The sequence below is a fragment of the Prinia subflava genome, chromosome 16 (assembly GCF_021018805.1).
Source record: "Prinia subflava isolate CZ2003 ecotype Zambia chromosome 16, Cam_Psub_1.2, whole genome shotgun sequence".
Taxonomy (NCBI): Eukaryota; Metazoa; Chordata; class Aves; order Passeriformes; family Cisticolidae; genus Prinia; species Prinia subflava.
Genome location: NC_086262.1, coordinates 1,862,981 through 1,998,764, shown reverse-complemented (window position 1 = coordinate 1,998,764; position 135,784 = coordinate 1,862,981). Strand labels below are relative to the sequence as shown.

General features: G+C 60.2%; 6 protein-coding genes and 2 long non-coding RNA genes across 15 annotated transcripts in view; 3 read left to right on the top strand and 5 right to left on the bottom strand.

Moving 5' to 3' along the window:
* The window catches only part of LOC134559132 (uncharacterized), a 15,175-nt gene extending 9,780 nt beyond the window's left edge, over window positions 1-5,395 (bottom strand). For 2 of the 3 annotated variants that reach the window (XR_010082460.1, XR_010082463.1), the window contains exon 1: window positions 1-5,395. This exon is cut by the window's left edge and continues 1,379 nt beyond it. This is a non-coding gene — a long non-coding RNA (uncharacterized LOC134559132). The other variant, XR_010082462.1, reaches the window with a different exon arrangement.
* A 14,910-nt stretch (window positions 5,396-20,305) lies between these two features.
* HDAC3 (histone deacetylase 3) lies at window positions 20,306-29,933 on the bottom strand. Its single transcript, XM_063413752.1, has 15 exons — window positions 29,779-29,933; window positions 29,394-29,476; window positions 27,409-27,551; window positions 26,240-26,321; window positions 26,016-26,072; window positions 25,866-25,921; window positions 24,427-24,560; window positions 24,099-24,179; window positions 23,935-24,008; window positions 23,732-23,796; window positions 22,929-23,018; window positions 22,751-22,809; window positions 22,200-22,279; window positions 21,745-21,902; window positions 20,306-21,492 (listed from the first exon to the last, which is right to left on the bottom strand). Exons 1-15 carry the CDS (start codon window positions 29,831-29,833, stop codon window positions 21,423-21,425), a joined length of 1,287 nt encoding a protein of 428 aa, XP_063269822.1. The 5' UTR covers window positions 29,834-29,933; the 3' UTR covers window positions 20,306-21,422.
* On the top strand, window positions 29,437-44,859 carry RELL2 (RELT like 2). 4 transcript variants are annotated; one of them, XM_063413755.1, is made up of 8 exons: window positions 29,437-29,561; window positions 35,437-35,650; window positions 37,305-37,367; window positions 37,447-37,513; window positions 37,773-37,961; window positions 42,353-42,974; window positions 44,460-44,493; window positions 44,718-44,859. In XM_063413755.1, the coding sequence occupies exons 2-7, from the start codon at window positions 35,443-35,445 to the stop codon at window positions 44,490-44,492; spliced, it is 1,182 nt and encodes a 393-aa protein (XP_063269825.1). In that variant the 5' UTR covers window positions 29,437-29,561; window positions 35,437-35,442; the 3' UTR covers window position 44,493; window positions 44,718-44,859. The 4 variants fall into 4 exon arrangements, with proteins under 4 accessions (XP_063269825.1, XP_063269824.1, XP_063269826.1 ...); XM_063413754.1 differs by lacking the exon at window positions 29,437-29,561 and adding an exon at window positions 31,824-32,364; XM_063413756.1 differs by lacking the exon at window positions 29,437-29,561 and adding an exon at window positions 33,423-34,745.
* Window positions 44,860-45,413: 554 nt separating this feature from the next.
* On the bottom strand, window positions 45,414-51,193 carry FCHSD1 (FCH and double SH3 domains 1). The gene is made up of 19 exons (XM_063413751.1): window positions 51,045-51,193; window positions 50,700-50,797; window positions 50,172-50,217; window positions 49,295-49,368; window positions 48,901-49,045; window positions 48,689-48,825; window positions 48,550-48,613; window positions 48,329-48,457; window positions 48,033-48,155; window positions 47,858-47,953; window positions 47,676-47,783; window positions 47,468-47,572; window positions 47,033-47,263; window positions 46,865-46,948; window positions 46,601-46,757; window positions 46,313-46,518; window positions 46,103-46,199; window positions 45,964-46,031; window positions 45,414-45,813 (listed from the first exon to the last, which is right to left on the bottom strand). The coding sequence occupies exons 1-19, from the start codon at window positions 51,063-51,065 to the stop codon at window positions 45,748-45,750; spliced, it is 2,055 nt and encodes a 684-aa protein (XP_063269821.1). The 5' UTR covers window positions 51,066-51,193; the 3' UTR covers window positions 45,414-45,747.
* A 1,788-nt stretch (window positions 51,194-52,981) lies between these two features.
* Window positions 52,982-55,256, top strand: LOC134559204 (proteinase-activated receptor 3-like). Its single transcript, XM_063413758.1, has 2 exons — window positions 52,982-53,233; window positions 54,088-55,256. The coding sequence occupies exons 1-2, from the start codon at window positions 53,137-53,139 to the stop codon at window positions 55,149-55,151; spliced, it is 1,161 nt and encodes a 386-aa protein (XP_063269828.1). The 5' UTR covers window positions 52,982-53,136; the 3' UTR covers window positions 55,152-55,256.
* A 204-nt stretch (window positions 55,257-55,460) lies between these two features.
* ARAP3 (ArfGAP with RhoGAP domain, ankyrin repeat and PH domain 3) lies at window positions 55,461-75,200 on the bottom strand. 3 transcript variants are annotated; one of them, XM_063413748.1, is made up of 34 exons: window positions 75,062-75,200; window positions 72,426-73,523; window positions 71,773-71,831; window positions 71,355-71,428; window positions 70,856-70,926; window positions 67,169-67,441; window positions 66,755-66,824; window positions 66,112-66,232; window positions 65,733-65,920; window positions 64,829-64,935; window positions 64,538-64,737; window positions 64,324-64,409; window positions 63,691-63,873; window positions 63,317-63,479; window positions 62,884-63,015; window positions 62,656-62,812; window positions 62,410-62,512; window positions 61,997-62,195; window positions 61,850-61,913; window positions 61,408-61,571; window positions 61,053-61,265; window positions 60,811-60,916; window positions 60,164-60,311; window positions 59,944-60,012; window positions 59,570-59,644; window positions 59,344-59,458; window positions 59,077-59,205; window positions 58,764-58,897; window positions 58,527-58,609; window positions 58,279-58,314; window positions 57,790-57,853; window positions 57,565-57,702; window positions 57,254-57,292; window positions 55,462-56,614 (listed from the first exon to the last, which is right to left on the bottom strand). In XM_063413748.1, exons 2-34 carry the CDS (start codon window positions 73,481-73,483, stop codon window positions 56,048-56,050), a joined length of 5,388 nt encoding a protein of 1,795 aa, XP_063269818.1. In that variant the 5' UTR covers window positions 73,484-73,523; window positions 75,062-75,200; the 3' UTR covers window positions 55,462-56,047. The 3 variants fall into 3 exon arrangements, with proteins under 3 accessions (XP_063269820.1, XP_063269818.1, XP_063269819.1); XM_063413749.1 differs by lacking the exon at window positions 75,062-75,200 and adding an exon at window positions 73,661-73,879; XM_063413750.1 differs by lacking the exon at window positions 57,254-57,292 and having other exon boundaries at window positions 55,461-56,614.
* A 9,233-nt stretch (window positions 75,201-84,433) lies between these two features.
* Window positions 84,434-89,411, bottom strand: LOC134559141 (START domain-containing protein 10-like). Its single transcript, XM_063413677.1, has 6 exons — window positions 89,168-89,411; window positions 85,996-86,143; window positions 85,795-85,898; window positions 85,595-85,712; window positions 85,367-85,419; window positions 84,434-84,847 (listed from the first exon to the last, which is right to left on the bottom strand). The coding sequence occupies exons 1-6, from the start codon at window positions 89,330-89,332 to the stop codon at window positions 84,635-84,637; spliced, it is 801 nt and encodes a 266-aa protein (XP_063269747.1). The 5' UTR covers window positions 89,333-89,411; the 3' UTR covers window positions 84,434-84,634.
* Window positions 89,412-98,326: 8,915 nt separating this feature from the next.
* Window positions 98,327-101,629, top strand: LOC134558848 (uncharacterized). Its single transcript, XR_010082419.1, has 4 exons — window positions 98,327-98,412; window positions 99,003-100,148; window positions 101,212-101,432; window positions 101,520-101,629. It is a non-coding gene; the product is annotated as an uncharacterized LOC134558848 (long non-coding RNA).
* Window positions 101,630-135,784: the final 34,155 nt, after the last annotated feature.

The window sequence follows — 135,784 nt, the reverse complement described above, 5'->3', positions numbered from 1 at the left end:
GAGGACCAGGACACGCAGGCAGGAGACAGGACATTCCTCCTGGAGCCCCGGGGCTCCAGCAGCACCGAGGCAGATTTTAAAAGGCGTTTAGAACCCCAATCCTAAAGAAAACAGCTGACCATACAAAGCCAGGCGGGGGTGGGAGCTCCGGGCGCGCACCGCTCCCCTCCGGCGCATCCTCCCCGGCACCGAGCGGGTTAACGCCGAGCGCCCGGGCTCTCGCAGATCTGCGTTTCCGTGACAACAGCTCCGATGAATCCCAGAGCTCTGAAATCCCATTAAACATCTGCGAGAGGCTGCCCGTGCCGCCTGCCCAGGCCGCCACCTGCCGGCACCCCAAACCAGCGTGGGGGGCGAACCCGGCTGCCAGCGCCGGCCGTGGGGGCAGCGAGGGGCGGCTGGAGGGGCTGGGGGCTCCCGTTGGCTCCCCCTGGAGCTTTGGGGTGTCCTGGGAAGGAGCCAGCTCCCAGCGCCGGGGTTTGGGCTGCGGGGACGCTCCTCTGGCAGCAAACCCGCCCAAATTCACCGCCGGGGCGGGGATCCAGGTTTTGGGGGCGGGTTTGAGTGACTGGCACCTATTGGGGCTTTTGAGGGTCTTCCACTGCTTGTGGTGGGTTTAGGGGGCTGTGAAGGGTCTCTGAGGATGGGACGGGGTGGTGGCCCCATGGGAACTGGAATGAATTCATTCCAAAGTACTCAGGGGGGGTGGCAGGCCGAGGAAGGGTGTTGTGACCTGGATCCTCACCTCTGTGCTTCATCCACTCCCCTCCAGCTTGTGTGCACACAAGGATTTCTAAAAACCCCTTTATGTCTGATTTCAGAAATTTAGACTTTTCCCTCTCCGTGCTTCCATCACTGCTTGCAACAGGAGGAGGCATCAGGAGAAGGTGAGGAGGAATTTAGGGAGGTGCCACACATTTCAAGGTATCACAGAATCGGTAAGGTTGGAAAGGACAACTTTAACATCATCAAATTCTCAGCACCGCTGTGTCCACCTCTGAACCACGTCCCCAAGTGCCACATCCAGACTTTCTGAACGCTGCCAGGGATGGGGACTCTGTCAGTGATTGCTCAACCAATCTGTTCCTGCTGGGGGTAGGAGAATCAGAAAACTGTGCCCAGCTTAATACAGTTTATTACACAATATATAATATATGAATATTAGTATATGTACAATATATTAATTTTATTGTACAGTGGTGCCACAGCAGCTGAACGTGGCTGTGGAGCTCTCAGCTGTCGATGTTGCTATCCCCAGCCGCATCCCAAATTGCTCCCCTGCACTTCTGCTATCAGAGGTGCAGCCTCTCAGCTGTTCCTGCCATTCCCAAATGCTGCTGAGTCCTTTCTGTCCTGGGAAAAAGCCTCTCCTGTGCTTGGGGGAGGATGGGACAGGGAGCAGACACGGAGCCAGCAGTGCCTTCTTCACTCTCCCCATCACACAGCTCCATCGCTGGGATGGGAGGGAAAAGTCCCAGGGACTTGTAGCAGCAGGAGCCCTGGAAACTCTGGCATCTGCAGGCACCAGGGGAACGCAGAGGGGCCACGGATGAAAGCTGACACAGAAAGAAAATGCTCCTTTGGAGCTGCAGTTGCTGGCACAGCTGCTGGCCAGAGCCCTTCACAAAGGCTGAGACATGCCAGCGAGGGGATGGGAATCATTAACTGCTGCGTTTGTGGGGTTTAACCACTTCCACCTCCCCCTGCGCCCTGAGCAAGCTCAGATTCCTCAGGATCTGCAGCACTCTGATGCTGCAGGGCCTGGGAGGCAGGAAGGGGCTGAAGAGCCACTGGCAGAGCCCTCTCCCCTCCTCCAAAGCCTTGAGAGGCACATGGCTTTTCTGCAGGGGAAAATGCCCAGGAAAGAGGCCAAAAAGCACCCAGGGGAAACCCAGAGAGGTTTGGTGCTCCTTTCAAAGGGCAGAGGCTTGGAAAGCCCCCGGCCTCAGGAGGGGATGGCAATAAAAAGGAGGCTGAGCCTTGCAAATGGAGCAGTTGGCTGAAAACCACAGGGTGATGTGGGATGGATGCTGAGGGAGGGTGGGGACCTCTGTCCACAGGAGATGGACAAAGCCCTGCTGGACACTGGGCTGGGCAGTTTGGCTGTGGCCAGCCAGGCCCTTGGGGCTCCTGGGCTCAGTGACAGCACCTGGGGGGGGTCTGAGCCTCATCTGTGCCTGCTCTGGATCAGAACCCCCTCAGTGGAGGCTGCAAAGCAGCAGGAGGGAGGGAGGAATGTGAGCTTGCAAAGCATCTCACTGCAGGAGTTCAAGCTGCCAGGAGGAGGGGATGAGCTTCAGGAAACCCAGAGAGGCAGGAAATCAAGGGAGAGGGACAGTAATTGAGGCCATATGTTGGAAGCAAAGAATGCAGCTGGTAGCAGGGAGCAGGCCCATGCCGTGGGGACAGCAGGGGACATGCAGAGTCACACCAAGCAGAAGGCTGAATTCAGACCAACCACGACTGCTGAGAGGGGTCACTGTGGCAGGTCTGTGCTGGCAGTGGCTGCAGGCTGAGGAGCCTCCTGAACATACACTCAGGAACGTCCGAATTTCATGGATAATGTTGCAAAAAGGTGAAGGGAACGGCTGCTTTATTACAGAACAAAAGGGTTTGTTCTACATCCATGTCCCTGTGCTTGGAGCCAGGGGGAAAGTGGAAATATGAAAATAGAGGCAGTGCCAGGAGCAAGGCCAGGTCCTCTCTGCTCCCCAAAACTCTGCCTGCCAGGGGAGGATTTACTCACCCAGCGGTGGGGACACATCTGGGGGGATGAAGGAGCCCCCTGGGGCTGCACAGGCCTGTCCCACAGAGCCAGCCCCACACAGCCCATCCCACGCCTTGAGGTATTCCCAGGCTCAGGCAGCAGCACTGGGAAGGAATATTTATGGCCTCTCCCCCTCCTCCCCTTTCAACCACACTGGAAATCAACGTGAAATGCGTGTGGTTGGAACAGGATTCTGGCACAGTGTCAGGGCTTGGGAAGAGGGAAAAGAGCTCTGGTGCTGACACCCTCTGAGCTCCCCAGGAAACAGCCCAGGAGGGGATGGAGCGCAGGGATGCAGCACTGAGGGGTGCACAGGCTTTCGGATGGGATGCAAATTGCTGCATTTGGTAGGGCCAGAACGCCGCTGGGCTTTGAGGAGGTGCTCTGGAGCTCAGCAGGGTTTGCTGAGCCGAGGGGTTGCTGTGAGGTGTCCCTCAGACAGAGGTGGGGCTCTGCAGGCAACCCCGAAACTGCTGCTCTTGGGAGGGAATGGATCCTTCCAGGGAATGGATCCTTCTCCTCTCAGTAAAATGCCCCCTGTGCTACCCCAAGGCTCCATCCTCGGGAATGCAGCTCCAGAGCATTTCTCTTCATCTGCAGCTCTCTCTGCATCCAGCCCACAGCTCCTGCTGCCCCAAACACCCCATTGCATCCCGTCCACATCCCCCAGCTCCCTGCTGCCCTCACTGCTGCTGTTCTCCTCTCTCTTCTCCCTCCCCAGCCCTGCAGGGCAGATCGTGTTTCCTGACCGCCCCGGCAGCTTCTGCAGGGCAGGAAAGCAGCTGCTGTGATGGATGAGAGGGGGAAAAGCACACAAAAGGGGTTAAATCCTCTGTGGAAGGGGGAGCCAGGAGCATGGCAGGGCTGAGCAATGGGGATCTGAGAAATCTGCTCGAGTTACAGATGTCCCTGGTCATGGCAGGGCAGCTGGAAGTGGATTTTGGGAAGAAATTCTTCCCTGGGAGGGCGGTGAGGCCCTGGCACAGCTGCCCAGAGAAGCTCAAGGGCACTCAAGGCTGCACCCAGCCTAATCTGCTCAGTGCTGAGGTGACATTTGCACCTCCTGTGTGAAGGGTGGACAAGGCCTCCTTTTGTCGTAGCTCACATCCTCTTTGGAACGTTTTTCTCCCTAAAAGCAAAAGGATATTGTCATTTTTCCCCCACAGATTTGTCACTCTTATCTGTGCCGGCTGGGAAGTTCAGAATATTCAAAATCCATCCTCTTGTCCTGTTTAAGCTTTTCTTCAAGTTCTCAGCAGACACTGGAGGAAAAAAAAAAAGACATAAAAATAGAGAAGGACATTCCTAAAATATTTGCTCTGAGCAGGAGCAGTTTCTGTCCTGGGGCCATCAGGACTCCAGACAGACCCTCTGAGAGCCCCTCTGACCTCCCTGCCAGCAGTGGGGCTCATTCCCCCTTTGGATCCAGGCAAACAACCCCCAAAGAGACAATTTTCTTCTGGCAAATTCTCAGCAGCAGATCTGGGAAATGTGATCCCTCCTGGCCCTGGATGGGCAGTGTGTGCTCAGAGCACAGGCAGAGCTCATCACCCTGATGCTCCCGTGCATTCCCAGGCAGAGCTGAGCTCTCTGCAGCATCAGCACACACCAGGGCAGCACCGAGGCTCTCCCCATGCTCCTCTCACAGTGTTTGGTCAGGGACACACACCCCGGGGAAGATCTGAATGTTTTATCAGTCTCCAAGGCGAGACAAAAAGGAGATTCCTTTGGATTTGCTCGAAGCTGTTTCGGGACTGAGAGCTTGAACGGTGGAAAGGTTCTGAGCAGTGACTGCCCAGCTGCAGCGCAGCCCGGGACAAGGCAGGGGCTGGGATTTACTGCGGGTTTACCCTGCGTTAGGAGAAGGTTGGGAGCTGAATGCCAACATTAGAGCAGGTGAGGCAGAGCAGAGCCCTGGGCACACTCAGGGTTCAGCAGAGTTCCCCCCTCAGGGACGGATGCATCTGCACTCCACATCCTGCTCCTGCTTCCCTTCCTCCCTGCCCTGACTCAGCAGCAGCAGCAGCCCTTCATCCCGGGCAGAACAATGGGCATCCTTCCTTCCTCCCAGGCATCACATCCGCTTATTCCATCCACAATTCCCTCCCCGCGCAGCCCGGCACAGCCACGGCCTCCAGAGGGAACGGTTTCCACTGCAGCCACCCAAGTAAAGCATCTTTGGGATGCAGCCTCGGGCTGTGCACACTCAGCAAGGAGCTAAAATTGTCTTTGCTCGGAGCTGCCAAGATCCAGCTCGCTGTTCCCCAGCCCAGCAATCACCTGGACTGCCCTGAAATCACCTCTGATCCCAGGACTGTGTTTTCTGGAGATGGACGTGAGGAAATCTGGTCAGGAAAAATCTGATCAGGAAAACAGGATGGTGCGGGAGGTGTTGGGAGCCTTGCCAGCAGCAGAAGCTGGAAATGCTCTGGGTGTTCTTACTGGGACCCCACCTGGAGCATCCAGCCCTGGGAGCCGCAGCACAGGAAGGACCCGGAGCCGCTGGAGGGATTCCAGAAGAGGCCATGGGGATGCTCCAAGGGCTGGAGCCCCTCTGGAGCCAGGCTGGGAGAGCTGGGGGTGCTCACCTGGAGAGGAGAAGGATGCAGGGAGAGTTCAGAGCTCCTGGCAGGGGCTCCAGGAGAGCTGGAGAGGGACTGGGGACAAGGGATGGAGGGACAGGACACAGGGAATGGTTTCCCACTGCCAGAGGACAGGGATGGATGGGATATTGGGCAGGAATTGTTCCCTGGCAGGGTGGGCAGGCCCTGGCACAGGGTGCCCAGAGCAGCTGTGGCTGCCCCTGGATCCCTGGCAGTGCCCAAGGCCAGGTTGGACACTGGGGCTTGGAGCAGCCTGGGACAGTGGGAGGTGTCCCTGCCATGGCAGGGGTGGGATGAGATGAGCTTTAAGCTCCTTCCAAGCCAAAAGCTGGCCCAAGGATGGGGTCTGAGTGCAAAACTGCTCTGGAGACAGAATCTGCCATGTAGAAAATGGTCCTGTTGCTGTAACAGGTTGGGAAGCAGCACAGGAGCAGCTGTTTCTCATTTAGTACTTGTTCCCAGTCCTGTGGGACTCCAGACAGCAGAAGGGCTCTCAGTGAGCCGCCTGTGCAGCCGCAGGACCGGGGCCACAGCCGTGCTCGGTGAGGCTCAGCTCGAGAAGCATCTCTTGATCTCTGCTCAGACACGTTTCCTGCCTCACCCTCCCGCTGATCCCTGTGCTTGTCACCGTGTCGGGCTCTGCCTCGGGTCAGCAGGAGGCAAATGTGTGATTGGTGTGGAGCCTGCGGGACTGCAGGAGCCATTGAATGAGTTCTGCATCTGATCCTGCAGTTCCTGCAAGGAAAAGCTCCGTGTGCCTGCCAGCGCTGGTGCCTGCACAGCCCCTGCACCTGCCAGAGGGGCACACGGGGGCTCGGGCTGGAGGGGACTTTGAAAGGCCTCTGGTCCTCCCCTGCCATGGCAGGGACACCTCCCACTGTCCCAGACTGCTCCCAGCCCTGTCCAGCCTGGCCTTGGGCACTGCCAGGGATCCAGGGGCAGCCACAGCTGCTCTGGGCACCCTGTGCCAGGGCCTGCCCACCCTCCCAGGGAGGAATTTATTCCTAAAATCGAATCTAACTTTCCTGAAATCTAACCTAACCTTCCGAAAATGTAATCAAACCCTGCCCTCTTTAGAGCTCAGCCTGAGTGTCCATTATTATCCTGAGGGTCAAAAATGGATTCATAAAGACAGCCAGGAGCTGAGGAGCAGGAAGGAGAATCTCAGGGTGCCAGCTCCAGATGGGTTACACACAGGAGATGCTTCCAGAAGGATCCTCAGCCAGGGCTGAATGAATCAGCAAGGGCAGAATCATCATCCTTGCCAGAGAGCAGCCTCTGAGCCCTGAGTGCATCTGAACCGGGTAAAAATAGTGCTCTGATCAATTAAAGGAAAAAAAAATTACAGCAAAGTCATTTCCGAGGTGTTCCATCCTCCCCGTGCTTCTCAAACCTCCTGTTAGGAACAGCACTGGATTTATTTTCCACCCCCCTGTTTGTCCTTTGAGGTTTTGGTTTTAGGGATTCCCATCCCTGGGTCAGGACTCAGCCACAGGGCCCTGCCCTCCCCATTCCCTCCCATTCCCTTCTCCCCCAGTGGGGCTAAACAGGACTGGGAAAACTTAACATTCTTCTGCAGGAGACTTTTTTAGTTCTGACAATTTACATTTGACTTCTTGCACTGCAGAAAGGCGGAAAAAAATCACAACGAGATTTTTCCTACTGACATTGCACAGCCAAAATTTTTATTTCTTTTTGGAATGATGTGTGTCTAGAGAAAATTACTTTTTCCACTGGAGTTTTCCCATTTCAAACACCAGATTTGGCTGATGTGGACAGCACAGCATTTCCGTTTAAAAAGCAGGACACCTGAGACCCTCTCAGGATATTTTGGGAAGATAAATAAGGAGCTCTTAACTCTTCTTTTTTGCTGCCTTTAAAAAAAGCAGGATGGGGGTGTGAAGCCAAGCAACCACATTTCTGAATGGGAACAAGGGCAGGGAACACAGATTTTCTAGAACATGTATATAAAGAAAAATATTGCTTGGATCTTCAAAATCCATCAAGTCCAAAATCCCCTCATGTAGAAGCTCCCCACCTCAAAATGTGATGATAAAGCCTCCATCCCTACAGGAATAGAGTCAGTTTATCTGGAAATTTAGGGAGCAAAGCTGGAATTCAGCAGCCCAAGGGGAATAATTGCTGTGCAAGGAGGTGAAAGTCACTGGTAGCCTTTTTTTTTCGTTTTTTTTTTTTTGGGCAGAATTTAAATTCATTGCTGGCTGGTCATAACTAAAAACCATTCCCAGGACACAGGATGGGGAAGAAAATGAGAGTATGGGAATAAAGGCGCTGCTGCCAGACGGGATGGGGCAGGCAGAGCAGGCAGATTTCCAGTGGTTTTTCCTTGGAAAGCTGCCAAATCCAGGCCTAAGACTAACCCCGAGCCCACACAGTGCCCTAAGCTGCAGATCTCTAAACCTTATCTTCAAATCAGCCCAGCCCTGTGCTGTGTGTGGCAGCGGGAAGCGATTACAAGAGTTAATTACAATTGCTGGGAACGCTCCTCTCCCTTTTCCTGCCCTTTCTTTGTGCTCTGAGCTCACCCCAGGACCCTCAGCCGACACCAACAGGGGACAGAGGTCACTAAAACCAGCGCTAAGCATCACCCAGGGCTGAGCTTAACGCGTAATTAGCGCTGCCGCATCTGCTCCTAATCAGAGCCGGCTCCAATCAACATTCCCAGGGATTGACAATGGAAAGTTCAAGGAGCAGAAGTACCTGGGGCATCCCTTGCTGCTCTGGAGAAAGGGATTATTGAGGGAGGCTCCTGCTGTCCTCATCCCAGGTGGCCACTTTCTCTCCCTTTTTTCTCTTTTCTCCGATTTATTCCTCCTCCCTACACCAGAGAAAGAAACTTTTCCTGCTGTGGTTGGTGTTTGGCACAAGCACCAGACCCTGAGGATAAACCTGTGTGTGTGAGCCTGGCTGGGCACCTTTGGTCTGACACCAGGGGAAGTGCAGAGATGCTGCAAGGAGCTAGAGAGGGAGGCGGAGTGGGGAGAAAAGCAGGGATAAAGGAAATTTTTCTCTTAGGAGAAGGTGCTGATAGGATCTCTGCTTGTATGAAAAGTCACAAAAGAAATGTTTGGGCTGGAAGGGGCCTTAAAGGACCATCCCATTCCACCCTCTGCCATGCCAGGGACACCTCCCACTGTCCCAGGCTGCTCCAAGGTTGTCCACTCTGGCCTTGGTCACTGCCAGGGATCCAGGGGCAGCCACAGCTGCTCTGGGCACCCTGTGCCAGGGCCACCCCTTGCTCACAGGGAGAGATTTCTTCTCTATGTCTAGTCTGAATTTCCCCAGCTTTAGTTAAAATTATGAGCCCTTGTCCTGTCACTCCAGCCCTTGTCCCAAGTCCCTCTCCAGTTCTCCTGGAGACCCTTTAGGCACTGGGAGGGCTCTGAGGTGTCCCCAGAGCCTTCCCTTCTCCAGGCTGAACAATCCCAATTCTCTCAGCCTTCCCTTATAGGAGAAGTGCTCCTCATTCCGTGGATGTCTTCAGTGAGACAAAATCGTTAAAGAGAATAAAAAGCCCCCAATTTTTTCTAACTGAATGATTAAAATTCTTGTGATAGACAAAATAGTTGATTAAAAAGCTTCAGCAGCCTTGTGACCCACTGAGTTCTCCTGGTGGCCTCTCCCTGCCACCTATTTTACACTTATGATTTTCAGTGCTATGTTACATTCAAAATCCTCCCAAAAGAACAGAATTTTTTATAAAAACCAAAACATTTCACTCACACCGCTCCTATAAATTATTGCCAATGCCACACACTATTATAGAATTTTCCAGGCTCGAAAAAAGAGATCTTGAATCAATGCACAGGTGATATCCACCACATCCACCCTGACATCTCCACAAAATCCACCTGCACATCCCAGCTCAGTGTGAGGCACTGGAAACCAAGGGATTTATGGAATGGCCCGGGGAAAGTGCTTCAGGAAAGCGTTTGCAGGTTGGGAAGAGCGACCAAAAGATGCCCAACACCACCACAGCCCCTAAATCTCCCAGCCCTGGCTAATGCCCCTCCTCAGCATGGCAGAGGGGTCAGGCTGGCAAAGACACCCCTCCCTGGGAGTGTGCATGGTCCCAGCAGCATTCCTGGGAATCTCACCTGGAAAAGGTTCCCACCCTTCTGCACCCCCCCACTCCACCCCACAGAGGGGGCACTGGGGCATCCCCTGCTCCGTGCCTCGGCCCAGGCTGGAGGGAGCAGGAACGGGGGCTGTGCCCACCCTGGGACACCCACAAAGGCCCAAACCTGCACCCTGAGCACGGATGATGCCTTAGGATTTTAGCTTTTATATTTTTTATCTGTCTGTAACCCTGCAGTTCTTTAGTGTGTAACTCCAAACTCCACACACAGTGTGAGCTGCTGCTTCCCCATTTTGGGCAGACACAGCAATTCCTCTCCAGGCCTGGGAATCGAGGACACCTCACTGCCTCAGGCCTGAGAGATGGAAACAAAAGTGAGTTGGGGGGAGCAAACTGGGGGTAAATGACTTCATTAACTGAAGCTGTAATTGGAAGATGAACCCCCAATATGCAAATGAACCAAACTGATAAAAGCGTGACAACCCGTGACCCCGCATCCATTTTTGGGTGCAGTCCCTGAGAGGGGCTTAGTCTGCCCAAAATGTACCCGAAGACCCTTCAATAAATATTTTTTTACTCCTTTAATTTTATCTGACCTCTGTTTCTAGGCAGCCCCAAAAAGGCACCACGAGAAGGGGGAAAAGCACACGCAGAAACCCACGCGTGCCTGGCGAGTGGTGGGCGCGGGGGTGCTGCTCCCCTCGCAGCCCCGCAGCCGCTCCTGCCCGGCGACAGGCGGGGAGGGCGAGCAGCCCCGGCTCGGGCTGGCCTATGGCAGCGCTGCCCCTCCCGCCTCCCCCGCAGCCCGCCCGGGGCAGCGCTCGCTCCGCCAGCCCGGCTCGGAACCACTGACCTATTTTCATCCGGGCAGGCGCGGGATGGCAGACAAAGGGAGCTTTAGCTCGGGATATTTAAAGGAAAAGTCGCTCCGGCTGATCCGAGTGTCCCCACAAACCACAGGGGCTCTTGTGATGTTTGTTTTCTTCCCCGGAGCATCCTCGGGCGCAGCTGCGGGAAGGGGATGGGGCAGCTGGGTGAAAACTGACCAAAAACTCCACCGAGCTGCAAAATCTGGGGTTTGTGAAAGGAACAACAGAGTTTGGGAATAAACGGGATGTAGGATAGGCACAAGGACAACCAGGATGTGGAAGGAATGGATTTGTGGGATTTCTCCCCCTCCCGGCTCTGATGGATGAGCTGCCTGAGCAGACTCTGCTAAACAGACCGGGACAAGTCAGCCCTCACAGGGATCTTTTGTTCAGGTTTGCTGATGGACTTGGCCCAAGTTTGGAAGTATTTAATCCACACCTCGGGCAGGTTTTGGAGCTGGCAGCTCCGGCTGGTTGGAAGTTTGTTGGATGCACTGACACCCGTGATTACCTCGTGCACATTCCTGAAAAGGTGAGGGCCCAGCGCTTTGGTTCTCAGGTGTGAGATGTCACAAAAGAACCCTCCCCAAACCCTGACACTGCACTCAGCCTGGAAATCACACAGACAGCCCCAGGAAGCCTTTGGAAGCTCCCAGACCCCTCGAGAAAGGGAGAGATGTGCTGTGCTCATCGCAGGGCACAGAGAGGCCGGGGCCAGGAGGGGACTGCAGCCACCCGAGCCCAGCTCTGAGCACCCTGGCCTGGGTGTGCCAGTGAAGCTGGAGCAGTCTGGATCCCTGGATTGCTTCCTATCCGGGACTGGGGAGTGCCTGCTCACCCCTCAGCACGGCACAACACGGATGAGTAACCAAACAAGGCTCCCAAAAATAGGGATGATGGCAGCAATTGCTCAGCGCAGCTCTGGGGCTCCCTGCACAGCTGGGGAAGGTGCTGCTGCCAGGATTTGTTGGTCACGGACCTGGGGCAACCACCTCCCCCTCCCGAGCGTGAGCAGGCAGGAAGGAAAGAAAGAACAAGGACAGATCTCGGTGTCCTGAACAATGAAAACAGGAAAGTCCCTCCGGGCTGGGGAGCCTGGCAAGGGCTGAAAGCTGAGCTCCATCCTGAGCTCCATCCTGAGCTCTGTCCTGAGCTCCATCCTGAGCTCCATCCTGATCCATCCTGAGCTCCATCCTGATCCATCCTGAGCTCTGTCCTGAGCTCCATCCTGAGCTCTGTCCTGAGCTCCGTCCTGAGCTCCATCCTGATCCATCCGGAGCTCCATCCTGAGCTCCATCCTGAGCTCCGTCCTGAGCTCCATCCTGATCCATCCTGAGCTCCATCCTGAGCTCCATCCTGAGCTCCATCCTGATCCATCCTGAGCTCCATCCTGAGCCCCATCCTGAGCTCCATCCTGATCCATCCTGAGCCCCATCCTGAGCTCCATCCTGAGCTCCATCCTGAGCTCCATCCTGATCCATTCTGAGCTCCATCCTGCTTCCAGGCAGCCTGTGGAGACACGGGTTAAAACAAGACCCGTTGCAGCTGCAGCATCCTGTGCAGGGAGGGATGCAGGGGTGGAGGGAGGGGGGCACCACCCAGCCCTGGGGGCTGCCAGGGGGGCTCCGAGCAGCATCCCAGCGGGAATTCCACCTCCCCCCTCCCCAATCCTGCCCTCCCTCCCCTGCAGCCCCTCTCCCTGCATCCCCCCGGGTACCAGTCCCTCAGTGCCCCCCTCTCCAGCCCCACATCCCGCCCTGGCACCCCAAAATCCTCAGCCCAGGTCTGCCTCAGCTCATCCCCCATCCTCCCCAGCCCATCCTCCCTCCCCCCCGTGCTGACCTTTTTATTTTCTGCGTCAGGAGCATAAAATGGAGACTGCAGGGAAGGGGAGCCTTTCCCTAAGATGGCTGAGGGAGAGGCAGGATTTGCACAGCGGTGCACGAGCACCCTCTGCTGCTGGATGAGCCTGGGGGGGGCCAGGAGCTCGCCAGCCCTGCTCCGGCCCCACAGGCTCCAGGCACCAAAAAACCCCCAAATTTTCTTAACTAGGTGATTAAAATTCTTGTGATAGTCAAAATATTCGATTAAAAAGCTTCAGCAGCCTTGTGACCAGCTGGGTTCTCCTGGTTGCCTCTCTCTGCCGCCTATTTTACATTTATATTTTCACTGCTTTTTTACATTCAAAATCCCCCAAAAATGAAAAGTATTTTGTATAAAACCCCAAACATTTCACACAAGCAGCTCCTAAAAATTATTTCCAATGTCACACAAAATTATAGAATTTTCCAGGCTTGAAAAAACCCATTAAATTTAATTTATTTGCAGTTTCACATTAGGATAAGCACCCAAAACATGGTGTTTTCCCTCATGGGATGGCAAAAAGGGTTAAAGATGGACACGAGGGGAGGATCAGCACTCACCTGAAATGGGGTGACCAGGTGTGGTCCCCAGGAAAAGTTTAGGGATGAAAGGAAAACCCTGCAAGCTGCTCCCTGAATATCCAGCTCTTAAGTCAGAACTTTGTCAGTGTAGGGCCAAATCCTGCTGGGTCTGAGGCTGAAATTTTATTTGCTGAAAAAATTTTCAGCAGCCTGGTCACCCCCTGAGCTCCCCTGGTTGCCTCCCCCTCCCCTGTTACAGTTCTATTCTCCTTGCTGTGTTACATTTGAAATCCTCAGGAAAAGGAGAGTATTTTGTATTAAATTCAGTGTATGTCACACCCACAGCTCCTAAAAATTATTACCAGTGCCCCACACAATTATATAATTTTCCAGGTTTGAAAAAAACTTTAATTTCTTTCAAGTTCCACATTAGGATTGGCACTCAAAACTTTGTGTTTCCTCTTGTGGGATGGGAGAAAGGGCTGAAGGTGGAGATGAGGGGAGAATCAGCTCCCAGCTGAAGTGGGGTGACCCCATTTAGGGCCAAATCCTGCTGGGTCTGAGGCTGAAATTCTTTTTGATTAAAAAATTTCAGCAGCCTTGTCACCACCTGAGCTCCCCTGGTTGCCTTTCCCTCCCCTTTTATATTTGTATTTTCCTTGCTGTGTTACATTTGAAATCCTCAGGAAAAGGTCAGCAGTCTATATTAAAATCAATATATTTCATACACACAACTTCTAAAAATTACTGCCAGTGCCTCACACAATTATTTCATTTTCCACATTTGAAAACTCCTTTAGATTTCATTTGTTTCAAGTTCCACATTTTAAGTTCCACACAAAACTTTGTGTTTCTTCTTGTGGGATGGGAGAGAGGGCTGAAGATGAGGGGAGAATCAGCTCCCAGCTGAAGTGGGGTGACCCCATTTAGGGCCAAATCCTGCTGGAGCTGAGGCTGAAATTCTATTTGCTTAAAAAGCTTCTGCAGTGCTGTCACCAGAGCTCTCCTGGTTGTCTCTCCTTCCATTTTACACTCCTATTTCCCCTGCTGTGTTAATATTCAAAATCTTCAGGAAAATGACAGCAATCTGTATTAAAACCAACTTATTTCACTCACACAGCTCTTAAACATTAATGCCCCTGCCCTACACAGTGAAATAATTTTCCATGTGTGAGAAATTTCATTAAACTTAAATTCTATTAAGTTCCACGTTAGGATGAGCACCCAAAACTTGGTGTTTTCTCTTATAGGATGGGAATAAGGGTTGAAGATGGATATAAAGAGAGAAGCAGCTCCTAGCTGGAATAGGGTGACCAGGGGTGGTCCCCAGGAAAGGTTTAGGGATGAGAGGGTACATGGAGAATCCTGCAAGCTGCTCCCTGAGCATTGCAAGGCAGGAGTGTGCCAGGGCAGGGCCAGACCCGGCTGCATCTGAGGCTGAAATTTCCAAGGAAATCTTGCAAAAATTTTCCCAAGATCAGTTCAAAAAGGGCCAAAAGGCATCACTCAGGAAGGAGGTGAAAACAACATGAAAAAATCCAGGATCTGAGGGGTTTTGGGGGGTAGGAATTCAATCACTTGAGGGGATGAGGAAGAAAAGCAAGGAGTTTTTAAAAATTGAAGAGGCAGATAAAGCACTGATGGAGGCGATGGGAGGTGAAATGCCAGCACTGAAGGGTGGAATTCAGGCAGGAATGGGATGCCCAGCACCAGTCTGAGCCCCGTGACCCCACCCAGGCTGTGAGGGGAGAGCCTGGCATGGGCTGGGTGCGGGGTACCAGCTCTGACCCCCCCAAAGCTGCACAGGGAGAGTCCTTATATAACTGCTACCATTTATATAACTGCAGAGACACCTCCAGGGGCCTCTCCTGGGAGACAGCAGCTTTTTGTGGGATCAAGGTGAGGCTGACCCAGAGCTGGAGCTCTGAGGTGATGCCTGGGAGTGAAGGCAGGGGAGGACACCCAGGATGGGACACCCAGGGAGGCTTGATTTGATTACTGTCATTTATATATATATAAAATAAGAGGGGCACGTCCCCCTGCATGGCAGGGGACAAGTGAGGGTGGCACTGGGACAGCAGGAGCTTGGCAGGGAAGTGGGGCTGGAGGAGAGGGTGTTTTTGATGTGTTGATGCATAAGAAGGGGCAGCAGGAGAGGAGGTGCCAGGACAGCTCATCCCATGAACAATGGGGGACTGAAAGGATCCCCAAACCTGCTCTGGGGCTCCCAGCCCCGCTGTACTCCCAGCACGGCCTGGCAGGGCTGGAAAGGCACGGGTGACACCTCGGGGTGCCCCCGAGCTGGGCAGGACACGGGCAGAGCTGTGGGCAGGCAGGATTTGAGGATTTGGGGTGGCCTGGCACTGCCGGGCCCCAGAGCTCTGGGCATGGGGGGCACTGCAGAGGCGGGGGAGCCCCACAAAGGAAGGAATGCACAATCCCCGATTTGTTTAATAGCACAAACCCTGCAAACCCCTGCTCCTGCTCCCGAAGTGCCCCATGATGAAGCGCCCTGAAGGCCGGGGATGCTCCTTTGTGTGCCGGGCCAGGGGATCTCTGGCCGGGACCCCCCCGTTTCCCCCGGCAGCAGATGGAGACCCACTCCCGATTATGTTCCCGTCACAGGCAGAAGAAAGAAAGACAAATGTCCCAAAGAAAGCTCTTCGGGAGGACAAAAGCTCCTTGAAATAGGAGCTGAGCTGTTTTTTCCAGGTTCCGGGCGGGGACCGGAGGGAGGGGGGAAGGAGCGGGGGGATGGAGGGCGGGCTGCGCACGCAGCCGGCATTTCCCGTCTTTGTCTGCGAAAGGAGGGCACGGGGGGGGCCCGGGGGATGCGGGGGGATGCAGGGGGGGATGCGGGGGGATGCAGGGGGGGCTGCGGGGCCGCGTCAGCGCCACGTCAGGAGAGCAGCTGATCCCGGCTCCCAATCCCGGCGCGCTGAGCTCATCCCGGGCGCGGCGCCAGCGCGGCTCAACTGCGCACACCTGGCGGATGGAAGCGACACTGCAGGGACACGGGGACAGCCCGGGGGGCGCGGGGAAAACCCCCGGTTCCGCGGCCGGGACGCCCCCGACACCCGCATAAAGGCAGAAATCCATTAGAGAACCGCTTGTCCTAACTCAGGGTTCAGGCAGGGGCTGAAAAAGTTGAAATTGCCAAAAAAAAATCACTCCTCAATGGTGATGCCCCAATGCGAGCGCTATGGGGGAATTTGGGGGGCACTGCGGGCGCGGCCTAGCTCCCAGTGCCCCCCAGTGCCCCCCAGTACCCCCCAGTGCCTCCCAGGCACCGGCACGGAGCCCTCCAGTAGCGCCCTGAGCGCTCCCTGCACCCCGGGACAGGCAGGAGCTGCACCCCAGGGCTGGGTGCAGGGGCCACCTGCAGCTTCCCCAAAAGAGAGGGGTGGCAGGGGACTGTCACCAGGTGAAGCCACTGCGGTGGCAGCGGTGATGGGGGCAGCAGCAGCTCCTCACTCCCAAAGATTCATCCCTGGGACACAGCCTGACCTCACTCCCACTCGCTTTTCCACATGTCCTCTGTGAAAAGCACCACTTCCACCCGGGAAAACACCTGGGCCAGGACGGCTGGACCCGGCCTGGTGCCCCAGGGCTGCTGCTGAAATGGCAGGAAAAGAATTGCTGGCCCCAAAACATGGGGCAAAGTCAGTCCGAGACAACCAGGCAACAGGTGTGAGGTGCAAACACCTGCTGAACATCCCAGCTGTGCTCCAGAAAGTTTGTGAGGTGGGAAGTGCCCTCCAGGCTCTGACAAACACAGGTGGGGATCAGGGAATGTGCCAGCACTTCCCAGGCCAGCCAGCACACCAGCTGTGCTTCCAGACTGTGTGTGTGAGATTGGGAATGGTTTCAGTCACCAGGAGTCCCAGGGAACAGCCTCAGACCCCTCTTTCAGGGCTCACAGGGTATCCCACACATCCTGCAGGAACCATCCTCACCTGCAAAGCCCAGGGAGAAAGTTCTCCAAGCAGGCCTCCCGCAGAAGGCAGAGGAACATTCATCTCCCACCAGTGCTGCTCCCAGAGCCCTGCCACAGCACCCTGCTGCTGTCAGGGTGTGCTCCCCAACACCACTCCGGGAGAAATGAGGAAGCAAGAGCAGGGAGGTGAAGGGTCAGAGCCACCAGCTCCAACCAGGGAAATCCTGATTTCCTTAAAGAGAATGTTTCCACAAGGCTGGTTAAATACCAGAGATGGGAGCTCAGTCATGCTGAGAGAGGAGCTGGGACAATGTCTGGCCTTGCAGGAATCCAATTTGACCACAAAATTCCCTGAACAATCTCTAACTTTTGGATTGGCCTTACTTGGGGCAGGAGGGATGGGCCTGAGCCCTCCAGAGGACCCTTTGAATCTAAATCATCCTGTGAAGCTGGAAGGACCCTGGTGAGCTCCCCCTGTTCGTTGTCCTCAGCAGAAACTTTTGGATTTACCAGCTCCTGGTTTGTGGACAGATTTCTCCATTTTCCTGAGAATATTCCAGAGGGAGAGAAAAGTTTCTGTCTCTGTTTGCTGCCACTTCTCAGCCAATGTTGGCACATCTGGAATGGATGGAGGAAGAGAGGAGCCACAACTGCAGAATCCCAAAAGTGACAGAGCTGGGATGGACAAGGAGGGAAGGAAGGTTTGGGCTGGAGAAGATCCTGATGCCTGCAGCCAGACATCTGTGAGCAAGGGGAGGGGATGCCAGAGTATCCTGGGAATCCGAGGGCAGGGGAAAAGCACACAGGGATGCTGACAAGATGTGCAGAGAACCAGGAACAGGAATTTTGGGGCTGGTCCCCAGCACTGCCAGGAAACCCCAAAGCTTCAGCCTCAAGAGAAACATTGATTTGTGTCCATATGAGGTGCTGAGGGCTCTGACCCCCAGCATGTCCAGATCCATGTGGCAGGAGTGAAATCCATCCTGGGTCTCACCTGATGGACCTAAGGGGTCACCAAATTTCAGAAATGTTCTGGATTCTGTAGGATAGGTAAGGAATTCCTGGGGGGCTGCATCCAAGGGGTTACAGGCAGTATCTGCAGGTCCAAATGGAAACCAGTAACGTGTGGGTCCATACTGGGACGTGCAGTATTTAATATCTTCCCCAGTGACATCAGACTGGGGGCACTGCATGGGGACACCTTGTCTGGGGCTCCCCACGTTTAAAGGGGCTGGTAAGAGAGGTGGAGAGAGACTTTTGATCAGGGCCTGCCCCGACAGGAGGAGGGGGAAGGGTTTTACACTGGAAGAAAGCAGAGGAAATGCACAGTGAAGGAGGTGGGGTAATGCTGAGAGGAATTAATTCAGGTTGTGCTTGGGAGGGAGATTTTAACAGGCCCTAGCACTGACAGGGGCGAGGCAGAGCTTATAGGGAAGGTGGAGAAGGACTTTGAACCAGAGCCTGCGGTGACAGGACAAGGAGTGAGGGATTTAAACTGAAATGGGAGCAGGGGGGGAGGGTGGCAGAGGATTTGTTAGGCCAGAAGTTCGCACAGGGAAGTCACAGATGAGCAAACTCTGCTCCTGGTGACAGCCAGGCCACAGAGCTGCCCTGATGGGCTCTGCAGTGCCCTGGCACTCCCAGGCAAACCCTCCTGCTCTGCTGCAGCACCTGAATTGTCACCAACCTGTCCCACACACACAGGCTGAGCTCAGCAGCATGAAACACCTCTGGTTTCCCTTCCTGCAGGTTAATTCTGCCCCGGGAAGAATCAAATCCACACTCCCAAGTCCCATGGCCATCTCCACCTATGAAATTTGGTTAACAGCAAACAATCAGGACACCCATGTGGGGCAGTGCCTGCCAAGCTCCCCCTTTGCTCAGCACACAGGAGGGAGATGACTTCAAAGCACCCTTCTATCCCCAGACTCTCAGCCCCTAAAAGATGAGAGAAGGGGAAGAGATGACAGCTCCGTGGCTGTGCTGCACCTTATCCTGGGACTGGGACACCATCCTGGGCTGTGGCAGTGCCTGGAGGGGCAGCAGGGAATGCTCGTGACTCTCCTTGGGCCTCCTGGCATGAGGCAGGTGAGGAACAGGGTTCAGGGGCTGAAAGCCAGACCTGGCTGGGCAGCACATCCCAAAATCAGCTCCTGTCAGTGCCAGTGTGTGCTGGGTGCCTTCCACAGGGAAAGCAGGCCCTGGAGAGCACACAAAACAACAAGGATGTTCTTATCCCAGTTTCCTACCAGGCACTGCTCATGGCACACCTGTGAAACAGCCTGAGCTCCAGGAGAGGGTGCAGTGAGTTCATAAACTTGAGGGTGCTGCATTTTGGGGCTGTGGGATCAACGCAGCCAGGACAGAGTCAGGTAAAGCAGGAAAATAATGTACTTTATGTGATTCTTTCTGAGAAATTAAGACAGAACATCCATTGCTCCCCAGGAGGGAATCTCTGGGAGAGTCTCTGCAGAAAGGGCAGTGCCAGCCTGGCCACGTTCCTGGTGCCAAGGGATTTGCTGGGCTGGTGTGGGAGTTCACACAGGGCAGTCAGAGGTGCAGCAGGAGCAAACCCTGCTCCTGTGTCCTGGTGACAGCCAGGCCTCTGACAGTGCCCAGAACCCCCAGAGCTCTCTGGGAGCACAGCCAGGACTCTGCTCCCACCCCAAACCCCACCCTGGGGTGGGAAACCTGTGCACCCAGTTTTTGCACACAGGGACTGCAGCAGGGCCATAGAGCCTCCATAGAATTCCAGAGATCCAGGTGCCACCTGGTGTCCAAGCACAGCTCTGCACAGGCTCCCTCAGCATACTGAAACAGAGAATTCAGCCTGTTTCAGGTGTAAATATCCCTCCCTCAGGGGTATTTCCAGGGTTGGGGCAGCCCCAGCTTCTCTGGGCACCCTGTGCCAGGGCCTGCCCACCCTCCCAGGGAGGAATTCCTTCCAATATCCCATCCATCCCTGCCCTCTGGCAGTGGGAATCCATTCCCCCTTATCCTGGCACCCCAGGCCCTGGTGAAGGCCCTGCTTTATAGCCTGGTACCTGGAGAAACCCTGACACTCATGGTTATGACACGATGATGCCTTTCCCAGCTCAGCTCTCCCTCCTCAGCTGAAGGATCCTGACCCACCAAATCCCCACTCACACAGGAGCTGTGTTAGACCTTTGATCATCCCTCTCCAGCCCCAGACTGATTCTATCACAGTTTATTTCTGAGGGGTTTCTCTGGGCACCCACTGACAGTAACCCTTACTGCCTGCTTCATGTGTTAGTGCCAAGAGCTACAGAACAGTCCCAAAAGGGCTCTGTGAGAGTGCAAAGTGCAGAGGCTGTTGTGAACACTGCAACTCACAGAACTCACAGCATTGAAAATAACTGAAGGGAAGAGTTCCTGAATTGGCTCTGCAGCTTCCTGCAAAGCTTTTGCTGGAGTGAGAGGCAAAGCAGGAGTGTCCACCCCACCTGGCCTCCTGAAAGGGAGGTCAGGGTGCTCCCCTCATGTGCAGTGATGCCAAAAACTCACCAACATTTACTCTGAGGAGAATTCCCTCCATTCCTTCAGACACTGGATGGCACTACCCTGCCAATGCTGGACCCTTGGGAGGAGCCAAAACGGTGTGGGGATTAAACAGACAAACAACAGGTCAGGTAAGAAAAATACTGCCTCTTCTTTAATGTTCAAAGACATCAGTAAACAAACAGAACCGTACAGACAGAGGCTGAACCCCCCCACCTCCCCAAACAGCACGTTCCAAACCACCACAGGTACCAGGGGAGGACTCGGGAGAGGGAGCAGCAAAATCTGGGATTGGAGGGATGGCCAAAAGCAATCTCTGCTGGGTGAGGGCAGGAACAGTGCACTTGGAGGGAGCAGCTTCCCTCACCCAGCAGAGAGCAGCACCTGCTGGGTACAGCGCAGGGAACTGTTTCCTCTCAGAGCAAACAGCCCAGATCTCTTGCTGACACACAGGAGGACCATGTGTGAACTTGGGAAACACAGCTGGAAGCTACATTAGAGGTGCAGGACAAACTAAGTGCTGACCTGGGCAGCCAAACCTCTGTTCCACAGGGATTAAAGCCTCCCAAGCAATAAACACAACAGGGAAGCTGTGTCCAAGTCAGCAAAGTGCTGCAGGACTCATTTGTGAATGCAAATGTGGGTGTGGGGGGAAGGAATGAGCCTATGCTCTGCACACATCCTTCCATCCCAATCCATCCAGCTGCTCCCTGATCCAAGCACACCCTGACCCCTACCCCACAACTGGCCTGGGCTGCTCCAGTAACTCCTGGAGCTGTGGAGCACCAGCTGGTTTAGGGCCATGAGGAACAGCAGCTCCCGGTGCAGGCTGCAGAGGGCAGTGGGGCGGTACCTGAGGGGAGGTCAGGGACTGCAGGATGGGTCTGAGCTGCTGCAGACAGGCAGAGCGTAGGCACAGCTGCTCAGCTCCCACCTGGCTGGCAGGAGCCTGCATGGCAATCACAGAGTGTGGCTCAGGCTCTGAGGGCAGTCACAGCTGCCAGCCAGGACTCGGCACGGCTCCATTCCCACAGCAGTGCCAGCCGGGACCGTGACACGGTGACAAGGGACACACGTCACCTCTGTGCCTCTCCAGGTGGCAGGAGCCTGCAGTGGGGCTGTCTCTGCTGCCACCACGTGCAATCTAAGATGAAGAGAGGGCTGAACTGGCTCCTGCAGGGCCCAGTTATGTGCTCCAAGCACCTGTGTCCGAGCGGGAGGCCCCGCAGCCCAGGGCAGAGCCCTCAGATCTCCACGTCGCTCTCTTTGTCATTGTCATGGTCACCGTCGTAGAACTCGTTGGGAGCTTCAGGCCTGGGGGAAGAGAAATCCCTGTCAGGGAGGAGAAAGAAACCTGGAACCCTTGGGACCTGAGGGAATGTCATAAGGAGAACACAGAAGCTCCTTGGGTAAAACCAGAGACTCAGAAGTGACTTCCCTGCCCATGAGAATGGGATGGGCTTTAAGGTCCCTTCCAACCCCAAATTCTGGGATTCCATGGCTTGTTCTAGGACTTGGATTCCTCTGTGTCCCCTCCCAGGGACACAAAGGCACAAGCTCTGGCACCTGCTGTAGTTCTCCTCGGAGCCCCTCTCCTCGGGGTCGGGCTCATCCGTGCGGTCGTAGCTGAGCAGGTCGGAGGGGACGTCGTGGATCTGCACGCTGGGAGCGTGGTTCAGCATCTTGAGGTTCTCAAAGATCGTCTGCCTGATCTGATCCAGGTACTGCACGGACAAAACACAGGGATCACCACAGTGGCACATGTCACAGCTCTGTCACCTGCCTGCATCACCTCTGTGGGGGCCAAGAGCAACAAATTTGTGCAAAAAGTCACTTATCAGAGCAGGGGGGTGGAGAACTCAATTACTGACACTCAAGCACACGAGAAACACAAAGGCAACCCAGGTGTTGTTTTTCATTGTTTTTTTGCCCTGGGCTCCAGCTGGTTTCACAGGACAGAGCATCAAGCACAGGGTTTTGGAAGCTCAAAGTGATGCTGCAGCATGGCTGCAAGCACTCACCTGCCTGGAGTTCTGATTCTCAATCCTTGTGCTGACGTCAGGGTGAAGGGTGAAGTCCGGAGCGAAGTACTCGAAGTACTCTGAGATGGAGGGAGGCAGGGTTAGAGCACAGAGGGCCAGAGGCTGTGCAGAGAGCAGAGCTCAGCCCCCACCTCCCTGGGAGAGAGCAGAGCTTAAAAAGCACAGTGACAGTCAGCTCTGAGTGCGAGGGATTGGACAGAACAAGAGGGCAAACAGCAGGAAGTGGTGCAAACTAAACCACACCGGACACACACGGCTGTGTCTGCCCAGCAAACAGGGTGGGGGGAGATCACAGAATGGTTTGGGTTGGAAGGGACCTTAAATCTCATCTCATTCCAAGCCCCTGCCACGGGCAGGGACACCTTCCACTACACCAAGCCCTACCCACCCTGGCCTTGGACACTTCCAGGCATGGCTAAGGCCATCTCTAAGGTCAGGAATTGCTGACCCTTTGGCCTTGGTCAGTGCAGAATAGAACATCCCAACAATTTCAGCTGAGCTAGTGAGGAAAAAAGGCAGCTCCACCTTACCACTGTATGGGAGCTCATCACTAATTGGTTCATCTACGAGCAAGGACGTTTCATAAGTCCTGAAAACATGGAAAAAGAGGAGCTCAGCTCACTGAAAGGGAGATGGGAAATGCAAGGACAAATCCCAGAGAACTGCCCAAGCAGTGCCCCTCAGCAGAGAGGGGCAGAGAGGACTCACCAGCATCGTGCCACGTTCCGGACCGTGTAACCTCCTCCTCCCAGCACCAGCAAGGGGATGTTGAAGCTCTTCACGTACTCCACACACTCCCTACAAACCCCAAACAGGAAAATGCCAGAGCTGGAAACTGCAGCACAGGTTCAAATGTCAGAAATGTCCCCCTGAACTCCAACACCACCATGGCTGGTGGGATACACCTGGAGCTTCCACCCAGGAATCACCATCACAGGGGTTGGGTTGGAAAGGACCTAAGGTTCACCTCATTCCACCCCTGCCATGGCAGGGACACCTCCCACTGTCCCAGGCTGCTCCAAGCCCCAGTGTCCAGCCTGGCCTGGGGCACTGCCAGGGATCCAGGGGCAGCCACAGCTGCTCTGGGCACCCTGTGCCAGGGCCTGCCCACCCTGCCAGGGAACAATTCCTGCCCAATATCCCATCCATTCCTGCCCTCTGGCAGTGGAAGCCATTCTCTGTGTCCCGTCCCTCCATCCCTTGTCCCCAGTCCCTCTGTAGCTCTCTTGGAGCCCCTTTAGGCTCTCAGCTCTCTCTGGAACCTTCTCCTCTCCAGGTGAGCACCCCCAGCTCTCCCAGCCTAGCTCCAGCCCTCAGAACACCTCCATGGCCTCCTCCTCCTTCACCACCCCCCTGCAGCACCTTCTACAAAGCCTGTCTCCTTCCAGTCACACAAATGTTAAAGAAATCCCCAAAACTGCTGGCAGGCCAAGGCAATGCTCCAACCCCACAGCAGAGACTCCTCAGAGCCCTTCAGGAGGTTTGTCTGTGCCCAGCCCTGCTGCACTTACCCATGGCCTCTTATACTGAGGTTAAAACATCCCAACCGGTCGCAGCCCAGAGAATCAGCACCACACTGGGGAACAGAGAAACAAGGGAATTTTGGCATTGCTCTCCAGATGGCATTGCTCTCCAGATCCACACCAGTAACACAGACACAGCCCTCTGCAGCCTCTGCAGGTGCACATGTGTGCACAGAGGTTTGCTTCCTTACCTGCAGGACAATGCACGTGGGCTGATAGTAATCTACCACCTGGTTAATGACTGGCTGGAAGAGGTGCTTATAACCTTTGGAGAGAGAGGGGGATTTGTCATGGCTCTGGAGCAGAAGGAGCAGGAAACCCCTGGGGTCAAGGGGAAAGGGTAGGGAACACCTACTCTGGTCATCGATGCCATCTCGGAGGGGCACATTGAGACAATAGTAACGGCCACTCTCTGCACCAACCTCATACATGTCACCTGCAAAACAGGACAGCCACAACAGCCCTGAGACTTCAGAGCTGTGGGAAGGCCAGACCTGAGCTGGGCTGAGTCCTTCCACCTAATCAGAACCCCTTTCTTACAAGCAACTACAGTTCTATTCCTCCCTATCACGTTCTCCCACCATTTCCCCCTGCAGCTTGAATTTTGTGATTTATTCTTTTCCACCCCAGCAGAGCTTCCAAGGGATTCTGAAGTAAGTTCCCACTAGAAATTCAGCACCTACCTGTGCCAGGGAAGAAGTAGTTGCCATATTTGTGAAATGACACAGTCATGACACGATCTGTCAGGTAGAAGGCCTCCTGCACCCCGTCCCCGTGGTGGATATCGATGTCGATGTACAGCACACGGGGGTGGTACCTGTGGGATACAGCAAAGTTTGGATTCCAGGCATCTTTACACACTCAGCCATCTTCTTTTGATGTGCTTGGAAATTGATACTTAAAACATTTGCTTCTGAGGTGGTTGGAAACAGATTTTAGAACAAAAATGTTTTTAGATGGGGCCAGAAATGCTGTGAGAAAGAACTTGTTTAAGCAGCTGGGTGTTCAAAAGTTGCAGATTCCTGTTTCCAACGTGCTCAAAGTTAATCTTTAGGAGCTCCAGTGATTTTAATCATATCAGGAAATGAAAGGCAAGCTGGCATGGAGGAGGTGGGAACTGGAGCACTGTGTCCCAGCTGGTGAGCACCAAAAATCCCAGGCTGGGCTAAATTTACTGGAGAAGCAGCCAGAGACACAGAGACAGAAGCAAACTCAAAATGCAGTCACCTGCTGCAGAAATGGCTACTGGAAACAGGCAACAAAAGAATAGGGACATAAAACATCCCATGAGGGGGACTGGGCTGTATTTGAGACCTCTGGTGGATGGGATTAGGAAATGGGAGTGCTGAGATAGCCAGAGAAATCATGGGATTCCAAACAGTGCAGGGAAGGGGGAACGAGAAATCCCAGTACATCCCATAAGTCTTTGAGAGCAAGTAAACTTGCCAGTAATCATGTAATCACTGTTTGATCAACTCCAAATCCTTTTTAATTCTGTGACAACTTGTCTGAGGTTCAGTGACAAGGAGGGCACTCTGAAGTACAAAAAAACCCAAACCACAAAACCCCCCCAAACAAAAACCACTCGGATCAATTCAAGAAACTAAAGATATTTCTGTAACTTTTCCTCTAATTCTGAATTTATTTTTCATTTTCTAAAATTTCTAAGATGAAAAATAAATTCATTTTCTAAAATGAAAAATAATCTGACTCTTTTCTACAGAGCCCAAGTGTCCTCTGATCACCCATGTGCAGCCCAAGTCCTGTTCTTAAGGCGCTCAAACAACTCCAGAAAGATTTGAGTCATTTTTGTGTCTCCAGTGAACCAAACCTTGCATTTACCTACAAAAGGCTCACTGTGGCAAAAAGGCTGAGACTCAGGAGCCCCTGGAACGGGACTGAAGGACTCTTCTGTATCCCTCAAGCTCCCTGCAACAAAACTGGAGTCAGATGTTCCAATGCTCAAACCCCTTCTTGTGTCTTAATGATAACGCCAGGACAAAAATGAAGTTTTGGGGCTTCCTGGATTCCAGAAAGGCAAATGAAGCAGAGAAACAGAAAAAAAAAGCAGAGGGAAAGCACAAAGCAGCCAGCAGAGTTCAGGCCTTGCCCCTGTCCTTACTTGAGCAGCTCCAGGATGCCGATCACGATGTCATTGACGTAACAGAAGCCCGAAGCCTGGAAGAGAGAGAAATCCCAACAGCTTTAGAATGAGATCAACACAGAGCCCAGGCCCCAAAGACAAGAGCAATCCACACATCTGCCTCATTACCTCAAACTTTTTGGCATGATGGAGTCCCCCTGCCCAGTTTATGGCAATGTCACAGATCTAAGAGAGGAAAGAGCATTCAGTTTTAAATGACAGTATGGTGACAACAACCCTGTACCCTCCTTTCCACTCCCACCCGCCCATCCCAGGGATCCACAACACCCCCCTGGCTTTTCCCCCTCCTGAAAAGCTCCAGCTGGGCTCCAGAGGATCAGCACCTCCCTTACCTTGTTGTTCAGCTGTGTTGCTCCCTGCAGGGAGGCCCCAGTGTAACGAGAGCAAAACTCAAAGAGGCCTGGAAACACTGGGCTGAAAAAGAAACCACATTCAAACCCAGAACACCTCACTCCTCCTCTTCTTGCAGAGCACAGCCAGGAATCAAACTGGCCAGGGGTAATAGCTGAGCAAGAATAAAGCTCAGCTCTCTGTGAGTGTTGATTTGGGATGAGGATTGCTCTGACCCTGCCTGTAACTCACTGAGCCCCAGCAGAGGAGCGAGCTGGCTGCCAACACAGTGGGAAACACAGGGAATTTGATAATGATTCCCAAAGCTTCCAAAGTCTTGAAAAAGTTTCCAAAACCTTTCAGAGGTTCTGTTTCAAAACTGTGCCCAAAACCTGTCAGTCTGTCCTGCCCGTAGCTGGGATGTGATGACACACTGCCTCAGGAGAGGGGGGACTGCGATAGCTCCCAATCCCAGAATGGTTTGGGTTGGAAGGGACCTCAAAGCTCATCCCATTCCACCCCTGCCATGGCAGGGACACCTCCCACTGTCCCAGGCTGCTCCAGCCTGGCCTTGGGCACTGCCAGGGATCCAGGGCCTGCCCACCCTCCCAGGGAACAATTCCTGCCCAATCTCCCATCCATCGCTGCCCTCTGGCAGTGGGAAGCCATTCCCTGTGTCCTGTCCCTCCAGCCCTTGTCCCCAGTCCCTCTCCAGCTCTCCAGTCAGTTCCTTCAGGTACTGGAAGGCCACAATGGGGTCACCCTTTCCCTTCTCCAGGGTGGACAATCCCAGCTCTCCCAGCAGAGCTGCTCCATCCCTTGATCATCCTGGTGCCTCCTCTGGATTTGCTCCACCAGGTTGATGTCCTTTGTCCCCCAGAGCTGGATGCAGCACTCAAATCCTTAACCAAGGCAGTTGCCACATTCCAGAGGAACTGGAAGCTCTCCCAGAACAAGCAGAGTCTGCAGCCCAACAGCCCCAAATTGAGACCCAAAAAGGAGCATTGCAGCACCTCCAGAAAAGGGAAGGGAATCAAGGAGGCTCCATTCCCCTACCCACACAGCAGGGACACACTGCCCTCATTCTGCCCAAAGCCAAGGCAGGAATGGGACATTCCAGGGGAGCTGCTGGGACAGGAGCAAGGCAGGGGCAGCTGCTGAGGGCACTCACCAGTCATCGCCCACGTTGAAGGCGTTGAGGCTCTTGGTGAAGCCCTGCATGTTGTTGGGGCTCACCCTCTGCAGGAAGTCGATGTAATCCTCCGAGTGGAACCGGCACATGTCGTGCTGGGACGCCTGGTAGGGCTTGAACACCTTGCAGAGACAAAAGCACGAGTTATTTCCCATCCAAACTCCATTTCCTTGGGCTGGAAGAAACCTCAAGCTAACTGACAAGTGGCCTGCAGGAGATACATGAAAAATGTGCTACCACTGGCATTTGTGTTCATTTAAATTCAACAGCTGCTCCACGAAACCTGCTCTCCTTCCATTTTTCCCTTTCATGAATCCATCTCCTGCCTCTCCTGACTGCAGCTCTTGCCATAAAATTTCTTCCTACCCCATGGCACATTCACCTGCCTGGGCAGCAAAATCAATCACAGCTTTTCCCTCCCTAGGCGGATCATTCCTTCCTCAGTCACCAAGTTCCCACAGTTTTAAGACCTCGATCTAGGGGTGGCTCTGGTCTCTCTGCAAGATTTACTGACAGGCTCCAAATTATTGGGGAAATCTCCCAGAGGGATGGAAGAGTTGCAAAAGTGTTGTTTCCTTGGGAAAGGAAAACAGAGTGAGAATGGTCAGGGAGATAGATGGATCCAAATCCAGGATCTTGTGACAATGCAGGTTTGGCACTTAGGGCACACAGCTCAGTAGAGGGGAAGTTAAAAATTAACACCACTGGGAGAGGAAATTCAATTGCTAAGAGATCTTTTCTGTGTTTCCAAATTTCTCTCATTTAAAGCAACCACTTCCTAGAAAAAGTGGAACATGAGTGTAACAGGAAGATGCACAAGCTGGTCTCCAAAGGGAAATTCCTCAGGACAACTGCACCATGTTCCTGTTTTCTGTGCTCAGCAGGAAACTGCTCATTCTCAGAGCTACAATAACCCAACACAAGCCCATCTCCTCCTCTCCTGGTGTTTTCCACGTGGATTTGTGGAGTTTGGTTTTTCTCAGAGGCTGCTGCCTCTGACAGCTCCAACAGGGGCTGAGGCAGCTCCATGGAGCAGCTGCTGAGGGGGAAGGCAGGAGCTGTTCCCAGGGCTCATTAAACCAAACCAGACCCAAACTGACGGCAAAGAGAGAAGAACTGGCTCCCACTGGACAGCCAGAGGCTCTCAAAGTAGGGATGTGGGAATCAAACAGAAAGGAAGGGAAAACCAGACTGAAATCTTCACTCAGCTGCTGGCAGAACAAACCTGGCTCCCTGCACCCTTCCAGCAATCCCACCCACATTCCTGAGCTGGGGAAGGTGGGAAGAGGCAAACCCAACCCCACAGGATCCCAGACATCTTAAGGAGGCAGAAACAATGCAACCACAACACAAAATCAGCAGGACTTTTTGCAGTCCCAACTGCTCCAAATCCCTGGTTTTATTTGCCCCTAACTCTGCCAGTCCCTGACTGTTTGGGGATGAAGTTGTCTCTGAGGTTTTCAGCTTCCCAGTGGCATCCTGTGGAAAATATAACCCCCAAAAAAGAATTCCAAGACTAAAAAGGTAGAGCTCTGCCCACTGCCTCCTTCAGGCAGGGATTTGCCATTTAGATGTGTTAGGTCAGAACATTTTAGTTGTTCCTGCAAGGAAAAGCGTAACTCTGGGGAAGCTGCTTGTGGAAATCCACACAGTGACAGTAAAAATCTGGAAGAGAAACTTGGCAAGGACTCCCCACAGTCCCCCCAGGTGCTGCATTTCCACAGTCCCTGCACTGGATGGGGTTTTACTTGGAGATATTAAGGAAACTTCCCTCATGTCTAAACATCTAAAATACTTTTCGTAAGTTGCCGACCTCATCAGGTCCTTGGAATCTTCTACAACTGCACGAACATCCCGGGGCTGAGCTCTGCAGCCACCCCTGGGCACTGTCACCACCCCGGTCCCTCACGGCAGTGTGGAACCCCCCGCGCTGCCCCCGGCCCGCCCGGACACGCGTGGCTTACGATCATCTTCTTGTAGAGGCCGTAGTGCAGCACCAGGCTGTGCGTGAGCGCCAGGCGGTGCGGCTTCATGGGGTGCCCCGCGCCTGCAAGCGAACGGTGCGGCGTTAACGGGGCCGCGGCGGCACAACGGCCGCGCCCGCCGCAGCCCTGCCCCGCCGGAGCGCCGCGGTGAGAGGGGAGCGGGGAGAGACCGGGGGGAGACCGGGGAGAGACCGGGGAGAGACCGGGAACGGGGAGAGCCGGGGAGAACGGTGAGGGCGGGCGGGGACAGGGGAGCACGGGCTACGCCGCAGCCCCGCCTGCGGCCGGCGCGGCCCCAGCCCCACGGCGGCCGCTCCGCCGCCCAGCCCCGGCCCCGCCCGGCCCCGCCCGGCCCTGCCCGCACCGTAGTGGAAGTTCCCCACGTCCGGGTCGTAGAAATAGGCCACGGTCTTCGCCATGGCGGACAGGCCGCGCCGCGCGCCGCGCTCCCGCTTACGTCATCGCACCGCGACACGCGCCCGGGGCCGGGCTGGGGGCGGGGCCACAACGAAGGGGCGTGGCCAGAAACGGGGCGTGGCTCCGCGCAGGGGGCGTGGCCACCGCCCCGCGGTCCCGGTGTCCCCCCCCGGCACTCCCGGTGCCTCCAGACTGGTCCCAGTTGCCACCAGGTCCTCACAGCTGCGCGCAGCCGCTCCCTGGTGCCCACACAGCGGCCCCCCATCACCCCAGCTGCCCACAGTTACCCGCAGTCACAACGAGTGGCGCCCCAGTCTCACCTGCCTGCCCTGTACCCGCCCCCAGCTGCACCCCCTTACTCCCAGTTGCCGGCTGGACCCTCTCCCATAACCCTATATTGTCTCTCCAGTCATCCTCAGCTCCCCCGGTTATCCCTCACTGCCCCTCACCCGCTCCCAGTTACCCCTAGCTGCCCGCAGCTACTGCCAGGTGCTCCCAGTTACACCCAGCAAATCCCAGTTGCCCACTGGATTCTCTTCTGTGGGCTTGCAGCTGCCTCCCAGTCATTCTCAGTTACTTCCAGATGCCTGCTGGATTCTCTCATCTAATTCTACATCTGCTCACTCAGCTGCCACCAGTCACTCCTCCCTCCTCCTCACCTACTCCCGGTCACTCCCAGCTGCTCCAGTTACTCCCAGTGACCCCAGCTGGCCACTGGTTTCTCTTCTCTTGGCCCACCGTTGCCCCCAGTTACTCCCACTTGTCCCCCAGTCACTCCCAGCCTCCCCCAGTTACCCCCACGCCCAGGGCATAGGGGATGGGCAGTGGGGTTTCCATGGGACACCCACACCCTGATGGGACTCGTTCCATTCTGGGGGACCCAGCTCCAATCCCTGAGGGATGGGGACCTGCCACCACCAGCTGTCACCTGTCCAGGTCCCACCCTGGGAGGGTGCAGGTCCTCCAGACCTTTGGAAAGAACCCTTTGGAAGCACTGCCAGGCAGGAGGAGGACAAAAGCTGGGTGGAAAATCGCAGGGTGTGAGGAGACAGCGGAATAGGGGAAAGCCTGGAGCTGATGAGATGGAAACAGGACCAGTTGTGAGCAGTGCTGGCTGGGAATGGCAGCTCTCCCTGTGGGCTGGAGAGAAGGAAGGATGAGCAGAGCAGGAAGCCTTGTCCAAAGGCTTGGAAAACCAAGCCAAAATCAATGCCTGGTCCTGCCAGTCTCCTGCCTGATGCTTCCCGCAGACAGGAGTTTGGGATGAAGGAAGCTGTGCTGGAGACAGGCTGCTCAGCCCTGCAGGGTCTCAGAGAAGGGCTGGACCCCCAAGAGCTGCCTGAGGATGGGCACCAGGGCAGATGGGCACTGGGATGTTCCCTGGCATCACAGTGGTGCCAGGCCGGGATTTTCACGGGATGGAGCCCCCTTGGAAGCAGCCAGAAGAGATTCCCACCTGTATGGGATGAGGCACTGTGGCATGGCAGGGAATTCTGCTTGCTGTGCTGGCTGCAGGTGGAAGAGACAATGTGTCAAGGTGTGATTAAATCATGGGGTTATTAAATGACATTTCCAGCTGTCTCTGTCCCCTCCTGCAGGGATGCTGGCCCCTCCACACTGCTACTCATGTGCCTTTCCCTTTAGGAACCCAGCTCCAGCTTGGAGCAAGGATCAAAGGATGGTTTAGGGGATAGGATTGGAAAGGACCTTAAAGATCATTTCATCCCAATCCCCTGCCAGGGGCAGGGACACTTCCAGAGGAGACCCAGGACCCTCTCACCGTGACCCTGCAGGGCCCAGCTGTGGCTGAGGACACTCAGGGAGGTCACCTGGCACCAAGCCCAGCACCCACCGTGGCAAACAGCTGGGGTTTGGACATGCTGAGCAGCACGGCTGCACTGGGAGCTCACGGAGCACTGACGTCCCAGGGCGGGTTTGTTCCAATCACCCCAATGACGACTGTCCTGTCCCTGCTCCACCGCCTGCTGCCACCAGATAACGCCCGGCTGGGGACATGGAGCCGCCCGGGCAGCACATCCCAGTGCCCGACCGGGGGAACGGGGTGAGGAGAGGAGAAACACGTCCCTGCTTCCAGCTGGGATCGCTTTGCTGCCGGAGCTGTCTGTCTGGAGGCCGGCTGCTGCTCCAGGCATCTTCCGGGCGTTGGAGCAGAGCAAGGGAAGCACTGGAGAGGGATATTTTTAGCTGCTCTTTGTGCTCAGAGAGCAGAACCAGGCTGTGGTTTAATGGCCATTTGCTGCTGGGCATGTCTGAAAAGCTGAAGTAGGGCCGAGGATTCAGGGACACGTTTGACACGATGGGATGGAGCAGCTTTGCAGATGTGAGGACAATTTCTGGCCTGAGCATCGAAGAGAGGATCCCAAGAGGAGCCTGGATCTGGGCAGCACAGCCCGTTTAGCTGCCACACGGGGCCAGGGCGGCTGATCCCCCAAAAGGACGTGTTCACATTGTTTGTGGGGTGACGTTTCCTCCAATGCCTGTGGAAGAAGTACGGAAAAAGTGTGGACAAGAGGTAACGTGGAGTTCTGCTGGGAGTGGAGCCAGCCTAGGGACAGGGTGACAGGTGACAGTACTGCCCCACCAGTGATCTTGGTCCCTCTGTCCACTCCCTCCTGAGCCACCTTTGGACATGGAAGCTTAAAATTTCAGTGTTCCCAGGCAGCGCCTGGAGAGGGACCGAAGCCTCCAAGGATCTCCAGGATCCAGGGAAGCCCCGAGGGGGTGGCCTGGGAAGGAAGGGCAGGGAATGGTGGTGCTGGATGAGGTGGGCAGGCAGAAAGAAGGCAGCTGCTATCCCAGAGCTCCAGCTGGGCTGTCCTGTGTCTCAGATCCCACTGCCTTGGCTGGTGGGGTCACACAGGATGGGACAGGAGCTGGGATGGGGTCAGGAGGGGCAGAGGATGCAGAGCTCAGACTGTGGGTGTGCCACAGGCATCCAGCCCTGCTCCTCCCTGCTTGGTGTGGGGCTTTACCCCATGTGGGTCCTGTCCCACCGGCCAGGATGGACACGGCCAGTGTGCTCGGAAGGGAGAGCTCCATTGTGTGGATTCACATGTCAAACGCTGGCTGCTTTTGGGGCAGAGAGGAGCCAGGGTGCAGCTTCTGGGTCACCTACGAGGGACCATTAAAGGTTCCTGCAGTGGGACAAGGGCTGAGCCCCTGGAGGGCCACTGAAGCTCAGGTGGTGGAAGCAGGATGGAGACTGGGAGCAGGCAATCCCTGGTTGGGAGAGTTAGGAAGAGAAACACAAACAGCTGGGATAATCCAGCTGCAGAGCCAGGAGGGAGCAGCTTGACAGCAACAGAACCCCCTCCTCGTCCTGGGTCACCCCACGAAGGCCAGGATTTGTCCAGGATTGAGGGCCAGGCTGCTGTGCCACCCTGCATTCCCCAGCTTGTGGAAAATGGGAATTTCCCCTGGAAGTGGGGAGTCCTGATCAGCCTGGCCTGGCTGGAGTCGGGAAAGGGGGTGGGATGCTGGAAGGGGGTGGGGAGCTGGAGGGGGGCAGGGTGCAGCAATGCGCTGGGTGGGCGGGAACACCCAGGAGGAGAAAGAGCGATTTATTGTGCAGGACAGCGTGCGTGGGCACGGGGAAAACGGGAATACACTCGCCATGACTGCATCCCCTCGGGGCCTGCAGAAAGCCAGACCTGCCAGTTCCCCCTCTGCACAGAAACAAGGGCAAAGAGCAGCTGCTTTTGAGGTTCACTTCGGGAGGTCTTCCTCAGCAGAGACTTGCATGATTGAGCAGCTTGTTGGTCCAGGGTTTGGACACCTCTCCTGCCCCATGGCCCAGCAATCCATGGCAGGAGGAGAAGTCTTGTTCTTGCCACAGATATTCTGTCCCAGGGCTGGTCTCCCTGTCAGGACAGTGGGCAGATGGGGGTCACCTATGGTGCTGTGACCTCCTGCAGTCACGCTGATGGAGGAGGCTCCTGAGAGCTGCCTGGGCCACCTGTGCAGAGGGACAGAAGCCCTCAGCAAGGCACGGCTGAGAGCCTGGAGGAGTCCCAGGCTGTGTCACAGCCAGACAGACCCGAGTGGGATAATTCCCAGGGAGGAATGTGTGCATGGATCGGTGGAGATGGCATGGGAGGCATTTCAAGGGTTGCATTCCTCAAGGTTTGGGTGGAGAACTGGCAGGTGGCTGAAGGATGGAGAGGAGCAGGTCTAATTTCCAGTAGCAAAGGAGTGGTGGGTGAAGCCTCCCAGAGTGAGGATAATGTGGTGGAGACGGAGAAGGAGGCTGTGGGACCACCACAGCTGGAGATTTCAAATGGCTTAGCCACTCCTTTTTTAGGAAGGAGGGAGACACGGGAGTCTCCCGGGGCTCATTTTCCACCATCTCCTCGGTGCTGGGATCCCCGTGTGGGTGTCTGCATCCCTCCACCCCCCAACACGCTGGTGTGGGATGGGTCCTGGCCTCACCGAGCCCCACTTCCACCCTTCTCCCTCCTATCGCCAGGGCTCAGTGCCCTAAAAATCGCGGAAAGGAGGGTGCCAGGGGAGCTCGGGGCTGGCACGCGTGCGGCTGAGGTTATTCACCCCGGGGCGGGCGGCAGCCTGGCAGCTTCCCTGAGCAGCGCTTCTGCGTGTCCTGCTGCAGCCTCCGGCATCTCCCCGAGCTCCCCTCTGCACCGTCCTCTGCCGAAACAGCTCCGGAGAGATTTTTTTTCCTGGGATCGGGACAGGCAGGTGCTCTTGTGGCGGAGGGCGGCAGAGAGCGGCAGAAGCAGCTGGCTCCTTCCCGGGGAAGGCAGGCAGGGAGCCGGGGCCCGGGGCCGGAGGATGCTCGCCGCGGTCCCCAGCCGCGGGGATGCGGGGTTGCTAGGAGGCAGGTGAAGGTGAAGGTGAAGGTGAAGAGGAGAGCGCTGCGGAGGACCGCAGGCCCAGGTACCGCCGCAGCGGGGCCGGGGGACAGGCGGGTGGGATTTTCTCCGTGCCGAGGAGCGGAGCCGGCGACTGGGAATGTGGGCGCTGAGCCCTTGGGGAAGGAGCCGGGAGCGCCCGGCGGAGCCGGGGCGGAGGGAGCCGGCTCGGTTCTGCGGGAGGATGATGCGGGAGCAGCCGGCGGCTCGGCCCTCCGCCAGCCCGGCTGCCGCGGCTCCCTGCCTGCCGCTGCCGCTGCCGCTGCCGGTGCCGGTACCTGCGGAGGGCCTCGGCCGTGAGTACCGAGGGCTGCGGGGGAGCGGCGCGGCGCGGGAGGATGCTCAGCATCCTCCGGCAAGGGCGGGCCGGGGGACGCCGCCCGCCGCAGAGCCCAGGGCAGGCCGGGGCACCGGTGCCCTTGGGAAGCCGCCTGCAAGGGACGGGGCAGCGCCGCAGCCCGGGGCCGGCGGCCTGCGGGGACGCTGCCGCCGCCGCTGCCCTTGGGATGCCGCTTGCCGGGGCGTGCGGGGCAGCAGTGTCCTTGGGAGACCGCGAGGAGCCGCCTCCGGCCGGCCCCGTCCTCCGTGCGGCCCCGCACCCCGCCGGACCCTGCGGGGCGAGGGCTGAGCTCCGCTTGCCCTGCAGGAGGAAGGGCAGGATGGGCACAGGGGGGCGGTGAGCGCGGGGCTCTGACCTGCCTTCCCCCTTCTCCTAGATCCGCATGTCAGACCATCACGACCCCAGCGATGGGGAGTCAGACCCCCAGCACGGCATTACTGTGGTCTTCCTCCTCGTCCTTGTCTTCTTCGTCATGGGGCTGGTGGGGTTCCTGATCTGCCATGTCCTCAAGAAGAAGGGTTACCGCTGCCGGACCTTCCGGGACGAGCTTGACCCAGATGACAAAGATGAGGTGGAGGAGCTCGAGGATGGTGAGTGTGGGGCCATGGGGGCGCGGCGGGGCCTCGGCCCTTTGCCTGGTGTGGGCTGGTGCTCCTCATGCACCCTTCTGGGATGTGGGATGGGGCTGGGAGGGTTACCTGTCACGTGTGGCTGGGTTGGGAAAAAGGGCTGGGGCGGTGAGAGCAGCGCGGTGTTCCCTGGGGATTGGGAGCGTGAGGGCCAGGGATCCCTCTGATCCACAGCTGACAACGGCTGGAGGTGACAGGGAGGTGGAACCAGTGCCTGGCCCTTCCCAGAGGAGCATTATCACCAAAAGGGAATCCTGATGAACATCCAGGACTTGCTGAATCCCCAGCATCTCAATCATAATTGCTGTTCCCTGGGGAAAACCTCTCCCAGGGGGAGCACCAGCTGTCCCTCTGCCCCTCTGGCATTAGGATGTCTGGCAGGGAGCCAGCTGGTGTTGGATATTGGTCATGTCTTCTTCTAGTCCCTGCTGTGTTTGTGCAGACCAGAGAAACAGGGGTGCTGCTGGAAGGGGAAGGGACCTGTAGGGAATTTTTCCATTGCTTCAGGCCACTGCAAGTGGCGCTGGGGTGGTTGGATTGGGAAGTCACTGCCGCATCAAGCGTGGGTGCCCGGCCCAAGGCAGCTCTGTCATTCGGTGGTTTCCTGAGTGTCTGCTGGAGTGGGGAGCAGACATTCCTCCGGCTGCTTCCCGGGCTGGGAACAGCCACATGGTGCCACAGCACTCCCCCAGCTCCCGCGTGCCGTCGGCAGTGCTGGGGAGGATCAGCACATCCTGCTGCTGCTGCCTGTGCTTGGCGGGGAAACGCGGCTCCTCCGGCTCACCCACGGGTGCAGCCGAGCTTCCAGGTGTCCATGGGTGGGCTCCTCTGGCTTTAGTGTGGCTTTTGGCTGTACATGACATGGAGACAGTGTCTGAACTTTCCTCTGCCCTCTGGAGACACCGCAGCCCAGGTGGGAAACATCTCCATGGGCTTCCAAGATTGTGGTAGCAGCCCTTGCGCCTTTGAGGCAGCTGTCTGCCAGACCACAGCTCCAGCCTGCCCGCAAGAACATCTCCCACTGCTGACCAGGCTGGAGGTCATCCATGGTCCATCCATCCAGGCCTCCTGCCTCCAACAGTGCCTGGAAGCAGGCTGAGGTCAACACTGTGGATGAATTCCAGAGCGGAGCAGGCACCAGCCAAGGCTCCTCAGAACAATGTTTTAAGCTTTTAATAGTGTGCAGTTCTGGGGCTTTCTCTATCATTGTGTGTTCCCCATTTCTGTGTTTAGGGGGTCCCAGTGGGTTTATTTTCTGTGGATGTGTCCTGTTTATCCTTGGAGCCCTGGGCACTTGCAGCATCCTGGAGCCAGGGGATCCAGGGCTGGACAAGGACTCTCCTCTTTCGACTTTTTGGAACCTGCTTCCCCCTCATTTCCCCAGATGCTCCCCTGTTCTAAAGGAGCAACACAACCCCCTCACCGTGCACACGCAGCTGCTGGCTCAGCCCTTTCTTTTCCAGGATGAGGGATCTGGTGTTCCCCAGTGGCTTCCCAGTGTGACAGGGGACACGAGGCTTCTCCAACAACTCTGCTGATGCAGCTGCTCCTTGGAGGGGATGAGTGAGTGGAGTCCCCGAATTCCAGCCCTCAGTGCCACGTTGTCTCTTTTCAGATGAGGACGAGAAGAATGATGACACCGTGGAGAAGATCGTGAGGTGCATCATCCAAAATGAAGGTGAGCTCTTCCGTGGGCCGGCCTGCAGCCGTGCTGACCACTTTGGCTGACGCATTCCCGTCTTTCCCTCTCTCTGCAGCAAATGTGGAGGCCCTCAAGGAGATGTTGGGGGAAAATGAAGGGGACGTGCCAGTGCCAGTGCCCAGGTGAGGGAAGCTCACAGTACCTTGTGACTGCTGCAGAGTGTGGGACAAGCAGCCCCTTTCCAGCTGCTACAAAGCATCTTCCCAATGGGAAGTCCTGCTCTCCCGAGGGTTTTGAGGAGGGCTTCACCCACTGTCAGGTGGAACAGCTGTCCCTCATTCCTGTCCCCTGCAGAGGTCCCCCCCAGAGCTGCAGTGGGGCTGCACCAGGGTGGGGACATGTCCCCGAGGTGACACAAACTGTTGTGTCCTTCTGTTGCAGCCTTTGTCCCCACAGCAGCAGCCAGGACGGGGGCCCCCCACATCACCACACGGTGCACCTGGGCTCCACGCAGGCCCCCTGCATCCACTGCAGCAGGAGGAAGAGGCACCCGCTGCAGCGCCAGGGGCGGTCCAAGGAGGGCAAAAGCAGGATGCATCCCGGAGAGACCACCGTCTTCTCAGTGGGCAGGTACCCAATGAGCTTTGGCAGACATCCCCCTGCTGGAATGAGCACCGTGGGCTCTCCTCAGTCCTCCTGTTCCTTCCCCCTTCCCCACTTGCCCAAGGTTCCCTCTTGCTGTTCCACATTGAGATGCCCCAGCAGCAGCTGTGCAGCTGGAGCTCCTGAGGACCCAGGTGCTTCCTGCACCTGGAAATGCCTGTGGGATGTGGCAGGCTGTGATGGCTTCCCTCCTTCTCCGGGAAGGTGACTCAAGCTGGGTTTTCCTGCTGAGTCAGTGCTGGGCACAGCCCCAGCTCCGTGTCCTTCCAGAACCCGCTGTCCCAGCTCGGTGCAAGCAGGGCCCTCTCTGCCCAACTAGGGGCTTTAGGGACCTCATTGGGGGGGCAGAGGGGACAGCATGTCCCAGGTGCAAGCCACCACCTGCTCAGAATGAGAGAGTGGCTGTGCTCTCCTTGTCCCTGCCTCCAAAGATGCCTGTAATTAGATGACATGGCAGCGATGTAAGAATAGGGGAGTGTTCCTGATACTTCCCACAAATGCTTTCCAGACCCCACCTAGCTTCACCCCAAGGGACTTCCTGAGCTTCCTGTGGTCTCTATGTAGTCACTAACCTGTAGAACAGTCTGTAGGCTCGCCCAGGCTGCCCCACTCCCCAGCAGAAAGGGTTGGGAAAGTCTTCCTGGGCTTGGCTCCCTCCGGCTGGGATGACTGGGGCAGGATGATGAGCAACTGCTGGTCCCTGGATGGCCACCGTGGTGAGACACAGAGCTCTGTCATGCTCAGATTGTGCACAAGGTCTTCATTCAGGGCCTGAGCCTTGATGAAACCTCATGTTGTGGTCTAGAGAGACAGTTCTTTCACGGAAATGCTGAACCAGAGTGGGCATGGAATCGTGGAATGGTTTGTGTTGGAAGGGACTTCAAAGCTCATCCCATTCCACCCCCTGCCATGGCAGGGACACCTCCCACTGTCCCAGGCTGCTCCAAGCCCTGTCCAGCCTGGCCTTGGGCACTGCCAGGGATCCAGGGGCAGCCACAGCTGCTCTGGGCACCCTGTGCCAGGGCCTGCCCACCCTGCCAGGGAACAATTCCTGCCCAATATCCCATCCATCCTTGCCCTCTGGCAGCGGGAAGCCATTCCCTGTGTCCTATGATGTGGATTTTCCCACCACCACAGGCAGGACCCTCAGCAGGGAGGTGAGCTGGGGCTTTCTGGGGAGCTAGAGAAGCAGGGAGACCTGCTGGACCTCCCCAGGCTGAATTGCAGCTCAGATCACATCTTGTGGACACTGCCAGCTCCTGGCTGCCTCCGTGCCCGCTGCTGTCCTTGGAGGTGGTGCCCGGCAAGCCAGGGCTCTGCACAGTTGCGTGCTCACCGCTAATTCATTCCCTGGCTGGTGCCCAGCTCCATCCACTCCTCCATGTCCTTTGTCCATGCTCTTCCCTGTCTCCTCTCGCTCACCTTGGAGTGCTGGAGAAGATGGTCTCCTCTCCCAAAGGCACCTTCCCTCAATTCCTGTTTTTTTCTCCTTAACCCTGTTAATACCCCACATCACACCAGTGTTCTCCACAAGGCAGTCAACCCATTTCCCCAAGGCTTTATTTTCAATTTTTAATCTCTTTGGTGCAAGGTCCAACTGCTAAGGGATCTATATGCCCATGAAGTACAATCCCACCTCCAAATCCTGCTCCTTGTTTCCAAGCTGGCCCCTTTTCTCTTCCACATCCTGGATGACTTTTCCAGGATTGCCCTTCCTGTATCTTATTTATGACAAATATCTTGAAGTACTGACTCAGCACTGACCCTACAAAACAGGGCTTCTTTGACCCACCTCTAGAGTTAAAGACACACCCTCAGGTCTTGTTCTACTTTATTTTTGGTATTGTTTTAGCCTTGGATGCAGTGGTTGAGAGTCCAGCCCCCTCATACATGGAATGAACCTGGTCCGGGTAGGCACAGGCTCATCCCTGGGGAGTGGAAATGTTGGGAGCTGTGGATGTCCACCAAGATCATCCAGGGCTGGAGTACGGGGGCATCTGAGGAGGCTGTTTTAGCCTGGAGAATTAGAAAGGGGTGATCTAAATGTCCTCCTAACACTTCCCAAAGGGCCGGTGGAGTTTAAATGGAGATGGAACAAGACTCTCCTCAGAGGTGCACTAGGAAGGGCAAGAGGCAATGGCCACGAGTTACAAAAAGAGAAATCCAGAAAAAATGCAAGGAAAAGCTGTTCTGCCATGAGATTTGTGCACCCCTCCACAGGGCTTTGAAGAGTGGAGGAAACTCCACCCTGAAGATTTCCAAAACCTGACTGGACAGGGCTCTGGGCAAAGTGCTTGCAGGTGGGAGGGGGCCCAGATATGAGCAGGGGTCTGGACTAGAGACCTCCCGAGGGCTTTTTGCGCCTAAATTGTCCTAAACTTTGCAGCAATCAGGGTTCTGTATGGCATAGGATGGTTACCACTTAGCTCAGCGTTTTCCCTCAACCAGTCGTAGTCAGTGGTAAAGCTTGTCTGTAAAACATCTGTGTGTGACCCTCTGTCCTCAGCCCCATCAGCCAGAGTGTGTCACATCCACTGAATCCAAAGCCCCAGGGATGCTGATGAGGCAGGCAGCCAGGGCTCCTCTGCTTTCCCTCATCAGCCAGAGCTTGGCTACATTACCTCTTGTGCCCTCTCCAAACCCTTCCTGCTCTCTGAGTCCTCCCCCAACTCTTCCAGGCTGACATTGCTCAATGGCATTACCAAGAAATGATCCTGTCACTTGTGTCTCCTTTCTGTTCCTCTTCAGCACCAGAACATTCTTTGGTCTCCCTGGGTGCTGGTGTCTTATCTCCGAATATCTGGATAGACCTGAAAGGTCACATTTGCTGCTGCTTGGCCTGACCTGAGCAGTCCTGTGGAAACCTCTGGAGCTGCAGCATTTCTATTCTCGACCCTCTCAACCCTGAGCAGCTTTCTGACCCTGCTGAGGGGAGGGTGCTGTCCACAGGCTGGGCTCCAGCCTGGAAGTGGTCTCCTTCATCTCTGCCAACTCTCCTGGCATCTGTTCTTACATTTTGGACCTCTCTGCTTTTTCCTTTGGAACAGCAGTACTGCCATGTGCTTGACCTTTGTGTCTTGCTCTCCTTTCCACACCAGCAGTTCTTGAACTTTGTGAAATTGTGCTTTGCCCTGACACTGCCTCAGCTGAGCCCCGGCAGGGTCCGTTGGTTTTTCCATGTGTGATCCAAGCGCAGTGAGAGCAGGGCTGGGTGAGCCATGGGCTGCACAAGTCCCAGTGGTGGGACTGGAGGCTCTGGCTGTGAACACCAGCCCACCGTGAGGAGATTTTCTGTCTGCTGGTCCAGCACTGGCTGGCAGTGCTGGTGAGGAGCAGTCACAGTTTGTCACAATCACAGTTCAGGTTTTCAGGCTTTGCTGACACCTTACCCCTCCCAGGCTGAGGGAACTGGGAGAGGAGAAAGCTCCAAGGACACTTTAAAACCCCTTCCAGTGTCTTCCAGAGGGGTTCCAAGACAGCTGGAGACGGACTTGGGACAAGGGCACAAAGTGGCAGGACAAGGGGGAACGGCTTCCTGCTGCCAGTGGCAGGGTTAGAAGGGATATTGGAAAGAAATCAGTGGGGAGGCCCTGGCACCGGGTGCCCTGAGAAGCTGGGGCTGCCCCTGGATCCCTGGAAGTGTCCAAGGCCATGTTGGAGGGGCTTAGAGCAACCAGGCTGAGGGGAAATTGTCCCTACCCCTGGCACGGGGTGGAACTGGATGATCTTTTAGGATCTCCTTGCAACCCAAGCCACTCCATGAGTCTATGATCCCTAACTCCCCTCTTCTCCCCATGTGCCATGTTGTATCACCTCTGGTTATTAACCCACCCTCTGAGGGTGTCAGACCCATTTCTGCAGCTTTTCTGCTGTCCACCAGCAGCTCTGAGCTGTTACCTGCCCGTGGTGGAACCTTGGTGAACCACTCAGGTACCACCCGCCCCTCCAGGGGATGGTGCGCAATGTGCTCTGGCAGATTTTAGCCAAACAATTCCTTCAGCCTTGGATCCCTGTATCCAAATCCCTGCCAAAACCCTGTCCCTGCCCTCACTCAGGGCATGCTCTCATCCAGGTTGTCTCGGAGCATTTCCAAGAGCTGTGATCCATCTTGCTGCTGGGAGGGAAGCTCTGCCCCAGCCAAGATCTGGGTTGAGCTCTCCATCCTTCTCTTTCTGTTTGTTTTGCTCAAAATGAAGGGGAAATCGAGTTTGGGTGCATGACTTGCGTGGGTGTGAACGGGTGTGCAATTTTGGAGATCACAGCAAAGAGAGGAGATCCGGGGCTGGAGGTCCGGGCCAGCTGGGGATCCAGCTGTGGGACAGCACGGAAAAGGCTGCTCTGTCCTGCCCCCGTTGCAGGTTCCGTGTCACGCACATCGGGAAGAAGCCGCCCGTCCAGGATGGCGCCCTGCCCGCCGGCAGCCGGCAGCCGAGCACGGAGGAGCTGGAGCGCAGCAGCGAGAGGCTCCAGTGGGAGCGGGCGCTCAACGGGACTGTCCCCACGGGCGGCCTGCAGAACGGGGCCATCCAGACGGGCACTCAGGGTGGCAAAAGCGCGGAGCAGAGCCTGTCCGCCAGCCCGGCCGCGAACACACCAGCCAGCTCCGGCACCCGCGAGAGCCGGCGGGCGGCCGTGGCTCCCGTCCCGGTGGCGCCCAGCCCGGTGGTGTCCAGCCCTGCGGGGTCCGGCCCGGTGGGGCTCGGCCTGGCGGGGTCCCTGCAGGATGCTGGCTCTGCTCCCGGGAGCTCGAGCCGCCAGCGGAGGCTCATGAGCATGCCGGCACTGGGAGCGTCGAGTCCCAACATCCCAGCAGAGCTGGCGAGGGAAGGAGCCGGCATCTGCCTGGAGGAGATCGGACTGGAGTCGGCAGATGAAGTGTCGGATATCCACGGGAGCCTGAGTCTGCAGGAGCAGGCCGATGAGCTGGGGAGAGACGACAGCAGCAGGAAACAGCCCGGAGCGGAGGACGGGAGGCAGCAGGTATGTTTCTCCTCTCCCTGTTCCCCGTGCGGTCCCCTGGGCTGGAGGAGGATTGCTTTTTCCCGCCCCTTTTCCAATGTCTGAGGGGGTGGAGTGACTGTGACAGGTCCCACCCTGCTTCATGGGCAGTGGGAGGTGCTGCAGACCTGCTGCCGGTTCCCCTTGGCAAGGGGCTCCTTTTCCTTTGTGGCTGAGCTCTTTGGGGACACCCACTGGGATTCTGACCCTGGAGAGCTCTAGTGCTGCACGGGGTGTCCCCAAAACCGAAGCCTCAACGGGGTCCAATGTGGCCAGTAAGGAACAGGCAGGGACAGATTTCTCCAGGAGCCTTTCTTACCTTGAAGGCCAGGAAATGGTGAAGCCAAGTGGTCATTTCTTGGCTATTTCCCCTGCTCCTGAGGAGCAGAGAGGAGGAAAGACCACCTTGCCTGGAGCCCCCAGTACTGTGGTACCTCCCAATATCCCACCTTTCTGGAGGGGTTAGAAAGCTCCAGGGGATTGTCCCCCTGGAATTAGCTCTGCTGTTACCAGTAAGGCTGGTGGTGGTTTGTACACCCAGCATTTCACTCACAGGCTCACACTCTCATTCATGGTTCTGCAGGTGGGAAAAGGTGATTTTCATGGAAGGGGAAGCACCCCCTGTGTAATGTCAGCAGCTCCCAGAGCTGGCCTTGACTTGCCTCACAAAACCAGCACCAGGGCACACGTGCCAAAGCCCTTGGAAGGAAAAGGAAGCCAAATGCCTGGGTAAAATTCCTGGCATGCTTCAAAGCCAGGGAGCTCCCCGGGGGCTGGTTCTACAGGAGCTCCACGGGCTGCTCACAGTCCATGCACATGCCAGCAGCCCTTGGCAGGGGGTGGCATGGGACAGGACAGGAGAGGGCTGGGAAAGGTGCCTGGCTGGATGCTGGGTAAGGACAAAGCAGGATCCCACTGATTCCCTCTTTGCTTTCTGGTGACCCGGCTGGAAGGTTTGAGCTGTTTCATGGAGAGGGGCAGCCCATGGCAGGACAGAGCTGATGGGCTGCAGCCATTCCCCAGAGACCTGGGCAGGCCCTCCTGTGGCCCACTGAACCTCTCATCCCTGGGGAAGCAGTTTTGTGCAGGCCAAGCCCAGGCACATGGGGATGTGTGTCCCCTTTGCAGTGCCAGGCTCTTGTCCTGGATGCTGCACGTGGTGCTGGGGTGCTCCAGGACATGGGGTCTCCCAGGAGAAGGGTGATGGGACCTCCCTGGGATGATTGTCACCAAGCCCCGGTGCCACTCGAGCCCTCCCCCATCCCCTCAGTGGCAGAGCCAGCACGAGGGCTGTTGGCTGCTGCTCATCACGGCCTGCAGGTGATGGGGAAGGGCACAGATGGTGCCTGGGTCGCTCCTGGAGACTCAGCCGGATTCTGCCCTTTGGTCCTCGGGCCCCTGCTGTGGCCAGCCCAGGCCAGCACCCTGCTCCCATGGGAGCACTGACACCCCTCCTCCATCCCACAGGAGCCCAGCGCCGCGGAGCAGGACCGCGTGTGACGTGAGTGCTTGTCCCCTGCCCCTGGGACAGTGTCTGGGGGGGTGGGAGGGCACCGTCAGTGTCCCTGCCCCTGGTGGGTCTCAGATGGAGAGAGGGTGAGCCCTTTCTCCAGGGGGTCGGGAAGTGCCCAGCCACAGGCACTGACTCTGGGACGCCCCGTTTGGGGGGGTGGGGAGGTGCCATGGCTGTGGGGACAGAGCCCCATGCTGCCTCTCTCCCCACAGCTCCTCTCCGCTCCGGGCTGGAGCGTGCACGGGAGGCGCGCAGCCCGCGGACCCCTCGGGCTGGGGGCTCTGCCGAGGGCAGCCGTCCCCGGGTGGGCAGCTACGCGCTTGGCATGGCCGGAGCGACGCGCCGGCGTCACCGACAACCGCGCTCGGCGCCAGCCTTCATCCCATTGGCAATAGGTACCCGAGTCCCACCCACCGCACCCTCCCCGGAGAGCCCCCGAGGGCCCGGCAGGGGCAGGACAGCACCCAGGGCCCGCTGCCCCCCGGCCCCCAGCTCCGGGGGAAGGAGGAGGGGGCCGCGGCGAGGGGCAGGGATGGAGGCAGCGGCTCGGGCGCCCCCCGGGGCGGCGGGGAGCAGCCCCACCCACCCAGCACCTTCACCACAGAGCACAGCCCCCCCCGCCCCGGGCACCCCCGCCACGCAGAGCGGGCACAGGCACAAATCCTGCACCGGCAGGTCCCCGGGAGATGCTGGCGGAGAGAGGAGCTTCCAGCCCCGTCCCAGCACAGCAGGGGCCGGAGCCCGGCCCTGGGGGGAGGATGGCCCCCGCCAGGCCCCTGGGCAGCCCCGGGGCCTGCGCCAGCTTCGGTGTGTAACGCCCTGTACATAGACGAGCTACAACCATTAAAGCTGCTGAACCCCTCGCCAGGGCCAGCGGGATTTATTTGGAACTCCTGTGCAAACTCCTGCCTGTGGGGAGGTGCTGTGGGGCCAACAAGGTCCAGAGATGAGTCCCGTGGGAACCAGGGTTGTGCTGGGAGTGCACAGGCGATGCCAGGCAACAAGGGCACAGAGGGGTGAGATGGGGCCTGGCTGTGGCACTGGGCACCCCGAAAAAGGGGTTCTGGGTGCTGTACTGGGATGCAGGAGCACTCTGCAAGCAGCACTGGGCAGGATGCAGCCCCTGGAGAGACCAGCTCAGGGCGTGGGGCAGCACCAGCCTCTGCTGCTGGGGCGGCAGCCTGTGGTGGTTTGCTTGGGCAAAGCTTTTAGGGGGACGGGGGTCTGGGGGGACCCACAGGGTCAGCTGAAGTGAAGCTCGGGGTCGGGGTCAGGGGCTCTGCCGGGCGGTGGGGGTGGCGCACGGAGCTGCAGAGAGGGAGAGGAGAGGGAGAGAAGTGGTGCCAACATAATCAGGCCACTCATCCCCCTTCAGACCCCCCAAAACACATGGGGGGCTCCATTACAGAAGGGCTGGGGCAGATTTTGGGGTCACAGCACCCCTGTGAAGGGACTTACCGGCCGCAGGCGTGTGGCTGCCAGGTCTGGAGAACTCTGCCCACTGCCTGTGCCATCCTGCCGGCAACCTGGGGGGCCCAGCAGCTCAGCCTGGCCTTCCAGGCTCCCCCAGCCCCTTCCCAGTTTCCCCAGCACTCACCTCCCAGTGCTGTCTCAGGAGCAGGGCTGGGGACCAGGCTGGCCCCGGGCGCCAGGCCAGGAGGGGAGAAGGGCGGAGGGGATGGTGATGGCAGCTCCTGGGAAGACACAGCCAAGAGGGGTGAGAATGGTGGGCAGGGGGTCTTCAGCAGTCATGGAAGATGGGGGTTTGCCCCTGCCAGGGTGACACAATGACCCTCCTGCCACCAACCTGCCCTGCTGTCTCCCGGGCCCCGGTGAGCTCCTCCACCACCAAGGAGGGGAAGACGCCGACGCGGCCGTCGAAGTCGCCGGTCCAGAAGCCGTCGTCCACCTCGCCGGCGGCGCGGGGCAGCACCCGGATGATGGCGCCCTCAGGGAAACTCAGCTCCTCGGGGCTCTGCCCCTCGTAGTCGTACAGGGCTCGCACCAGCCAGGCTGTGGGGAGGGTGGGGAGGGGGCTCAGCACCCTCTGGATCCCGTCCCCCTCCCTGGGGTGGGGGTGATGCCCAGCACCCACCTCCAGGCTCCAGCACCAGTTCTGCAGCCATGATGCTGGAGAGCTGGCGGTGCAAGGCAGAGGGTCCTGGGGGGCCGAGCCCAGCCCCTGAGTCGCACCCCAGGGACAGCAGGTACTTTTCGGGGACGTAGCCGACCTGCCCTGCCTTGTTCCGAGCCTGAGGAGGCAGAAACCATGTGAACATCCCGGGCTCCAGAGTGGGGCCAGCCTGGGCACCTCCAAAAGGTGTCCCCCAGTACAGAGGGGTGCTCAGCCTGCTCCCACCTTCACCCACTCCTCTGCATCCCCATCCTCAATGATCTCCAGCTCCTCGCCCTGGCTGATGGACAGCTCATCCGCCTGGCAGCCCTGCAGGAGAAGGGGACAAAGTGGCAGAGAAGCTGAGGTGGCACCCCTGGGCAGGCAGAGAGGGCCAGGCAGGCAGGGCCGTACCTGGTAGCCAAAGATCACCCGACAGGTGTAGGGGTAGGTGCGAGCAGCGGGCCCAGGCTCATCGTCCTCATCCGGCTCATCACTGTCCTCGTAGTCATCGAACTCGGCTGGGTCCAGCCCCGTGGGGGTCTCCTCGCCTGTCCCCACCGTGGCCCCGGCCAGCCAGGCCTCCACATCCAGCCCTGCTGCCCGCAGCAGTGCCAGCCGTGCCTCGGCCTTCACTCGGCTCACCTGGGGACACCGCACATTGTCACAGTCCCCAGAACACCTCTGCTGGTGTCCCAATGCCATCACCCCCATCCCCAGGTGTGGTGGCATCCCCAGCACCACACCCCAAGTGTAGCCTCCCAGCCACCACCCCTCCCTGTCCCTACATCCCCCCCCGGGGGGGACACACCTCGAAGCCACCCCAAGCTCCCTGCCTGGGGGACCCACCTCTGCCTTGCGGATGTTTTCCCTCGCTTCTTCCATCTGCCGCTCCACGGCCGCCGCCTCCGCCTCTGGCCCCTGCTGCCGCCTGGCCTCCAGCCGCTGCAGCACCTGGGCGGGCACCCACAGCTCGCAGGGTGGTGGCAGCCGGTGAGGGGCTGGAAAAGCCCCTCCCTGAGCCCCCCGCTACTCCCTGGGGCAGGACAACACCCACCTCCTCGCTGTGTGCCCTGTTCTTGTGGTCCCGGGCCACCCGCGTGGCCCAGCGCCGCGCCTCCTTCTCCAGGCTGGCCCCGTCGTCTGCTGGTGGCAGCAGGCACACCTGGGTGGGGACACAAGGGTGACAAGAGGGTGGCTGTGCAAACCCTACCTTGCTGCAATGACCCCTCCATTTACCTCCTCCATCCCGGTGAGCTGGAAGCGCTGCTCAGGCGCCAGGGAGAAGGCAGGGTGGTCCTGCAGGAAGAGGAGGAGGTCCTGCTCCCGGCACACCTGCAGCAGGGGAGCAGCGTGGGGCTGGGGGCTCATTGTGCCCTCCTGTCTCACCCAGCCCGCGGCACGGTGCCCTTACCCGCGCCGATGCCTCCACAACGCCCTGGAACCAGTCCCGGGTGGCCCGGCAGGTCTCCACCTCCGTCCGGCTGGCGGCCGACAAGTGCTCCCGGAGCCGCTCGTACACGTCCCCGTCCAGGGCCTGGGGAAAAGCGGGTGGGAACCCCCCAGCACTGCCACATCCCCCCACTGGAACACCCCTGACCCCAGGGCAGCCAGCCCTGACCCTGTGCCAGCGGGACCCTCCCTGCTGGCAGTGGGGATGCTCCTGGTGGGACCCTGGGGATGGGGCACAGGGGTCCGGGCGTCTGCTACCTGCATGGCAGCCGGCAGCTCCACGCGCTGGTAATGCTCCAGGTGGGCAGAGGCAGACACCAGGGCAAAGCTGTACTCGTTCTGCACCCCTGCCAGCTGCCTCGAGTGCTCGGCCAGTCGCGCTGAGAACTGCAGGGACGTGGACAGAGAGCCTGGGTGATGGGGCCCCCTGTCCCTGCATCCACCCACTTGGGTACCCTGCCAACCCCCGCACCGCTGACCTTGGCACTGAGCTTTTGCAGACTGGCCTTGGTGTGAAATATCCGCCGGTCGCTCTTGCGGAGGCTGGGGAGGATGGGAGGGGGGTGTGAGACCACCCCGCAGGCTCGGCAGCCCCCCAGGCCCGTGCCCCCCACTCACCGGGCCTCCACATCGGCCGCCTTGTCCTTGGCCACCTCGCTGCTGCGCTGCAGGTGGCTGAACTGCTTCTTGGCCTTGTCCAGCTCCTTCACGGTCTCCAGCAGCTCCGCCTGTGCCTTCTGCAGCCGCTCGATGCCCTGTGGGGAGCGTCAGCTGGGGGTCACAGCTGTCCCCATGGCCCGGGCACAGGGGACATGTCCTTGCCCCGGTACCTTCTTGAGCGTCCTCTCCTTGGAGAGGCGGGCGCTGCGGGTGGCCTCGGCAGCCAGGGCGCGGTAGCTCTCGGAGGCGGTGACACGGACCTGCCCGGCGTGTGCTGTCCCCTCGATGATGCCCTTCCAGACAGCAGCCACGCTCCTGTGGGCACAGGGTTAACACGGGGTCGGGTACTCCCTGCCCCCTGACGGCTTTTGGGGATGCCCAGCAGGACCATCAGTACATCCAGTCCCAGCATGGCCCTGGATCTGGGGACATCCCACCCACAGCTGCATCCCACTGACACTAAAATCCTGGTTTGCATTAAGCATCTCCAAGCTGGGAGAGTCATGAGCAGGCACAGCCAGCCCCAGCTGCTTGTCCCCAGCCCTGTCCCTGTCCCCAGCCCACCTGGAGTCGCCAGCCTCACCACGGCCCCGCTGCCAGTCTCTCTTCACGAACTGGCTCGCCAGCCTCTGGAGTGCCTGCGGACAGACCAGGCATCACTGGCACCCTGCTGAGCACCCCAGCACCCACCACCTCCTCTGGGCCCAAAACTGGGCTCCCTCACCCTGGCTGCCCACCCCATGGACCTGGGGACACACACGTGTTTCCCCAGAGCACTGACACACACATCCCCGAGGCTCAGTGTCAGCAGGAATCCCATCGTGCTCCCCATGAGAAAACCTTTTTGGGGGGCAGCCACCACAATGAAAGGACCCCCTCGCTGGGGCTTTGGGGACAGAGCACCCGCAAGGGGACATCAGTGAGGGACATTGGATACAGAGGAGCCCCGGCAAGACCCCAACCCTGGGGGGATGGTTGTCCCCAGCCTGGGGGGTGTGAGGGAGGGGGGTGACCAGCTGCAAGAAGGGGGGGACACAATTCTGCTGCAGTATGTCCCCAAGGGACTCTGCAGGGACGTCTCACATCAAAACCAAACTCTGACATTTCAGAGCAGCGCCCTGCGATGACCCAGCAGACAGCAGAGCCCAGCAGTTTCCTCCCCCCACAAGGTTTTCCCTGCAGGCTCCTAAAACACCCAAGGTTTGGGCCATGCCGTGCTCAGCAGAGCCCCCAGCGGGTGCTGAATGTGGTCAGGGTCCTCCTGGCAGGATGAGCCATCTGCCACCACCCTCCGGGGCCAGCACGGAGCAGCCATGCTCGGATAATTTCCAAGACTGCCCATTGCCTGCATGGGGCCGTGCCCAGTTCCTGCCCCAGGCAGGCAGGATGGGGCCTGGGCCTCCCCAGGACATTGATCCTGAATCCCGTGGCATCTCCTTACCTGCCCGTACTCCCTGTCAATGGTGGCCCTCTGCTTGCTGTAGGACCTGGGGGGAGAGGGGACACAGAGAGGACACACAAAGAGGGCCAGGGATGGGCCATCCCTCCCACCACCTCCTGCCACCATCCCCCTGCCATCACCGCCCTGCCCCCATCCTGTCCCCATCAGGCCACTCCAGTGGGTGATGGAGCCCATGACCTCGAGGTGACAGGCTCAAGGTGAGCCCTGCCCGGTCCCTGGCCCACCCGTACAATGAGCTGCCCGGTCTCAGCCTGGGGACACACACACACACACTGGTGGGATGAGCTGCCCGGTCTCAGCCTGGGGACACGCACACACTGGTGGGATGAGCTGCCCGGTCTCAGCTTGAGGACACACACACACTGGTGGGATGAGCTGCCCGGTCTTAGCTTGGGGACACACACACACACGGGATGAGCTGCCCGGTCTCAGCCTGGGGACACACACACACACGGGATGAGCTGCCCGGTCTCAGCTCGACCCGGCTGTCTCATGTGTGGGCCCTACCTGATGTCCTCCAGCAGCTCGGCGTCCCGCTGCTGTTTGCTCTGCAGGCCCGACAGCTGCTCCAGGAGATGGACCCGCAGCTCCTGGGTGAGCTTCACCTGCGGGATGGTTCCGCTCAGCCCCGCGGCCCCGGCGGGGATGGCGGCCGGGGATGCGCTGCCCGCCCCGCCCCGGTACCGCTGCCCACCGGCCCCCGCTCCTGCGTGCCACCCAAACGCCGCCTCGCTTCCCCAGCCCCGCGAGGCTCCGCCGGCGGCGAGTCTCGGTCACGGCTGCAGGACGCGGCAGCGAGGGAGGACCCGGCCCCGGTGACCCGCCCTTGGCCCGGCCCGCCCCGGCACTCACCTTGCGCGGCGGCGGCTGCATCGCTGCGCTGCCCCGGTGCCGGTCCCGATCCCAATCCCGGTGCCGGTGCCGGTGCCGACCGCCGCCGCCCCGACCCGCGTGTGCGGAGCCCGGAACTGCCGGGCCGGCCTGGCCCCGCCCCCACTGACCACGCCCCCACTGACCACGCCCCAAGACGAGCCCTGCCCCCGATCAGGCCCCGCCCACCAGACGGACACGACCCAGGCCACGCCCCCTACAGGCCCCGCCCCCAGCCCCTCCCCCTTCCCTCGCGGGCGGGAAGCTCCACCCATCGCCCCAGCAAGCCCCGCCCCCTGGGGCTGCAGCGCCGCCTGGCGGTCGGTACTGCACGTGTGGGCGGGGCGATGGGACACGGGGACATGGGAATACAGGGAGACAGGGACACGGGGACATGGGAATACAGGGACATGGAGACACGGGGAGACAGGGACACGGGGACATGGGAATACAGGGACATGGAGACTCGGGGAGACAGGGACACGGGGACATGGGAATACAGTGACATGGAGACACGGGGAGACAGGGACACGGGGACATGGGAATACAGGGACATGGAAACACGGGGAGACAGGGACACGGGAACACAGGGATATGACAGGCAGGGACATGGGGACATGGGGATGTGGGAAGACAGGACATGTGACAGGGATATGTGACATAGGGACATGGGAACATGTAGATGGAGAGACAGAGACATGGGAACACAGTGATATGAGAGGCAGGGACATGAAGACACGGAGACAGGGAGACAGGAACATGGGGACATAGGACAGGAACATGGGGACACAGGGACATGTGACACAGGGACAGGGGGACATGTGGATACAAGGAGACAGGAGGACAGGGACATACATGGGTTTCATGGGGACACAGGATATGAGAGATGCAGATGTGGGGGCACAGGACCACAGGGACATGGGGTGATGGGGAGCACTGTCTTTGGGCAGGATGACATGGGGACATGGGGAGTGCTGGGGCACACAGCACTGGGATCACTGGGACCCAGTCCTTGTGCACGAGGACACAGAGGACACTGGTCCCAGGATGTGGTGACACATGGGTCAGTGCTGGGGCACTGGTCCTGGGATGAGGGGACATGTGGGACACTGAGGGGACATCCCCCAGCACAGGGGTGTGTGGGGTCCCACATCACATGGAGGACACATCACTTGGCAGGACCTTGCCATGGGGACACATGCACAGAGCTGAGCAGTAGCATTCAGTGGGGGCCACCTGGAATCATGAGGGGCCCCCAACCAGTCCCAGTCTGTCCTGCTGTCCCTCTGTCCCCCTCCCAAGCATTTCCCATCGCCGTCATCTCTCACACCTCTTTCTGTCCAGAATTTTCTCTGTGGTTCCCACACAGCTCGTGGCTCTCCCCACTGTCCCATTTGTCCCCTTCTTTCCCTCCCCATGACATTTGTGGGGTTGGCAGCACATGTCCTGGTCCCCTTGGTGTGTGACGATGTGCTGGGCTGGGCATGTGTCAGTGCCTCTGTTTTTCCCCTTCTTAGCCAGGAAAATGGACTGGAGGTCACCCAGCCGCCCACTTTGGTGACAAGAAGGGAACAATGCAGGGTGGCCCCATCTGTGACACCAGCTTGTCAGCCTGACCCCAGTGATGGATCCTGGGCATGTCTGGTCCTGGCAGGGCTGGGCAGGCAGGATGCCCAGTGCCCTAGAGTGCTGCACTGGGGCAGGGCCACATGTCACCAGGCTGGGAACCGGCTGCCACCTTCCTGTTCCACAGATGGCACAAACAGCTCCATCTTCACACTGTGGTTCTCCTGTCTGCCCCCAGCTGCCTCTTGCCCACTTCCTCCTCCCCACAACGTGCAGCTGTGTGACGGCAGCTGGAAATCTCTCTCCCCAGATCCTCGGTGCTGGTGACCACTGACAGACACCTCATGCTTCAGTCTAGCTGAGCATGCCGCAGGACTGCGGTCAGGATGTTGGTGTGACGTGGTGGAGACGAAGTGGGGGTGTCAGCAGCGAAAGGGTCTGGTGACAGTCCCTCTGTGTCACCAGCTTTTTGTGCAGACCCAGCTGGCACAGCGGCCACTCCGCAGAGATGCCCTGCCTGGTGCTGTCACCCGGCTGTGCCGCTGCCTGTGTCACCCTCCTGCTCAGCTGTGCCTGGCTTGGCTCTGCTGCCCAACCCGCCTCAGGTAAGTGCCTTGGTGGGTCTGGGGGTGATGGGGTGGGGCAGGGACACCTCACTGGGACATCCCAATATCATGCCCCATGACACTTAGAGGCAATGTCTGGGTGTCACAGGGAGAGTTTGGAGCCCTGCTGTGCTGCCTTCCTTCAGTGTCTACATTGAGAATCTGAGTGGAGACCTGAAACCTAGCCAGCATTTCCCCTTTTGGCAGCAAAATTCAGATTACTGCTCTTGTAACCTGAATTTTCCATCCCCTGTGGATGTGGAGAGAGAGCAGAGGTTGGGGGAGACCTGTTGGATGTAACCACCCCTGGGGTAGTGTGTTCTGGGGACCATCAGGATAGAAATTCTGGAGCTGACATGCAGAGCCTGTCTGGGTATTTTTTGAGCAAGCCAGAAAAGGGATTTGATCCTGAGTTGTTTCTCTGGTGTCCTGGGGCCTTCCTGTTCTCCACTTTTGTACTTCGCACGCAGCGAAAATCCCCTAACTGCAGGAAAATGAGGAGATGTCTCTGCCTGTGGTGGGGAGCTGAGCTGGGGCTGTCCCAACCCCGTGGGTTTCCCCTCTGCCCTCCTGATCCCGTTGTGCTGGGCTGGGTAGGACAAGGGACATCAGCACCAGGGATGTGGGAGCAGAGCCCGCCCAGGCTCAGAGCAGGGCACCCAGCTGGGCTGGCACCGCTGCAGTGGTGGCTGGCACAGGATGTGGCACAGCTCTGCGGGGTGAGGGCAGCAGGATTTGGGGGGCTCTCCTGCCATGGGACAGGGAGATGCCACCTCCTGTGTTTAGCGGTGGCTCTGCAGGGAGGGGTGGCAGCTCCTGCTCCTGGCTGAGCCCGATGCCTTGTGTCCCCTCAGGGCCCGGCAGAGGGCGATCCCTGCTCCGCCTCACGCCCCAGGAGAAGAACGTGTGCTCCCAGGCCTCTGAGGAAGATTTTCTCAACAGCACCCTCAGCACCCGCCTCCTGCCTGCCCTCTACTCCATGGTCCTGCTGGTGGGGCTGCCAGCCAACGCTCTGGCCTGCTGGGTCCTGGCCACCAACTTCAGGAGATGCTCCAGCACCATCTTCCTGCTCAACCTGGCCGTGGCCGACCTGCTCTTTGTCCTCCTGCTGCCCTTCAAGATCTCCTACCACCTCCTGGGCAACCACTGGCTCTTTGGGGACTACCCGTGCCGCGCCATGGTGGCCTTCTTCTATGGGAACATGTACAGCTCCATCCTCTTCCTCACCTGCATCGGCCTGGAGCGCTACATCTCCATAGCACACCCATTCCTGTGGAAGGGCTCCACTTGGATGAGGGGCAAGGTGGGCATCTGTGTGGGCATCTGGCTGGTGGTGGGGCTGGGCATGAGCCCTCTGCTTTTGCGTTCCCACACACATTTTATCTCCAGCCTGAACATCACGACATGCCATGACGTGCTAGACAAGGAAACCCAAAGGTTCTTTGGTTACTATTTCCTGTCCCTGGTGGGGCTGGGATTTGGCCTGCCCTTTGTGCTCATGACCGTCTCCTACAGCTGCATCCTGGCACGGCTGCTGGCCAAAGGGGGGAGCTATGGGCAGGTGGTGCGTGTCCTGGCCCTGGTCCTCCTGGTCTTCATCCTCTGCTTCACGCCCAGCAACGTGATGCTCTTCATCCACTACCTGCTGGAGCCCACGGGCTGCAACAACGGCACCTACATCTCCTACGCCCTTGTCCTGGTGCTCAGCGCCTGCAACAACTGCTTTGATCCCTTCATCTACTTCTACGCCTCCCGGGATTTTCGGGGCTGGGTCCGGGATGCAGGAGGCCGCTGCCTGTGGGGCCTCGAGGCCTCGTCGGGGAAGTCCACGGACAAGACAGCCCTGCCCCTGAGGTCCAGCGGGCAGAGCCAGGGCTGCCAAGCTGTGTGCCCCTGCCCCGAGGATGGGGGAGCCTAAAGTGTGCCCACCACGAAGGGCTGGCAATAGACTTGGACAAGAAACCTCACCTGGATCTGAGGTTCATGAGGATTTTGCCTCAGTTTTGCTCCCCTGATGACACCGGTGCTGCCCAATCCCATGGGACCCCCAGCTCGGTGCCTTGCACCCCAATCTCCCCACCTGCCAGACCCTGGCATCCCTCACCGCTCCTCCTGCAGCACCCTGATTTCCCCACCTGCCATACCCTGGCATCGCTTCTCCTGCAGTGACCAAGCCCTCCAGAGTACAAATAAACCTTTATTTCTCCCTGCTGGTAGCAGGAATAGGTACAAACACTCACTGAAGAGGGGCTGCCCTCCATCGCCAGGACAACACACCAGGCACACACGGCCAGCCCTGCTCCTGCTGCTCCCCCTTTCTCCCCAAAACACTCCACAGTGGATGCAAGAAGGGAAGGGGGGATGGCTTAGGTGTCCTGGCCTGCCCTGCAGGCCCAGTGCTGGAGAGGGGACACACTGTGTTCCCCTGTGCTGGCAGGCACCCCATGCCCCTGCCTGGCATGGTGCCGTGCTGCCAAAACAGGCGGGCACCACGTTCCTGCTTTTGTTTTGCCCTTTCCTTGCGTCCCTCCGTGCTGGGCTCGATGACAGATGTGCCACGCACAAGCACGAGCACAGGTGGCAGCAGTCCCAGCCCTCCCACGAGGGGGTACCACGGCCCAACACCCTGGTTGCCACTTGTCCCTTTGGTTCCCGATCCCAGCCTGGCTCCGGGATGAGGAGGAGGAGGAGGGTGGGGGTTCCATGATGTGGAGTGTGGGGTACCCATCATCTCCACCACTGGGGTACCCATCATCACTGCCACCGGGCACGACTTGACCCCCAGGTCGGTGGCCACCCCTCTGGCACAACGGGTCACGTCACCGGCTGGCCCGGCCCCGGGGGTTGGCCATCGCCCTTCCTGAGGATGACACTGCTGAGCTCCTGGATCAGTTTGTCACTGATGTGTGAGGGAGGCTGCAAGCTCCTCTTCCTGGGCAGCTCCGGGGAGGTCTCTGCCGTGGGGCTGCTCCCCGGTGTGGCTGCCTGCTCCCAGTCCCTGCCCAGCGCCAGGGAAGGCTCCACGTTCCTCTCCAGAGAGGATGTTTGGGCGGGTCTCAGCCCCGGGGCTGGAGCTTTGTTGTTCTCCAAGTTCAAGCCCCTTTCGAGGGACACGGCTTTGGTGACAGAGGGAGCTGTCACCCTGTGGGCTGGGCTGGCGGGCAGCGAGGAGCGCAGGGCGGTGGCTGGGGGCTGCTCGGGGAACAGGGACGGCTTCTTGGACCTGTCCACGGGGGGCACGGCCACCAGCTCTGCCAGCAGCCCCTGCCCCAGGTCCAGCGCTGCCAGCTCGGGGAAGTTCCCCACTTCCTCATAGACAGGATCAGCGTCTGCCTCCTTCTCCTGCTGCTCCTCCAGGGAGTCCTGGTGGATCTTCATGGGCTGGGGAGGGCAGGGGGCAGGGTGAGGGGCACTGCCCACACAGCTCAGCTGTACCCCTCTGTCTGCCCTCACCATGCCCTCCCTGAACTGCCTGGGGATCCTTGTCCCTCACCATGGGACTGACACCTGCAGGGGACTCGCCCTCCTCCAGGTCCCTTGGCTCTGGCACTGCTGCCCTTTCCTCCCCATGGCTGGGGAAGGGGCAGTTTTGGTCCCTGCCTGGGCATGGTCCATGCCACCAGCCCAGCACCCCTTGGCAGAAGGTTCCAAGGTGGTGTGGGCAGGTGGATGCCATGCAGAGCACAAAGCCAGGTGAGACGAGGTTCAGCCCGGTGGCCTTTTTGGAAATGACCTGATGACAAGGCACACCTACATCTCTTTCCCCACACTTCTTCCACTGATACCCTATGGGCAATGTGTGCCCACCAGGAGAGGCAGCAGAGGGAACTGGGCTGGACTGGTGTGGTCTGGCTGGCCTGCACTGGGACCCACATCCCCAGGCTGGGGACATGCAGAGCAGTGGGCACGCCCTTGTCTGCCACATGAGGTGGGCACCCCTCGAGTGCCCATGGGATGTGGTGGCGAGCCCTGGCACAGTGCAAAGCCAGCAGAGGATGCTCCACGAGTGCAGGTACTTACAAAGAACATGGACAAAGTCCTTCGCGTGTGCAGGCGGCGCTAGAAACAGAGGAGACGGACAGGGGTGAGCACAGAGAGCACGGAGCGGGGTGCCTGGGCAGGAGGGGAGGGGCAGAGGCTGCAGGAGCCTGCAGGCACGGAGAGCTGCCACGGACACGGGCACGGACACGAGCACGGCACACAGCACACACAGCACCCGTCAGTGCACCAGCCTCTCCACCCCCAGGGCAGGCACAGGGACTTGGGATGGGTACAAGGACCAGGACGGGTGCAGGGGCATCTGTGGACAGGGGGAGCAGCAGGGGCTTTACCAGGGTCTGGTTGGCAGAGAGCATGGTGGCATCAGTGCTGTCCCCATGCAGTGGCACCAGTGGCATCGTCCCGAATTTCTGCTTGGCCAGGTCGGAGGAGGAGCGTCGGCGCAGCACCACAGGGCGCAGGTCATCGTGCTGTGCACAGGGACAGGGTGGGGACAGGGTCATGCCCTGCCAGCGCCAGCCCTGCTCAGCTGGGTGGCACGAGCAGCCTGCACTCACCTGAGCCTTGAGGATGCTGGTGGTCCAGTCCCACAGCTCAGCCTGCCCTGAGCACACCAGGTACCTGCAGAGCACATAGTGGAGAAGCTGCCAGGGAGTGGGGACAGTGGGGCCCATGTCCCCTTGTCACCTTGTCTGTGAGCCTGGGGCTCTCAGGTTCATCTACACCCCATGGGGCTAAATCTTCAAAAATCTCTGCATGCCCAAATTGCTGCTTTAGGGCAAAGTGAGAGCTTTGTGGGCACCACCCAGGGGTGCTGGTTGGGTGGGGAGGCAGGAAGGCTGTGTGGCAGGGCCATGGGTGGCCCCCGGAGCCTGGGTCCCATCCTTGCCAGGATAATGTGGCCCCACCACTCTGCCTCTCACGTGCCCCAGCCCTGCCCTGACCCCAGGGCCTTGTACCACTGCCCCTGGCTGTCCCACTCCCCCTAAAACTGGGGCCAGATCTCAACCTCTCCCAGCCCCAGGACGGCAGGGGAAGGTACTCACAGCTGCTGCTTGTCCAGGGTCAGTGTGAAACCCCACCTGGAAAGGAATGCAAGGCTGTGGGGCAGCACTGCCAAGCTCAGACACAGCCCGGGGTCTGGCAGTGGGGCAGGGGGCTGAGCTCGCCCCATGGGCACAGGCTTTGGGTCCAGGTGGAGCCTGATGTACTCCAGCAGCCGGGTTTGGGTGGTGGGAGCAGGGACTGAGGGATGGATATCTGCCAGTGCCACGGCTGGGAAGGTCCCACTTACTGAGCTGGTGGCTTCAGCTTCTTCCTAATGCCCATGTAAACCTTGGCTGCGTCCAGGGGCCACTCACGCTCTGGCTTGGCACTCTGGGAAAGGACATCCAGTGGGTCAGCCCGGCTTGGTGCCAGCCTCCCCGCCAGCAGGACAGTCACCACTGCGCCGCTGCTGTCCCCAGGCTCCTCCTCCCTGCCTCTCTTCCCACCCCCGGGCTCAGGTCCATCCCACAGCATCCCCCCGTACCCTCTTCTCCTTGAGCAGCAGCAGCCTCCTGTCCTGGATGACGAAGTAACGCTCCTGAAATTTGCTCCCCAGCAGCTTGGGGGGCTCCTCACGGCATTTCAGCAGCCCACACTTGGGAGTCTCACGCTTGGCACCTGCCCAGTGTGGGGACGTGAGGGTCAGGGGGGCTGGCAGGGTGGGATTGCAGGGGGATGGTCTCGGTGATGCACCCCTGATGGCTGCAGGGTGGTGAGCAGGGCAAGGGGAAGCTCAGGCAGAGCTGTCCCCCTCTGGGGACACCCCGAGGGGAAGGGTCCCTTTGTGCTTGTCTCACCTGTGAAGAGACAGCCGCCCTCACCGATGGGCACCTTCCTCACCAGCAGGTACGCAGCGCTGGGCTCCGGGAGCTTGCACCACTGCAAAGCCTGCTCCAGCACCTTCTCCTTGGGGTGCAGGGGCCGCTCTGGGGACACAGGGACACTCTCACCACTGTGTCCCCTTCCCTGTGCCAGTTCCTGTCCCCTCTGCCACCACCCCCTGTACCCCACACCACCCCCTGGCCATGCCAGGAGCATCACCCTGGGCCATGCCCCGTGCTCACCCAGCTCCCCGTTCTCCAGTGCCTCGAAGGTCAGCCAGATGTCCAGGCTGGCGGCCACGTTGCGCATCTCCAGCACGTGGTTGGTCAGTTCCTCTGCCGTCATCGTGGGGGACACCTGGGGCCGGACACACGGACAGCTGTGGTGGGAGGTGCAGGACGGGCCCCAGGAGCGCCAGGAGCCCGTGCCCTCCCCCCAGCTCTGGCACAGCCCTGCTTTGGGACTCACCTTCAGGGTGACGCAGCAGTCGGGCACCTTCTGCTCCAGGTAAACCTCGATGATGAGGTCCCCTGCCTGGGAGAGCTGCGGGGAGAGCGGGTGGCATTGGTGCGATGCTGGTGTGGGTGCTCAGCACATCCCACCTTCCCAGGGGCTGGAGGTGGATTCCTGGGAAGGTGGGGATGCTTCTCCTCTGGGCAGGACTCTCACGGTGATGGGCACAGCAGAGATAAGAGATAAGAGGGGGAACATCCTATCCCAAATGTGGATATGGGAGAGTGGGGGCCCAGGGTGGGCAGCTGGGAGTGTCCCCATCCTCCCGTCAGTCCCCCCAGCCCTGGGGTCCCTGATGTGGTGGGGGCCAACAGGCAGATTCCCAGTACCTGTGTGTCTTTCCAGGTGGTGATCAGGCTGTTCTCCAGATCCATCTGGGACACCTGATCCTCATCAATCTGCCAGAGGAAGGGTGTGCAGGGTCAGGGTGGAGCGAGGACACAGGGCCAAGATGGAGGGACACAGGGGGAGGCAGAGGTGGGCGGTATGGGGGGACCCAAGGGGGTCTGGATCAGCCCCAGCAGGGAGGGGCTGCAGGCCCCTGCTTACATTGAAGATGCTGACGTAGTTGTCGATGAGATCTTCCATCACCTTGACCTCGTGCTCCCCTTTGCCATCGGTCTGGAAGAGGCTGGGCGCGAAGAGCAGCGACAGGTTCTTGGTGCTCATCTGGTTGAGGTCTGCACATTTCTGCACCCTGGCACAAGGAGCGCAGAGGTGAGGGGCTGGTCCTGCTCAGGGTGGGGTTTCAGCCCCAGCCACCCTCCTCTGCCTCACAGAAACTCCTCCGAGAAACAGCCTGGATGTCCCCAGCCCCTCAGCAGTGGGAACTTCAAACAGGACAGTTCCTGTTTTGAGAACTTCCCTCTGCCATCAAACCAGACAACAGCGCTACTTCAAACTGTGACTCAAGATGGGAATTAAGGGTTCTCTGTATTTTTGGAACACTGGATGACATTTACATCCTTCAGGGTGGTGTTCCCTAATCCCAAACTTCCTGTTGCTCCCCCTTGCTGCAGGATGACTTTGGGAACGTTCAAGGTGTCCCAGACATGTTCCAGCACCAGCTGTGTGGGTGGAGCAGGGCACGGGGCCCTCCCTATCTCTTAGGGATAGGAGCCAGCATTCCCTGGGCAGCAGGGAGACCCCAGAGTGCTGGCTGGACCAGGGGACCCTGAGGGGAGGGCCCCACTGACCGGTAGAGGTGCCCGATGAGCGCAGCCAGGGTTTTGTGGTTGAGGCGGGGCAGGCGATGGATGAGCTCCTTGTACCGCTCCAAGCGCTGTGGCTTCGAGGAGATTTCTGCAGAGAGGGAAACCAGATCCCTGCTGAACCCAGCAGATCCAGAGGTGACGCCAAGGCTGGCACCAGGACCCCATCCAGAGGAACACTGGCCCCAGGGAACCCAGTGTGGAGCAGGGCTGGGTGAAGGAGGTACCTGCAGCCTCCTTCCACTGCGGGTGCAGCTCCAGGGTGAAGATGGGATCTTCCAGCTCCCGGAAGAACCTCTTCAGCACGTCAGTGACGTCCTCGATGAAGTTGTCGCTGATGCGCAGCTTGACGTTGCGAGCGTCCCGCCGGAACTCCTCCATCAGTACCTTGATCCGGGACTTGGCTCCGTTCTTGCGGTAAATCCCCTCGTGCCGCAGCCCTGGGACAGGGACAGAGGGTCACAGGGGCCGGGTCCTGCTCAGAGAATCCCTCATGGAGCTGGCGGCCCGGGGCAGTGCCTCCTGCCTGGATCCATCGGCCATCCCGAGGTGCTGCAGGGCGCTGGGCTGTGCTGGGCTCACCGTACTGGGTGATGAAGGCGATGCAGGAGTCCACGATGATGGGGATGTCCCCCCGGCTCAGCTGCTGGTCCCTCAGAGCGTTGCCCCGGCCCCCTGCTGACGCCTGGATGTCACTGTACCATGCTGCTGAGTCCGCCCGTGACAAGCCCTGCAGGTAAAATGTCCTGAGAACAACAAGGGCAGAAAAGAGGGAATGAGGGTTGTCACAGGGACAGGTTATCCCCTCCTGCCTGTGACAGGGAGCGAGGGCCAGCCAGCTTAGCCGACACACCCTACCCCACCAAAACACCTCTGCAAGCCCCTCAGTCACAGCCCTGCTGTCCCAGTGACTCCCCACCAGGGAACTGGGATCAGCATCAGCCCACCCCACAGTGCCTTTGCCCCGGGCAGCATGCCAAGGTTGCTTGGCTCATTCCCCACCACCCCCACGGCCAGGACTCACCTCCCCATCTCCACCAGGACCAGCAGCTCCTTCTTCTCCGGGGTGTCCGTGGGGGGAACCAGACCTGCATTGGGGCGAGAAGCCGAGGAGTCAGGGCCGCGCACGGCCGCCGTGCAGCGCCTGTCCCGCCAGTGACACGGCACTCACTGAGCTCCTGCAGCCGCCGCAGGTTGATGCTGTCCTCGGCCCCGTCCTCCTCGGCGGGGCAGATGAAGAGGTGGCCCTTCTGCAGGATGAAGAAGGCGCGCTGCCAGCGCTCGGGGTTCAGCATGCACTTGTAGCGCAGCTGGCCCACGCGCTGGAACTCGTAGCCCAGCAGGCAGTGGCAGCTCACGGGGGTGAACCACTGTGGGATGGAACAGGAAATGAGTGGGGTGAAGACTGGGCTCCACCTCCGAGGACTGACCCCCACGAGGATGGGGGGAGGTCACCAGCGAGGATGGGAGCCCCCAGAAAGGGAGGAAAATGCTTCCAAGAGTGGATGGAGAGTATGAGGAGCTGTGAGGAATCACAGTAGGGAAGCAGGGACACAGTCTGGGGACACACTGGGGCTGGCTCACCTTGCCGATGGCACTGGCCCAGGCTTGCAGCGTTTCAGGCCCATCAGTGCCCAGCTGCTGCACTTTTTCCCCAGTGAGGAAGAGCTCAAGGGTGAAGCGAAACCTGCAGAGCATGAACCAGCCCATGAGGACAGCCCTGTCCCTCTCCCCAGAGCCAGAGCAGCCCCTGCACCAAGCAGGGAGCCCAGCCCTGCTGTCTGTGTGCCCCACGCTTTCTGGCATGACTGGGGGCAGGGCTGGGGGTACCTTTCAGTGGGGCCGGGGCTGGTGACTGCCTGGTGGGCTCTGTTGACCCCCAGGGAGATGAGATCCCCGCTGTCAATGTGGCCCAGGGGCTCAGTGCATTTCTCAGTCTCGAAGAAGAGCAGGGCCCTCTCCAGGGAGCACCACGTGCGCTGGAAGTCTGCAGGAATGGGGGGTCAGTGGCACTGGGGTGGCATGTCCTGCCTGCCCTCCCACACTGCCCACACTCACCCTCCTTGCTCTTCCTGGCCCCCGGGAGCTTCGGGGGCGCCGTGGCCCGGTGCAGGTACCCGCTGTGTGTCACGGGCTGCGTGATCTCGTTGTAGACGCCCTCTGGGCCTGGGTCCCTCGTGCGGGGGCTCCCTGTGGGACACAGTGCTGAGGGTGGGGAGGGAGCAGGCACCCACCAAATTGTGGGTACCAGAGGGAGATCCCACCCGTGCAGGCATAGGCAACGGGGTGTGCAGGCATGGGGTTCCCTAAACAGGGACTGCAGAGGGACCCGCTGATTCCAGAGGAATCCTTAAACAGGGTGGGTCCCCCAGGGAGCCACCACACCACCTGACACCCTGAGTGTCCCCAGCCTTGGCCATGCTAGGAGGGGCAGGGCCAGCAGCAAAGAGGAGTTTCCTCCACCACACCACAGCTCGAGGGTCCTCGTTACCTGAGAGGTTCCTGGGCCTTTTGCTCTCTGGTCCCCACCAAAGGTCGGGCCCTGGGGCTGCCTCGCTGGCAGCAGGGTCAGAGGCCAGAGCAGCCTCCGCGGATGAGAAGAACTGCAGGATGGTCTTGAGCAGGGCTGGTCCTGCTACTGCAGTGCACAGCGCCTGCGGTGAAACAGGCACATTTAGGGACCACGTCCTGGCCCATGGAGACCCCAGCTCCCTCCCAGCGCTGCTGCAAGGCAGCCAAAGCAGGGCACAGCCTCCCAAAATCTGCCTGGCACGAGGGAGCGAGCGCACACAGCCAGGCAGGAGGTGCTGGCACCTCAGACCAGGCACTCTGGGGTGGCTCCCGGCACCTCGAGGTGTGCCCTACCTGCAGCACCTCCTCCTGCGTGGCGCAGTGGGGGTGGGCCAGGCGGTACCGTCCCTCCCGGTACTTGCGGGCGATGAAGTCCCGCCTCTGCTCGGCGCCGCTGTCCGGGGTGATGGCCTCGGCGGCGGGGAGCCGAGCGGCCCAGAACCGGTTGGCTCGGTCATTTCCCAGCACGATGAAGAGCTGTGGGACAGTCCCACGGTCATGGCCACCCCAGGGTCAGCAGGAGGAGCAGGATTCCCAGGGTTCCTGAGGGAGACCGTGGGGCTGCTGCCCTGCCCAGGGAGCAGCCTGGCCCCTGAGCACACCATGCCCTGCCCTGAGTGTCTCACTTGCACAATTTCATTGCACCCACATTGCTCACCTGCACAATTTCATTGCACCCACATTGCTCACCTGCACGATTTCATTGCACCCCCAAGTGCCTCACCTGCACGATTTCATTGCATCCCCAAATGTCTCACCTGCACAATTGCATTGCACCCACATTGCTCACCTGCACGATTTCATTGCACCCCCCAAGTGCCTCACCTGCACGATTTCATTGCACCCCTGAATGTCTCACCTGCACAATTTCATTGCAACTCCAACTGCATCACCTGCACGATTTCATTGCATCTCAGAGTGCCTCACCTGCACGATTTCATTGGACCAGACGCTGGTGTCCAGCTTCAGGCTTTGCACCTTGGAAATGTTGGAGCCCAGGCTGCGGTGCTGCCCTGCAGGGAGCAGGAGAGTCAACACCCTCCACCTGCTGCGGAACTGGGCCCCAAGTTATGCCCACACCCCAGGTGGCACCAGGCCTGCACCCCCAGGATGCCCCCATGCCCCCCGGGAGTTATCCCACCTGCACACTGCTTGCAGATGACCACGCACAGGTTGATGGATGCCCAGTCAGGACTCTGAGCCCAGCAGTCGGCGCAGTATTTGTTGGATTTGTTGGACCAGATCTTCTCTGCCACCTCGTAGTCGTAGAGCGTCTCGGCGATGGCCTCCTGCAGCGCCTCCATCCACTCCCGCTTCTCCCGCTCTGACTCTGCCACGAAGCTGGGGGCACAGCCGGGCCTCAGGGGGCTGCAGCAGCCCGGCCCAGCTCCCGGCCACTCCTCCCTCCCCTTCCCCCCGGGCACGGGGATACCTGAAGGTTTTGGAGGGGGTGATGAGCTCGAAGCCGCGGCTCTTGGCCTCGCGGATGGTGGAGCCGCGCATCTCGATGAAGCACACGGCAATGCCCATTTTGAAGAACTGCGGTTCAGAGGGACAGCGGGGCTGGTTCTGCTGCCTGCACGCACCACCCTGGGCGTGCCTGCGCTGTGGGGGCTGCAGCCACGGCGCTGCCTGCGGCACCCCCAGCGTCCTACTCCTGCTTTGCCTGGACCAGCCCCTGCCACCCTCTGCGCCGCCTCTCCTCTGACATAAAGCACCCTGCAAATACGCTATGCCTTCAAATGGAAGGCAGGTTCTGCCCACAACCCCTGAAATGTGGCTGCCCAGGTCCCCTTCTATTGGGGATTTGAGTCAGGGACACTGATAAAACAGACATCAACATGAGCCAACACCTCAGAGCTGATGCTGCTTAGTGCACAGCAGGCAACCTGGAACTGAGGTGATGGAAGTAAAAACAGTGGGGCTAAGAAAATTCATCAGGAAGGAAGTGAGGCATTCTGCAGGCAGCAGCAGCAGCAGCAGCATGGGAGGTGGCAGGGACTAGCTGTCACTGTGAGTCCCCCCTGCAGCAGGTATGTTTGCTGCTGATTCCGTGGCCATTGGCCCAGCTGGCCTGGGATGGATTGGGATGCTTGGTGTGACCAGGACCAAACTTCCTGGTGGAGATGGTGATAATTTGATGATAGTGAGAAGATTGGGATGAGGGGCCCACTGCTGGTACCCATCACTGCTGCCCTGGGCAGGATCTCCAGCTTCCTGCTCTGCCATTCCCTTTTTTCTGCCCCCCCCAGTTTCCTCTCTGCTCTGCCTTTGGCACCAACCCTGGCTCAGCTCCCTCCCTCCCTCTCATCCCACGTGGGGGTCTGGCCACAAACCTGCTCACTCTTGTACAGCCACATCTCAGGCAGGCTCAGGGCTGCGAAAACCTTGGATTTCTGGCCCTTCAGCTCCAGGGTTCCCGACTTCTGGCAGTGGGCAGTGTTGGCAGGCCGGGGCCGGGACCCCACCAGGCGCTGCTCCATCACCTTCTTCTGCAGCGTGGAGCACCACTCATTCCTCTGGGCTGGGGACCAGGCAGGAGGGAGCAGGGCTGAGCCCTTCCCAACAGCCCTGGCATGGAGCAGAGCACCCAGAAGGCAAGCAGGGGATGTTTTGGGGATGGGGTGAGAGGAGCCTGTGGGATGCTTTGGCTGGAGAAGGGAGGCAGGGACTGTTCCTTAGGGCTGGTGCGCCCTGGCCCAGGTTTTCACTCACCCTCGTTCTCAGCACGGAAGACAAAGATCCGATGGCTGGTGATGACCTGGAACTTGTTGTCCTTGGTGGAACGAGCCATTTCAATCACTGACAGTGGGATCACTCCTTTGGGATAGGGCTCCTGGAACGAGCCCCGGGCAGGGTTACCCCCTTTGTCCTTCGCACAGGGCACCTCTATGACCTGGCACATCCTCCACATCCCACCCAGGAGCCCCAGGCATGACTTGGCACATCCTCCACATCCCACCCAGGAGCCCCAGGCATGACCTGGCACATCCTCCACATCCCCTGGGTGCTCTGCTGGTGCTGTCTCACAGCACAGCCTGTGGGCACCAGCAGCCAGGTGGGTGCTGAGGATTCCAGAAGGGATGGATCCATGGCTGGGACTCTATTTCCAGCAGGCCCTCCCCTTTCCTGCTCCCTGTTGGCAGAGGGCCCCTTGCTATCCTGGGCTCCCTGTGGCTGTGGCTGTGCTGGCAGCCTTCTAGGCATCGGCTGCTCCACCTTGGTGATGGCAGAGCACTGCTGGCTCCTTGCAGAAGGACGGGGGGAGGCAAAGGGCATGTGACAGCTCCCCAGGTGGGCATGTGACAGCTCCCCCAGGCTCAGTGTCCCCACCCTGCCCCGCTCTGCCCCTTGGTACCTTCTCACTGCTGAAGTACATCAGGTTCTTCCCATCGAAACGGACGTAGCGCTTCTGGAAGACATAGTTCCTGTTGGGATGGCAGAAAAACTGTTGGGAAGAGGATGATTCCCCCTCACAGATCCATCCTCCTCCTCCCAGGCTGCACAGAGGGCCTTGCAGCACAGCTGGGGTACCCAAGAGGTTCCTCTTCCAAGGGGAGCACAGTGACCAGTGCAGCCCCCTCACCTTGCCCAAGGGGGCTTTACCTATGGGGGCTGCCCCTGGGTCCCTGGAAGTGTTCCAGGCCAGTTGGACGGGGCTTGGAGCAACCTGGGATAGCGGGAGGTGTCCCTGTCCATGGCGTGGAATGAGATGATCTTAAGGTCTCCCCCAACCCAAAGCCTGCTGTGACTGCACTCCTGCCCCACCTACCCCTGTGGGGACAGCTTGTCCAGCCAGCCACTGAGCATGGTGGGCCGGGGCTCGGACAGCGACGTGAAGCTGGCGTAGGGCGAGATGGTGAGGTCGTCCAGGACCTCGTCGGGGTACAGGTGGGCTGGCAGGCTGAACCCGGGGGCACCCGGGCCGCGCGGGGCCTCCACGGTGGAGTAGCCCTCGGTGTCGCTCTGCGCGATGCGCTCGATCAGCCGGCTCCGGCTCTCCTCGTCCTCGCTGCGGCCCTCGCTGCTGCACTCGCTGCTCGTCCTGCGGCAAGAGGGGCTGGGAGGCAGCAGGGCAGGGGACCCCAGCCCATCTGGGGACACGTGGCACTGCTCCCGGCCTCATCCTGACCTGCTTGGAGCACCCGGCGATGCTGGGGTTTGCACTCCGTGAGCGCTCAGGAGCCCCGTGGCCCCAGCAGCCTGAGCGAGGCTCAGCCAGTCCTATGTGATGGCAGAGACTGGGGCTTCCCTGCTTTAGGGAACGTCACACGGGCCACCACCACATGGCTCCAAACCCCTGGCATCACCTCCTTCCCCTCTTCACAGCAGCAAAGGAAGCCAGGCAGACCCCCAGTCCCGTGTCCTGCTCCCTGCTCCACATCCAGCCCAGCTGCTCCTCCCTCTGCCCCTCCAACATTCCTGGAACTGTGAAGCTCCTGCTACCACACCTTTGTGCCTGCTCCTGTGTCCAGCTGAAATGCTGGGCTGGTGGAACTCCTGCATCCATCTCCCTTCCTTGGGAATCCATGCTAAACCCCCAGCCAGGCCTGCTGAGGCTCCCCAGCCATAACAATAAAAGGAAATTACAAAAATAAACTGCTAAGCCTGCCTCTTCCCATCAGCCCTCTCAGCCAGGCATTTTTCCTCCCCTGGAAAGGAAATGTGCTGGAAAATGTCTGACAGTGCCAGGAGCTCACGGGGGCCTGCCCAGGTGCAGTGGTGATGGGCAGAAAGACAGTAGGGGCAGCTGGGACACCCCAGCACCCACGGGAGAGCATCCATGCTAAATTCCATGCTGGAATCCATTGCTGGGGGAAGGGGAGGTTCCTAAAAAGGCAACAAGGATGATCCAAGATTTGTCCCAGCTTCTGTCTGAGGAGCACCTGGGCAAACTGGGCATCTCCAGGGGAGAGGAGGAGCGATGGGGGCAAGGTCATGAGAACTGAAAGGACTCTCCTGGCCACCACTGCCTCAGCCACAGGAGCTGGGTGACATCAGACAGATCCAGTAGGAGCAAGGTGCAGAACCACGTGGGAAAGGAGCAGGTGAGCTGTGGGAATCCTCCTTGGAGATGGAGACATTTTTGGAGAAGAAACCCACAGGACGTGAGAAAGTGTCTCCAGTGTGAGTTCATGAGAAGCCTCAGGACCAGGAGAAGGAGCCCAGATACCTCCCCTCAAATTCTCCCAACACCTGGTTTTGGGCACTGCCCCATCCTAGGACAGGCCCTGCACAGGCACTTTCTGAGGCCATCAGACACCATCAGATGTCCCTGATCCACATGGGACAGGAGCAAGCCCTGAATCTGCCTGGGAAGATGCTGGGCTGGAGCCATCCCATCTGGGGGTCTGCTCCAGAGCAGTGGGGTGGTGGAGGGGGCTGAGGAGGGGGTGGGGAGGGAAAACAGCCTGTTTGGCCCCAGGAAAGACAAGAAATGTCCCTGGGTGGCTGCGAGGCTCGAACACAAGGAAGATTGCTGTTTAACTAGCACAACAGAGCCTTGGCAGGGTGACTCATCTGGCTGGAGTCCCAGCCTGGTCTGCAGATGCTTCAGGAAGGACTGGACAGGGAACGGTGTGGCTGGAGGACTCTGTGAGTCACAGGCACACAGCAGCCTTGAGTGCCAGGGCTGAGTGGGAGGCAGACCCAGGGAATGGGTCAGGGCAAGAGGAAAATGGGAAAAAAATGCATGACAGCTCCTTCCTGAGCTGTGACTTCCAGTCAGTGAAACTGTAAAGAGATGGAGGCACTGAGCATGTGGCAGGGACAAGCAAAGCCCACGGTGCCTGGTGAGTCTGACCCAGCCCCCTGAGCTCCGTGGGTGACACGGACACGGCTGTGCCACCTCTCTGTCCTGCTGACACCAACAGCTGGAGCAGGGCTCCAGCATTTCAGGGGGCTGAGCATCACCAGCGTGGATGAAGGTGCTCAGACCTGCAGGTAAATCCCACCTCTCAGAGACCCAGCTCCCAGTTTGTGGGGAATTTTGCATTCCTTTTCCTCTTTCTGGGGATATTTTCTTGCTGGTGAGGTGGCTCTGCCCACACCCCAAGCCAGGGAGCAGCGTGGGCCAGAACAGGGCAAGAGGAGTTACCACAGGTAGGAAAAGGGGCAGAAGGGCTGCTCTAAAGTTTGGGACTGGGAAATATTTCCCATGACTTGGTGGGCTGCAGAGGATGCCGGGTCATTCCCAGTGACGCAAGGATCAGGACTGGCTGAGCTGGAGAAACACCAGAGCTGCAGGGGAGGATCAGGAGTCCCACAGAGGCAGCAGAGCTGGGGCCAGGGCTGGGGCTGCAGCTGAGCAGATCCCACAGCTCTGCCCCAGGGAATCGTGGTGGGACTGGTGGGGCTGGGTGTGGGAGGACAGTGCTTGAGCAGCTGGACAATGGAGTCTGTGAGCACAGTGCAGAAGGGTCTCAAAGGCTTCTCTGCCTCCTGTTCCACTCTCCACACCTCAGCCACATTGGTTCTTGGGCTGGGAGAGAAATCCTGTGAGCTGCTGCCCCTGACAGTGCTGATGGTCACATCCTGCCTCTTCTCAGCAAGGCCAGCTGCAAAACCCCACACTGCATGTGTGTGGCCAATTGCCTTGGGATGTTCTGGATCCCAGCTCCCTGGAAGCCACTGGATGCAGACAGGTCGCTGCCCAGCTCCTCTCTGACCTGATCCAGGTGCTCCACGGGAGATTTCAGTAGTTCCCTTTACAAAGCTCCAGTTCCCAGGTATTTGCAGTTCCCAGTCCTGTGATGTGATGTGTGCTACTGGCTCAGGTGCCACCGCAGTGCCACACACCCTGAGCACGAGAGGGACAGAGTGGCAGGGCCATGGGCACGCACTGGCCAGCAAGGACAGCCAGAGCTGAAGGCCACAGAGCTGCAGCTCACCTCCTCCTCTCTAAGCAACACAGGAAAAGGAACCCTCCCCATCCGAAATGGGAAGAGCAGCTTTCCTTCCTCTTTCTGAGATGCTATCAGGAGTTATGGAAAGTACATTTCAAAAGTGTTTTAAAGGTGCCCCTCACAATTTCACTGTGCACCACCACCAAATGACTGAGCAGCAGATGCTGATCTGATGCTGCTGGAGCCTTCAGGGATTGCACAACCCCTCATCTGGAGCTGCGAATTTCTGAGTAATCCCCATCCCTGATGGTGTTTTCTTGGTAAATCCAGGTTCCTCTGGGTGTACAGGTGCTCAGTGCTGCTGGTGCTGCCCCAGCTATGCACTCAGAAATCTCTTGGCAAGCACTGTCCTCCCAAGGGCCACCCACCAGCACAGCTCCCTCTCATCTCCAAACCCATCAGCTCTTCTAGAGGCTGCTGACACCATCCCAGACACTCCTGATCAGCTCTGCCATGGGGAAAACCCCTCCATCCCCTCTCAGGCTGTCCCCAGGGTGTGCCCTGTCCCCTGACACCCAGGCCAGCCCCTGTGGCCCAGAGGAGCTCATCCCTACCTGCAGCCTTCTCGCTCCAGTTCCAGCTCGGACAGGGCCTCGTAGCTCTGCGCAGAGGAGATGCCAATGCCCTGGGAAGGCAGAATGGTCACATCTCCTGTCCCCTGTGCCCTGTCCCATCCTAGACTCCCTCAGCCTGCCTGCCCTGCAGTGCAGGGGCTCAGCCTGTGACCCTCAACCCAAAACAGAATCACAGAATCTGAGTTGGAAGGGACACATCCAGTCCAGCCCTGGCCCTGCACAGACCCCCCAACAATCCCTGGGCATCCCTGGCAGCGCTGTCCAAAGGCTCCTGGAGCTCTGGCAGCCTTGAGCCGTGCCCATTCCCTGGGGAGCCTGGGCAGTGCCAGCACCCTCTGAGGGAATAACCTTCCCCAGGCACTGCCGGGCACCGTGGCCTCACCAGCTGCAGCTCCTGGATTCGCAGCAGCTGGTGGGGTGCAGAGTGACAGCAGGGGACAGCCACCACCCCCACAATGTCCCCACAGTGTCCCCTCACCTTTGGCTCCCTGGGTGGGGCCACATGGCCAAAGAAGGTCTCGCTGTAGGGGCTGACAGGAGGATCATTCACCTCTGTGGGCAGAGACACGGGAGGGAAAGGGGTCAGTGGTGCCTGTGGTGAGGGTGAGACCAGCCAGGACTCCCAGTCCTTGAGAGGGACCTCCCCAGCCCACCACCGTGCACCCCAGCACCCAGGGCACCCAACACGGTGACACGTGTGGGGCTGGAATGGGCCAGCCCAGCCCCCGAGCGAGGCAGGGGCAGGGGCAGGGGCAGGGGCAGGGGCAGGGGCAGGGGCAGGGGCAGGGGCAGGGGCAGGGGCAGGAGCAGGGCTGGAGGACAGGCAGGCTCTGTGGGTGACCCCCTCCCCCTCCCTTGGGGACAGCGTGGTCCCCGCTGTGCCCCGGGGCTCTCACCTGGCTTGCTGGTGGGTCTCTGTGGGATGGGGGGCAGGGCCCCGCCGGGCCAGCCAGCACTGCAGGAAAACAGGACAGGGGTTACTGTGGCTGGCCTGGGAGCCTCTGCTGTCCCATCTGGCTGGACAGGAACTGCCGGACGCTGCTCCCGAGCCCGGCTTTGTCCCCTGGAATGTGCAGCATCCCCTCCCTGCTCCCAGTGCCCTCCTTGCTCCCTTCTCTTCCCAGCCCTGGGACTGTTGGGCTGCGCTTTCTGGGCATTTCCCACCCCAGCATCTCCCCCCTCTAATGTTTCCCACCTCGTTCCCAGCAGGAGCCAGCCCCAGAACCCTCGCTCAGCCACCCCCTCACCGTGCTGGGGACCCCCGGCCCTGCTGCCAGAGGGGCAGAGAAAGGGCAGCAGCCTCTCCCTGCATCCCCAAGGAGCCATCGGGGGGCCCAGAGCCGTCCTGTCATCTCAGAGAGATCCCAGCTGCCGCATCCAGAGCTCGGGGAAGGCACGGGGAGGGTGGTGAAAGGGGCTTGTCAGCACCTGGAGGCAGGCAGGGCCAGGCTCTGGGGGGGGTCCCGGGGGTGGGGGGCTCTCTGGATCCTCATCTTTGCCTGCCCTGCCCCCCATTCGCTCCCAGGGCTGAGGGGAAGCATCGGCTTACTCAGACTTGTCCTCCGGCTGGCTCTGCTCCTGCGGGGACACAGCCGGGGGCTGAGGGACACCCCCACCCCGGGGCCCATCCTCCCCCCGCGGCTCCTCCGCGGGTGCCGCCGGGCGCTCCAGCCCCTCGTAGATAACGTTGGACACCATCTCCAGCCGGCCGTGCCCTGAGCCCGGCTGCGGGGCTGCCCTGGGGCACGGAGAGGGGTCTCTGCCCGCTGGGGTGGGCAGGGGGGTGCTGAGTGCAGGGGCACCCTCCAGGGCACCGCCAGGGCCGGGCTCAGCTGCCGGGCCCCTCTGTCTGTGCCGTGGGGGCACGCACGGGACGGACGGCGCGGGTTTCTCCGATGTCCCCAGGGTGTGTCCGTGACTCGGGGATGGCCGTGTCTCCTCCCGGGCACTGTCCCTCCCTCTCAGCCGGGACGCTATCACACCCATGGCCGCGGCTGCGCCTGGATCAGCTCCGGGCTCCGGGCTCTCCAAATCCGTGGAGCTCTCCCCTGGCACAAACCCGTCCAGTACCACAAAGGCTGCCGGTGCCCTCTCGCTGTCCGGGCCGTGTGCCGGCACCGTGGAGCGCGCCGGGGGCACTGGCACTGATCCCTGCTCTGGCTTTGAGCGAGGGAAAACCGTCCTCGGCTTGGGAACCGGCTTCACGGCGGGAGGAGCAGGCTCCTTCTCTCCAGGCCGTGCCTGGCTGGGCACGGTGACACGCGGCTGCGTCCCACAGGCGTCACTAGTCCCTCCCGGCTCTGCTCTCATGGCATCCTTGCCCCCCTGGGGAGCATCCAGGACCCCAGTGTCTCGGGAATGGGAGTCTCCTGCTGCAGCTCTCCCCCGGGGTTGGCTCAGCATCCGTGTCTGCTGCGCCAGGGCGAGGATCCTCTTGCGGTGCCCGGTGGCGGTGACGCCGATCTGCTGCAGGTGGTGGCTGTCCAGCGAGGTGGCATCTCTGGCCACATGGTATCCGTGCTGCTTGAAGGCATCGCGGTACCTCTCCAAGTGGATGGTGGCCAGCCAGTCTGCAATATCCGAGTCAGGGCCGCACGGGGAGCTCATGGCCCTGGGGTGCCTCCGTGACGGATGCTCAGCCCATCATCTGTGCAAAGAGGGGAGAGAGGGGCTGAGGAGGCAGCAGGAAGGGAAAGGGGGTGGGTTCAGCTGCCGCGGAGGGCGCGGATCTCATGGGTGGGATGCTGCCAGAGGTCCCCACACCTCGCTGCTGTCCCCGCTCACCTCCCAGCCCCAGGAGCCGGCATCCTGTTGTTCGCCAGCCCCAGCCTCTCCGCCACTCCCCGGGGCTGCTGGAGCCGGATCCTGGCCCCGCTTTGTCGGCGGGGCCGTGACCCGAGCCCGGGCAGGAACTGAGCGTCGGGGGCTCACGGGGGAGCGGGCGGCCGAGCAGATGCGAAGCGCTGGGACAACCCGGGCTCCGCCAGAGCCGCGCAGCCGCGGGGGTGTCCCGGGCAGATAACGGGGGGAGCAGCGGGGCCCCTCCCAGGGGATGAGCTGCTGTGCCGGCCAGCTCGGGGAGGGCTCTGCGGCCGGAAGGGCCAGACCATAATCTCTCTCTCTCGCTGCTGGCGAGGGCATGGGAGAGGTCAGCATGACTCACGGGCGAACAGAGGGGGGACAGCCTCCCACCCGCCCACCCCCGCCGGCCGGACCCCCCGCTGCCAGCACCCGCACACCGCCAGAGGCACGGCGGGGCTCGGGTGCCACCAGGGACGCTGAGCCCGGAATGATTCGCCGGCACAGCCGCAGGACACAGCGCGCTGAGGGCCTTTTTCCCATGAATCACGCAGCTCCGCACTAAACCATCTGTGCTGACTGTGCTGCCACTGGGTCTTTTTCCAGTTCCTCCATTTCCCTCTATTGTTCGGCGCAGGCTTCCTTCCTGCTGCCTGCACGCTCCCACGCATCCCCTGCCCCCTCCCGCAGGTCCCGAAGCCGCCCGGGGAGAGCCGCGCTGAGCCCCGTGCCCGGCACGGGCTGAGCCCGGTGCCCAGCAGGGCTCGCCAGCCCCGCCTGCCCGGGCGCGGCCTGCGTGGGTGCGTGGGGAAGTGCCCGGGGAGGCTGCGGTGTCCCCGCCAGCACGTGGGGGACGCTGTCAGCCAGGAGGAGGGACAGTCACGGCAGGGGCTGGCACATGGGCAGCAGGACGGGACGGGGCAGCTGTCAGGCTGGTGCAGAAGCTACAGAAAAGGCAGGGCAGGGCAGCGATGTCCTGCAGCGATGCGGGCTGGATGTCTGCGCCAGGGTTAAAGGGCTGCACCCACTTCTGCCCTGCAGCTGGAGCCGAAATGGGGAAATTTCCCCCTTTTTCATGCCTGTATCACCCTGAGGGATCTGCGCTGGCTCTGCCCTCTGCCTGCCCTGCCTGGGGCCTCTCCAGTGAGGAGATGGTTCCCGAGACCTCCCCGTTCCTGGGGCTGTGGGGCCGTGCCGGGCACCACATTGTGGTGTGGCACTTTGGGGCAGTGCAGCCGGCACTGCACAGGCAGGTGGGCACCATCCCTGTGCCTACAAACCCATGCCCAGCTGGCACTGGAGGATGGCTGCCCCCGTCCGGGCCCTTCCCCACCATCCCCAAACCTGTCCCATGCATCTCCTGCCGCCCTCGCGGTTGTCCCTCACCTCTCGCGGTCCGCAGCCCCCCGGGAGCAGCACGGTGGCACCGGGGCCACCCCGCTCTGGGCTCCAGGGTGATGCCAAGGCAGCCAGTCCCGTGCAGGAACTGCTGCGGGCTCCGCAGGACCCAGCCTGCACCTCCCACTGCCGGTCCCTCCTCCAGGCCAACCCTCTGGTCCCCATCCCTGTCCCACCCTCTGTCCTGTCCCTTCCCAGGCATGACGCTGCCCCGGCTGTGCTGTGTCCTGTCCCTCAGCCAGGCTCTGCCTTCCTTTGGGCTAAACTGGGGAAAACAGGCTAAAATACTCATGCTGATGAGGGTACTTGGGAGGGCTGGCACTGGGGCTGAGTGGGTGAAATTTTGGGAATATCAAAACCTCTGTGCTGTGGGATGCTGGGAATGCAGCACCTCACCCCACTTCTGGTGCCCCATGGGCAGGGGGCTGTGGAGCGAGCTGAGGGGCAGGATGACAGCAGGGGCTGGGGTGGAAGAGGACATCCTGTGGGATTCTCTCCTGCAGGGAGCCTGAGCTTTCACCACAGACTGGCCCAGCTGCTTTTAACACAACATTTATTGCAAGAGCCCCAGCAGAGCGGGCGGTTGGTCCAGCTCAGCTGTTACCCAACCTTGAGGGTGTCATATCTCACTCCTGATGCCGTGGCTGATAACCTCTCCCTGCCCTGTGAGGGCCCAGAGCCGAGGACCTCCTTGCTCCAACTCAAGCAGGCCCTTCCCCACCCCAGCAGTGCCCCCAAAAGCCGTTGTGAGGGTGGTGTGGGAGGGCCACCCTATACAAACCCCTGTGTGCAGTTCAGTGGGGAAAGGCAGCACCTCAGGCTGCTCCTGCAAAGCAGAAGCAGAATTCAGCAGGAGCCAGGCAAAGCTTTTGTCTTCCTCCCCTTTCCCCATCAGCTGCTCCAGCAGGGAGTGACACATCCCCTGGGCGGGCATGGCACAGGTGACCCCATGGCCCCCTTGTGGGGGGGATACAGAGACCCTCAGGGTGCACGGGGACCCTCAGGGTGCACGGGGACCCTCGGGGTGTGCAGGGACCCTGTGGCCCTGCAGGGCAGCCCGTGCCATCCCCCTGCCTCTTAGAGGAAGCTGTGTGGCAGTGCTGTTCTTGGGAACTCAGTGCTGCTGAGGTCTGTGGTGTGAATGGGAGGGACAGAGCACAGCTGAAGTGTCACCATCTCTGTCCTGCTGTGCTGCAGGCATTGCAGCAGTGGAGCTCAGTCTGGCACCCTGCAGCATCTCCAGAATCCCGGGCAGGGTCAGGCTGGAAGGATCTACAGTGGCTCCTCTGCTCCAAACTTCCTGCTCAGACAGAGCACAGGATTGTCTGCAGAGGCTTCTGCAACATCCCAGGGAGGGACACTCCACAGCCTCTGTGCACAATCTGCTCAGGGCTGGCACTGCCCAGGGCAGAAGTTGTGCCTCCTGTGCAGGGGCAGCTCCTGGGCTCAGCCCCTGCCCGTGGCTCTGGGGCCATTGCTGGGCCTGGAGCAGAGCCTGGGCCTGGAGCAGAGCCTGGGGCTGCTCTGCCCTTCCTGCACACAGGGAAAGACACAGGGACAGACACAGGGACACTCAGGGCTGAGGGCCCCTCTCAGCCGGGGCTCCTCCCCAGGCTGAGCAGCCCCAGCTCCCTCAGCCTTTCCTGGGCATGGAGATGCTCCAGGCCCTTCCTCAGCTCCAGGAGCTCCTGTCCCTGCTGTGCTGAGGATCCAGAGCTGGACACAGCACCCCAGAGGTGCCCCCAGGGCTGGACACAGGGACAGGATCCCCTCCCTGACCTGCTGGCAGTGCTTTTGAGACCCCTCAGAACCTGCTGTTTGGAGCACTGCTCCTCCCTGCTGCCAGGGCAGGCATGGCCTGCAGGGGAGGGAGGGAAATGTTCCTGGGACTTCCTTGCAGTGGCAAGTCACAATCCTGTGCAGGGTTCAGGTGACCAAGGACAGGGCCCAGCTCCCACACCCTGATGGCTGCTGACAGGGCAGTTTGAGGCAGAAAACCTCCACTGCTCTCTTCTCCCTCCACAGTCACCTAATTCCCAGGTTTGGGGCTCTGTTCCCTTGGCAGGAGGAACCCCTGCCCAAACACCTCTGCTGAGCTCCAGCACCTGGTTCCCACAGGGGGCTGCTCCTTCCCAGAACCCATCCAGGACATTCCCCAGCCATGGGGCCACCCCGGAGCCCCAGAGCTGGCACAGGGATGGGAGCAGGGCACCAGGGCAGGGCACAGGGATGGGATGTTTCCCAAGGGCTTCCTATCAGCCCACATTTTGCAGAGCAGATTTCAAAGTCTTTGCTTGCTCACAGCATTTGCCAGGCTGCTGATGGGATCTATATTTATATTTATCTATATTTGTATTTATATTTAGACAGCAGCATCCTTGGGCAGAGGCACAGAGCCCTGTCCTGTCATGGCCACAGAGCAGGAAGGTCGTGCCTGCTCCCTGGAGGAGGCAGATGGGCAGGATCAGAAAACTCCCCTAGGACTGGATCGGGCTTTGAGATGAGGCTGGCAGGGGCTGGAGGAAGCAAACATTGAAGTGAAGGCTGGATCCTTCCAGCCTGAAGGCCTGTTTGATCCTTCCCTTTTCTGGGCAGTACCCAGGATGACACTGTCCCTTAAGATTCCTGTGTCCAGGTGCCCATCCATCCATCCATCCATCCATCCATCCATCCATCCATCCATCCATCCATCCATCCATCCATCCATCCATCCATCTATCCATCCATCCTGCCATCCTGCCATCCAGCCATCCAGCCATGCATTCACCCCTCCTTTCATTTTCCTTCCCTTCCTCCCTCTTCCTCCCTCTCCTTCCATTGATCCATCCATCGATCCATCCATCGATCCATCCCTCCCCAGCCATCAGCTTTTGCTGCACCCTGGGGCAGTTTCTTGCTTTCCTCCAGCCCTACCAGCGCAGGTTCGTGCTGGGGGATGTGTGGGGTGATGGGGAGCAGGGTGAAGGTGAGGGACACTCGAGGCTCATCCCTGGAGAGGAAATATCACATTGGACATCTGGAAATAGGTTGGGACTGAGCCTGGAGGGTTTGCAGGGCAGGCAGAGCTGAGCCCCTGGGGGAGGAGGGAGAGGGGGAAACCGGAGTCTTGGAAATCTGCTGAACCCTTCCAGGCAAAACCCCTGCTCAAGGCCAGTGCATGAGGCTGCTGGGGGGGCTCCTCGCTGGAATCAGAGTCCTGGTCTGGGCAGTGGAGCCAAAAGCCACCCCAGACAGATCCATGAGCCCAGGAGACGCAAATCACGGGATGGAGTCACATCCTGCCCCAGCAGGGGCACGTTTGACGTGGTGTGTGGCCAGGATGGGCCCGTGCCACGCTCCCGCTGCCCCCGATCCGTCAGGGCCGGCTGACATCACTGCCTCCGGGCTAATCTCTGGTCCAGCAGCAGCTTCCCGTTTCCTTTCCAATCTGTGTGTGCGGGCGGCTCCTCCGCGCCCGGAGCCGGGCAGGAAGAGCGCCCAGCTGGGCGCTTGTGCGGGGCCGCAGCCCCCGCGTGTCTGGCCCTCGCCTCACCGGGCTCTGGGCCACCCAAAATCCCAGCGAGGGCCCCCGGGGGGCTCCCAGCCCCCCGCCCCCTGCCTGTGCCCTGCCTCGCTCGGGGTGCCCCTGATCCCTTTCCTGCCTGTGCCGCAGGAAACCCACAGGGTTCCAAAAGAAATCACCGCGCTGGCGCTGCTGGCACCCCACGGTGCCCCCCCAGCTCCACCCTGGCCCATACTGGGGGCCCGGAGCTCTCCTACAGCCCAGTGCTGGATGCGGACTGGTGACAGGGAAGCTCCCTGTGCCACCACCATCCTGGTCACTTTGGGCCACATCCCGGGCTGAGGTGTCACAGCTTTCCCTGGGCTCCGTGCCGGGCTCTCGGTGCTCAGGCAGCAGCTCCTCACTCCCACTCAGGGCTGGCTAAAAATAACCCCTGGCAGAGCCACAGCCTGGATCCTGCAGAGAAACACCCGGGGAATGCGAGGGGATGGGGCTCCTTCCGCAGGGGAAGGGTCCTCACCCCAGCACCCTGCGGGCCCGGGTGCCAGTGGGCTCTGCCCCATCAGCTCAAACCCAGCAGCCTCAGAGGAAGGTGGGGGTGAGGAGTGGGTGGAAAATCCCTCTGTTGTCAGTGTATTCCCACCGCAGTGCCTGTCTAGACCAACTTCCCGTTGTCCCGTGGAAGCTGCCCCGTGCCCACACACACTCATGTGGGGGTGCAGGCCCAGCATCCCTCTCTCCTGTCCTGCTGTGGCCACTTGTGTCCCTGCTGAGGGTCACCCCAGGGTGCTGTGGCTGCACAGAGGGACCCTCCTGTCCGACTCAGACCTGGATGTCTGTGGGTGGGCTCCGTGCCAGCCCCCTCCCCATCCTGTGCCAGCCCCACGAGCTCTCGCACACACACCAACCCCTTTATTGTTGTGCCAGGAACCACAGCAGCAGCAAACCCTGGGAGAGTGGGGACCCCATAGCCAGGGTGACAAACCCCACAAACCACCAGGGGAAGGAGTCCCCAGGGCCAGCTGGGCTAAAGCCAGCCTGCAGAGGTGAGCCTGGTGCTCAGGAGAGGACCTGGGGGGCTCCCTGAGATTGGGGGGGTCACACTAAGCTTGGAGGGGCATGGAGGGCTGGAGTGGGTCCAGCCTGACCTCAGCAGAGCTGGACCTCGGGCCAGAGGGGGTCAATCCAAACCTTGTGCTGCTGCAAAACCTGGGCAGGACCCTCCCAGACCCCCCCTTCTGGGCACTTGAGGGTCTTAGAGTGGCAGAGCCATCCCCTGGTGCCAGGAAAGCTCCTAGCCACCTCAGCCTGCCCTGCCTCTCTCAGAACACCCACTGCCAGGACTGTCTCCTGCAGGGACACCTCTGTTGGTATGGTTTTCGGACGGCACAGAAATAACAACATGACTCTCCATGATGGTAAAGATGAGAGCAAACTTTATTCTTCTACATTCTACTTTTATAGAGTAGTTCGGTACAAAGAACATGATTGGTTATTCAGCGTCTACACTCTTTTGTAAATATTTCTTTCCAGTAAACATGTTGGAAAAACACCACCTGCGGATGGTTTCTCACTTCCCAAGGTTTGTTTGAATTCCTCCTTTAGATTTCTCAGGCTAACATGAGAAAGTTGCTCGTCTGCCTTTCACACAGACACTAGCAGAGCCTGAAGCCTAAATTCAGACCAATGTCAGGCCCACATCTCCCCCTTTTAGTTTTTGCTGAGGGCGGCGTCTGTGTCTGTGTCCTCTCCTGCAGGGCCCTTGCAAGAGAAAAAAGACAAACATGACACCAGAAGTCCCATTAGTAATCAACCAATTACTAAACAGAACTTTCATTGGGCACCAACTTAAATGGTCAGGGAAGTTTTGTGGCATTTGGTGTTGACCCTTCATAACCATGTCCATGCACCAGCGTCAAGCTTAGCTATTTACTAATTCTAATACAGAAAAAAACAAAACATCATTAGCCTGCTCAAAAATGGCAGTCTAATTTGTCAAGATCTATCACTCTAGGAATCATCCTTTCAGATAACAAGGGCTTTTTCTGCCTTTTAGCAAAGGACAGTGGTCCTTGCATTACACCTGCAACCGCAAACTGATTTAATTTTCCAATTATTTGGACAACCTGAGTTGACCCTTTTTTTTTTTTTTTTTTTTTTTTTTTTTTTTTTTTTTTTTTTTTTAAATGCAAAAATGCATGCGATGTTTGAAAGGGCAAAGACCCATTGCAGGATGTGCAGTATTGGACCATCGTTCACTCAATTGGCCCATGATATCTGTAGGATGTCACCTAGAAAGAAAAAAAGAATAATAAAATTAATAAAAATATCAATAAAAAGATATCTGACTCCAAAAAAAATCTACATGATCCCAAAGACCAGAAAGGCAAAAACCACAAAGTGAAATAACAGCCCTTAATAACTACAAAACATACACCGAAGGCACGTGAAATATTACCTAAAATACAACTACATCTATGTAGGAAACTTAAATGAAACAACATCTACTATAAAATTAAAACACATGAAAAGAAAAAGTCCATTGAGACAAGATGTTGATCCTTAGCATCACTGGATGTCTTCTTGAAGTCTGGAGCAGGGAGTGACTCGAGGATGATCGATGAAAACAGGACCATGCTGCTGACACAGGACTTCTGTTGTCTCCATAACTTCCAACCACATGGTCATCTTTGCAGTCTATATGACAGCCACTAAGGCTATGCAATGTCCCTTTTCACTCCTCAGAGGTGATGGGTAAAACGACTGCTGAACCTGCTAATGATAAAACACAGGCACATCTTCCCCTTAAATTAACAAACTTGTCAGGCTCCACTGCCCTAAACTGATAACTTGTCAGACTCCATTGTCTAAATTCAACATCCAGGTTTCAGAATTACTTTTTCTTCAGGTTCATAACATAAATGTTACATTGTTGCCTGTTATCTTTTTGATAATAATTTTGATCAGCCCAGGAACTGCAAAAGCTGAAGTGCTTCTTTTCCAGTGACAACCTGTTCATCCTTCCCGGGCAGGAATTCCAGGTTCACCTCAAAGATCAATTCAGCTATTATATTTAAAGGTCAAATTGTTGAGTCAAATAACTCATGTAATTTTTGCTAAAACATCTGGGCAAATAGGCAATTCCCATCCAGAGAGAGCCAAGGCATGGCCAGTGCCCAGCTCTAACTGCAGAGGAATCCCTTACACCAATTTTAAAAACAAACTTCTTAAAAATCTTATAATAAGAAACTAATATGGTAATTGACACCTCCTAAATTTGTCAGGGTAGAGATGCTCTGAGCTCAGCAGGCTCTTGAGATGGTCTGTGACCAGGATTGGAACTGCATCCCAAACCGTCAGGACAGAGGAGGCATTCTTACAAACTCAGATAACCTTGTCTGGAAATCTGAAAATATTTAGAAAATCATGAATGCAAAGCTAGCATAGACAGCTAGAAAACAAGGAAAAATTCTTGGCTGACACGTGTCTTACAGGCAATTATAGACAAATAGCAAAGTACATGAGAAGAAGAAGCAGAAGCAGCAGCAGTAGCAGCAGCCGGCTGTAGAACTGTGATAACTTTATCATATCTGTGAATTCACATCAAATATCTTAAAAACTGAGATAAATCTCATAACTGATGGTTATACTGTAGAATTATTAATAATACTTGTGTTATCTGCGAAAGGCAACAAAGGTTGCTTATTTGTTTTTTGTATTTCTTGTCATTTTTCTTCTATTATGAACAGGCATCTGTTCACAGAGACGCCTTGAGAAGAAATGTTTTGAGGGAGGGGGGGAGGGAAAAAACCCAAACAAAATTCAACTGTCCCTCTAAAGGGAAAAGCTTCTGCTCACCTCAAAGGCGACGAAGCTATTTGGCCCTCCCTCAGTGGGGCTTTGGGGGCTCAAGGGCCCCAGGGCCGCCCCGCGGAGCTGGGGGAAATCCAAACAAACGTGGCCCCCATTTTTCTGTAAAGGAAAAAGCTTCTGCTCACCTCAAAGGCGACGAAGCTATTTGGCCCTCCCTCAGTGGGGCTTTGGGGGCTCAATGGCCCCAGGGCCGCTCCGCAGAGCTGGGGGAAATCCAAACAAACGTGGCCCCCATTTCTATGTAAAAAAAAATTCAAGCGAAGCAACTCCCACAGCATTATCCGCTGTCTAGAGGAACGGCAAGTTCCTCGTGCCCTATTCGCAGTCAGCCGCTTGGCCCGCAGGGAAGGAGTGGGGGAGCGAACCCCGCCGCTCATGGCGGGGGGAAGGGGGAAAAGGAGCGAGGAGACCGCTCCTCCGTTCCTATGACGACTTGCTGTGCAAATTCACGCGGGAAGGAAATGGAGGGGAAACAGAGAGGGGACAACGGAGCGGTGCTCGGCGGGGCTCAGCCCGCCGCCGCCCTGCCGCCGCCTGTCTCAAGCGGAGACCCGGTGGCCCCCCTCACCGCCCTGGGGGGAAGGGGGGGGAACGAAGAGGCAAAGCTGCTCCAAGCCGCCCGTCTCAGCGGCACCGCGCGGGGAAGGGACCTGCGCGCCCGCCCGACCCGCGCGCCTGTGGGGAGGGGGGGAAACCGAGTACGGAAAAACGAGAGAGAGAGAGATTTTGCAGCCGCTGCAGCGCCCTGGAGCAGGGCGGGAGAAAAACCGAGCGAGAGAGAGAGAAGGCAGGGAGATCGCATCCGTGCTGCCATGCCTCTGTCTCACCGCACCCCCCATCCCCGCGCAAGGGAAAGAACAAAGTTAAAACACAGAGACACAAGGAAAGACAAGCCCTAAACTCACACAGGCAATCATAAAAACAAGCACAGGTAACGTTAAAAGCATAAAACACTCATAAAGTGAACTTTTCGCCCTGAACACACAGAAGGATACAGAGGGATCAAAGGTTTTCGATCCCGGTCCCGTCCGCAGGCCAGATGCTGGGCCACGCCGAGGAGGAAAGGATCGTTGTGTCACACTCCGGGTCGGAATCTGACCAGCTGTATCTTGGACGGGCTAGCATCTTTTAAAGTCACGGTACAGACTAGTCGCAGTGGATGATAGCGCAGGAACCACTGCCAGCCATCCGTGGTATGAAGAAAGGAGAAGGAAAAGCCAAGGAAGCGCCGTCTCTGCCGGCCGGGAGAGGCTTACAGACGCTCGCTTTGATCTCGGCCAGACAGAACCGAAAGAGGTCGGGGGAGTGCTGGGCAAGCTGTCGGCAGCGAAGAATTCCAGCAGCTCTTGTCAGGAAAGGCACAAGCTGTCCTTTCTCAGGCTGGTTCCCCAGGTTTTTCTGGAACCTTTGCCCAGCTGTCTGTTCTAGAAATTAAAGTCCAGCTGTGCTGGGTGCCGTCCGACCTGCTGTTTTTTGGCAGGAGTGATCTTTTTCCATGGTCAGCAGGACCAGCATTCTTTAGAAAAACGTGGAGATATTTTGCTTACCTCTCTAAGGAGGCAGGTAGAATTTTCAAGCTTTGCTGCATGAATCAGTCCCGGCTGCGCTGAACTTCTTCGAAACGTCAGGTCACCAGATGTTGCTATGGTTTTCGGACGGCACAGAAATAACAACATGACTCTCCATGATGGTAAAGATGAGAGCAAACTTTATTCTTCTACATTCTACTTTTATAGAGTAGTTCGGTACAAAGAACATGATTGGTTATTCAGCGTCTACACTCTTTTGTAAATATTTCTTTCCAGTAAACATGTTGGAAAAACACCACCTGCGGATGGTTTCTCACTTCCCAAGGTTTGTTTGAATTCCTCCTTTAGATTTCTCAGGCTAACATGAGAAAGTTGCTCGTCTGCCTTTCACACAGACACTAGCAGAGCCTGAAGCCTAAATTCAGACCAATGTCAGGCCCACACACCTCCATGGGCACAGGGGGCCCCAGGGTGCCCGTCCTCCCACTTTCCAGCAGATCCCACAGGACAGTTCCCCACGGCCTGGGCAGGGAGAGCAGGGTCAGCGATGAAGGAGTTGGAGAGCAGATGTGACTATTGGGAAGCAGGGAGCCAAACTGCCAGCGGTGCCCCGGGTGCCAAGCCTCGGTGATGAGGGGATTGCCCCGCGCGGAGGGCTCAGGCCTCGTGGTCGCTGGTGCTCAGGTGGTCCTCGGGCAGCCCAGTCTCGTCGATGTTTTCCAGGGAGTCCGCGTGCTGCACGGAGAGCTCGGCCAGGCTGACACTGGGCAGCGTGTTCTGCTCGGGGTACACCCAGGGCTTGTATTCGGGGTCGTGCCGGCGCTTCCACTCCGGGTACTTCAGCCCAGCCTTGTAGATTTTCTTCATCGCCTGCGGGCACAGGGGGCTGGGGCTGCCCTGGGCTGTGGGCACAGCTCCCAGCTCCCCCCGTGCAGGTTTTGGGGTGTTGGGAGGGGATGGGGCCTGGCTGCCCCAGCAACGTGCCCAGTGCATGCCCTGTGTCACCCAGAACTCATCCCGGGAGCCCTGCATCTCTGAGGATCCCTCCTGGGAGCCCTGGATCACTCAGCACCCATTCTGCAAGCTCTGGGTCATCCAGCACCGATCCTGTGAGACTTGGGTTACCCAGCATCCATCCTGTGAGCCTTGGATTATCCAGCACCCATTTTGTGAGCTCTGGACCTGTCCTGCAGGACCTGTTCTATGAGCTCTGGGTCTCCCAGCACCTATCCCATCAGTTCCGGGTCTTCCAGCATCCATCCTCAGAGCCCTGGGTCATCCAGCACCCACCCTGTGGGCCCAGGGTCACCCATCCTGCCCCCACCCAGGGGTAATTTGGGCAGCCCATTCCTGCTGCCTGTGACTCCTAGTGACATCCCTGCTCCTTACCTTCGGTGCCACAAACTGGGACACGCGGTTCACCACCCACTTTGGCAGCGACCCTGCAAGAGCCCAAAGTCACTCAGGAGCAGGGCCAGCCCCGGGGGAGGCACCACGAGCCCGCAGCCCCCCAGGGCTGGGGCGGGCACCCCTTCTTCCTTGGGCTGAACCCACTCCCGGGGGCCTGGGTGAGGGAGAGCCAGGGGGTGAGCCCTGTCCCCTCCTGCGGGCACTCACCGCGAGGGTCCACCTGGGTGAGGTAATAGAGGATGCAGGCCCCGTCCCCGTTGGCCTTGATCAGGTACCCAGTCTGCAGGGACACGGCCCTGACGAAATCCTTCCGGGGCGGGTATTTCTGCGGACAGATGCCGGGCACCTCAGAGCCTGCCCAGCGCTGCCCGTGCCCGCGGGCAGCCCTGCCAGCGCCGGGGACTCACCGGGTGCTTGACGCTGTAGTTGATGATCATGTAGTCATTGCCCAGGGGCAGCCAGGAGCGCAGCGTGACGAAATCCCGGTTCTTCAGGGGGCTCGGGCACTTCCCTGCGGGCACATCCTGTCACCCCCAGCCCCCGGGGCCCCACCACACCCGGGGGCCTGGGGCTGGGCAGGGGACATGGGGGGCTCAGGGGCTGCTCACACGAGTAGTATCCCACATCGGCGTTGACGGTGAGGCGCCCGATGTCGTAGGTCTCGATCATGTTGGAGTCCCACTTCTTGCGGTAGCGGGTGTCGTGCAGCACGTCATAGAGGGTCTCGGCAGGGACGTCCTTGCAGGAGATGCGGGTCTGTGGGGAGAGGGGCGGGGGGCAGCAGCAGCCCCGGAGCTGTGCCCTCCCGGGGACGAGCACCTTGGGCTGTGCCGTGTCCCTGTGGCACGGAGGATGCTCTGCACAGGACACGTCCCTGCTGCAGGACACCTCAGGGCCGCCGCTGCTGCAGCCAGGGCGGAGCTGGAACGACCCTCTGCCCTCAAACAGATCGGCCGGGCTTTGATGCCTGTCCCCCACCCCATGTCCTTGCAGGGCAAGCTAAGGGGTGCCCGGGCTCCTTCACGATGGTCTGGGGTGTAAGGTCTGCTCCCGGGGGACTGTCTGTTGGTCCCGCTCCCGGGGGGGCTGTCGGGTCCCCTCCCGGGGCTGTCTGTCAGTCCTGCTCCCGGGGGGCTGTCTGTCCGGCCCACTCTCGGGGGGCTGTCTATTGGGGTCACTCCCGGGGGCTGTCTGTCAGGTGTGCTCTTGGGGCTGTGTGTCAGGTCCCCTCCCAGGGGGGCTGTCAATCCCGTTCCCGGGGGGCTGTCGGGTCTGCTCCTGGGGGGCTGTCTGTCAGTCCCGCTCCTGGGGGGCTGTCCGTCTGTCCCGTTCCCGGGGCTGTCTGTCCCGTTCCCGGGGGGCTGTTGGGTCCTCTCCCGGGGGGCTGTCTGTCTGTCCCATTCCGGGGGTCTGTCTGTCGGGCCCGGCTGTAACCGGAGCCGCGGAGCTGCCCGGCCCGCCAGCCGTGCATTATTGATGACGGCGGCCGCCCTGCTCCTGTCGGCGCTGCGAGGACGGAGATGTCATCTGCTCCTCGTTAGAGCCCCTGCATCTTTGATGAGGGGCCGTGTAACCGGAGATGGCCCCTGAGCGTGGCAGGTCCCATCAATCTCGGGCAAGCTTTCCCCGTGGCCCGGTCTGGTTTGTGCCCGCCGTGCTGGCCCGGTGCCCGGCCGGGCTCGGGGATGTGCTGCAGTCCCCAGGGCACGGGGGGAGGGTGGGGGCACCCAGCCCCCTCCTGCTGCTGCTCTCCCTCCCTGGCTGCAGCCTCCCAGCAGGGTCTGGAGGTGCCGCTGCTGCGGGGTGAGGGATTTCTCCAGCTGCAGGCGGAGCTCATGGGCCTCCTGGAAACTCCGGCTGGCACAGAGGGGCCGTCGCAGGCTTGCACCCCAAATTCCTCACTAAAGCCTGTCCATCGTCCCCCTCCAGCCTCGGATGAAGAGCCCTGCCAGGCACAGCAGCTGCGATGGGGAAAGAACAGAGCCCACACCCATCCACAGGGAATTCAGGTGGAAAAAATCCAAAGTTCCAGCTGCTCAGGGAATCCCTGGGTTAATTAACTCCCTCAGTGAACGGACAGACTGAGGCTTTTCTGACCCCAAGAGAGCTGTGCAGCTCGGGCTAGGTGTCATCCTCCATCCCATCTTTTGGGAAGGGGCTCTGGGCAGTGACAACCCCTGCACCGTGCCCAGGCCCTCTTGGGGGGCAGGGAAAAACTCCATTAGTGCACTGAACCAGGCTGGGTGATGGTTCCTGACTGCCCTGGACCTGCCTGGGGTCCCCTCTCTGTGGGGCTCAGCGGTGGCAGGGGGGACACAACTGCACCCCCTTTGCCAGGCTGAGGGCTGGACCTTGGCTGGACTCCAGGGGTTCCTGCCAGCCTGTCCTGGTCACTGTGAGGAACGTCCACTTCTCCCGTCGTGATGTCACTGAGGTGGTGGCACGAGGGCTACAGGAAAGCCCTGTCCAAGGCTGGACCTGCCAGGCCTCTCCCTGCAGGGGCAGTCAGGCTGTTCAGGCACGATTTACCCTTGGCAGGTCCTTGCTGCTGTCACCACCACCCTCCTCCTTCAGGACACGGCTTCCAGGAGCAATTCTCCGTGTCCTTCCCAGGGATGGAGGTGACACAGCAGCCCACACTGGCCTGGAGCTTCCTTTTGGGAGAGGAATGTGACGTTTGCCTCTTTCCCAGGTGTCAGGGACCTGCTGCAGTCATCAGGACTTTTCAAAGAGGTGTTGACCCGACCCCTCAGCACCCCCTGGTCCTGTGCATGTTCAGCTCCTGATCCAGGTGCAGAAGCTCTTCCCTGGCTCGTGGCAGCAGGGGAAATGTGTGTTGCAGCTGCAGCTCTGCCGAGAGTGCAGCTCCTGCTCCAGTGTGTGCCCAGCTCCCCCTCGTGCCCCTGGCTGCAGGAGAGGTGCTGCTGGGTGTTCTGTGTTCAGGACAGCAGAGGGAGAGCCTCTTCCAGAGTGTTGTTCCCTTCTCAGCACCTCCCCGTGCCTTCCCTGCCCTCCAGGCCATGCCAGCCCTCCCCTGGCACTCCTGGCTGGACGTTCTCCAGCAGCTGGGCTGTCCGGGAGGTTGGATGTTCTGCCTCTCCTCGTTCTGGCAGATCCCATCCCTGCCCAGCAGTTGGGATTGTTGGCCAGAGAAGCCAAAGTCTGTGATGCCCACCATGGTGCTGTGCCCCCAGCACCCTGCAGCCACCCCTGATGTGCCCAGGGTCACCCGGCAGTGTCACTGGGGCCGTGTACATGAACCACGAGGAACTGAGAGATGGCTGAACCGCCCTGTCCCTCTGCAGCACCCCCGGTCCAGCCCCTGCCATGCGACAAACCTCCCAAAACAGCGCCTGGGGCTCCTACAGGATCTCATCTCGTGAGGATGTGGGGGATGTGCCCCAGGATGGCAGAGCCGGGGAAAGGACACCAGGGACGTGTCCTGTGAGCCCGCCTCGCGTCCGGGGGCTCCCGGCAAGGCCATCTCCATAATGTAATTGATCCCAGGGCCTTCCCGCGGGTGTCGGGATCGGGGGCAGTCACCACGTGAGCCCACACGGCCGGAGGCTGCAGGATCCTGGCAGGTGCAGCCCCGGGGTGGGCAGCAGCAGCGGGCGGAGCAGCCGGGATGCACCTTTGGGGTCTAACCCTGCTAGCCCTGGAATTCGGGGCAGAAGAACCCCCAGGCAGGCCGGACTGTGCATCTCCAGCATGGGGCAGTCCCCAGGGACTCTCGGCAGCAGCCGGGCTCACGGCTGGGGCAGGGAAGCGTCTGCTTACCTTGATTTTCTGCACGGTGCAGCTCTCCTCCTGGCCCTGACTCCACACGGTCACGCCAGCCTTGTTATACCGACAGTGCCAGCCCTCCAGGCTCTCGCACTGATCCCTGAAGGAGCTGAAGTCGGAGTCATCCGGGATATAAACCATCTCCCCTCCTCTGGACATGGGGCTGAGCTGCTGCCCCCCGGGCACGGGCAGGCTCTGCCTCTGCCTCACCTCCCGGGAAACCCAGCTCTGCCCTTGAGCTCTGCCTTGCCGGGTGCCCGCGGCAGCTCACATCATCCTGCGGGCCCCGAGCCCGTGCCCCTGGAGCGGGCCCGGCCGCCCGGGCACCCCGGGATGGGCAGAGAGCTGCAGGCAGCCCGGGGCTGGAGGCTCCTTGGCTGCGGTTGCTATCGCAGCTGCCGGGAGCTCAGATGTCTTCCCGGGCCGGCTCAGCAGCATCACATTTCTCTCCGCTGGCTGTCAGCTCCTCTATTATTCAGCAGGTAGCAGCGCGCAGGTGGCTCGGCTTTCAGGGCACTGCGCCCCCGGCTCCCCGAGCCCCCCGTGCTGCCACCCCTGCTGTCCCCTCGCCGGCGCCCTGGCAATCTCTGTGCCTGACTTTGCAGCACGGGCTGGCTGCGAGGATCAGCTGATGCCAGGAGCAGCGGCCGTGGGATGTGGGCCAGAGCGGGCCCTGGGGCGGGGGCACGGCCCAGTGCACACCACCTCGGCCCTCGGGCTGTCCTGGGGCTTGGACTGGGCTTTGCCATGGCAAGGAGAACAATTTGTGAGGGGGAGGTTGCCCCTTGCTGGGCTCACAGCACGATGCCCCCCCGGGGGGAGTCCAGCCCCCCTCCCACCTTGGGCAGGACAGCACCGGCACGGGAAGGGTCACCCATGGCTTAACTCAGCCTGCAAGGGTGGACGTGCCCACCTCAGTCCCACAGCTGGGCCAACTCCCAGGATAAAATACCAGTTCTGGAGCTGCAAGGAATGCCCCTTGTCCTTGGTACCAGTCGTGCCCTACAGAGGGTCCCTGCCTCTGCCCCCGGTGCCTCCCACCCACCTCTCCCCCAGCCCCAGGCTCCAGCCCTGCCAGCAGCATCTGCTGCTCCTTTTCCAGCCCCTCCATCTCTCCCTGGACTGGGAACCACCCTGAGCACAGAGCTTGGGGTTCCCTGGTGCTGCACAGAGGACCCAGGCTGGGTCCCATCCTCCTCAGGCTGCTCAGGATGCAGCTTGTTCTGTTTGTCCATCCTCCTGTCCAGAACCTTACTGAGGACCTTTTCCTAGTTCCTTTCACTGGGATCCTGCTCAGCCCCTCGGTCCCCAGCCTGGCTGAAACCTGAGGTTATCTTGCCCATCTTGTTGATGTTCACAGGGTTTCTCTTGACCGGAATTTCGGGCTTCTTGAAGTCCACCTGGAGTGAAGGTCTGCCACTCTCCCACCCCTTCCCCCAGATTAGCCTCACCTGCAAGGCAAGGGTGCAATTCCCTCCTCATCCAGCCCTGTGATGAGGTTTGGGAACAGCCTCGGTGCTGACCCTGCCACCAGCATCACCTGGGCACTGAGAAACGGGGAAAAACTCATGGAAAGGAGAGCAGGGAGAAACCTGGAGAGCTGTAGCTGCTCCCAGAGCCTTGCTGGAGCACAGGCTGCCTGTGGCTGCCCTGCTGCTCCTGCAGGGACACGGGCTCTCCTTGGGGCCGCGCGGCTTGGGATGCTCTGGGGCAGAGCTGCTGAGGGCCACGCTCGGTTAAAGAGCTGCTGCAGAGGGAAGGGAGGGGCAGATCCTGGCTAGGAAAGACCTTGGGGTGGCCTTGGGGCTGCAGGGAGCAGGTCTGGCCGGGCAGATTTATGGCCCAGAGCTGTCTGGCCCCGTTGCTGCAGTGTGCCGTGGGGTATCTGTGCAGGGGGGACTGTCACCCCCTCACAGCCTGGGGAGGCCTCGTGTGGGGTGGGTAGGAGCTGAGGCTGGGGGCTCTGGAGCTCCAAAGCGTGTCCATGGGGGGAAAGAGGGGAGGGCACTGCAGCCCTGGCATGGAGGAGCCCCCCCGGGCTCTGTGGAAGGAGCAGCTGCTGGCACAGCACCACTGAGGTGGAACCAGCCCTGCCCTGCACCTGACACATGGAACGTTTCTCTGCCTGGCTCTTCCAGCTGGAAACTTGAATGGAAAGTTCTTTCTTCCCTTGAGCAGCAGCCCGTGGGGTCAGTGTTCGAGCTGGAACACTGCGCAGCCACCCAGGAGCTGGCTGGCCACCATCACATCCCCCTGCAAGCCACCAGGGGGGCTGGGCTGGGCTCCATGTCCCGCTTGGGAGCACCCAGGGCTCCAAGCAACCCCTCCACCACCACCTTTGGCTCTTCCAGAGGTTTGGACCTGGGTGGGGCTGCCTCCTCCCCCACGGGAGGAAGGTCAGTGTAGCAAATATGGAGCTGCATGCTAATGCTGCCTCTGTCACATCTTGTTTAACTTCTCTTCAGTGGCCAGGGACCTGCTGGAGGAGGCCAGAGGAGGCCACAGAGATGCTCCGAGGGCTGGAGTTCCTCTGCTCTGAGCCAGGCTGGGAGAGCTGGGGGTGCTCATCTGGGGAGGAGAAGGCTCCAGGGAGAGCTCAGAGCCCCTGCCAGGGCCTGAAGGGGCTCCAGAAGAGCTGGAGAGGGACTGGGGACAAGGGCTGCAGGGACAGGACACAGGGAATGGCTTCCCCTGCCAGAGGGCAGGGATAGATGGGAGATTGGGCAGGAATTGTTCCCTGGGAGGGTGGGCAGGCCCTGGCACAGGGTGCCCAGAGCAGCTGTGGCTGCCCCTGGATCGCTGGCAGTGCCCAAGGCCAGGCTGGACATTGGGGCTTGGAGCAGCCTGGGACAGTGGGAGGTGTCCCTGCCATGGCAGGGATGGAATAAGATGAGCTCTAAGATCTCTTCCAGCCCAAACTGTGCTGGGATAATGATGATTCTTTGATCTCAGAGGCAATTTTGTGATGTGCCCTTGAGGTCTAACAGTCCCATCCTGCCCATCCTGGGAGCTGGAGCTCTGTTCCCTGGGCTGACCAGGGCTGCTGCAAGCAGCAGGGTCCTGCTCTTGGCCACACTGTCCCTGTGTGGGGATGACAGAGGGGACTGTCACACCAGCAGCTCCAGGGATCCCTCCATGCCCTCAGTGCAGCCTGGTCAGGGCATGCAGGGCCCTGCTTGGGGCACAGTGAGGAGGACCCAGCTCTGTCCTGTCTGTGTCCTACTTGTCCCTTCCCCCTCCTGCTCCTCTTTTCATTCTCCAGGTCCATTTTAAATCCTCCAAGTGTCTTTCCAGACTCCAGAGCTGGGATTTCCGTGCTGGGAGTGGGGTTGCAGGGCATTGCATGTGGGTGTTCACAGCTCCATTAATGAGCCTGGATGCCTCAGCAGGATGAGCTTCCAGCCTCTCCAGAGCTGGAGAAGAGCATCCAATCCCCTCCACAGCGACCACTCCTGCTCCTCTGAGAATTGCCTTTGAAAGCCTTTGCAAATTGGAATGAAAATGTTTTTCCTACAGAAAACGGTTCTGCTTTGGCTTGATGTGAACCACAGCACTGGCTCCTCTCAGATCCTTGTTCCATCAGGGTTCATCCCCTGGGGAATGAACAAGAGAGTCAGGAGCAAAAGCAAAAGATGGGTTGAGAGTTTCTTGTCCCAGAGAAACCCAGCTGGAGCCAGAAGGGGTTAGAGCATGAGGAGATGGGGCTGGGAGGTGAGGATGGTCCCAGGGTGGGAGCAGGAAGGTGGTAAATACCTGAGAGACATCAGGGTCTTTGGGGGACACAGACAGAGGCAGAAGAGCCAGGGAAAAGCGAGATCCTGACCCAGGAGTGGTGCATGGCATCAAACATGCTGGGGCTGCAGGAGATCCCAAAGCCCCAGGCCTGCAGCTACCCCTGGAGCTGTGTGGCCTCAGAGTCCCAGGACGTCAGGAGCTACCCTGGAGTCCCAGGGCTGCAGGAGCCCACAGGGGCTCTGGTGAGATCCTGAAGCCTTGGGGCTGCAGAGGCCCTGGGGGTCCCAGGGAGATCCAGAGCCCCAGTGCCACCACAGCCATGGGGCTGCAGTGAGCACAGGGACCCAAATGGGACCCCAAGGCCCCAAAGTGACAAGAACAGGATCCTTGAGAGATTCCACATCCCCCGTGGGACCCCAGAGCCCTGGTGAGCCCCAAATCTACAGGGACCCTGAGTGCCTGGAGAGACCCCAGAGCCTCAGAGCTGCAGGGACCCCTGGGTGCCTTGGGGAGACTCCAGGGCCCCATGGCACCAGGGACCCCCAGACTCCTGAAGACACCCCAGACCCCTGGAGACACCCCAGGGCTTTGGGCTGCAGGGAGCCCTGAGCACCTGGAGAGACCCCAGAGCTCCAGTGAGACCCCAAAACCCCAAAGTTCCTGGGAGGACCCCAGAGAGACCCAGGGGACTGCGGGGCCTGCCCAGCTCTGACCCCATCCAACCCACCCAAACCCTCGTACAAACCCATCGGGCAGTGCCACCCCACCCCTGCAGGAAAACCCTGTCCCCCGCACAGGCGACAGCCCCGGGCCAGTGCCACCTTGCCCGGGACCCGCGCGTGCAGTCTGGTGCTCGCCCACTGGGTGTCACGCGTGCTCCACGGACGAGAGCGACACCGCCAGCACCGGGAGCGGCCGGGGACAGGGGGGAGCAGGGCTGCCTGCCGGCACCAGCAGCGCCCCATGCTCCACGCTGATGTCCCCAGCTCGGCTGCGGGGGACGCTCTCCGCAAATTTCACCGTTAAACAGAGGATGGGATGGAAATTCCCGGGAATTTCCCTCCTCCTCCAGCACCCAGCGCTGCCATTGCACGGCTGCTGCTCCTGGCAGCTCCGAGCAGCCCAGCCCGTCAAGCTCAGGCACCCCGAGCCCTCCCAGAGCGGGGACAGCACGGACATGCTGCACCTGGCACCTCCAGCTCTAACATGGAGCTTTTGTTGCCCCTTGGGGAGTTTCTGATGTCAGGAGAAGTGTCTGTGTGTGGGGGGGGTTGCCCCACACGGTCCTTGCAGCCGGGACCCTGCACAGTCGGGGTGCCAGCCCCGCTGGGTCCCAGCTGGCAAAGCACGAGAGGGGGTGGCGGAGGCTGCCAGGCACATTCCCGGGGGCTGGCACTGCTCTCAGCGGCGTGGAAGGGTGGGGTGGGGTTCTCCTGCCCATCCACGCAATGAGGTCTGGCCTCAGCTCCGCCCTGGAGAGCCCCGGAGGAGGGCAGTGCGTGGGGTGGGCTCCCTGGGGTCCCCCAGCAGCTCTGTCCCACTGCAGGGGGCTCAGAAGGTCCCGTGGGTTATGTGACTCCATCCATTGGAGGGCGGGGATGAGATGAGCTTTAAGGTCCCCTCCACCCCAAGCCGCACTGTGATTCCTCCCTTCCCTGAGTCCCCACGTACCCTCTGCCACTCCTTCCTGTCATCCAATGACTGCCACTCCCCTCCTGTCCCTCTACTGTGACCCTGTGTCCCCCTTTCCTGTCTCTCCTGCCTCCCCTGCTCCTTGTTTTCAATGAATCCTCCTCCTCAGGGCTGCTCAGGGGACAGCCAGGCTCACGTCCCCCCTTTCTTGGGGCCTGGATCATCCCTCCCTGCCCATCCTGGGCCCCTGCACCACCCCTGGCTCCCCAAACTCCCTCCCTGCTCCCCCACATTATTCCCATGCTGGCAGGCAGGGATTTGGCACCCACAGCCCCACGGCTGCCAGGCCAAGGCTTATTTGCACAGAGCCCCAGCCGGGCATCAGGATGATTTAAAAGGACTGTGAAAAATGTAGTTATTTTTTCCTCTTTCAGCTGCGAGTCAATACTCGGGGAAGGATGTTTAATTATCTTTGTCACCCTCCTAAATCTCTTTATGAGAAGGTTTGGCTGCAAATCTCCACATCATTTCAAAGTTATTGGCTAGCGCGGCGCACAGCGACACAGTAAATTAGCTGGGCGCAGCAGGCGTGGGTGCTCCAGCCACTGCCAGGCCTGCACGTGCCTGGTCCCCTCCTCCCGGGGCTGTCACAGGGTGGGTGGCAGCAGGGAAGCCCCTGCCAGCCCAGGAGTTAGGGCTGCTGTCCCCTCCAGGTGTGGGCACAGCTGGTGGCCGTGCCCTGGTACACGCCCAGTCCCTGGGGACCTGCATTTCCTGTGGGGTGCAGGGTGCAGGGGACATGGGACAGCCAGGACCACCCCAGAGTGACATCCTGCACCCTGAGCTCTGTCATTCTGGGGGGATAACCCCAGCACTGCCAGCCCAGCCCAGGGAGTGCTGTCCCCAGAGCCGGGCTGTGGTTACCCGGTGCAGGATCACCCTGGGCTGACAGATGGAACACGATGGAGCTGAGGCATCCTAAGGATGCCGGGTCCACCCGGCTGCTCTGAGCCCCCGAACTGCCCAGGCCCCCGTGAAGGCAGATGGGAGTGTGGGGGGCTGGGATCCAGTGCTGGGTCCTGCTGCCATTCCAGGGCAGGAGCCACCCTGGGTGCAGGGCTGGATGCTGCAGGGTGGTGGCCATGGGCCAGTGAAAATGCAGGATGGAGAGCAGGCATGCAAAACGGGTTGGAGCTCCCCCAATCAGCATCCCTGGAGGCAGCACCCACCATGCCCTAACCCTCCCCCGTCCTCATGCAAAACCCGCCGAGCCGGGGCTGGGCTGGAGACCCGAGATACGCCGGAACAAAATCCCACCTTCCCGATAATGCCTTTTATTGGACTAGGTGACACGCAGGCTTTAGGGGGATAGCGGGAGAATCCTCTCGGCTCATCCGCAGAAAGGATTTCCACAGCCCTCCCGGCGGCTTGTCAGTCCCTGAAGAGTTATTACCTCCCTCCGCAGGGCTGTGTGTGCCGGAGCTCAGCGAGGCCCTACCCCTCCACGCTGCTTACAAAGATTATGCCGCCTTGGAATAAGCTCCATGAGCGCTGCTGCCGTCGCATCAGACGGGAGCTAATCAGAAAATTAGCAGGGAAAGAAACTTCGTGGCAGGAACTTATCTCCGGCACGGGCGCGATGTTGCTCCGGCTGTTGCTGCTCCCGCTGCTCCCACACCCAAAACTTCCTTGGATTGTGGTGCTGAAACCCAGTAAAAGCTCATCCCATCCCTGCCATAGGCAGGGACACCTTCCACTGTCCCAGGCTGCTCCAAGCCCCAGTGTCCAGCCTGGCCTTGGGCACTGCCAGGGATCCAGGGGCAGCCACAGCTGCTCTGGGCACCCTGTGCCAGGGCCTGCCCACCCTCCCAGGGAACAATTCCTGCCCAATCTCCCATCCATCCCTGCCCTCTGGCAGTGGGAAGCCATTCCCTGTGTCCTGTCCCTCCAGCCCTTGGCAGTTGTCTCTCTCCATGTTCCTGCAGCTCCTTCAGGCCCTGCAAGGCCACCCTGAGCTCACCCCAAAGCTTCTCCTCTGCAGGTGAACAATCCCAGCTCTCCCAGCCGTTCCTCCCAGCAGAGCTGCTCCATCCCTCTGCTCATCCTGGTGCCTCCTCTGGCCTGGCTCCAGCAGCTCCAGCTCCTTGCTGTGCTGGGCCCCGGGGCTGGGGCAGCTCTGCAGGTGGGCTCTGACCTGAGCACAGGGGATGGGGCAGAATCCCCTCCCCTGCTGCCCATGCTGGGGCTCAGCCCAGGGCTGGGGGTTCTGGGTCAGGGCAGGTCCAGCTCTCACCCCCAGCAGGCCCAGGTCCCTCTCCCAGGGCTGCTCCAGCTGCTCATCCCAGCCTGGACTGACCCTGGGATTGTCCCAACCCAGGGGCAGCTCCAGCACTTGGTGTTGTTAAACCTCCTAGGCCACTCCTCGGCCTTGTACAGGTCCTGTAGCCACCTACAGCTCTGCCCACCCCTGGCTGAGCGATGTGTCCCGTGTGATGTCACCCAAGCCCCTGGGTGCCCACTCAGGACAGAGGTGGTGTCACTGTGACATCAGTCCCCACGCCGCGGTGGCACCTCGGGGAGCAGCGCTGGACAGCCAGTGCCACCCTGTCCTGTGCCAGGGGCAGGGCCAGGAGCTTTGATGGGGCAGGGATCTCTCAGGGTGATTAAAATGCTCTGTCTGTGGTGTTGGAGCCCCAGCGGCAGGGAGAGTCACAGAGCTCTGAGCTAGACAATGGCATTTCCTGCCACCGCCAGCCCCGGCCTCTGCAGGCTTCATCAGTGCCACGAGTCCAGCGAGGGGACACACAGAGGGGGAGAGACCCCTCCCCACTGCCCCAGCCCTACAGAGCCTCTGTGAGACCTCCAACACAGCCAGAGGGGTAGGACAGGGGCCCCACTGTCCCCAGACCTGTCCAGTCCCTCCATGGCACCCAAAATACAGTGAAAAGGGGGTGGCAGGGATCCCTCCCCGCTGCCCTCAGCCCCTCTGTGGGACCCCAAATGCGATCACACCCCAGCTTGGGGGCTCTCGATGGGATGCCTGAGCCCCGTGTGGCTCAGTGCTGTGGCACAGAGGTGTTGGTGGCACTGAGGGGGGGTCACAGGGACTGTGGTGACATCCCCGTGCCCCTGCCCGCTGCTGGGCTCTGCCACAGCCCCAGTTTGGGAATGGTGGCTCCAGCCGTAGCAACAGTTACTACGATTTCCTTTTCCCATTCCCTTTTCCCAACTCCATCGTCTTCCCATGGCAGCTCTGGCGCTGCCGGGGATGTGTTTACAGGCAATTAAAGCTCATTAATTGCACGTACAAGCAACAGAAGCCCCGCGGCAATACGGGAGGGGGAGTCCCGCAGGGGACAGAGCCAGCCCCGACCATCCCTGGCTAATCCAGAGAGATATGGGGGGCGAGCGGGGTCTGCAGCCCCCTGGGGTGACGCTGGGCTGAGCCTGGCCTGGGGCGGTGGGCGATGGGGGATGTGCGTGGCTGCTGTGCTGGGTGTCACCTGCTCAGCAGCCCTGCGGGGACATTAACCCGGGCACCGAGTGCTGCCAGCACCCAACTGAGGGGCAAAGGGGTAAGCCCGCAGCTACCCCCTCCTCCTGGGGGTACCAGCCCCTCATTCCCCGCTGCAGCCCAGCGCTGTGCCCCGGGGATGGGTTCAGCTCCCATCTCGGCGGGAGGGAGCGGGGCAGGATCCTGCTCGGGGCTCTCTCCGCACGTGTCTGAGCAGAGCTGGCACCGGCAGGGGCCGAGGCGCTGCTCCCCAGCTCGGGAAGACAGCGGGGAAACAATAGGGTTCGTTAGCAGGAGCAGAAAAACCTTCTCGCGGGCTGAAATGAGGCTTTGATTGGGAACAGATGCGGGAGAGAAGGTACCGGCACGGCTCGGGCACAGGGCCAGGCGCCAGCCCGCCCCTGCTCCCCGCTGCGGGGAAGGGAAGGGAAGGGAAGGTGCGGGAAGGGAAGGGAAGGTGCGGGAAGGGAAGGTGCGGGAAGGTGCGGGAAGGTGCGGGAAGGTGCGGGAAGGTGCGGGAAGGGAAGGGAAGGGAAGGGAAGGGAAGGGAAGGGAAGGGAAGGGCCCTTCCCGCTGTCCTGCCTGCTCCAGGGCTGCTTCCCTGGCAGGCAGCAGGAGAGGTGAGCGGTGGAACAGCGCCCGGGATGCACCTGGCTGCGGGACACAGGTGGCTGGATCCCATCCTGGGTGCCAGGGGTCCTGCAGCGTTCCTGCAGGGATGAGCTGTCCCCGGGCTGGGCGGGGTCGCTGCCGGGGGTTCGTGCCGAGGGTGCTCTGCCCGAGCGGGAAGAGCTGTGAGCCCAGGATTTATCCTGCCGGGAGGGATGCAGGACTGCGTGTGATGCTGAGCCCTGTGCCCCACACGCTGCTGCAGGGCCAGCACAAAAAATGCAGGGAAAATCCTGCTGTGGCTTCCAGCTCATCTTCCTCCTCTTCTTCCTCCTCCAGCGCTGGGCCCACCAGGACAACCCACAGCTCTGCCAGGCTGAGGCCAAGGGCACAGCTCAAAATCAAGACTAATCATGCTGCTGCTGAAATCCCGTGCCCTGCTGCGCACAGAGAGCCCGGCGTGCGTGGATCTGGGCCCTGGGGTGCCGGCAGAGGTGCCTGGGGGCACGGTGCTGTCAGCAGGAGATGGAGAGGGGCTCAGCAGGGCCTGACCCTGAGCCAGCTTTCCCTCCTTCCCTCCCTCCGACTCTCTCTCTCCTGCAGGGCCGTGACGTGTGGGAACTGCAGGAGGAGCTGCCCATATTCCTGATCCCTGCTGGATCTGGGCTCAGGAATGTCCTGCCACCCACGAGCGGGAGAAGAGAGCACCACGCTGCCCTTTGGGAGCCCCCAGATTCTGCACCAAAGACCTGCAGAGGGTCCTCACCCCGCTCGGAGGCAGCACAAGCCTTTTCCCCCCCGAACGCCACCCCCAAGGCTGGGAGGCGGCCGTGCCCTCATTCCTGGGAGGGGATGCAGGAGGGTGGGATGGGACACAGAGCCCACCCAGCGAGGCTGCAGACACCCACCCAACCCCAGGCCACCTCACCATGTCTGCCCCGGCGCTGGGGGCGCAGGGCTGGGGGCGCTGCCAGCACCCAGCTGGGCATGAAGGATCAATACTCACGTGAGCTCCCAGCACCCCAGGGAGCGGGAAGGGCTCCGTCCACCTCTCCCCCCGGCTCGGTGGCAGCAGCAACAGCGCCTCTGGAAGCTGCTTGGCTCCCTTTAACCCTTTCCTGGTGGGGCTGGTTGCCAGCGGGCCGGGTCCCCCTGCGCCCCCCGCCCCCAGCGGCGGCTCCGGCGGGAGGCAATCGGCGGGCGCGCGCTGCAGAGCGGCGCTTTTCTTCTCTAATCTTCTTATTTCATTTTAGCATTTACAATACAGCCAGCCGGTAATCCTGACATCAAACACGCCACGCGCACTTCCAAGCCGCACCGACGTCAGGCTGCGCGAGCGCTGGCAGGAGCTGCCAGCTCCGACGGCTCCAGATAAGGCAGGCAGGAAAGACAAGGAAAGCAGCTCTGCCAGCAGCATGAGCAGGCACTGCGCCCTCCAGAGCCCTTGGGCCACCCACAGGGTGCAGGAGCCACGGCTGGGGTGAGGTGGGTGCTGGCTGTGCAGGGCAGGTTTGGTCTCCAGTGAGGGGTTGGAGTCGAAGTCACTCAAAGTGGCAGAGCTGGGGGACCCTGCTGGTGCCCACTCATCCACCCCCCTCTGCCCTGGAGCTGCACGGGCCTCTGGCATCCTGGGGAAGGAGCTGGACACCTTTAGGTGGTGCCAGTGCCACCTCAGCCTGTGCTGCAGGGGGCAGGAGCCATCCCAGTGCTCAAGGCTCTTCCCAGTCTCCACCTCACTGGAGCTTCCTTTGGTTTCCAGGCATAGCAGATGGACCTTGGTTGGGGTTCCTGGGGAATCCACCTGGAATGCTGGAATGTGCCCCCTCCCCCGCAGGAGGGCAGTGCATGGGGTGTGGGGACAGCATGTGACACCCAACACCCACAGGCACCACCCTGTGGGGTGCACTGGGCTGGTGGCAGAGACATGAGGGCTGCACAGTCCCTGGTGCCCATGGGGCCATTTCCCCACTCCCATCACCACCTCCTCTTTGATGGACACCAAGTGCTGGCACAGGAACTCCTGAGGCTGGGCAGGCCCTGGCACAGGGTGCCCAGAGCAGCTGTGGCTGCCCCTGGATCCCTGGCAGTGCCCAAGGCCAGGTTGCCCAGGGCTTGGAGCAGCCTGGGATGGTGGAAGGTGTCCCTGCCCAGTGGAAGGAGATGAACTTTGAGATGCCTTCCAACCCAAACCGAACCTTTCTGGGATTCTGTGAAGCACTTCCCCGCTCCCACTGCAGTGACAGGGACCCACCAGCCTTGCAGAGTCCCTGGGCTTTTCTTTCCCAGCCTGGTGTCCTGTTCCAGCTGCTGGGAGATTCCTGGAGTTTCCCTGGAGCTGAAGTGTTCTGCAGGGCTGGATCAGGGCAGGGGGATGAAGGGTGAAAGAGGCAGAAAATGATTGATCCCCTCTCAGGCCGTGCTGAGGATGGGACCCCCGCCCAGATCCCTCTCATGGTGGTTCCTGAGGGCACCCTGAGGCTCAGCGAGGCTTTGCCATGTGCCAGGATGGTGTCCTGTGCCCACACAGCTTCACCATCCTCTTCCTCAGCCCATGGAGGAGGAAGGAGCCCAGCAAACACAGCCCGGCACTGGCAGCAGCAGGGGCTGTGAGGAACGAGCAGCAGGAGGAGGACTCGTGTCCCCGTGAGAACCTCAGCCCTGCCCCTTGCTCTGTGCCAGCTGGGCACGGGTCTGGTGTGGGGTCACCTCGCACAGAACAGTCTCGGGTCTAATCCAAGTCTCACCATTTGGGATCTAATCAGCACTGAAGTAAGTAGCTTCTTTCTTTATTTTCCCCCCTCCTCTTTTAAGGCAGCGAAGAGCTGCGACTCAATAGGAATTAATTTGCCTAATTAGTGTCTTTGGGAAGCTCTCTCTCGCGCGCATGCCCCGATGGGGGAGATTCCAGGTCTGCGGAGGCTGTGCCTGGTGGGAGCTGCCCGGGATCCTTCCCTCGCCTCTTCCCGCCGCTGCAGACAGCACCGCCCCGCATCCCGCGGGACGCAGCCCCCATCGCGGGGTGCCCCTCGCCGCGCTGGCACCCCGGGGCCCGGCCGGGGTGGGCGGGGGCGGGGGCCGGCCCGGGGGCGCGGGAGCGGGCGGCTGCCAGGGAAGATGAATGGTTTTAATCACACCGCTTACAGGGCACCATCTGAAGTTTCGTGTAAGTTATGATAGCGACAGTTTGCACGAAAATTGTATTTCCAGGCTTCATTGACTGGCTTAATGAGAATCTTTACGTGTCAGATATTAAATTAAGAAATTAAAGAGCTGTTTCGGTGTGTATAGACTCCTTCCCTCGCACTGAGCTGCTTCTTCCAGATCAATCAGGAACGCGCCTCTAGAAAAGATGGGAGAAGCCTTTGATTTTCTGTCACCGGGGAAGTGAATCTAATACGCGTTGGCACCTAATTCATGTTTTATTAAAAGGCATGAGGTGGATGCTGCTGGCCCCCGCCTCTGCCCGTTGCCCTCGCCGGGAGGAGGGAGCAGCCCCGGCACTGCCACCCTCGGCTCTCGGCACTGCCTGGCTGTCACACGTGTCCCAAGTGCCAGCATCCCCGGGCTGAGGACACCAGGAGGTGCCAGGCACTGCCTGTGCTAGCCGGAGATTCAGGTCAGCTCAGGAAAAGCCACGCTGGAATCACCAGGTTGGAAAATGTTGCTGTTCTCCTGTGTGGCATCCCTGCTTTCCTTCCTGTGCTGGCTGAGTTTGACCTGAATTCCCTGATCCTTTTGGTCTCTTCCCTCTGATTTTGCCGGGAACGAGTACTCAGCCAGTCACTCCCCAGCTGGACAGGGGAAGATGTCACAGCCATGGGGAGGGACTCGGGTGGCCAGAGGACAAGGAGCAGGGCTGGGCATGGACAGGATCCCGGGCTGGGTGGGGCAGAGAATCTCTGAATGCCACAGACACCAGAGACAAACAGCTGGCACAGGAATGTGGAGAGTCACCCCGAGATCATGGACCCCAGGGATCAACGTCCCCAGGCAGGGACACCCAGGTACAGCAGGGATCAGTGCCCTGGGTGAGGACAGCCAGGGATAAATGTCCCTGGGTGAGGACAGCCATGCACATCAGGGATAAATGGCCCTGGATGGCCTCACCCAGGGACACCAGGGATAAATCCCCCTGTTGAGAGGCACACAGGGACACTGGAGATAACCCCTGGAGCTGGGACATGCTGGGACAGTGCAGATAAGTTGGGGACATCAGTCAGTGCAGTGAGAGTCCAGATGGGGTGTGGCTGTGTTTCCTGATCCACCTGGACCCTTTCACAGAGGACCCTGGGGACACTTTGGTCACAGAAGGGGGACAGGGGCATCTTTTAGGATGCTTGGATGCATCCAAAATCCCTGGTGCTTGGCATGCTTGGATGGAGTCCTGGCACTCTCCCAGTCCCCTCACTGCTCCTCTACCTTCCAAAGCCCAAGGTGAGGAGAGGAAGGTGTTATTCCAAACTATGTGTCAGGGCAGGAAAAATCCCCCCCCCCATGACCCCTGAGCGCCGCCATCCATCTTCTGCTCCCTGGGCCGGCCCCAGCTTCTCCTTGTGCATGGGAAACTTGGAGTAAACAGCTTAATTTGGCACTGAGGTGAGCAGTGACACTGCGTGCCATGTCACCCATTGATTCGCAGCCGCATGGCCCCATCAGTCATTGGGATTTTCCACTTTTTGATATCACAGTTGGAAGGCATCAACTTCCCTGCAGGCCTGGGCTGGGCTCGCTGTGTGTCCCTGTCCCCTCTCCCTGGGACCCTGTGTCCCTGCAGGAGCCTGGTCCCAGTGTCACCAGCCCTTTCCCCCCTCCCTGGGACTCTGTGTCCCTGCAGGATCCTGGTCCTGGTGCCACCCACAGTGTTGCTCCCATATCCCTTGGGACACTTGTGAGAGCCAAAGGGGATGTGGGACAAGCTGGAGCCACAGTGCCCCTGTCCAACAGGGACTGAGTGCCAGGATGCCTGCGGGGATGATGTCCCCAGGCTTCCGGCCCAGCAGGACCTCGGTGTCGCTGTCCCCAGGCCAGGGCCAGGCTGGCCGAGGTGCCGTCCCCGCTGCGCCAGCCCACCCTGGCAGCCGAGCACCCCGCTGGCCCTGCCTAAACGTCTCATTAAAGGGATTTGCGGGGCTGCTGAGCCGGGCTGTAATCTGGCGCTTACCGTTCATTTGTTCCAGCGTCTCAGGCAGTCGGGAAAGCTCGTTGGATCTTTAATTACGGGGAGACAAGCGGCGGGCGCAGCGGGGAGGAGGAACAGCTGCGGGCGGCGGGCAGGCGGCCCGAGAGCGGCGAGCGCGGCTAACGAGGGAGATGCTTTCTGCCCTCGGGACCCGGCGGGCGACACGAGCCGCGGTGTCACAGCGCCGCTGTCACAGCGGCCTCGTCACAGCCAGCCGAGCCACGGCCTGGCTGCGCAGTGACCGCACTCCTGGCTGGCATTGTCCCCTTCCTCATCCTCCTCCTTTTTGGCAGTGTCACCCCAGCCGGCACAGCCCGGCTCGCCTCCTTCCGCTCCTCCCGTGCTGTGTGACACGCTGGGTGCCCAGCCCTGGTGTACAGAGGTGGCTGTGCCTGTGGCAGGATCAGCAGGGTGGCCGGGGGCAGCTGGGACAAGCCAGAATTCCCAGCTGGAAACACCCCTGGGATGCGCTGACGCCTCGTGTGCCCGGGCAGAGCCCGCGGGTGCTCCCTGCCCCTGGAGATGTGTCGGGCGGGGCTGGTGGGCTGTGGGTGCCTGCGTGCAGCTCCCAGGGCTGAGCACTCTCGGGGGGCTGAGGGGCGTTCGAGCCCCTGGGATGTTTCCCGAATGCCCCCATCCCACGGAGTACGTGTGGAGGGGTGCACGGACATTGCTTCTCTGAGCCGCCTGAGATGGTGGAAAGTGTCCTGCCCCTGGCTGGGGGTGGAATGAGATGGGCTTTGAGGTCCTTTCCAACCCAAACCACTCTGGGAGTCCACGATTCTCTGGTCCAGGCTGAATTCCGGGTGTACGTGCACACACCTCGCTCCGTGGGGTGTTTGTGCGCAGGGGGTCCCGAGGGTGCCGCGTGGCTGCCGGGGCTCCAAGGAGCCGGTGGAGCAGGATGGGCTGCAGGGAAAGTCCCCCCATTGCCCCTCCCCTGCGAGCGGAGCCGTCCCGCTCGGCCGCGGTCATCACGGGCTGTCACCTCCCGTGCTGACAGGCGGGATCAGTGCCTGGCGCCGGGAACGGGGCGCTCCGGGCTGCCGTGATCTCGGGGTGACACACGGGGACAGCACTGTCACCTCTCTCCCCGTGCCCTCGCTCTGCCCGGCCCCGTCCCCTCGGCCTGGGCTGGCCGGGTGATGCCGTGCAGCGCTCCCGCTGTCCCCACGGGCTGCCGAGCGTGCCGGGGGTGCAGCGGCTCTGCCCCCCCTGCAGGGTCCCTGCGGCGCTCGGAGCGCCCGCGGGGCCGGCTGCAGCCTGAGTGACAGCCTGAGCGCTAATGAGCCCCGCCGCCGGCCGCGATGGTGACACCCGCGGCCACCTCCTCGGGCCATCCCCGCGGGCTCGCCACCGCCAGGCTCGGCCGGGGGAGCTCTGGGCCGGGGGGGTGGCACCGATGCCGTCCTTTCTCCTGAACATCACCGGGAAACCGCCTGCGTTTGCCTGAGCTCGGCAGTCTGGGGGTTCCAGGAGGCGCAGGGCGCTGCCAGTGAGTGTGCAGGACTCGGGAGTGTCCCTTGCCTGTCCCCAGCCGTCCTGGGTGGGGTGGAAGGGGCTGGAGACAGGCTGGGCCCAGCCAGGGCTGCAGAGCACCGTGGGCACTGGGCACACTCAGTGATTCTGGGGCACAGCATCGTTCTCTTGCCTCAGTCCCACCGTTCCTGGAACATCCTTTTGCCTCAGCACCAGCACGTGTGGAGCATCCTGCTGCCTTGGCATGGCAGTTCTGGAGCATCCTCTGACTCAGTATCACCATTTTTAGAGCCTCCTCCTGCCTCAGTCCTACCCTACTAGAGCATCCCCTTGCCTCAGCATTTCTGGAGCATCCTCTGGTGTCAGCATCAGCATTTCTGGAGCATCCTCTGCTCAGTTCCTGCACCACTGCAGCTGTGCCCACGGTGTCCGTTCCAGCTGCCAGCCCCATCCTGAGCAGCAGTGAGTCCTCATCCCGTGTTTCCCTGTCTCCTATCTCTCTCCCTTCCTCCCACGTCTCCCTGGCTCCCTTGAAGACTCACACGCCTAATCCGCTTGTTAGCCTCTCCCTTCATCTAAAACCAATATGCAGCTGAATGCTGGAGATAATTAATTGATCAATTAGATAGAGAACTGCCTGTGCTCATGGCACCAAGCACACGGCGGAGGGGAGGGCTGTGCCAGCACACCTGGCAGTGCCACACCTGAGTGACGGACTGCTGTGTCCACCCCTGGGTGTGGTGGGTGTCCCCACTGGAGGGGACAGGCCACCAGCCAAGGTGACCACGGGTGCAGGTCAAGGCACCTCATCCCTGTGCCACATGCACCGTGTGACACAATGACACCAAAGCTGGGAGGGTCCAAATCCTACCCTGGGGGCTTCTTCACCCTGGCATCCCCTGATCCCCAGCCCTCCACTCCTCCTGGCTGCTGCTGTGCCTGGGTGCCCCCAACCATCCTGGAGCACACAGTGGGGTGCTGAGCACCTGGAGGGGTCCCAGCTGTCAGGATGGGGGTCCCAGCTGTCACAGTGGGGTCCCAGCACCCCAAGGGGGGGCTGCCAGGGAGGCAGAGTGCTGCAGGGAAGTAAATAATGCAGCAAACCCATGTCTGCCAACCCCCTCCTCCCCGGGCTTTGAAAAGCAACACATTACCCTGATCTCCAGACATGAGTTTTTGTCACCAAACAGGGTGATGAGGAGACTTTGAAGCAAATACAAACACCGGGAAAGGGAATACATAAGAAGAGAGTCGCGTGTTCTCTTCAGAAAACAATTGCGGTGTCAACTACACGGAGCAGCTCCGCGGAGGGGGAGTTGCTAACCAGGAACCTGACAGCCCCAAACGCCGGGAATTATCATCCAAAGAACGAACCCATCCCTCTTCTGACAGGGCTGCAGCATCTTCCTCTTTCCAGGTCACACAGGATGCCCCTTCCCCTCCTCCCCTTGCTCCACACCTTGTGCCAGGTGCTCTGTGCCCCCCCACTTGTGCCCTCATGTGGTGGCATCGCTGTCCCGGTTGGGGACAGATCCTCTCTTCTCCCTCCTGTGCTTTGCCACCTGCACGCACCGCCCTGGCTTGCACCCTGCAGGCTGACAGCTGGCACACCTTGCACCAGCACTCACACCTCACACCACCGTCTGCTCTCTGGACACCCTCGCACCTTGCCCGGGACACTCACACCTTCCACACTCCCACCCCACACACCTCCCATGACCTCATTCCCCAGGGATGCCCTCACATTCCCGTGGTCCTGCACGTGCCCACCTGTGTGCTCCTTTCTCCCTGACACCCACCCTGGAGTTCCCAAAACAACATTTACCTATGTGTGGAGGTAAAGGCAGGGCTATTTATAGCCTGGGAGATGGCATCACCCCATGGGAGGCTCCTCTCTCCGTCCAGATTTCACCTGGGCACTTAAGATGGGAATTTGGGCAGGATTTGGGGGTCTGCCCTTGAGCCAGGCCCAGCACTGGGAGGGTTCAGGACAGCCCATGGGAGCTCAGCTTGGGATTCTGCCCCTTTATTCCCTTGGGGCACCAGTGACGGGCTGTGCCCGGCTGATACCTTGGTGTGGGGACCCCGGGGATGTTGGGGGTGGCACCTTTGTGCAGCACACGGGCACCTCCTTGCCTGGAGATGCACCTGCACTGGTGCTCTCCATGAGCACTTGCACCTCCTGCACACTCAGCACGTGAACACTCACCCCTTGCATGAGCACTCCCACCCTGCTCACACTCATCCCTGTAAAAATATTCCCACCCTGCTCACACTCATCCCTACATGAGCACTCCCACCCTGCTCACACTCATCCCTACATGAGCACTCCCACCCTGCTCACACTCATCCCTACATGAGCACTCCCACCCTGCTCACACTCATCACTGCACGAGCACTCCCACCCTGCTCACACTCATCACTGCACGAGCACTCCCACTCTGCTCACACTCATCCCTACATGAGCACTCCCACCCTGCTCACACTCATCACTGCACGAGCACTCCCACCCTGCTCACACTCACTGTGAACCCCCTCCGGCCCTGCATGTCTTGCACATTCACTGAGCCCTGCACACTGCTCACCTTCCAGACCCTTACCTCTCAGGCAGACCCTCATGTGCCCTCTCATGCCCCCTTGCCCTCCCAGCCCTTCCCTGTGTGCCCAGACCCAGCGCCCTGACCCCCTCTGCCCGTGCTATCCCTCGTGCCTGGCACACATCCATCCCAGGCCACGCTCTGGGGAGCTCCCTGGCACGATCCCAAATGTGCTTCTTCCCATCCCTGTGGCTCCAGGCACTTCTCACCCCTTCCCACAGCCCTGGACCCCAAACCTTGCTTGCCCCCCATGCACGCCAAGCTGGGCACACCGGCTGCAGACACCTCTCCACATTGCCTCCTCCCTGCTCTGCTCAGCTCTATCCATCCATCCATCCATCCATCCATCCATCCATCCATCCATCCATCCATCCATCCATCCATCCGCCCGTCTCCTGACACCTTCCCGTGCCCGGTGCCGTCTCCCTTCTCCCCCCTCTTTATCTCTGGCTCCCAGCTGCTTCTCGCCCCTCCCTGCTGCTCCCTCCATCCCTCCTCTCCCCATCCCTCGCTCCCGCCGCGGTTATCGCTCCCTCGCACACATCCCTCCTCCCTCCCTCCTTCTCCTCATCCCTCCTCTCCCCACCGCTCATCCCTCCATCCCCACATCCCATCCCATCTCATCCCTCTCCATCCGCTGCCTCTCTCCCGTCCGGCCTCGGGGCCGCCACCCCGCCCGCCCGCGCGCGTCCCCGCCGTGTCCCGCGGCTCACGTGTCCCCTCGGTGTCCCCGCCGTGCCCCGTTTTACCCCGCTGCCGCAGCCTTTAAAGTTTCAATCAGGCTCGGCGGGGAGAGGCGGGGAAGGCTGCGCCTCCCGCTCCCAGCCCCGCGACGCCGCGCTGCCACTCTGAGTGCTCCCGCCTTATAAATTTTACATTATTACCCTCTTTAAAGTATATAAAATAACTATTCATAAATTATTGAGGGGAAATTTAAAATACTACAAATGTTTATAAATGTTTATCAAGAGGTCTTCAGAAGTGAGCGAGCGGAGCCTGAGTGACTTCCCACGGCTGGCAGGAGCACGGCAGCCGCCCCGGCCCTGCCGAGGGGGGATTTTGGGAGAACCCCCAGCTGGAGACTCCCGCAGCCTCGTTAATTCCCGTCCCTGTGGATGGTGAGGAACAAATTCCCCTCCGTGCTTTGGCTCTGGGTGCCAGCGGGACTCCGTGTCTGGGCGGCCTGATCCCACCCTGGGGCTGGGACAGATGGCCTGTGCTGCTGGGAACAGGTCCTGCCCAGCTGGGAACAGGTCCTGCCCAGCTGGGAACAGGTCCTGCCCAGCTGGGGACGGGTCCTGCCCAGCTGGGGACGGGTCCTGCCCAGCTGGGAACAGGTCCTGCCCAGCTGGGAACAGGTCCTGCCCAGCTGGGGACGGGTCCTGCCCAGCTGGGGACGGGTCCTGCCCAGATGGGGACGTGTCCTGCCCAGATGGGGACGGGTCCTGCCCAGCTGGAGACGTGTCCTGCCCAGCTGGGGACGGGTCCTGCCCAGATGGGACATGACCTGACCCACTGGGGACACAGCCTGACCCCCTGGGGACACATCCTGAGACAGCAGCGACAGGTTCTGACACACCAGGGACAGGTTCTGCCCTGCTGGGGGCCTGTCCTGACCTACTGGAGACGTTCTGAGCCATTGGGAATATGTCCTGATGCACTGGAGACCTGTCCCAATGCACTGGGGACATGTCCTACCTCACTGGGACACATCCTGCTCTGCTGGGGACACATTCTGACACATGGGGAAATGTTCTGACCCACTGGGGACATATCCTGCCCCACTGGAGATTTGTTCTGCCCAACTGGAAACTTGTCCAGTCCGGCTGGGAATGTGTCTTACCCTAGGGGGACATGTCCTACCTTGCTGGGGAACATTCTACCCCTCTGGGGACACATTCTGCCTTTCTGGGGTTGCGTACTGCTTTTCTGGGAACATGTCATGATCTACAGCAGACACATCTAGACCCACTGGGGACTTATTCTGCCCTGCTGGGGACATCTCACGACCCACTGGTGATACATCCTGTCCTGCTGGGGACACATCCTGCTCTGCTTGGGCCAGGTCCTGCCCTGCTGGGGACATGTCCTGCCCTGCTAGGGACACATTTTGACCCATGGGGACATGTCACAGCCCAGTGGTGACATGGTCTCCCCCTCTGGGGTAACACTCTGTCCAGCTGGAGACCTGTCCTGCCCTGCTGGGGATGAGTCCTGCTCCACTGGAGACACATCCTCACCCACTGGGGACACATCCTGACATGCTGGGGACACATCCTCACCCACTGGGGACACATCCTCACCCACTGGGGCCCTTTCCTACCGGGCAATGTCCCGCCCAGCCTGGAGGGATGTCCTGCCCCACCAGGGCTGTGTCCTGTCCCCTAGGCTGGCCCAGTGTCCCCAGTGAGGGACAAAGGGGCACACAGCCCCCTGTGTCCATGCAGTGCCAGCTGGCTCAGCCATGGCACAGCTGTGGGCACTGCTTGGCAGTGCTGGTGCCTGCAGGGAGCGGAGACAGGTGGCACAGAGAGGAATAACCACAGCTCTGGAAGAACCATGGCAATGCCCTGGAATAACCATGGCACAGTTCTGGCATGGACATGGCACAGGTCTGGCACGGTTATGGCACATTCCTGGAATAGCCATGGCACAGGTCTGACACAGACATGGCACATTCCTGGAATGACCATGGCACAGTTCTGGCATGGACATGGCACAGGTCTGACATGGTTATGGCACATTCCTAGAATAGCCATGGCACAGCCATGGCACAGCCATGGCACAGCCCTGGCATGACCGTGGCACGTCTCTGGCACACTGGGCAGCACACCAAAGCCCCTGCACAGGGATCCTGCCCATCCTCTGCTCCTCTTCTCCAAGCGATCCAGGAGCCAGGGTTCACCCACAGCCAGGGCCATGCCAGGGCAGGACCCACCTACCAGGGACAGCCCAGTGACAGGGACAACGTCGTCCCCGTGCAAATCCCAACAGTCCACGCCACAGGACATGGCCACCACGGCCACTGGGAAGGGACAAATCCCCGGACTGGTCACTGCGGGAAGGCCAGCACTGCCTGAAGCCCTTGCCCACCACGGGGTGGCAAAGGAGCTCTGCTTAACCCCGGAGTGCGGCTGCCGAGTGCACCGGAGCCGGGCGGGGACGCTCAGTGATCCCGGCGCTCCCAACAAGAGCTGCCTGCAGGGATTGTGTTTAAAGCGCCGGCTGATTGGGGTAATCATGGGAGCAGGGAGTGCATTAGCTGGGAAGGTTTATAAAGGGAAATTAAAATAAAATTGGATGTGACAGAAAAGTACATGGAAAATTAGGATAAGAATATGAATATTTATGGCTGCGGGAGCACGCATGGGGAACGGGCTCCTGTGCTGCAGGCCACCCTCCCTGCCGTGGGGCTGGGGCGGGTCCTGGGGGTGGCATCTGGCTGTGGGGCTGGGGACAGCCCTGGTGGACACTCTGTACTCCAGCCTTGGTCACCTTTGGTCACTGTGGGTCACCACTGACCTGCCTTCGCAGGGACTGTGGGGTGACGGCGGCTGTGACATCCCACTTGCACTGCCCCATGCCCCTCACACCCCCAGGGGTGTCTGCAGGGCTGGTGTGTCCCCATGTCGGTGGTGGCACCCGTGCAGGGCACACAGCTGCTGTGATGGCACAGGGACGGGGACAAACACAGCTGGTGGCAGAGACAAGGGGGCTGGCACTGCGCGAAGCTGGCACAAGCCGAGGCTGCTCCTGCAGGAATTAGGGCACTGGGACAGAGCCTGGGCTGCCAGGGTGGCAGGGCACAGCTGTCCCCTGCCTTCCTGGCCCGCAGGGCTTTCACCACAGCCGGTGACCCTCCAGCCACGTGCAAAGTGCCACCCCCTTCTGGGGACACCGCGAGCGCCCCCACCCCACCGCGGGCAGCGGCTGTCCCAGCATCCCGCCTGCCCTGCCGGGCCCGGGGGGCAGCCATCCCCCTGTCCCCTCCTGCTGTCACACTTAGAAGCCATTAAAATAATTGAATGCTTTAAATATTCAGCGCTCGGCTTAAATATTCATCAACGAAGTTATTCTGATTGCTGAACTGCATCAGCACAGGCTGGGAGATGGCTCCTCTCAGCAGAGCCCCCCCGGGCCCCCTGCACAGCCGTGTGCACCCCAACCTCACGTGGGCACGCGTGGGCACACACGGCCCTGCACACGTGTGTCACACATGGACATGCCCATGCATGGAGAGGGATGCATGAAACCCCCCAGAGCAGTGGGGGTGGGCTCTGGGAACACCGGGGGGCACCAGGAGCACGTTTGGGGGGCTGGTTGTGCCCCACACCTGAGCTGGGGTCCCCCGGTGAAGCTGGGAGAGGTTCTCAGTGCCCTTGGGCATGGCAGGAGGGTTTGCAGATCCACCCAGCCGGGCCCATCCTTCCCCTTCCCGAGTGCCCGTGGCATAACCCCACCCCTTGGCTGCTGGGGATGTTCTCCAGCCCAGCAGCGGTGGCACCACGAGCTGTGTGCCAGGGTGATGGCAGGGGCGTGTAATCCCAGCGTGGTTTGGGGGGAAGGGTCCTTAAAGCTCATCCCATTCTACCCCTGCCATGGCAGGGACACCTCCCACTGTCCCAGACTGCTCCAAGCCCTGTCCAGCCTGGCCTTGGGCACTGCCAGGGATCCAGGGGCAGCCACAGCTGCTCTGGGCACCCTGTGCCAGGGCCTGCCCACCCTGCCAGGGAACAATTCCTGCCCAATCTCCCATCCATCCCTGCCCTCTGGCAGTGGGAAGCCATTCCCTGTGTCCTGTCCCTCCAGCCCTTGTCCCCAGTCCCTCTCCAGCTCTCCTGGAGCCCCTTCAGGCCCTGGAAAGGGCACCAAGGTCTCCCTGGATCCTTCCCTTCATCAGGTGAGCACCCCCAGCTCTCCCAGCCTGGCTCAGAGCAGAGGAGCTCCAGCTTTTGGAGCATCTCTGTGGTCTCCTCTGGGCTCACCAACAGCTCCACATCTTTCCTGGAGGCAGCTCTGCAGGTGGGGTCCCCTGAGGGCAGAGCAGAGGGGGGAGATCCCTTCCCTTGACCCGCTGCTCCTCTTTGGATGCAGCCCAGGTGATGCCCAGCTTCAGCCATGCCCCCGTGCCCTTGGCTCTTCACCCATGGCAGAGTATTTGGCCCTCAAATGCCCCCCAGCATGGCCAGAACTGGGCTGTGGGGAGAAGAGAACCAGTGGAGCATCCATTGCAAAGCTGGGGGTCAAAGTGGGACCCCAAGAGCACAAAGAGCTCTGCTCCATGCTGGGAGTCTCGATCTCCTCATCTTCTGCTGGGTTTGACAGCACCCGGGAGGGACCTTCCATTAGAGACAGAAGAACCTTGCTCCACACCTCTGCGCCTGGAATGAGGCACCTCTGTCCCTGGCTGAGAGAAGAGCAAGGGGAGGAGTATCCAGAGCTGACATAACCCATGCCTGGGAGCGAGGGATGCCTTGGAAACAACTTGCCAGGAGCAGCGAAACCTCTGGCACCATCCGGAGATGGGTGAAACCAGAGCCGACACCTCCTTTAGGAAGATTTTCCTACTTCACCGAGGTGGGAGCCTGCAGGGAGCTTGCCCATCCCCAGCAAGGAACCACCTTCCCATCTGGGGTGTGGCGAGAAGCAGGAGCTGATGTTCAGCACCTTGAGGATGTGGAGAACAACCCCGCCAGGTGCAGCCTCACCTCCCACAGCCCCTCTGGGGAGGCTCTGCAGAGCCCAGAACCTTGTGGGGTGAATCCTGTGACCCCAGAACCTTGTGGGGTGAATCCTGTGATCCTAACCCTTACTCCAGGTGTTGCTGGTCGGTAAAAACCTTTCTCCTCGCACCCAGGGCTCATTTTGTGTCCAGCAGAGCTGGCAGGGAGGGTATTCCAGGCGGGCGCGGCGCTCGGGCGCATCCCGCATGCACACAGGCGCTGGCATGTGCAGGCGCACGGAGAGGTGGGAATGGCCCCGGCAAAGCTCTGCAAACAGCCCTGATAAAATTGTTCCTCAAATACCTAAAGCAGGCTTAGGTTTAAAGCAATCTGGCTCCAAAGACGGCTCCCGCACACATCTCCCGGGCTGGGGCTGCATCTTTAATCCCGAGGAATCGTGAGCTTTGCAGCCGCATTTGCCATTCAGATTTGCACGGCGGCGGCAGCAGCGCCCGAGGGAGGGGGGCAAGAGGGGTTTGGGGGGGTCCCAGCCCCGGGGGGCTGCACCCTGCTCATGCCACAGCTCAGCCAGACCCCAAAAAAGCCGAGCAGGGATGGCTGTGGCCCTGCACGGCTGCTGAGCGCCGGGAAGGAGTCGCTGGTTTATCTGATATGATTTAATCAGCCCTATAATTAGATTAATTTGTTGATTTGATAGCAACCCATTTCTCGCTGTTAGATTTGTTTATGTGTGTTTTATGCTCCAGTTTGGCAATAAAATAGGAACTGAGGAGGTGGGAAAAATCCCTCGGAATGCCCATGCTCTGACCCTGTGGATGCAAGGCTGGACGTGCACATCCAGGGATCCCGCTGGCTCCGTGTGTGGGATGGGAGAGGGCAGCTGCAGGGAGCAGCCTGCCACGGGTGGGTGCCCAGGATGGCCCAGTCCCACTCCAGCCACCTCCCCGCATCCTAATGCCAAAAAGGGAAAATAACCCCAAAGTTGTTCAGCGGGGGAGTACACAGGATGCAAACCACAGGATGTCTGGCACGGCAGGGGGGAGAGAGCTTTCGAAAGGCTTCGCTCCCTCCTCTGGGCTGTGCTTGGCACGGCAGGGCACAGCCTGGCATGGCACGGCATGGCACAGCACGACCTGGCAGGCAGCAGCTGCTGCTGATGGATGTGGATGGACACGGACCTCATGGTGCCTTGAGGAACAGCCCGTGCTCAGCCCTGCCCTGCCTGCGGAGCAGGGAGCAGCCCCAGGGCACGTACAGGGACAGGAGGATCTCGAGTCTCACCCCCTCCTCACTGCTCCCCACGGACCTGGCACGATGGGAGGTGTTGCCTCAGCCAGGGTGGCTGCTGGCAACGCCAGACAGGTGCTGGGGACAGCCGTGTCACCTCCTGCCACCGCCTCAGGGCTGCCTCCCCAGCAGGTGATTCCTTCTCCAGTGCGGCATCCCCGCGTGCCAGGCTGGCGGCACAGCAGCCGGGCTGGATAATTCCAATTAAAAGCACGGACTGGGGGAGGGCTGTGGGGCAGGAGAAGGGAAGGCAGGAGCGAGCACCGAGGTTTGCCGGAGACGCCGGAGCGAGGAGCGCTTTGATGGGCAGCTCCTTTGATCAGAGATCTGAATCCAGCCCTCACGTTTCCCCGTGTGAGCCCGCCGCCTAATTACCACATGGCAGGGCCGCTCCGAGCCCTGGGCACGTTGCTGGAATAGATTTCCCTGGTCCAGCCTGGAGAAGGACATCGATCCTGCCCACAGCCGCAGGCTCATGCTAAACATTGCGTCCTATCGATTTTTTCCTCCCCCCTTTTTCCTTTTTCTTCCCTTTTTCTTTTTACTTTTTTTTTAAATAAGAATTTTCTTTATTTTCATTAAATCATTAATCAGGGAGAAATCTACATTTTTATCATTTCTATGGCTGGAGAGGAAGAGAGGAAAGTTATATTGCCATAGAAACCGTTCCCTACCATTCTCAGCCTCCGAGCAGTCCCTCTTGTGCTGTCTCTTGTCAAAAGGCGTAATTGTTGCTCCTGATCTTCACTGCTCAATTAGCAGTGATGTCTCCCTTCAAGTTAATTGCTGGAGATGGGAGGAAGTAGGACAAATGTAACCTTTTAGATGAAAAGATCTCTCCCCCCTCCCCTGCTCTTTCCCCGCCTTTCCTCGCTGGCAGGCACTCGAGGGCCCCTCTGCAGCGAGCTGTGGCGGGGGGAGCCCCCGTGGCCTGGGCATGTTCCATGCATCCCCTGCTCCCTTCTGGAGACCCCTCCCCACCTCCCTCATCCCCTTATCCATGGCACGACCCCTCTGTGTCCCCCCTGTGTTCCCTCTGCCTCTTCTGGATGCTTCAGCACCCGTTCAGCCTCTCCCTGGTCACCTCCACACCGCTGGTGTCACCCACGCCAGCATCTCCTGAGCTGGGATGACCTTCCTGGACTCTCCAGGACCGGTTCAGCTCCCGTGGTGCCATCCCCTGCTGCAACAGAGCTTGTCCCCTGCAGGAGCAGTGGTGGGGTGACCATGGCCCAGGAGCAGGGGGACCCCTGCCCACAGCCAGGACTGAAAACTGGTGAGGGTGAACAAAACCGGGCTGAGGGTGAAGGGTGGAGAAACAAGTGGGAGGGTTTCATCCTGCAGAAACAACACCCAGCAGCTCACAGACCTATCTGATGGGAGCAGTGGCTCCAGGCAGGAGGAGAGCTCGGAAGCACCGCCTGGACAGAGGGTTTGTCACCCCCGAGGGATGACAGACGAGCCAGACAATACATTAAGGACAGGAGAAGTGTGGCAGCTGCCTGCACCTTGGCAGTCTGAAGAGGAGCCCTTAAACATGGCTCGAGTGTCTGTGAGACACAAATCACCAGGGCTGTGCTGTGCAGGGCACAGACCCAGGGGGCACTGCCAGGGTGTGGGTGGCAGTGCTGGCATGGGGACAGGCAGGGACAGGGGTGGGGACAGGACAGCCTGATCAAACCTGTGGCACAGGACCCCCTGCTTGTGCCACATCATGAAATGAAGGAGCCCCTGAAGCTCAGGATGGAGGGGAAGGCAACGTGAATGCCTGGAGGATGGAGGGTGTGAGGGCATCCAAAGGGTTGTGTGCCAGCCAGGAGCTGGACACAAGGGAAGATGGTGTCACCACCCATGGGTGACTCTGGGGCACCCTGCCAACCCTGGAAGACACCAAGAAGGTCCAAGGGGTCCAGGATACCAAGAGTGTCCAGAATGACACAAGGAAAGCTGATGTTGCCTCCTGACAGCCACAGAATCAGGGAATCATGGAAGAGTTTGGGTTGGGAGAGACCTTAAAGCCCATTCAGTGCCACCCCCTGCCAAGGGCAGGGACAATTCCGCTATCCCAGGCTGCTCCAGCCTGGCCTTGGGCACTGCCAGGGATCCAGGGGCAGCCACAGCTTCTCTGGGCGCCCTGTGCCAGGGCCTGCCCACCCTCTGGGTATAGAAGGTGTCACCAATGTCCTCGGACACCTCTCCTTATCTCCCCTGCAAGGACCCTGCTGCTCCCAACAGAGCTGGAGCAGGGAGAGCCCTCACATCCCGCACTGCCTCTGCCTGAGCTGCATCCCAGAGGGTCTCAGCTCCTGAGGACCCCTGCAGAGCCAGGACTGAGGGGCCTGTGTGGAAGGAGCCTCTCATCCAAGCTCTTTTTTTGGGCAGGGCTGTTCTGAGTGCCAGGTCCAGGCAGAACCTCTGCTCGAAGTGCCCCAAGGATGCTCTGAGGAGCAGCCCACGCCACTGCCAGAAGGTCTGGAGCTGAGCTGAGGCAGATCCAGGAGGCCAAGCCAGACCTGCTCAGCACAAGCAGCCCTTGTTAAAGCCAAACCTCGCTGTTGCTCTGCGAATCCCTGCGAGAGGAGCCTGCCGAGAGGCAAGGAGAGCCTGGTCAGCCCTGCTTGGGGTTCCACCAGCTCCAGGCTGGTGACTGGATAGATTTATCATGGAATCATGGAATATCCTGAGCTGGATCTCAGGATCACTCAGTCCAGCCCCTGGCCCTGCCCAGACCCCCCAACAATCCCACCCTGGGCATCCCTGGCAGTGCTGTCCAAAGGCTCCTGGAGCTCTGGCAGCCTCGGGGCCATGCCCATTCCCTGGGGAGCCTGGGCAGTGCCAGCACCCTCTGGGGAAGAACCTTTCCCTGCTCTCCATCCCAACCCCCCCGGCCCAGCTCCAGCCGCTCCCTGGGTGCTGTCCCTGTCCCAGAGCAGAGCTGGGGGCTGTCCCTGTGCCACCCCTCAGGAGGAGCTGCAGTTTTGGTTGGGATCGAGGTGTGAGGGTGAGAAATCATGAACCAGGGGGAGTCCTCACCTTGAGGTGCTGGAAGGGACGTGGGCACACTGCTCACACCTTGAGCTGGGGCAGGAGCTGCTCTCCAGTCCTCAGAGGGATGGTCCCCAGCGCTGGTGGCCTTGGTCCCTCTGCTTGGTTGTCCCTTTGCCCTTCTGCCCAGTCTGACAGTAATTCCTCATTTTCATTGCATGGAGGGGGTCTGGGGGAGCAAATCTCCCAAATCCAGGACTGGGTCACTCTCCTGGCTGCCGTCACTCGATGGATTGCTGAGCAGATCCACCCCCAGCCCCTGCTCCGGGGCCATCCCCACCTTCCCAACCCACAGCCACCATAACCCGGCTTGGGTGCTGCTGTCCTGAGCAAATCCTGCTCCGGTGCCTGTCCTGGCTCCTCCTGGTCCAAGGCCCAGCATCAGCCCCGGGGCCACCTCCCAAATGCTGCCCTGGCCATGCATGCACCTTCTGTAATGCTTGGGATGCTGCTCCTGCAACGCTTGGGAAGCTCTGGAAGGTCTTTTAACCAGGAATAGAACCACCACGAGAGGCTGAGAAGCGACATTTTGGGGCTGAGCACATGGAGGCATCACTCGAGGACGCCTTCCTGCTTGGATGAGCACTTCCCTGCCTCCGGAAGGTACGGAGGAGCAGTTGGCAGCCGGGGCTGCGCTCCCGCTTCCCTTCCGCCGGGTGCAAACAAGCCCTTAACATTTCAGCGAGTGGCTCTGCCCGCGGAAACACGCGGGGTGCCGAGAGTCCCCTCCAGAGCACCTCGAGAGCGCCGCCCTCCCCGGGAAGGTCGGGGGGAGGCTGGCGGGGTGAGAGCATCCAGAGGCTCGGGGCAGCTCCGTGCCGGCGGCGGAGGCGGCGGGGGACAGGGGTGCCCATCCCCTGCCCCCGGCCCCGCCGCCAGCCCCCGGCTCCGGCTGCAATTAAAGCTCACCCTGAACGCTGCATTAATGTCAGGTTTGCATCTCATTTCCCCAGCGCCAGGTAAGGAGGGGCCGGCAGGCTTGGAGAAGGATCACACGTGGCAGCTTTTAATAGAAACCCGCCCGCCTGTCACTGGCGGCTCATCATTCCTCTTGAAACGGTTGCTAATTACCAACGAGCCGTGTTTGTGTTTCGGGTGTGACGTTCCCCTCTGCAGCCCCGCTCCCCCCGCTCCTGCTCCGCACCCAGGCTGGCGGCAGCGCTCGGGGGGCTCCGGGGGAGGTGCGAGCTGCAGGGTGGGCTCCAGAGGGGCTGTGAGGACTCGGTTCCTTCAGGGAAGGGCTCAGGGGTGGCTGGAAAATGGCTCCCTCCAGTTGCTCTCTCGTCCCTTCCCATTTTCCATGAAGGACAATTCCTTTGGAACTCTGTAGCGTTAAACCTGACGAGTTAAAGCTCTGGGATCGCTCCTGCCACCCCCTCCCACCCTGGTGATGCTGGGCTGGGCCAGGACAGCCCTTCCTCCAGCTGTGCCCCAGGATCAGCCTGCCCCATGCCACTGCCCTCTCGGAACCTTACCAGGGGCTGTGCCCAAGCTCCTGAGGGCACTGTGGCTCTCCTGTCCCAGCTGCTCCCCAAGGATGTGCCAGGGTTGTCCCTGGCTGGTGGGGCAGGGATGGGATGGCACCCGCAGCAGTGATGCTCTGTGGGGACTGAGAGAGCCCGTCCTGGGGGCTCTGACCCCATGGGATGTCTCCTTCACATCTCACCCGGGTTTGGGACCCCTCCTGGGCCAGAATGAGCCAAGGGGCTGAGGAGAGGCATTGGAGAGGGGGAAGCAGGGTTGGGAAAGGAGCTGCTGCTGTTCCAGAGGTGTCCCAGGGAGGTGCAATGTTGAGTGCCCCCATCACTGGGTCTCTCACACTGTCCCACACCCGGGGCCCCTCCTTGTGCCCAGTTTGGTGTGGCAGCAAATGCTGGAGCACCCCCACATCCCACTCTGAGTCTGGAGATGGTCTGGGGAGAGGAACTGTTTGCTGATCCAATTCCAACCATTCCCAGTGCAGGGACAGCACTTGGGACACCCACAAAAAGGGAGATCCCTGTGAGGCCCCTCCCGCTCTGTGCCAGCCCCGGGGGCTCCCTGCTCCTCCTCATGTCCCAGCTGTGTACAGAGCCCAGGGGCTCTCCCGTGCTCTGGGGGCTCAGGAAGGCTCCTTTATCCCAGTGAAATCCATTCCCTCCTCCCAGCAGCGCCGGGGATGGTGTTGGGGTGGGAGAAGGGCGGGAGCTGTATGGGAGACCCTCGGCTTTACCCACCCAGCTCCTGAAGGTTGAGGCAGGCGCGGTTTCAGCGGCTGGAAAGGGGCCAGGGCAGGTGCCTCGCTGGCTGGGGAGCCCGCCCGGCACAGGGAGCGGCGTCCCGGGACCCGCGGCTCCCGGAGGGCCGGCCGGCTCCTGCTGCCACCCGGCTGAGAGACAGCTCCCAGCCCCCCCAGCCCACCTCCCCCCTTGTCAATCCCCTGGGGAATTATTTATCCTGACAATAGCAATTGTCTGCACGGGCCCTTCCCCCTCTCCAGCACCTACCCCAACAAAGGAAATCATCCTGATATGAAAGGGAAAATTAAATTACCCCAATAAAGACTTAGTGCTGCTTTAATGACATCACCAGACTCAGGCGCTAATTAGCTGAGTACAAAGGAAAGCTAAATGTGAAAACGTGAATTTCTGTTCCCTTTTCTCCTGTCGTACAGTCTCGGGAGTGGGAGTCTTGGCAGGCATGGCAGGAGGAGCTGCTCCCACCCGGCCGGGCGGCTGCTGGTGCGTGCCAGGCTCTGGCAGCCGGGCACTGCCCCTGCCGAGGGGGAAGAGCCTGGGGAAGCTTTTGGGAGATGGGTCCAGCAGCTGGCACCCATCTGGACCCAGCCAGGGATCCCCGGGCTGCCCGTTCCTGAATCCTGCTCGGTGCCATCCCTTTCTGCTGCAGTCTGTGGTTCTCTTGCCGAGTTCAGGTGCCCGCACACCTTGAGAGGAGTAAAGCTCACACACACCTCACACAGTGCCCAGCACTCAGCCCCGTGCCCAGGGTCCCTGTCCCCTTGCTCTGGGCCAGCATCGGCTGTGGGGGCATGTCCCCAATCCTCCTCCATGTCCCTGGCACTGTCACAGTGCCCACACTCTCCTGGAGCTCTGTCACCTGAGCACCTCTCTGCAGCACATCCATTTCTGTTTGCTGCACCCAGGTTTGGCCGCCTCTTGTGCTGTGTCCCCACCGTGGCTGCAGCCCCCTGGCCCTGGGGTGACCCTCGGGCCTGGAATCCTGCCGGGAGTGCTCTTACCTGAGTGGCTCCAAATTTCCTTCCAGCCCCAGGAACGGTGACAGTGCCACAGCCACAGCACAGGGTCCCAGCGTGGGGGGACCCTCGGAGGGCCAGGGGACAGCTGGCAGGGGCAGGGACAGCAAACACCCCATGAGCAGCCAGCACTGGCCCCGAGGCTGCCCTCTGGAACCAGAGCGTGCCAAAGCAGAGCGCTCCTGGGGACACCGAATGAGTGGGGGGAATTTTGCATCCACTGTTTCCCTCTTTATTTGGGACTGGTTTTCCCTGTTGGAAGTGCTGCTACATCTAACCCCACCCGAGATAATTCCTCCCTCCGGTGGGGCCCTGCAAATGCAGAGGGGATTCCAGCAGAGGCTCCAGAGCTGCCTGCAGGTGCTGAGAGGTCGAGCTGCTCCCACCGATGGCAGGAAAAGGAGGGGCCGCTAATATGTAAAGCTTCATTTTAACTAAATTTTAAATTATCCCCAAATCCTGGGTATTCCTGCTTTCACCTGAACCTCATCCCAGCCCCTCGGTCAGCACTCACAGCCCTTCCCTAGCACATGGGGCCATCCAGAAAAATTGAGGGGGGCATGTCGTGGCCTCTGCTCTGCGGGCTGTCCCCATCCCTGCTGGGCTGGCAGCACCATCGCTCTGTCCCAGTGCCACCAGTTGCTCCCAGCTGGCCCCGAGGGAGGCTGGCCCCGGGGCACGCCCTGGGCAGGCAGCCCTACCTGCAGCCTGGCTGCCGGGTCTCACGTGAGGTGACACCTCTGGGGACCAGCCAAACCCCCTGGGAGGTGAGGGGAAGGGGGTCACCCCCACCCCGGCCCCCCTCGCCTCCCGCTGCGGGGGTTCATCCGGGAGGGATGGGTGCGAATGCCTCCGTGCCTCCTTAAAATGACATAGCCTGTCTCCATGGCAACTCTCTTCTCTGCCTTTCGCCTCAGACCAAGAGCATCATCTGCTCCATCATCCCCGCAGGCCAGGGCCCGGCATGCCTGCAGAACGGCTGGTGGGATGCTCGGGCCGCGGCAGCCCCGCCTGCCCCACGCCTCTGCCCTGCTGGCACTGCCTGCTCTCCCGGCTCTCCAGCCAGGCTGATGTCCCGCGGGAAGGGACCTACCCGGCTGCAGCATCCCGGTTTGCCAGCTGCCTCCAGCCCCCTGCAGCCTCCACCCCTTCCCCCTGCCGTGGGATGTCCGTGGCACAGGGCAGGGGAGCAGCAGGGCTGCACCTGGGTGGAGCTGGGGCCGCTGGTGGCCTGTCCCCACCCGGGCACTTGCAAATCCATGGCAAAGCCCCTGGCTCCAAGTCCACCTCCTCCTGTGGACAAGGGCGAGCTGGGAGGCAGGCGAGCAGCCCTGGTGGAGCAGAGGGGGCTGAGCCAGCCATGCCAAGCTGCCCGTCAAGCACTCAGCCCCCGCCGCCACAATGAGAGGTCAGCGCTGAGCCGCGGGGAAATGCCCGGCCCTGCAGCAAATCCCACTGCCCGCTGCCGGGCGCCGAGTGCCGGCCCTGGCCTCCGACCTGGCACGTCCCTGCCTGTCCTTAAAGCTCTCTAAGCCGCGGTGTGACGGCAGGCTGCAGGCAGCAGCCGGGCTGGCAGCGCTGGGGGGGCACGGAGCCATCCGGCCATCTCCAGCCCTGGGGATGGAGGCAGGATCCTGGGGACGGGAGCTGCCAGACTCCCAGGAATGTGAGGGTGATTTTCCACAGGGATACACACTGGGAGGAGGGAGAGGCCCTTGAGGATACGTGTTGGGGACCAGAGATCCTTGTGCTTGGGGACGCACGCCAGGACCAGGGGGTGTGGGACGAATTCAGGGGTACAGGGAGCTGGCACACAGGGAGGGAGCGATGGAGAGCACGTGTGTGTGTGTGTGTGTTTGTGTGTGTGTACTCAGTGACAAGCAGGGCGGTTCATGTCCCCTGATGCCTCATTGTCCCCTCAGACACTCTCCTGCTCCAGCGCCACCTCAGCTCTGTCTGTGCCCTGCAGAGCCACAGCACTGCCAGCTCCTCAGGGAGCTTCCTTCCTCCTCCCCCTGGCTGCTTGGCCGGGTGCCTTTTCCTGACACCGCACAGCAGCTCCCTGTGCCTGCTCTTGTCCCGTTCCTGCCGTGCTGGAGGCGCGCAGAGCCGCCCCGCCCGCTCAGCATCCCGCGTGTGCCGCGCTGTGTGGGTGTGTTTATTTATAGGGCTGCAGCAGAGCCCGGCTCTGCGTGGGGCCTGCAGCCCCCCACCCTCCTGGGCTCCCTGCCCTGCTTCCCAGCCTGGGCACGTATCAGCCCAGTGCCCCGGTGCCCACTGGGATGCCAGTCGTGGAATCCTGGAATCACAGGTGGGAACAGACCTCCAAGTTCATCTCCTTCCACCCCCCGCCACGGCCTGGGACACATTCCACTATCCCAGGTTGCTCCACGCCCTGTCCAGCGTGGCCTTGAGGACTTCCAGGGACTGACTTGCAGAGGGAGTCTCGTACCAGGAATGGGATGGCTCTGGTGCTTTCTCCCAGCAGCACCATCCTCATCCCCCATCCCATCCTTCTGCACTGTGTTTCCCGCTGGATCAGCCCTCCAAGGCACCACATGTGTCCTGTGGTCTCCCACAGCCTCACTGAGGTTTCTGGAGCACACCTGGTGCTCCCAACTTGTCCTGGCCACCCTGTCCCTCCCTGCCCGTCCTCTGGGCACAAGGAGCCTGCCGGTGCCCAGGGACTCAGGGCTGTGCTCCTGCCTAGCGCTGTGTGCTCAAACAAGGCTCTGATGTCCTTTGGGTCACAGGGAGCCTTGGAAGAGCCACACAGGGATCCTGAGGAGAGCGTGTGCTTTTGGGTCCCGTGGTGCTGCTGGGTGGGGCACAGAGCTGGCAATCCCCGTGCCCTGGGATGCCCAGTGGAGCACTGGCAGCCCTCGAGCTGCTCAGAGGATAACTGGAGGCTCAGCAGATCCAGTTGACATCCAGTCCCTCCTGCAATGGATGGGTCGTGGGGAAGAGGGCTGGGCAGGGCAGGCTTTACGTGGAGCATCAGCTCCCAAAAGGACTTGGAAAGGGGCAAGAGGATGGGGTTGGGAATGGGGCTGCATTTGGGGTGGTGCCCAGTGCCCAGCAAAACACAAACTGCTGCAGGGGGCAAGGTAGGGCTGGCAAACTCCGCTCTGATGCCAGAGCCCCTGGCACAGGGGGTTGAGCTGCTGTGAGCAGCCTCTCATGCCCCAATGACAGCGGCCACCAGATCTCCGAGGGCACCGTGCCAGGGCCAGCACGTGGGACGGGGTCTGGATGCCACGGCCCAGCCCCACAGTGGCTGGCCTCTCATTTGTTCTCATTAAGGGCTGGCAGGGTGTCTAATTAGGCAGCGTGCGTGCCAGCGCCCTGCTGACAGACACCTGTGCAGACAGCCCTCCTCCTCGGCCTGCTGTAATTACCCTGCCGGATGCCGCCGTGCCGCCCGGCAGGACCCGCTCAGCCCCGCCGGGACGTGGCGCCGCGCCAGGCCCGGCTGGCACCGCGTCCCCGAGGCACTCAAACCCCGCCACATCCTCGGGCACTGCCCTGCCTCCCGTTCTGGTGGGTACCGCCAGCACCCAGCCACGTGTTGGCACCTCTGGGTGTCCGAGGCACAGGGCAGAGTCACCCCACCCACACTCTGTGTCCCCTTGTCCCCCCCGGGCAATGTCCTGGGCTCCTCGGAGCCACGGATGGAGCGAGTCCTGCCCATGCCCACCCGTGGGCACCCACCCGAGGAGCTCGTGGGCAGGGGCACGGCGGGGACAGGCTGCCCGTGCAGCCTCGTGGACTGAGTAGGGATAACGAGTCAGTGGCTGTTTTAATTAGATTAATTGGCTCCCATTTGGCTCCAGAAGAGCTGTCAGGCTGCAAGTGTGTTCCTGCTGTACCTGGCTAATTACGGCACCGCGGCCGCCACTCGGCAGCGCTCACGGCCACCGAGAGCTGGCACCGGGCAAAGCTGTGCCAGGGAGGAGCTGCTGGGCAAGAAGGGGAATCGGGGAGCTCTGGCTGCCAAAATACACGGGAGAAGAGAATGGGGAGGATCAGGGGGTCCTGGGGATGCTGCAGGCCATGCAGAGCTGCAGGAGGGCAAGGGCTGTGAGGAGCTGGGGTGCAGGGATGGGGTTTGGGGAGCCCCAGAGGATTGGGATCAGAGGTTAGGACAGGAGACAGGGTGGGCCAGGTGGAAGGGGACCCAGGCTGGAAGCTGTGCCCAGGCTCTGGGGCTGGCAGGGAGGGGTGGACACCGGGATCAGGCTTTGTCCCTGCTGTCCATGCCCTGAGGAAGAAGGTGGCAGCAAGCAGGGGTTGGGCACCTTCTGGGCAGGGTCTCTCACAGCCGTGCCAGGCACGGACACATCAAGCTCCTGCCTGGCACTGGAGCTGCTCTGAGGCACTGGCTATTTATAAAAGCCACCCATGAGAGGAGCAAGGAGGTGACAGCCTAAAAATAAGCGGCTGGGCTGGGGTGATGAGGCACTGCTTCCCCACGAGCAGAGCGGGGGAGGCAGTGCCGGGGGATATCTTTATCCCTCTTATCCCCAGGCTGTTATTACGGTGCCCACTGCAGCCGGAGCTGCAGCCTTTGCCCACACACTTGACCCGTGCTCCAGGGCACCGTGTCTTCCTGGAACAACCCACCCTTCTCAGAGTGCCACCGGGCTGGGCAGCAGGGCAGGGCAGCTCCAGAGGGAAATCATGGAGCACAGACCCCCCTACACATCCCCAGCCCCACGGCCCCTCTGGGGATGAGGGCAGTGGCACCCCAAGGGTTTGCCCAACTGTGGGATGGCAGCAGCAGCTCCCGAGGGTGTCTCCCAAGAGACCCCAGCACACAGGGATGTGTTGGGAAGACACAGCTGCACGTAGGTGTGTGCAGAATCCACCGATCCTTGGCACAGGGCTGGGCTGGAATCTGCCAGCTCTGGGGCACCCACCTGCTGCTTGCAGGTGCAGGAGTGCACCTCCTGTCTGTGCCACCTGTGCCAGAGCTGTCCTGGCATCCCTGGGGGATCTGTGGGGCATTGTGAGGGTGGGTTCATCACACAGCTCATCAAGGAACCCCCCAGCCCCTCTGCAGGATACCCCAAGCACCTGCAGGGACCCTACAGCCCCCAAACCCCACCTGACCCTACCAGATCCCAACCTGCCAATCCCCTGCACACAGAGCACCTCCCTGCGTGCCAGTGCAGTGCCCGGGGACGCTGCCCAGCCTCTGCCCCGTCCAGGCCGTGCTCCTCCGTGAGCACAGCCCCCAGCACCGCCCCCACACGGGCCCGGCCGGGGTGACGGCACCGCCGGGCCACAGACGGGGGCAGCGGGCGGGAGAAGAGCGGGGAGGAGGCGAAGGCAGCCGGCTGCACGCTCAGGTGTGCGTAGGACACGTTCAGCGGGGAGCTCGTTAGCCGAGGCATCAGCAGCCCTTGCAAAGAGCTGACGCGGCTGCAGCACACACATCCCGGGGGCTCCCAGGGGATGCTGCGCTTCCATTCGTGCCGCACACGAGGCCCCCGGAACAGACGCAGCTCGGATGGAGTTATTTTTTCGCTGGTGAATGTTAATCCTGGCTCAGTGAATGCCTCTGCAGCGCCTCGCCCGGACCCCCCCTTCAGGCTGGCTCCCACCCGGGGCGTCCCAGGGCTGCCGCGGGGATGGGGTGGGGCGTCGGCTGGGCCCGGTACCACCGGCTCTGTTCCCGGGGTGCGTGTGGAAGGAGCGGGATGGTGGGAGCGCAGAAAGGGATTCCCCAGCTGGCGAGGAGGAGGAGGAGGATGTAATTGTACGGTACAGATTGAGCCTGTCAGGCGTCCCTCCGACAGCGCATCCCGGGGCACCTTCACCGTAAATAATAAAGAACAGCCCGGGGAGGAGGGGAGTAACAAGGACAGGCGAGGCACTTATTCCTTAATTGATGGGTTCGTGTTCCTGCGGAGGCTCAGCCGCAGCCACCCTGATGGCATCGCAGGGAGCGGGAGCCTCCTCCCCGCGGCTACTGGGGAAATGCAGGCAGGGAAATGCAGGCAGGGAAACATAGGAAGGGAAATGCAGGCAACGAAATGCAGGCAGGGAAATGCAGGCAGGGAAATGCAGGCAGGGAAATGCAGGAAAGGAAACGAAGGCAGGGGAGTGCAGGCAGGGAAATGCAGACAGGGGAACGCAGGCAGGGGAATGCAGGCAGGGAAATGCAGGCAGGGGAGTGCAGGCAGGGAAATGCAGACAGGGGAACGCAGGCAGGGGACTGCAGGCAGGGGAATGCAGGCAGGGGAACGCAGGCAGGGGAATGCAGGCAGGGGAATGCAGGCAGGGAAATACAGGAAGGGAAATGCTGGCAGGGGAAACCAGGCAGCTCCAGGGCACAGCAGGATCTGGGGCACTGGCTACTATAAAAGCATAGCGAGAGGATGAGAGCCCCATCCAACGGGATTCACCCTCCCTCTGGATCTTGGGGTCCAGCCAGGTCTCAGTGTTTTTTCTCTCATCCTTGATTTAACCCCTTTTCTATGAAATCTTTAGAGGAGGGACCAAAATCCTGCTGCCTTGACCCATCCCCTGCTCACAGAGGCTGGGATCTGGTTGTTCCACCTGCTTTGCCCAGGATTTGGGGCATCCCAGCTGGGCAGGAGCAGGGAGCAGGATGGGGTCCCAGACAGCTTGAGTTTGCACGTGGGTTTAGCTGAGCTAAAAGCAGCTCTGGCAGGAGGCTGGGCCACTTTGGGAGATATAATTATGTATAAAAAAAGCTTATTCTGGTCCCTGCAGGGAGGGGCTGTGTCCAGCTCTGCCTCTCGGGATGTGCTGGGACCCACTGGGACCCCAGGCCTGGCTTGGCCACTGTGGGGTGTCCCCTCCTGGCCGGTGCCAGGGCTGGGGCCTGTTCCAGCAGCATGGCCTGGTTCCCGTCCTGGATTACCCTCTCCCCACCAGCGGGAGGGGGAAGAGCTCCCTGAGTGCCAGATGGTGCCGTTTAATTCCTTTTCTGGGTGAGGCTGGAATCTGTTTGTGCCTGTGTGAGCAGGACCCCAGGGGAGCAGCCAGGCTGGGAGCCTCCAGCCTTTGGGCACAGCAGTTTCCTCTCTGGAAGCGGGAGCAGAGCATTCCCAAAAGCATCTTCCCAGCTCAAATACCCCTCACTGCACGGGGCAGGGTGAGCCTGGTGACCCCAGCTCCTTTTGGGGGCATCTGGCCTGGTGATCCCTCTTCCCTGCCTGCAGCCCTGCCAGCTTTCCCAGAGCTGGACACACAGGCTGGGATGCGGGAGCTGAGGAAGAGGAGGGGGTGAGGAAGGCAGGGAGATGTCCACGGAGGCAGCGGTTTCCCAGGTGCTGCTGCCAGATTGCTGCCCGTGGCCTCCACTCAGCTCACAATTATCTGGGGTAATGGCAGGGGAGGGTGACCCAGATAGCGCGGGGAGGAGGATAATAAGGAAGATGTAACCGAGGCTTTGGAAAAAGGGAAATGGGGGGGGGAACATGAGAGAGGGAGGAGAGAAGCTCCGGGATGAACTCTGAGCTGGGATGCTGATCTAGCACTGCTTGGAGCATCCCCATGGCCCATGTCATCCCTGATCCAGGTAATGCACCCCTGGTAAGCAAAAATCTCCTTTCCTGGATCGATGGCCCTGCAGGGTTTGGGGTGGAACAGGGGGCAGGCAGAGGACAGGGCTGGCAGCTGTGTCCCAGATGGAATTCTCCTCCCCCGGTGAGCTGGGATGAGTGGAGGGGGGCTGTGTGCTGGGATGCAGCTCTCAGCATGGAGCTGTCCCCACGTGTCACACCCCAGGGGCCTTTGTTGGAGGGCACCTTGGGGACAGCACCTGCAGGGCAGCTCAGAGGGCCCTGGGGCTGCTGCCCTGGCTGGGCGCCTCCCCCCTCCCAGAGGGCCCACACAGCAGTTCTGGACCCGCCAGCACGGCCCGAGTGATGTTCCACTATAAATCTCCCAGCCCTCTGCCATCATCCCTGCTCCACGAAGAGCTGAGGAAGCAGAGGTGTGAGCCAGCGCTCGTCCATCACACACAGAGGTGTCCCCACGCTGCTGCCACCTGCTCCGGCCACCTTGGCAATCTGCTGGGGCTGCTTCCCATGGGGAATTCCACCTGTTCCCAACCCTGGGCTGCAGCTCCACTCCCTCGATTTTCCTCCTGGCCCATCCTGGGCTGGGGCAGAGCTCCCTGGCCCCTCTCCAGTGGGACTTTGGAGCTGATTTTCTGAGCCCAAAAGGCATAGGACTAAAACTGGGCACTGCCCATGGTGCTGGGGACTCACCAGCAGGGCAGGGCTCTTCATTGAAATCAAAGAAGCCAGGAATGCTGTGGGATCAGGACAGCAGTCCCATCGTAGGAGGATGGCCCTGACTTGTCCCCAGCCTGGTGGCTGGCCGTGCTTGAAGGTGGAAGGTCTTTGTCCCAGCACGGTGACACAGAGCTGACACATCCACAGCACAGAGCAAGGCTCCAGCATCTTTGGTCCTCAGCTCTGAGCTGCAGCCCCCAGCGAGCCACAGGGTCTCATTCCAGGCTTTATCTGGGAGCAGAGTCTGCCCTGACCCCGCAGCAGGTGCAGGAGGAGCAGCCCTGGGGAGAGGAGCTGCAGCAAAGGGGCCGTGTGCTCCCTCTGGGTGTGGCGAGGGGCTGCTGGTGACCCCACGGGGGATCCGGGCTAGGAAGGAGTGCTGGTGTGGGAGATCATCGCTCTGGGCACGGCAGGGACCCTGTGCAGCAGCAGCAGCACTCCCAGCAATCCTGGCTCATCATCGTGTGATATTTAAGTGGCAGAAAAATAAAGCAGGGGAGGGTGGGATGAGGATGAGCTGGAGGGGAGGAAGGAGCTGCCCCCCTTTCCCTCCCACACCTCCCCACGGCTTTGGGGGACTTGGTGGGCTGGGGTGATGCTGGTGGGGGGCCAGGCTGGGTTTTGGGGGGGGGACACCAGGGAAAGAGGACGACGTGTTCTGTGACAGGCTGGAACGTGACTCAACGTCACCTACTTTCCACCACGACAACTTCTGCTGCTTCATCTCCTCCCTGCAAATCTGGGGCTCGGGGAGCTCCAAACGTGCCTGTGGAGGGGGATGAAGGGTAGGGCCCATGAGGAGGAGGAGGAGGATGAGCTTCTTCCCCCTTCCCTCTCCTCTTGAGCTGCCTCCGAGGGTGCGTCCGCCCCAGGGAAGGGAGCACCGAGAGCCCTACAAAGCCACACTTTTATTAATTGAATATTCAATTTTCAAAATAACCTTGAGGAACTAAATGAAGAGGCTGGGAAGAGATAGCTAATTGTCAGCTGCACCTGCTCAGCACACAACCACGAAAATGCTGCTTCCAGCTTCCTTCCAGCCCACTCACACAATTTAGAGGATTTTTTTTCCACAAGCCGTTTATGTCAGTGCAGAGGGCACAACAGCCTGGCAGGGCTGGGCACGGTGTGGGGTGTGAAGGGGAAATGGCACTGGGAAAGCTGGCAAGTGGCTGATCTGCCTTGGGGGATGATTTTTTGTGGGGCTGGGAGGGCAGGTGGGATGTGCAGGGGTGGGTAGGGATGTGTGGGTGCTGCATCTTGGGGTGCCACATTGGCAGTGCCCCCAAACTGCGCTGGCTCCATGTGGGGTGCAATGGCTGCAGGAGCTGGCAGGGCTTGGGGACAACGTAGCATGTCCCCAGAGTCACCAGGACAAGGCTGGGGCCCTACTCCATGCCTACCTGGTGCAGGCTTCTCCCTCCTTCCTTTGGGCAATCTCTGCACCCCTGCACCAGAGCCACATCCTGAACCCGCCCCGCTCTGGAAAAGTCCTGGTGTCCCTCTGTGCCAGCTGTCCCCACCCATGGGACAGCAGGAGCAGCGTGACTGCCCTTCCTGGAGGTCCTGAGCCCCCCAGCCTGGCCCTCCTGGGCATACTGACCTCCTCCAGCCTGGGCATCCCAGAGGGTTCTGAGGTCACCCAGCTTGTGCATCCCAGGGGTGCTGAGCCCTCCAGCCTGGACATCCCAGGGTTTTGAACCTCTCGCCCCAGCTGTGTGTCCTGATGATTCTCATCCCCTGCTGTCCCAGGATTTCCCAGGGTTCTGAGCCAGTTTTTCATTCCAGGTGTTCTGAACCGCCCTGCCCATCTTGGCCAAACTGGGCGTTCTGAGCCCCCCCAGCCCGGCGATTCGGGGTTCTGACCCTCCCCATCCTGGCCACTCCTGGGCAGAGCCTTCCGTGCTCCCTGAGCCGGGAGCTGCAGGTGCAGGGAGGAGCCCGGGTCACCCCTGCGGCCGCTGCAGCGCGGTCCGGGGACAGGCGGGGCTCGGGCCCCGGGGGCAGGGAACGGGCAGGGAGCGGGCAGCCCCCTCCGGAGGGCTCCGGCCCCGGGGGCAGCCGGCCCGGGCCAGATGCTGCCTCTCACCGGCCCCGTTCTCTCCGACTCGCTGGCTGCGTCCACACTTGGCTGCATTAATAATCAGCCGGCTGATGGGGAAGGATTTACCAGCTGTTTTTCATGACTCCATTGGCCTCAGATAAATCAGGGAGGGGGTGTCGCGCGGCGCTTGCCAGGGGCCTGATGGATGGTGCCGAGCGAGCGGATCGCTCACACGCTGACACTCGCGGGCTGTGTCAGGCTGCCGCGGAGCGCGCGATTGATTAATGGCCCCAATCAAGCGCGGGGGAATCGCCGGGGTGGTACCCAGCCCTCGCCCCCTCCCCAGCACCGCCCCGCCCCGGCTCTGCCCCACGCGGGAGCTGCTGGAGGGACCCCCTGCCCTTCTCCCCCAGCTTGCCCAGTTTGCCCAGCTTGCCCAGCAGCCGGGCTGGCGTGGGCAGCTCCGCCAGGCGCGGCTGCAGGATGGAGATTAGCTCTAAAGAGCTGAGCACACACAATATTTCCAAAGCAATTGCAAGCGAAGCAGGGAGCAGCTGTGGGCTGAGCAGCCCTGCCTCCTTCAATACCGGCAACATCTGGACGCGGCAGCTGTGCCGGCGAGTGAAACCTGTTCGGGGCGAGGGGGAAGGGTGCGGGACCCCATGGCTGGTGATGGGAAACCTGCCTGCGGGTCCAGGTCCCTGCGGGCGGCAGAATTCCCCTGAGGCGCCATCCCCTCCCTGTGCTGAGCCCCTCCTGCACCCATCGCCACGGTAGGCACCAGCCCGGTTCCCTGGGAGCTGGGGGGAGCCGCTGCCCCGGGACCTCGAGAGATGGAACAGCACTCCCTGCTCAGGCTCGCCTGTGGTCCCTGTGGGGCAGGACCCCCCGTGGGGACGTGCTGGGGAGGGTGGGAGTCCCGGGAGGGGCTGGGGGGGTCTCAGTGGGGAGCTCTGACGCTCTGGGCAGCATTTCTGGGGCTGGGGCTTGTTTTAAAGGAGAACTTTCCAGTGAGCCCGACCTCGGGTGGGGAGGTGATGTTGTAGCTCAGGGATTGCAGTCGGATACCAGGGGCTGCTGTAACCCCACCCCTGGCAGCGAGGGGGGCCCCAAAAGCAGGGTCCCCAAAAGAGGGTCCCCAGCACAGCAGACCTCGGTACTGCTGTAATGTGAGCGTTGGGCGGTGGTGCCACCTCCCAGCCCTGCGTGGGGACGGGCAGAGCAAGCTGCTGGCACACAGGATGTCCCCTGTCCCTGTGCCCTTCTCTGGGGCATTGGGGGGCAGTCCACGTCCCCACTGAGCCCCACTGCCCTCCTGGGGTCAGTCCCTGGGGTCCCGAGGCAGAGCCCATCTCCTGGTGCCAGGGAACAGGGTGGCACGAGGGAGAGGCTGCGTTTCACAAGGCTCCCAGCAAGACCCTCCTGGAAGCCAAAGCCACTGAATTATTCCATTTAATTTGGGGCAGGAGCAGCGGTGCAGGTGGCAGTGCTGCCTCTCTGGGCATAGCAGGCTCCTGTGCCCACCAACCCCGATGGGCTCTGTCGGTGCCCGTGGGAGCTGCCAGCCCTGTGGGGTGGATGTGTGGGTGCAAGGGGCACGAGAGGAGCTGCAGGGGGGCCTTTTCCCGGCCATCTCAGGGGACAACTTCAGGCAGGAGCCACGTGTGGACACTCCCTGGGGCTGGGAACAGGGGCTGCAGCCCCTCGGGGTCCCCAGCTGTGGACAGGCAGTGCCACCCCTGGGCAGACGGGCTGGTGGAGAGCACAGGCAGTGCCCGGGCCAGCGCAGCCCTGCCAGGGGACAGCAGCCAGGGGTGGTGCCCAGGTGATGCCCTGCCCGGTCCCCTGCCAGGGGACAGCAGCCAGGGGTGGTGCCCAGGTGATGCCCTGCCCGGGCCCCTGCCAGGGCTTTGATCCCAGTCCCTGCTCCGGGCAGACGTGCCCGGCTCTGATGGCTGCTGCCTCGTGGTTCTGCACAGGGCTGGTGAAATATTTACAGCCCACTCCCCTTTGAAGTGTGCTGTGCTCCCAGCTCCCTCCCTGCAGCTCCTCGGGGCGCTGAACTCAGTCCCAGTGCACCAATCCCATGGGATAAGCCCTGGCACATCCTGCTGAGCCCCTTGGCCCTGCTCCTGCCCTCCCGTGCTGCTCAGGGGGGCAAAAAGATGCCACGGTGCAAGCCAGGGGCACTTCCCATCCTTGGAGTGGTGTACCCACAGACCCACTCCCATCCTTGGAGTGCTGTACCCACAGACAAACACCCAGTGCTGCATCCCTGCTTGCCGTACCGTGGTCCTGCCCTGCTCTCATCCCACGGAATCAGGGATCAGTGCTGGGCTCTGCAGGGGGCTGGGACGGGACAAGTCTGCAGCAAGGGCAACACAACGGAAGTGGGAGCTCACTGCAGGACAGGGCTGGAAACCTGCACAGCCCCAGGCAGCGAGTGTGGCATTGCTCCCTGCCCTGGACATGCCCTGTTTGCTGCCAGCTGTGCCCCATGGCAGTGGCTGTCCTTGTCCCTGGGGTGCCAGGAAGGTACCAGGAGTGTCCCCAGCATTGCCACCACCCCTGAGCACGGTGTCTGTGCTGGGGGCACTGTCCCGGGTGTGTGGCTGTGCCCAGGGTCAGGCTGCAGCATGGGCTGGGAGCCTCACAGGGGGAAATCATGGAATGGTTTAGGTTGGAAAAGTCCTCTAAGATTGAATTCAGCCCCTAACCCAGCACTGCCAAGTCCAACACCCAAGCATGTCTCTGAAATCCTCCCCCTTTCCCTCTCCCTGGGGGATTTTGGTGAAGCTCCCCTCTCTCATCCCCCCGATGGCCCTGCAGAGCCACCAAGCACCCTGTGGCACCCTGGGCATGGGGTGCTCCAGCTCACTGTGGCTTTGCTCTGCTTTGGCACAGGCACCTTTGGCACTGGGACACAAACTGGGCTCTGTGGGAAGCTGGATTTGGCAGATGCAGGTGCCTCTCCACCTGCCTGTGGGGTCTCTGCCTCACCTTTTCTGGGTTCTGGCACTGCCTCCAAACACCAGACCCAGTGCCCTCCACCCTTCACACCGGGGGGATCCGCCCTGCCCTCAGTTCAGGTCAGAAAACACAAACAGAGCCCCCCCAGTCCCTGGGGTGCATGGGCTGTACCTGGGGCAGGGCAGGGGGGCACTTGGGGCTGGCACATGCCCACCCCCTGCCCCACAGGTGGCCATGGCTTTGCCGGCCCCTTGAAAGGGGCATTTCCTCACCCTGCCCTCCAGCCTAAGCCTCTGGATTTGGGAGGGCTCTCCCTGGGGTGCAGGAGGCTCCTGCCAGGCCCGATGCCCACCGGGGCTGGGAGGGGCATCCCATGAGGGGTCAGGCAGGAGTGGGATCACTGCTAATGGCAGTGTCCTGGCCTGGGAGAGGAGAGGAATTCCTGGATTTCTGGGTTGGCGGCGATAAAGGCTCGCATCGCTGCAGAGGGAATTCAGCCGCCTCCGAAACAAGGTTAAATAAACAGCTCATGGGAGCTCCGGGAATCCCACAGCAAAACACACACACACACACACAAGAGTGGCACTGCTGGGGCCACGCTGGTGTGACACAGTGACACACACACACACAGGGGTGGCACTGCCAGGGCCACGCTGGTGTGGCAGAGTGACACACACACACAGAGGGGTGGCACTGGAGGGGCCACACTGGTGTGACATGGTGACAAACACACACACAGGGGTGGCACTGCCAGGGCCACCCTGGTGTGACACGGTGACACACACAGGGGTGGCACTGCAGGGGCCACACTGGTGTGACATGGTGACACACACACAGAACACACACACACACAGGGGTGGCACTGCAGGGGCCACGCTGGTGTGACACTGTGACACACACACAGAACACACACACACACACACAGAGGGGTGGCACTGCAGGGGCCATGCTGGTGTGACACTGTGACACACAGAACACACACAGAGGTGGCATTTCCTGGGTGCCCACACTTGCTGTGACACCCTAGTCACAGCAGCACCCTGTGAAGGTGACAGACTCCTGTGCCCAGGCCAGGCAGCACCAGCCCAGAGCTGTCACCTCTTCAAGGCTAGCAGTGGCTCTTCCAAGAGGATCAGCCAAGGATGGAGATGTTATGGAATGACTCTGGACGTCCCCAGGGATGGGGTGGGGACAGCCATGGCGCTGTCCTGTCCACATGGGATGGAGCAGGAGGGCACCAGGAATTGTGTCCCTCCCACAAGCCATCGGCTGCTCAACCCTGCCTGGAGTTCTGCAGTGCTGCCGAGGCT

Bases quoted from the DNA above. Each gene is read 5' to 3' on its own strand.
- HDAC3 (XM_063413752.1), bottom strand. From the start codon at position 29,833: ATGGCGAAGACCGTGGCCTATTTCTACGACCCGGACGTGGGGAACTTC. The intron at 22,810-22,928 runs GTGAGTCCTCTC...CCATGTTTTCAG, and splicing joins CGGAACGTGGCACGATGCTG to GACTTATGAAACGTCCTTGC. The intron at 21,903-22,199 runs GTGAGTGCTTGC...TTGTCCGTGCAG, and splicing joins AGAATCAGAACTCCAGGCAG to TACCTGGATCAGATCAGGCA.
- RELL2 (XM_063413754.1), top strand. From the start codon at position 32,326: ATGCCTGTGGAAGAAGTACGGAAAAAGTGTGGACAAGAG. The intron at 37,368-37,446 runs GTGAGCTCTTCC...CTCTCTCTGCAG, and splicing joins GTGCATCATCCAAAATGAAG to CAAATGTGGAGGCCCTCAAG. The intron at 42,975-44,459 runs GTATGTTTCTCC...TCCATCCCACAG, and splicing joins CGGAGGACGGGAGGCAGCAG to GAGCCCAGCGCCGCGGAGCA.
- FCHSD1 (XM_063413751.1), bottom strand. From the start codon at position 51,065: ATGCAGCCGCCGCCGCGCAAG. The intron at 46,032-46,102 runs GTGAGTGCTGGG...TGGGCCCCCCAG, and splicing joins TCCTGAGACAGCACTGGGAG to GTTGCCGGCAGGATGGCACA. The intron at 45,814-45,963 runs GTAAGTCCCTTC...CCCTCTCTGCAG, and splicing joins CAGCCACACGCCTGCGGCCG to CTCCGTGCGCCACCCCCACC.
- LOC134559204 (XM_063413758.1), top strand. From the start codon at position 53,137: ATGCCCTGCCTGGTGCTGTCACCCGGCTGTGCCGCTGCCTGTGTCACC. The intron at 53,234-54,087 runs GTAAGTGCCTTG...GTGTCCCCTCAG, and splicing joins TGCTGCCCAACCCGCCTCAG to GGCCCGGCAGAGGGCGATCC.
- ARAP3 (XM_063413748.1), bottom strand. From the start codon at position 73,483: ATGAGCTCCCCGTGCGGCCCTGACTCGGATATTGCAGACTGGCTGGCC. The intron at 66,233-66,754 runs GTACCAAGGGGC...GGCTCGTTCCAG, and splicing joins TGTACTTCAGCAGTGAGAAG to GAGCCCTATCCCAAAGGAGT. The intron at 59,206-59,343 runs GTGAGCACGGGG...CTGTGTCCCCAG, and splicing joins ACTGGAGAACGGGGAGCTGG to AGCGGCCCCTGCACCCCAAG.
- LOC134559141 (XM_063413677.1), bottom strand. From the start codon at position 89,332: ATGTCCAGAGGAGGGGAGATGGTTTATATCCCGGATGACTCCGACTTC. The intron at 85,713-85,794 runs GTGAGTCCCCGG...ATCTGTCCGCAG, and splicing joins ACTACAGCGTCAAGCACCCG to AAATACCCGCCCCGGAAGGA. The intron at 85,420-85,594 runs GTGAGTGCCCGC...GGGCTCTTGCAG, and splicing joins CACCCAGGTGGACCCTCGCG to GGTCGCTGCCAAAGTGGGTG.